Genomic DNA, 142192 nt, shown 5'->3' with positions numbered 1-142192 from the left:
ACGGCTGGCGCTTCCTGCCTGGCACAGGGCTTGTGACCATCTCCAGGCACCGCTCTGGCAGGGATCCCCGCAGCTCCGGCCCCTGCCCAGCCGCTCTCTGGGCAGCACAAAGGCTTCAGCAGAACCACCAAAGGCCAAGGGGCTTCTGGCCATTTCACCTGGCCCACTGCACGCCTGGGCAGCTGGCTGAGCGCAAGCACCCATTTCCCCCTCCTCCCCTATGCCCTACGGACCCTGGGCAGCAAAAGAAAAATGCTGGGAGTCTGTGTATGTTAACATAGTCTATATTTACATGGTAAAAGAAAAAAAAAAAAACAATGAAAAGAAAATTCTTGAAGAAAAACAAAATAAAACCTGATTCAGGTGGCCCCAACAAAAAGAGCTTCTGGGATCACCTCTCCACAGAGCTCTGGCAGGGCAGGCAGCCGAGCTGTGACAGACGGGGCCATGTCTTCCACGCCCTGCGCAGGTGATTTTGGAGCCACTGGAACCTGGAGATGGGAGCCCGCTCTCCTGACCTGAGGAGGCACAGCGTTTGAATTGCCAGGCTTCCGACGGCGAGGCTGACGTCATTCGTTTTGTCTTCCAGGGCTGCGAGAGAGAGGAACAGAGGCACGGTCAGAAGCTGGAGCTGCAGGGAGCCGAGGAAGAGCCCCCTGCAAGTGCCATCCCAAGCCGGCTATTGCCATGGCCAGGAGGGAGCAAAGGGAGCAAGGGGATCAGCCCGAAGCTGCTGGCCACGAATGGCCCACGTGGCCCTGAAATCTCCGTGTGCTCTGCCCACGGGAGCAGAGCCCTCCGCAGCCGGGGCAGGGCTTGCAGCTCCCCCCAGCAGCCCCCGCTGTCAGCCCGCTCCCCTCACTCACCAGTGCAGATCCGCTGCAGCTCTTGCTGCTGCCCCCTCAGGTGCCGCCCGGCCATGCCTGTGAACACAGAGTCTGTCACGCCCCAGCGGCACAGCTCCCTGCCAGCAGCGCTGCCGGCGCTGTGGCCACACGGGCTGCTGGCCCGGCAGCGCTCAGCTCAGCCCATGCAGCGCGCTGTCGCCCCAGGGCACGGCTGTCAGAGGGCGGCAGCAGCAATGCCCAGGCCAGGCGGGGCTCCACGGCGCCGGGCCCGGCTGCCGCTGTCGGGGCAACAGGCGGGGCTGGGGCCGAGCTGCGGCGGGCTGGGGAGGGAGCCCGGGCTTGTAACTCACCCATGAACCTGATGGCCGCCTCTCGCAGGGGCTCCTGTGGGCTCTCCAGGTAGCGCAGGGCCCGGCGCAGGTGCTCGGCCGCTCTGCTCCTGTCCTCTGCCAGCTGCAGAGAGCGGCAGGAGGGAAGGGTTGGCGCGGGCTCAGCCCCTGGGCCGGGCGCTGCCTGCGCCCCGCCCCGGCCTCCCCTGCCCTCACAGCCCCGAGGCGCGGCCAGCAGCCGCTGGCGCCGGGCTCCTGAAGGGAGGGGGAAGGGGCCGGCTGCTGCCCGGGGAGCCGCGGTGCCGCCCCTGCCCCGCAGCCCCGCCGGGCCGGGGCTCCATGGGCACCCGGCTCGGGCCCACGGGAGCCTGGAGAAGAGCCCGCGCGGCCTCTGGCTGCAGCAGCGCGCAGGGGCACAGCTGCTCGGCCCGCACACTGAGCACCGCCCTCAGGGGCCTTCTCCTGGCTGAGTTGGGGATTCCGGGCCGTCCTTACCAGGCACTTGCTGAACTTCCACAGTTTCTGCTCCTTCAGCAGCTTTTTGAGATCCCTCCTCTTCATGAACTTGACCGCATAAAGCAGCGTTTCCCGAGAAGCCTGGAGAGCAGCAGAGACGCAGAGATGGCCCCGCAGCCCAGGGCACGGGTCCCGCCTCCCCCTGCCATGGCCTGGAGGAGGCTGCGGTCCAGCAGGCGCAGGGCAGGAGGCAGCCGAGCCCCCTGCCAGGCGGACAGCAGCAGCCCAGGAGTCCTCACCTCTGCCACATGCTGATTCTCATCATTGCAGTGGAAGAAGAGTGGAAGCAGGCTCTGTTGCACAGGGCTTTCCAAAGGTTTTTCTCTCTCTTCCAAATACTCCATCATGTCTCGGAAGAGTTTTATGGAGAGCAGCTGTACCTGGCTATTATCCTAGATGAAAAAAACAAGAAAAAACACTTGAGCATTGGCTCCTCCAGGGCGCCCTGGGCACAGGGCTGGAAATGCACAGGGCACACAGTTTCCAGGCAGCAGCCAGTGGCTGTAGCTGGGGGCACGGAGCCTTACGTGGTCAAAGAGTGGCAGGAGTGCCTCAGCCAGCTGCATGGCAATGGGGGTTGACAGCAGAATGTGTTTGTGCAGGAGTATAAAGCTGAGTGTGATGAGTGTCATCCCAGCTATCTCTGCATCATTGTCCCCCAGTAGGTGCATGAGGCTTTTGGTCAAGCTCCACATTCTTTCGGCCTGTGCGGAACACAAGTCTGTGAAGTCCCACCCTACTGCCACAGGGCCCAGAGGCCAAAGGACTGTCCTGAAGCACTGGGGCAGCTGAAGCAGGAGGCAGGAGAGCTGGGAGCAGCTGCCCCAGTGCCCAAAGCCCAGGTCAGGCCAAGTGACTGAGTTCCCAGCGCAGCTTCAGCCACTGCCCCCTTCTCACCATTGAGGGATCATCAATGAGCTCGAGAAGGGCCCTGAGCGCCAGGCGACGCCTCTCCCTGCACTCGCTCTGCAGGTACCTTGAAGAGACCTTCACAACACTGTCGCCACATTCATTAGAATCCAGGCACACGAGGACCTGAAAGGCACAGGCCAGTGACGGGGGAGCCGGCCGGCAGGAGCCCGCAGCCGCACAGGGCTGGGCCCAGGACGCAGCAGCAGCAGCAGCAGCACAGGGTGCGGGCACCGTCCCAGGCGGCTGCTGCCACGAGAGGGCAGAGAGCTGGGAGGCTGCTCAGCCAGGCAGCGCTGGACACCCGGCTCACCTCCACAAGGAATGCCAGGGCAGGCAGATCCCAGTGTGGCTCCTGTGTGCTGAGCAGCCAGAGGAGGTGGAGTGCAATACTGGAACACAAGCGATGACAAGCATGGCGCATCTCTCTAGGAGGGCAAAAAAGGGAGCAGGAAGCTGAGCAAATCTCTCCAAGGACAGGCTTACAGAGCCTGGTGGTCTTTTACCACCACCCTGCAAGGGGACCTGGGCCCTTTAGGAGGTGTCTCCTCCTGTGCTCTCTCCCTTCCCAGCCTTTTCCAGTCTGCTTGGCCGTCCCTCAGTGTGTCGTTAGCCGTCCCTCAGTGTGTCCCAGGGCCTTGGGGAATGTGTGGGACAGCTCGGGCACAGAGCACAAATGGCAGGATCAATGGGGAGAAAGAGAGTCTCACCTGGCCAGCAGACCCACAGCATAGTGGCGGGTGTCAGCACAGAGCAGCGTGTCCCAGCCACGCTTGCGTTCCACTGACACCACCACATCCTTGTAGTGCTTTTGGCAGAGCAGGGACTTCAGAGTCTGCACTGCAAACCTGTGTGCACAGCAAAGCCCGGGTCACACTGGCAGCACTGGCTCCTTTGCAGGCCACGTGTCAAGGACAGGAGGAGTGGGATGGAGCACCTGTTGGGGCTGGTGGCAAGACCGTGCTCTTCCAGGCAATCCTTCCAGAAGGTTTGGACCTCCTGTGGCATCTCTTCTGTGCTGGAGAACACTTGGAAGAGCAGATGAACAAAAAGGCGGGGGAAATATGGCCTCACTACACGTGGGACAGAGGACTCCTGGAGGATCTTCCACATCACCACGGTTGCCTGCAAAGGACAAAGGCCCCCGAGACAGCGCTCAGTGCCGAGGTGTCCATGTGGCAGGGCCCGAGCGTGGCAGGGAGAGGCCCGGAGAGAGGCAGGGGGAGCGCGGGGCCTGGTGGGCCTGAAGCTGCCCCTGGGCCAGGTTTCTGGCCAGCGCCTGAGGCAGGCAGATGCAGTGGGGGAAGGAGGATGGAGAGCTGCTGGAGAGGTGGCCTTGGGGCCAGCAAAGGCCAGTTGCGGAAACTCACAGCCAGGGCAAAGACAGCCGTTTTGTCCCCATCTGAGGTGCACGTGCTGTACTCTGGCCAGCTCCCTAGCACATCCAGGAGGATCAGCTGCACTGGCTCGGCAGTCCTGGACGAGCACATGATGGTCTTCCACATGGAGATGGCAGCTCTGCAGGGTTAGAGCTCTGTCTCATGGGGGGTCTCAGACACAGCATCGTGGCCTGGGCATCCCTAGGGGCCCGGGCTGACCGCCGGCTCTGCCTCTGCCCAGTGGCCCTTGCTGGCAGCAGCCAAGCAGCCCAGCTCTGTGAGGACAGGCCCTGAGGGGCAGCAAGGCAGCATGGCAGCAGGCTCAGGGGCTGACATGCCAGGGCTGGGAAAGGCAGCAGCCAGAGGGTTCTGGAACTCTCTGTTGCTCAGACAGCTGGGCCAGGCAGTACAGGGTGATGGGCTTGGGAGGCCTGAGCCCTCTGGGCAGGTGGGCCCCATACCTGTCACAGGACGGGGCCGCACGCAGGAGCGTCACGACTGCGTCAGCCGGGTGTGCTTTGGTGAGTTTCAGCAGGGCCTTGTCCAGCCTGTGCTCGGCAGAATCGTTGGCCAGGAGCCATCGGTGAATGTACCTCACCAAGGCAGGCACCTGCAGGAGGCACGGGGAGACTTGGAAAGCTGCCAGAGAGAGCAATGTCCCCAGGCTCCCCAGAGAAGTGCACTGCCATGGCCTCAAAGGCTCTGAGGGACCAGCAGGCGTGGCTGGGGAAGCCACGTGACGCATGGGGGAATTGAAGCCTGGCCCCAGGCTGCTTACTTGTTCTGGCCTGGCAACACCCTTCTCCAGGAGCAAATCCAGCAGGGCGGCACTGGTCTCATGCTTGAGGAGCTCGCAGTGAGCTCTGAGCCCAGTGCCCATGGTGCGGGTCTCCTGCCGAATGCTCCGGATGAAGTTGCAAACGAGCTGTAGGAGAAGGGCAAGAAGCCGGGGATGTTGCATGGCGTGCTGCACACACGGTGCTGGGCTGAGCAGGGACAGCAGGCCCAGCCCAGGTGGAGGTGGCTGCAGGTACCTGCGCTGTTCTGTGGAAGCGGCCACGGCTGGATTCCTGCTCTTGTGTGCGCTCCACAGCTTCATCTGGCAAAGAGGGAGCGCAGCCAGAGCTGAGGGGCTGCGGGAGAGGCCGGAGAACACAGCCCAGCCCTGCGCTCCCCAGGCAGGGAGAGCCCTGGGATGCCCCAGGGGGATGGAGCAAGGGAGCTGTGGGGTGTCTGCCCGGCCCCTCTTCCCACCTGTCCATGGCCATTTCCCCAGGGGATGGCATGGCATGGCATGGCATGGCATGGCATGGCATGGCATGGCATGGCATGGCATGGCATGGCATGGCATGGCATGGGGCCAAGTTGGCTGCAGGCTCCAGCCCTGCAACCCAGCTCTGCCACTCACCCTCCTGCGGTGGATGGAAGGGCACCACCTCTTCAGTCTCCTGTGCTGGGGCTGCTCCAGGTCCTTCTTCTTCCTCCTCCTCCTCCATCCAGGCCATCTTGGCCACTCTCGGGGGTCTCTGCTCCATGTCTGTGACAGGAGCTACTTGCAGGAGAGACGCCTTGGGAAAGCTCTGGGGCACCAAGTCCCACGCTCTGCCCTTGAGGGCAGCTGCAGAATAGAAGCCTCGGAAGGCCACGGGTCACCGAGTCCTGTGCTCTGGCCTCGAGCTCAGCTGCAGGAACAAGGCTGCAGAAAAGCTTCTGGTCAGACGGGAATGAGTGCGCTGTGTGGGGGCTCCTCACAGCACTGCTCTGTCCCGTTGTGCCCCGTTGCCTGTTCCCAGCACCCGGGCAAGCTTCTATTTCCCACGTGTCACAAAGGGACCTTGGTGACCGGGTTCCGTTCCATGGCACGGTGACCGTGCTGCAGCGTGCCAGCCAGGGGCCTTGCACACACTGCCTCCTGCCCTGGGGCTGGCCCCGGGCCAGCCAAAGTGGCCCAGCTTGGAAGGAATCCCTGGCCCCAGGTGTCTAAGACAGCCTGACAGGATCTTTAGGAAGGGCTCAGACCATAAGCAAAGGCCGCCCTGCTCTGCGGGCTCAGGCCTATCCCCATATCTTTCCCTGAGAGCATTTGAATTTCTAAATGAGAATCATTTGAAGGCAGGGGATTTACATTTAACATTTCAGAGAAGACTTCTGCCTTCCTTAGCAGACACCTCTCTCTTCAAACCAAGACAATTGTTTGTCATCTTGCAGATGCGCAGTTGCTGGGCAGCCCCGTTTTACTCCAGGGACCTGGAGAACCATTCCCAACAACTGGGAAAATCCTAGGTGTTCCATCCACCCATAGATGAGGTCTCCAAATTTGCCCCAAAAGTGGGTCCAGCTTTTATAGGCCAAAAAGAGCAAGTCCAATTGACTGGATGATATTTTTAGCCCAGATAGCACTTCAGCTGATGACACACTTCACAATCAGCAGGGGACACAGCTAGGCCAAAGCCCAGACCTCTGCTGGGAGGCTTTCCATTCAAACACCCTTCAAACAAGCCTCCATGCAAGTCAGCTGGGAAAGTTTCTTCAAATGATCCATTTCTGGCACCTAACTACACAGGGATATGTGAAAGATTCTAAAGCAGCCGCTCTGGAGTCAAAGAGGCAGCCCTAAGAGTCCTTGTCATCTATTTGTAGCTAAATCACACTTTGGGGGATTGGAAGGGGTTTGGAACAAGCTAGAGAGTGGACCTCTGAGTTTTTTAGATGATGCCATTGCTTTTTTTTCTCTTCTACATAGGCAGGAAGGTTGAGTTGGGCTCACATCTCCACCGCATGGCTCACAGGGCCGCAAGACTTGTACTTACAAGAGCTTTGAAGGATTTCTTGGCCAAGAAGACATGGCCAACAAGGGTATTTATGTTTTGGACCCAGTCTTCAAGATTTCATCTTACGGACTCATGCTCTCGGGGTCTCTAGCTGGTCAGAGTGACCCTGAGATAAGTTAAAAAGTCTCTTGTCCCAGCCCGGTGGTTGAAGAAGGAGTCAGAGCTCTTAATTTCTCAGTCTCAAGGTTGTTTATTGTATCTTATCTATAAAATTCTTTCTCCTGTCCTGCCGAGGTCTGCTCAGCAAGACAGTCTAAGGAACTCTGCCTCCCCTGGGGTGGTGTTATCTTTTTATACTAAAAACTACCAGTACAATATTTACAATTACTTTCCAATCCCTATCATCTATGTTAGACAGTGAGCTTCTACTCTAGACCAATCTCAAAGTACCAACATCAACCAGAAGATGGAGGCCAAGAAGAAGAAGGAGAAAGGCTGGACATGCCCAGATTCCTCCATCTTGCCCCCTGAAGCCCCATTCTAAAAACCCTCAAAATCTATTGTTCCACTCTGGGATAAATTCACTATCATTCTACTTCATTTTTTGTGGCTGGTCATTCTTCATACAAGGTTGGTGATTGTTTTTTCCAAGTGCTAAATCAAAGGCACGGGGGTCTTGGGCTCTGTGCCAAGGTCTCTGAGCCCTCTGACAGGCTCTCGAGTCCTGCAGGGCAGCCAGAGGAATTTCCTGGGTCCCCACATCATGCTAACAGTGTAAGCTTCCTTAGCCAATCATGCTATGACACACAAACCTACAGCACTGCATCCTAATCTTCTTGTTTAGCATTGTAACTACTTTGATTTCTTCCTAGATCTTGAACTCGAAAACTCTAAACTTTCCTCCACTTCAACTTTTCTCCCCGTGTTGCTGCTATAGACTAGAAATCCGCATTCTCGCTTCTAGCACCTAAGTTTGGGAGCCCTTTCCTAGGTCTCAGATCAAATCCTGTGTTTAATTCTAAGCTTTGCTGACAAGACCAAAGGTCTGAGATTTCTCTGCATTTGGGTTTCCAACAACACTGATGCTGTTAGTTGCAGAGTGCCAAGGATGCGTCTTGCAAGTCAACTCTGGCAGGAACAAGGCGGCTGCTTGTGGCCTCTGACAGCCCATTGCCCGGGGCTTGCCAGCGCCCCAGCCCCTCAGGGGCTGCCCCAGCCTGGCCGAGCCGCCCGGCAGCAGCGCCGCAGCCCCACAGCAGCTCCAGAGCAGCCCCATCCAGAGGCACCTGGGAGCCCTCAGCAAGGCAGCCAGCAGCACACAGGCAGGAGGACACGGCTGGCGCTTCCTGCCTGGCACAGGGCTTGTGACCATCTCCAGGCACCGCTCTGGCAGGGATCCCCGCAGCTCCGGCCCCTGCCCAGCCGCTCTCTGGGCAGCACAAAGGCTTCAGCAGAACCACCAAAGGCCAAGGGGCTTCTGGCCATTTCACCTGGCCCACTGCACGCCTGGGCAGCTGGCTGAGCGCAAGCACCCATTTCCCCCTCCTCCCCTATGCCCTACGGACCCTGGGCAGCAAAAGAAAAATGCTGGGAGTCTGTGTATGTTAACATAGTCTATATTTACATGGTAAAAGAAAAAAAAAAAAACAATGAAAAGAAAATTCTTGAAGAAAAACAAAATAAAACCTGATTCAGGTGGCCCCAACAAAAAGAGCTTCTGGGATCACCTCTCCACAGAGCTCTGGCAGGGCAGGCAGCCGAGCTGTGACAGACGGGGCCATGTCTTCCACGCCCTGCGCAGGTGATTTTGGAGCCACTGGAACCTGGAGATGGGAGCCCGCTCTCCTGACCTGAGGAGGCACAGCGTTTGAATTGCCAGGCTTCCGACGGCGAGGCTGACGTCATTCGTTTTGTCTTCCAGGGCTGCGAGAGAGAGGAACAGAGGCACGGTCAGAAGCTGGAGCTGCAGGGAGCCGAGGAAGAGCCCCCTGCAAGTGCCATCCCAAGCCGGCTATTGCCATGGCCAGGAGGGAGCAAAGGGAGCAAGGGGATCAGCCCGAAGCTGCTGGCCACGAATGGCCCACGTGGCCCTGAAATCTCCGTGTGCTCTGCCCACGGGAGCAGAGCCCTCCGCAGCCGGGGCAGGGCTTGCAGCTCCCCCCAGCAGCCCCCGCTGTCAGCCCGCTCCCCTCACTCACCAGTGCAGATCCGCTGCAGCTCTTGCTGCTGCCCCCTCAGGTGCCGCCCGGCCATGCCTGTGAACACAGAGTCTGTCACGGCCCCAGCGGCACAGCTCCCTGCCAGCGGCGCTGCCGGCGCTGTGGCCACACGGGCTGCTGGCCCGGCAGCGCTCAGCTCAGCCCATGCAGCGCGCTGTCGCCCCAGGGCACGGCTGTCAGAGGGCGGCAGCAGCAATGCCCAGGCCAGGCGGGGCTCCACGGCGCCGGGCCCGGCTGCCGCTGTCGGGGCAACAGGCGGGGCTGGGGCCGAGCTGCGGCGGGCTGGGGAGGGAGCCCGGGCTTGTAACTCACCCATGAACCTGATGGCCGCCTCTCGCAGGGGCTCCTGTGGGCTCTCCAGGTAGCGCAGGGCCCGGCGCAGGTGCTCGGCCGCTCTGCTCCTGTCCTCTGCCAGCTGCAGAGAGCGGCAGGAGGGAAGGGTTGGCGCGGGCTCAGCCCCTGGGCCGGGCGCTGCCTGCGCCCCGCCCCGGCCTCCCCTGCCCGCACAGCCCCGAGGCGCGGCCAGCAGCCGCTGGCGCCGGGCTCCTGAAGGGAGGGGGAAGGGGCCGGCTGCTGCCCGGGGAGCCGCGGTGCCGCCCCTGCCACGCAGCCCCGCCGGGCCGGGGCTCCATGGGCACCCGGCTCGGGCCCACGGGAGCCTGGAGAAGAGCCCGCGCGGCCTCTGGCTGCAGCAGCGCGCAGGGGCACAGCTGCCCGGCTCGCACACTGAGCACCGCCCTCAGGGGCCTTCTCCTGGCTGAGTTGGGGATTCCGGGCCGTCCTTACCAGGCACTTGCTGAACTTCCACAGTTTCTGCTCCTTCAGCAGCTTTTTGAGATCCCTCCTCTTCATGAACTTGACCGCATAAAGCAGCGTTTCCCGAGAAGCCTGGAGAGCAGCAGAGACGCAGAGATGGCCCCGCAGCCCAGGGCACGGGTCCCGCCTCCCCCTGCCATGGCCTGGAGGAGGCTGCGGTCCAGCAGGCGCAGGGCAGGAGGCAGCCGAGCCCCCTGCCAGGCGGACAGCAGCAGCCCAGGAGTCCTCACCTCTGCCACATGCTGATTCTCATCATTGCAGTGGAAGAAGAGTGGAAGCAGGCTCTGTTGCACAGGGCTTTCCAAAGGTTTTTCTCTCTCTTCCAAATACTCCATCATGTCTCGGAAGAGTTTTATGGAGAGCAGCTGTACCTGGCTATTATCCTAGATGAAAAAAAAAAGAAAAAACACTTGAGCATTGGCTCCTCCAGGGCGCCCTGGGCACAGGGCTGGAAATGCACAGGGCACACAGTTTCCAGGCAGCAGCCAGTGGCTGTAGCTGGGGGCACGGAGCCTTACGTGGTCAAAGAGTGGCAGGAGTGCCTCAGCCAGCTGCATGGCAATGGGGGTTGACAGCAGAATGTGTTTGTGCAGGAGTATAAAGCTGAGTGTGATGAGTGTCATCCCAGCTATCTCTGCATCATTGTCCCCCAGTAGGTGCATGAGGCTTTTGGTCAAGCTCCACATTCTTTCGGCCTGTGCGGAACACAAGTCTGTGAAGTCCCACCCTACTGCCACAGGGCCCAGAGGCCAAAGGACTGTCCTGAAGCACTGGGGCAGCTGAAGCAGGAGGCAGGAGAGCTGGGAGCAGCTGCCCCAGTGCCCAAAGCCCAGGTCAGGCCAAGTGACTGAGTTCCCAGCGCAGCTTCAGCCACTGCCCCCTTCTCACCATTGAGGGATCATCAATGAGCTCGAGAAGGGCCCTGAGCGCCAGGCGACGCCTCTCCCTGCACTCGCTCTGCAGGTACCTTGAAGAGACCTTCACAACACTGTCGCCACATTCATTAGAATCCAGGCACACGAGGACCTGAAAGGCACAGGCCAGTGACGGGGGAGCCGGCCGGCAGGAGCCCGCAGCCGCACAGGGCTGGGCCCAGGACGCAGCAGCAGCAGCAGCAGCACAGGGTGCGGGCACCGTCCCAGGCGGCTGCTGCCACGAGAGGGCAGAGAGCTGGGAGGCTGCTCAGCCAGGCAGCGCTGGACACCCGGCTCACCTCCACAAGGAATGCCAGGGCAGGCAGATCCCAGTGTGGCTCCTGTGTGCTGAGCAGCCAGAGGAGGTGGAGTGCAATACTGGAACACAAGCGATGACAAGCATGGCGCATCTCTCTAGGAGGGCAAAAAAGGGAGCAGGAAGCTGAGCAAATCTCTCCAAGGACAGGCTTACAGAGCCTGGTGGTCTTTTACCACCACCCTGCAAGGGGACCTGGGCCCTTTAGGAGGTGTCTCCTCCTGTGCTCTCTCCCTTCCCAGCCTTTTCCAGTCTGCTTGGCCGTCCCTCAGTGTGTCGTTAGCCGTCCCTCAGTGTGTCCCAGGGCCTTGGGGAATGTGTGGGACAGCTCGGGCACAGAGCACAAATGGCAGGATCAATGGGGAGAAAGAGAGTCTCACCTGGCCAGCAGACCCACAGCATAGTGGCGGGTGTCAGCACAGAGCAGCGTGTCCCAGCCACGCTTGCGTTCCACTGACACCACCACATCCTTGTAGTGCTTTTGGCAGAGCAGGGACTTCAGAGTCTGCACTGCAAACCTGTGTGCACAGCAAAGCCCGGGTCACACTGGCAGCACTGGCTCCTTTGCAGGCCACGTGTCAAGGACAGGAGGAGTGGGATGGAGCACCTGTTGGGGCTGGTGGCAAGACCGTGCTCTTCCAGGCAATCCTTCCAGAAGGTTTGGACCTCCTGTGGCATCTCTTCTGTGCTGGAGAACACTTGGAAGAGCAGATGAACAAAAAGGCGGGGGAAATATGGCCTCACTACACGTGGGACAGAGGACTCCTGGAGGATCTTCCACATCACCACGGTTGCCTGCAAAGGACAAAGGCCCCCGAGACAGCGCTCAGTGCCGAGGTGTCCATGTGGCAGGGCCCGAGCGTGGCAGGGAGAGGCCCGGAGAGAGGCAGGGGGAGCGCGGGGCCTGGTGGGCCTGAAGCTGCCCCTGGGCCAGGTTTCTGGCCAGCGCCTGAGGCAGGCAGATGCAGTGGGGGAAGGAGGATGGAGAGCTGCTGGAGAGGTGGCCTTGGGGCCAGCAAAGGCCAGTTGCGGAAACTCACAGCCAGGGCAAAGACAGCCGTTTTGTCCCCATCTGAGGTGCACGTGCTGTACTCTGGCCAGCTCCCTAGCACATCCAGGAGGATCAGCTGCACTGGCTCGGCAGTCCTGGACGAGCACATGATGGTCTTCCACATGGAGATGGCAGCTCTGCAGGGTTAGAGCTCTGTCTCATGGGGGGTCTCAGACACAGCATCGTGGCCTGGGCATCCCTAGGGGCCCGGGCTGACCGCCGGCTCTGCCTCTGCCCAGTGGCCCTTGCTGGCAGCAGCCAAGCAGCCCAGCTCTGTGAGGACAGGCCCTGAGGGGCAGCAAGGCAGCATGGCAGCAGGCTCAGGGGCTGACATGCCAGGGCTGGGAAAGGCAGCAGCCAGAGGGTTCTGGAACTCTCTGTTGCTCAGACAGCTGGGCCAGGCAGTACAGGGTGATGGGCTTGGGAGGCCTGAGCCCTCTGGGCAGGTGGGCCCCATACCTGTCACAGGACGGGGCCGCACGCAGGAGCGTCACGACTGCGTCAGCCGGGTGTGCTTTGGTGAGTTTCAGCAGGGCCTTGTCCAGCCTGTGCTCGGCAGAATCGTTGGCCAGGAGCCATCGGTGAATGTACCTCACCAAGGCAGGCACCTGCAGGAGGCACGGGGAGACTTGGAAAGCTGCCAGAGAGAGCAATGTCCCCAGGCTCCCCAGAGAAGTGCACTGCCATGGCCTCAAAGGCTCTGAGGGACCAGCAGGCGTGGCTGGGGAAGCCACGTGACGCATGGGGGAATTGAAGCCTGGCCCCAGGCTGCTTACTTGTTCTGGCCTGGCAACACCCTTCTCCAGGAGCAAATCCAGCAGGGCGGCACTGGTCTCATGCTTGAGGAGCTCGCAGTGAGCTCTGAGCCCAGTGCCCATGGTGCGGGTCTCCTGCCGAATGCTCCGGATGAAGTTGCAAACGAGCTGTAGGAGAAGGGCAAGAAGCCGGGGATGTTGCATGGCGTGCTGCACACACGGTGCTGGGCTGAGCAGGGACAGCAGGCCCAGCCCAGGTGGAGGTGGCTGCAGGTACCTGCGCTGTTCTGTGGAAGCGGCCACGGCTGGATTCCTGCTCTTGTGTGCGCTCCACAGCTTCATCTGGCAAAGAGGGAGCGCAGCCAGAGCTGAGGGGCTGCGGGAGAGGCCGGAGAACACAGCCCAGCCCTGCGCTCCCCAGGCAGGGAGAGCCCTGGGATGCCCCAGGGGGATGGAGCAAGGGAGCTGTGGGGTGTCTGCCCGGCCCCTCTTCCCACCTGTCCATGGCCATTTCCCCAGGGGATGGCATGGCATGGCATGGCATGGCATGGCATGGCATGGCATGGCATGGCATGGCATGGCATGGCATGGCATGGCATGGCATGGCATGGCATGGCATGGGGCCAAGTTGGCTGCAGGCTCCAGCCCTGCAACCCAGCTCTGCCACTCACCCTCCTGCGGTGGATGGAAGGGCACCACCTCTTCAGTCTCCTGTGCTGGGGCTGCTCCAGGTCCTTCTTCTTCCTCCTCCTCCTCCATCCAGGCCATCTTGGCCACTCTCGGGGGTCTCTGCTCCATGTCTGTGACAGGAGCTACTTGCAGGAGAGACGCCTTGGGAAAGCTCTGGGGCACCAAGTCCCACGCTCTGCCCTTGAGGGCAGCTGCAGAATAGAAGCCTCGGAAGGCCACGGGTCACCGAGTCCTGTGCTCTGGCCTCGAGCTCAGCTGCAGGAACAAGGCTGCAGAAAAGCTTCTGGTCAGACGGGAATGAGTGCGCTGTGTGGGGGCTCCTCACAGCACTGCTCTGTCCCGTTGTGCCCCGTTGCCTGTTCCCAGCACCCGGGCAAGCTTCTATTTCCCACGTGTCACAAAGGGACCTTGGTGACCGGGTTCCGTTCCATGGCACGGTGACCGTGCTGCAGCGTGCCAGCCAGGGGCCTTGCACACACTGCCTCCTGCCCTGGGGCTGGCCCCGGGCCAGCCAAAGTGGCCCAGCTTGGAAGGAATCCCTGGCCCCAGGTGTCTAAGACAGCCTGACAGGATCTTTAGGAAGGGCTCAGACCATAAGCAAAGGCCGCCCTGCTCTGCGGGCTCAGGCCTATCCCCATATCTTTCCCTGAGAGCATTTGAATTTCTAAATGAGAATCATTTGAAGGCAGGGGATTTACATTTAACATTTCAGAGAAGACTTCTGCCTTCCTTAGCAGACACCTCTCTCTTCAAACCAAGACAATTGTTTGTCATCTTGCAGATGCGCAGTTGCTGGGCAGCCCCGTTTTACTCCAGGGACCTGGAGAACCATTCCCAACAACTGGGAAAATCCTAGGTGTTCCATCCACCCATAGATGAGGTCTCCAAATTTGCCCCAAAAGTGGGTCCAGCTTTTATAGGCCAAAAAGAGCAAGTCCAATTGACTGGATGATATTTTTAGCCCAGATAGCACTTCAGCTGATGACACACTTCACAATCAGCAGGGGACACAGCTAGGCCAAAGCCCAGACCTCTGCTGGGAGGCTTTCCATTCAAACACCCTTCAAACAAGCCTCCATGCAAGTCAGCTGGGAAAGTTTCTTCAAATGATCCATTTCTGGCACCTAACTACACAGGGATATGTGAAAGATTCTAAAGCAGCCGCTCTGGAGTCAAAGAGGCAGCCCTAAGAGTCCTTGTCATCTATTTGTAGCTAAATCACACTTTGGGGGATTGGAAGGGGTTTGGAACAAGCTAGAGAGTGGACCTCTGAGTTTTTTAGATGATGCCATTGCTTTTTTTTCTCTTCTACATAGGCAGGAAGGTTGAGTTGGGCTCACATCTCCACCGCATGGCTCACAGGGCCGCAAGACTTGTACTTACAAGAGCTTTGAAGGATTTCTTGGCCAAGAAGACATGGCCAACAAGGGTATTTATGTTTTGGACCCAGTCTTCAAGATTTCATCTTACGGACTCATGCTCTCGGGGTCTCTAGCTGGTCAGAGTGACCCTGAGATAAGTTAAAAAGTCTCTTGTCCCAGCCCGGTGGTTGAAGAAGGAGTCAGAGCTCTTAATTTCTCAGTCTCAAGGTTGTTTATTGTATCTTATCTATAAAATTCTTTCTCCTGTCCTGCCGAGGTCTGCTCAGCAAGACAGTCTAAGGAACTCTGCCTCCCCTGGGGTGGTGTTATCTTTTTATACTAAAAACTACCAGTACAATATTTACAATTACTTTCCAATCCCTATCATCTATGTTAGACAGTGAGCTTCTACTCTAGACCAATCTCAAAGTACCAACATCAACCAGAAGATGGAGGCCAAGAAGAAGAAGGAGAAAGGCTGGACATGCCCAGATTCCTCCATCTTGCCCCCTGAAGCCCCATTCTAAAAACCCTCAAAATCTATTGTTCCACTCTGGGATAAATTCACTATCATTCTACTTCATTTTTTGTGGCTGGTCATTCTTCATACAAGGTTGGTGATTGTTTTTTCCAAGTGCTAAATCAAAGGCACGGGGGTCTTGGGCTCTGTGCCAAGGTCTCTGAGCCCTCTGACAGGCTCTCGAGTCCTGCAGGGCAGCCAGAGGAATTTCCTGGGTCCCCACATCATGCTAACAGTGTAAGCTTCCTTAGCCAATCATGCTATGACACACAAACCTACAGCACTGCATCCTAATCTTCTTGTTTAGCATTGTAACTACTTTGATTTCTTCCTAGATCTTGAACTCGAAAACTCTAAACTTTCCTCCACTTCAACTTTTCTCCCCGTGTTGCTGCTATAGACTAGAAATCCGCATTCTCGCTTCTAGCACCTAAGTTTGGGAGCCCTTTCCTAGGTCTCAGATCAAATCCTGTGTTTAATTCTAAGCTTTGCTGACAAGACCAAAGGTCTGAGATTTCTCTGCATTTGGGTTTCCAACAACACTGATGCTGTTAGTTGCAGAGTGCCAAGGATGCGTCTTGCAAGTCAACTCTGGCAGGAACAAGGCGGCTGCTTGTGGCCTCTGACAGCCCATTGCCCGGGGCTTGCCAGCGCCCCAGCCCCTCAGGGGCTGCCCCAGCCTGGCCGAGCCGCCCGGCAGCAGCGCCGCAGCCCCACAGCAGCTCCAGAGCAGCCCCATCCAGAGGCACCTGGGAGCCCTCAGCAAGGCAGCCAGCAGCACACAGGCAGGAGGACACGGCTGGCGCTTCCTGCCTGGCACAGGGCTTGTGACCATCTCCAGGCACCGCTCTGGCAGGGATCCCCGCAGCTCCGGCCCCTGCCCAGCCGCTCTCTGGGCAGCACAAAGGCTTCAGCAGAACCACCAAAGGCCAAGGGGCTTCTGGCCATTTCACCTGGCCCACTGCACGCCTGGGCAGCTGGCTGAGCGCAAGCACCCATTTCCCCCTCCTCCCCTATGCCCTACGGACCCTGGGCAGCAAAAGAAAAATGCTGGGAGTCTGTGTATGTTAACATAGTCTATATTTACATGGTAAAAGAAAAAAAAAAAAACAATGAAAAGAAAATTCTTGAAGAAAAACAAAATAAAACCTGATTCAGGTGGCCCCAACAAAAAGAGCTTCTGGGATCACCTCTCCACAGAGCTCTGGCAGGGCAGGCAGCCGAGCTGTGACAGACGGGGCCATGTCTTCCACGCCCTGCGCAGGTGATTTTGGAGCCACTGGAACCTGGAGATGGGAGCCCGCTCTCCTGACCTGAGGAGGCACAGCGTTTGAATTGCCAGGCTTCCGACGGCGAGGCTGACGTCATTCGTTTTGTCTTCCAGGGCTGCGAGAGAGAGGAACAGAGGCACGGTCAGAAGCTGGAGCTGCAGGGAGCCGAGGAAGAGCCCCCTGCAAGTGCCATCCCAAGCCGGCTATTGCCATGGCCAGGAGGGAGCAAAGGGAGCAAGGGGATCAGCCCGAAGCTGCTGGCCACGAATGGCCCACGTGGCCCTGAAATCTCCGTGTGCTCTGCCCACGGGAGCAGAGCCCTCCGCAGCCGGGGCAGGGCTTGCAGCTCCCCCCAGCAGCCCCCGCTGTCAGCCCGCTCCCCTCACTCACCAGTGCAGATCCGCTGCAGCTCTTGCTGCTGCCCCCTCAGGTGCCGCCCGGCCATGCCTGTGAACACAGAGTCTGTCACGCCCCAGCGGCACAGCTCCCTGCCAGCAGCGCTGCCGGCGCTGTGGCCACACGGGCTGCTGGCCCGGCAGCGCTCAGCTCAGCCCATGCAGCGCGCTGTCGCCCCAGGGCACGGCTGTCAGAGGGCGGCAGCAGCAATGCCCAGGCCAGGCGGGGCTCCACGGCGCCGGGCCCGGCTGCCGCTGTCGGGGCAACAGGCGGGGCTGGGGCCGAGCTGCGGCGGGCTGGGGAGGGAGCCCGGGCTTGTAACTCACCCATGAACCTGATGGCCGCCTCTCGCAGGGGCTCCTGTGGGCTCTCCAGGTAGCGCAGGGCCCGGCGCAGGTGCTCGGCCGCTCTGCTCCTGTCCTCTGCCAGCTGCAGAGAGCGGCAGGAGGGAAGGGTTGGCGCGGGCTCAGCCCCTGGGCCGGGCGCTGCCTGCGCCCCGCCCCGGCCTCCCCTGCCCTCACAGCCCCGAGGCGCGGCCAGCAGCCGCTGGCGCCGGGCTCCTGAAGGGAGGGGGAAGGGGCCGGCTGCTGCCCGGGGAGCCGCGGTGCCGCCCCTGCCCCGCAGCCCCGCCGGGCCGGGGCTCCATGGGCACCCGGCTCGGGCCCACGGGAGCCTGGAGAAGAGCCCGCGCGGCCTCTGGCTGCAGCAGCGCGCAGGGGCACAGCTGCTCGGCCCGCACACTGAGCACCGCCCTCAGGGGCCTTCTCCTGGCTGAGTTGGGGATTCCGGGCCGTCCTTACCAGGCACTTGCTGAACTTCCACAGTTTCTGCTCCTTCAGCAGCTTTTTGAGATCCCTCCTCTTCATGAACTTGACCGCATAAAGCAGCGTTTCCCGAGAAGCCTGGAGAGCAGCAGAGACGCAGAGATGGCCCCGCAGCCCAGGGCACGGGTCCCGCCTCCCCCTGCCATGGCCTGGAGGAGGCTGCGGTCCAGCAGGCGCAGGGCAGGAGGCAGCCGAGCCCCCTGCCAGGCGGACAGCAGCAGCCCAGGAGTCCTCACCTCTGCCACATGCTGATTCTCATCATTGCAGTGGAAGAAGAGTGGAAGCAGGCTCTGTTGCACAGGGCTTTCCAAAGGTTTTTCTCTCTCTTCCAAATACTCCATCATGTCTCGGAAGAGTTTTATGGAGAGCAGCTGTACCTGGCTATTATCCTAGATGAAAAAAACAAGAAAAAACACTTGAGCATTGGCTCCTCCAGGGCGCCCTGGGCACAGGGCTGGAAATGCACAGGGCACACAGTTTCCAGGCAGCAGCCAGTGGCTGTAGCTGGGGGCACGGAGCCTTACGTGGTCAAAGAGTGGCAGGAGTGCCTCAGCCAGCTGCATGGCAATGGGGGTTGACAGCAGAATGTGTTTGTGCAGGAGTATAAAGCTGAGTGTGATGAGTGTCATCCCAGCTATCTCTGCATCATTGTCCCCCAGTAGGTGCATGAGGCTTTTGGTCAAGCTCCACATTCTTTCGGCCTGTGCGGAACACAAGTCTGTGAAGTCCCACCCTACTGCCACAGGGCCCAGAGGCCAAAGGACTGTCCTGAAGCACTGGGGCAGCTGAAGCAGGAGGCAGGAGAGCTGGGAGCAGCTGCCCCAGTGCCCAAAGCCCAGGTCAGGCCAAGTGACTGAGTTCCCAGCGCAGCTTCAGCCACTGCCCCCTTCTCACCATTGAGGGATCATCAATGAGCTCGAGAAGGGCCCTGAGCGCCAGGCGACGCCTCTCCCTGCACTCGCTCTGCAGGTACCTTGAAGAGACCTTCACAACACTGTCGCCACATTCATTAGAATCCAGGCACACGAGGACCTGAAAGGCACAGGCCAGTGACGGGGGAGCCGGCCGGCAGGAGCCCGCAGCCGCACAGGGCTGGGCCCAGGACGCAGCAGCAGCAGCAGCAGCACAGGGTGCGGGCACCGTCCCAGGCGGCTGCTGCCACGAGAGGGCAGAGAGCTGGGAGGCTGCTCAGCCAGGCAGCGCTGGACACCCGGCTCACCTCCACAAGGAATGCCAGGGCAGGCAGATCCCAGTGTGGCTCCTGTGTGCTGAGCAGCCAGAGGAGGTGGAGTGCAATACTGGAACACAAGCGATGACAAGCATGGCGCATCTCTCTAGGAGGGCAAAAAAGGGAGCAGGAAGCTGAGCAAATCTCTCCAAGGACAGGCTTACAGAGCCTGGTGGTCTTTTACCACCACCCTGCAAGGGGACCTGGGCCCTTTAGGAGGTGTCTCCTCCTGTGCTCTCTCCCTTCCCAGCCTTTTCCAGTCTGCTTGGCCGTCCCTCAGTGTGTCGTTAGCCGTCCCTCAGTGTGTCCCAGGGCCTTGGGGAATGTGTGGGACAGCTCGGGCACAGAGCACAAATGGCAGGATCAATGGGGAGAAAGAGAGTCTCACCTGGCCAGCAGACCCACAGCATAGTGGCGGGTGTCAGCACAGAGCAGCGTGTCCCAGCCACGCTTGCGTTCCACTGACACCACCACATCCTTGTAGTGCTTTTGGCAGAGCAGGGACTTCAGAGTCTGCACTGCAAACCTGTGTGCACAGCAAAGCCCGGGTCACACTGGCAGCACTGGCTCCTTTGCAGGCCACGTGTCAAGGACAGGAGGAGTGGGATGGAGCACCTGTTGGGGCTGGTGGCAAGACCGTGCTCTTCCAGGCAATCCTTCCAGAAGGTTTGGACCTCCTGTGGCATCTCTTCTGTGCTGGAGAACACTTGGAAGAGCAGATGAACAAAAAGGCGGGGGAAATATGGCCTCACTACACGTGGGACAGAGGACTCCTGGAGGATCTTCCACATCACCACGGTTGCCTGCAAAGGACAAAGGCCCCCGAGACAGCGCTCAGTGCCGAGGTGTCCATGTGGCAGGGCCCGAGCGTGGCAGGGAGAGGCCCGGAGAGAGGCAGGGGGAGCGCGGGGCCTGGTGGGCCTGAAGCTGCCCCTGGGCCAGGTTTCTGGCCAGCGCCTGAGGCAGGCAGATGCAGTGGGGGAAGGAGGATGGAGAGCTGCTGGAGAGGTGGCCTTGGGGCCAGCAAAGGCCAGTTGCGGAAACTCACAGCCAGGGCAAAGACAGCCGTTTTGTCCCCATCTGAGGTGCACGTGCTGTACTCTGGCCAGCTCCCTAGCACATCCAGGAGGATCAGCTGCACTGGCTCGGCAGTCCTGGACGAGCACATGATGGTCTTCCACATGGAGATGGCAGCTCTGCAGGGTTAGAGCTCTGTCTCATGGGGGGTCTCAGACACAGCATCGTGGCCTGGGCATCCCTAGGGGCCCGGGCTGACCGCCGGCTCTGCCTCTGCCCAGTGGCCCTTGCTGGCAGCAGCCAAGCAGCCCAGCTCTGTGAGGACAGGCCCTGAGGGGCAGCAAGGCAGCATGGCAGCAGGCTCAGGGGCTGACATGCCAGGGCTGGGAAAGGCAGCAGCCAGAGGGTTCTGGAACTCTCTGTTGCTCAGACAGCTGGGCCAGGCAGTACAGGGTGATGGGCTTGGGAGGCCTGAGCCCTCTGGGCAGGTGGGCCCCATACCTGTCACAGGACGGGGCCGCACGCAGGAGCGTCACGACTGCGTCAGCCGGGTGTGCTTTGGTGAGTTTCAGCAGGGCCTTGTCCAGCCTGTGCTCGGCAGAATCGTTGGCCAGGAGCCATCGGTGAATGTACCTCACCAAGGCAGGCACCTGCAGGAGGCACGGGGAGACTTGGAAAGCTGCCAGAGAGAGCAATGTCCCCAGGCTCCCCAGAGAAGTGCACTGCCATGGCCTCAAAGGCTCTGAGGGACCAGCAGGCGTGGCTGGGGAAGCCACGTGACGCATGGGGGAATTGAAGCCTGGCCCCAGGCTGCTTACTTGTTCTGGCCTGGCAACACCCTTCTCCAGGAGCAAATCCAGCAGGGCGGCACTGGTCTCATGCTTGAGGAGCTCGCAGTGAGCTCTGAGCCCAGTGCCCATGGTGCGGGTCTCCTGCCGAATGCTCCGGATGAAGTTGCAAACGAGCTGTAGGAGAAGGGCAAGAAGCCGGGGATGTTGCATGGCGTGCTGCACACACGGTGCTGGGCTGAGCAGGGACAGCAGGCCCAGCCCAGGTGGAGGTGGCTGCAGGTACCTGCGCTGTTCTGTGGAAGCGGCCACGGCTGGATTCCTGCTCTTGTGTGCGCTCCACAGCTTCATCTGGCAAAGAGGGAGCGCAGCCAGAGCTGAGGGGCTGCGGGAGAGGCCGGAGAACACAGCCCAGCCCTGCGCTCCCCAGGCAGGGAGAGCCCTGGGATGCCCCAGGGGGATGGAGCAAGGGAGCTGTGGGGTGTCTGCCCGGCCCCTCTTCCCACCTGTCCATGGCCATTTCCCCAGGGGATGGCATGGCATGGCATGGCATGGCATGGCATGGCATGGCATGGCATGGCATGGCATGGCATGGCATGGCATGGCATGGCATGGCATGGGGCCAAGTTGGCTGCAGGCTCCAGCCCTGCAACCCAGCTCTGCCACTCACCCTCCTGCGGTGGATGGAAGGGCACCACCTCTTCAGTCTCCTGTGCTGGGGCTGCTCCAGGTCCTTCTTCTTCCTCCTCCTCCTCCATCCAGGCCATCTTGGCCACTCTCGGGGGTCTCTGCTCCATGTCTGTGACAGGAGCTACTTGCAGGAGAGACGCCTTGGGAAAGCTCTGGGGCACCAAGTCCCACGCTCTGCCCTTGAGGGCAGCTGCAGAATAGAAGCCTCGGAAGGCCACGGGTCACCGAGTCCTGTGCTCTGGCCTCGAGCTCAGCTGCAGGAACAAGGCTGCAGAAAAGCTTCTGGTCAGACGGGAATGAGTGCGCTGTGTGGGGGCTCCTCACAGCACTGCTCTGTCCCGTTGTGCCCCGTTGCCTGTTCCCAGCACCCGGGCAAGCTTCTATTTCCCACGTGTCACAAAGGGACCTTGGTGACCGGGTTCCGTTCCATGGCACGGTGACCGTGCTGCAGCGTGCCAGCCAGGGGCCTTGCACACACTGCCTCCTGCCCTGGGGCTGGCCCCGGGCCAGCCAAAGTGGCCCAGCTTGGAAGGAATCCCTGGCCCCAGGTGTCTAAGACAGCCTGACAGGATCTTTAGGAAGGGCTCAGACCATAAGCAAAGGCCGCCCTGCTCTGCGGGCTCAGGCCTATCCCCATATCTTTCCCTGAGAGCATTTGAATTTCTAAATGAGAATCATTTGAAGGCAGGGGATTTACATTTAACATTTCAGAGAAGACTTCTGCCTTCCTTAGCAGACACCTCTCTCTTCAAACCAAGACAATTGTTTGTCATCTTGCAGATGCGCAGTTGCTGGGCAGCCCCGTTTTACTCCAGGGACCTGGAGAACCATTCCCAACAACTGGGAAAATCCTAGGTGTTCCATCCACCCATAGATGAGGTCTCCAAATTTGCCCCAAAAGTGGGTCCAGCTTTTATAGGCCAAAAAGAGCAAGTCCAATTGACTGGATGATATTTTTAGCCCAGATAGCACTTCAGCTGATGACACACTTCACAATCAGCAGGGGACACAGCTAGGCCAAAGCCCAGACCTCTGCTGGGAGGCTTTCCATTCAAACACCCTTCAAACAAGCCTCCATGCAAGTCAGCTGGGAAAGTTTCTTCAAATGATCCATTTCTGGCACCTAACTACACAGGGATATGTGAAAGATTCTAAAGCAGCCGCTCTGGAGTCAAAGAGGCAGCCCTAAGAGTCCTTGCCATCTATTTGTAGCTAAATCACACTTTGGGGGATTGGAAGGGGTTTGGAACAAGCTAGAGAGTGGACCTCTGAGTTTTTTAGATGATGCCATTGCTTTTTTTTCTCTTCTACATAGGCAGGAAGGTTGAGTTGGGCTCACATCTCCACCGCATGGCTCACAGGGCCGCAAGACTTGTAGTTACAAGAGCTTTGAAGGATTTCTTGGCCAAGAAGACATGGCCAACAAGGGTATTTATGTTTTGGACCCAGTCTTCAAGATTTCATCTTACGGACTCATGCTCTCGGGGTCTCTAGCTGGTCAGAGTGACCCTGAGATAAGTTAAAAAGTCTCTTGTCCCAGCCCGGTGGTTGAAGAAGGAGTCAGAGCTCTTAATTTCTCAGTCTCAAGGTTGTTTATTGTATCTTATCTATAAAATTCTTTCTCCTGTCCTGCCGAGGTCTGCTCAGCAAGACAGTCTAAGGAACTCTGCCTCCCCTGGGGTGGTGTTATCTTTTTATACTAAAAACTACCAGTACAATATTTACAATTACTTTCCAATCCCTATCATCTATGTTAGACAGTGAGCTTCTACTCTAGACCAATCTCAAAGTACCAACATCAACCAGAAGATGGAGGCCAAGAAGAAGAAGGAGAAAGGCTGGACATGCCCAGATTCCTCCATCTTGCCCCCTGAAGCCCCATTCTAAAAACCCTCAAAATCTATTGTTCCACTCTGGGATAAATTCACTATCATTCTACTTCATTTTTTGTGGCTGGTCATTCTTCATACAAGGTTGGTGATTGTTTTTTCCAAGTGCTAAATCAAAGGCACGGGGGTCTTGGGCTCTGTGCCAAGGTCTCTGAGCCCTCTGACAGGCTCTCGAGTCCTGCAGGGCAGCCAGAGGAATTTCCTGGGTCCCCACATCATGCTAACAGTGTAAGCTTCCTTAGCCAATCATGCTATGACACACAAACCTACAGCACTGCATCCTAATCTTCTTGTTTAGCATTGGAACTACTTTGATTTCTTCCTAGATCTTGAACTCGAAAACTCTAAACTTTCCTCCACTTCAACTTTTCTCCCCGTGTTGCTGCTATAGACTAGAAATCCGCATTCTCGCTTCTAGCACCTAAGTTTGGGAGCCCTTTCCTAGGTCTCAGATCAAATCCTGTGTTTAATTCTAAGCTTTGCTGACAAGACCAAAGGTCTGAGATTTCTCTGCATTTGGGTTTCCAACAACACTGATGCTGTTAGTTGCAGAGTGCCAAGGATGCGTCTTGCAAGTCAACTCTGGCAGGAACAAGGCGGCTGCTTGTGGCCTCTGACAGCCCATTGCCCGGGGCTTGCCAGCGCCCCAGCCCCTCAGGGGCTGCCCCAGCCTGGCCGAGCCGCCCGGCAGCAGCGCCGCAGCCCCACAGCAGCTCCAGAGCAGCCCCATCCAGAGGCACCTGGGAGCCCTCAGCAAGGCAGCCAGCAGCACACAGGCAGGAGGACACGGCTGGCGCTTCCTGCCTGGCACAGGGCTTGTGACCATCTCCAGGCACCGCTCTGGCAGGGATCCCCGCAGCTCCGGCCCCTGCCCAGCCGCTCTCTGGGCAGCACAAAGGCTTCAGCAGAACCACCAAAGGCCAAGGGGCTTCTGGCCATTTCACCTGGCCCACTGCACGCCTGGGCAGCTGGCTGAGCGCAAGCACCCATTTCCCCCTCCTCCCCTATGCCCTACGGACCCTGGGCAGCAAAAGAAAAATGCTGGGAGTCTGTGTATGTTAACATAGTCTATATTTACATGGTAAAAGAAAAAAAAAAAACCAATGAAAAGAAAATTCTTGAAGAAAAACAAAATAAAACCTGATTCAGGTGGCCCCAACAAAAAGAGCTTCTGGGATCACCTCTCCACAGAGCTCTGGCAGGGCAGGCAGCCGAGCTGTGACAGACGGGGCCATGTCTTCCACGCCCTGCGCAGGTGATTTTGGAGCCACTGGAACCTGGAGATGGGAGCCCGCTCTCCTGACCTGAGGAGGCACAGCGTTTGAATTGCCAGGCTTCCGACGGCGAGGCTGACGTCATTTGTTTTGTCTTCCAGGGCTGCGAGAGAGAGGAACAGAGGCACGGTCAGAAGCTGGAGCTGCAGGGAGCCGAGGAAGAGCCCCCTGCAAGTGCCATCCCAAGCCGGCTATTGCCATGGCCAGGAGGGAGCAAAGGGAGCAAGGGGATCAGCCCGAAGCTGCTGGCCACGAATGGCCCACGTGGCCCTGAAATCTCCGTGTGCTCTGCCCACGGGAGCAGAGCCCTCCGCAGCCGGGGCAGGGCTTGCAGCTCCCCCCAGCAGCCCCCGCTGTCAGCCCGCTCCCCTCACTCACCAGTGCAGATCCGCTGCAGCTCTTGCTGCTGCCCCCTCAGGTGCCGCCCGGCCATGCCTGTGAACACAGAGTCTGTCACGGCCCCAGCGGCACAGCTCCCTGCCAGCAGCGCTGCCGGCGCTGTGGCCACACGGGCTGCTGGCCCGGCAGCGCTCAGCTCAGCCCATGCAGCGCGCTGTCGCCCCAGGGCACGGCTGTCAGAGGGCGGCAGCAGCAATGCCCAGGCCAGGCGGGGCTCCACGGCGCCGGGCCCGGCTGCCGCTGCCGGGGCAACAGGCGGGGCTGGGGCCGAGCTGCGGCGGGCTGGGGAGGGAGCCCGGGCTTGTAACTCACCCATGAACCTGATGGCCGCCTCTCGCAGGGGCTCCTGTGGGCTCTCCAGGTAGCGCAGGGCCCGGCGCAGGTGCTCGGCCGCTCTGCTCCTGTCCTCTGCCAGCTGCAGAGAGCGGCAGGAGGGAAGGGTTGGCGCGGGCTCAGCCCCTGGGCCGGGCGCTGCCTGCGCCCCGCCCCGGCCTCCCCTGCCCGCACAGCCCCGAGGCGCGGCCAGCAGCCGCTGGCGCCGGGCTCCTGAAGGGAGGGGGAAAGGGCCGGCTGCTGCCCGGGGAGCCGCGGTGCCGCCCCTGCCTCGCAGCCCCGCCGGGCCGGGGCTCCATGGGCACCCGGCTCGGGCCCACGGGAGCCTGGAGAAGAGCCCGCGCGGCCTCTGGCTGCAGCAGCGCGCAGGGGCACAGCTGCCCGGCTCGCACACTGAGCACCGCCCTCAGGGGCCTTCTCCTGGCTGAGTTGGGGATTCCGGGCCGTCCTTACCAGGCACTTGCTGAACTTCCACAGTTTCTGCTCCTTCAGCAGCTTTTTGAGATCCCTCCTCTTCATGAACTTGACCGCATAAAGCAGCGTTTCCCGAGAAGCCTGGAGAGCAGCAGAGACGCAGAGATGGCCCCGCAGCCCAGGGCACGGGTCCCGCCTCCCCCTGCCATGGCCTGGAGGAGGCTGCGGTCCAGCAGGCGCAGGGCAGGAGGCAGCCGAGCCCCCTGCCAGGCGGACAGCAGCAGCCCAGGAGTCCTCACCTCTGCCACATGCTGATTCTCATCATTGCAGTGGAAGAAGAGTGGAAGCAGGCTCTGTTGCACAGGGCTTTCCAAAGGTTTTTCTCTCTCTTCCAAATACTCCATCATGTCTCGGAAGAGTTTTATGGAGAGCAGCTGTACCTGGCTATTATCCTAGATGAAAAAAAAAAGAAAAAACACTTGAGCATTGGCTCCTCCAGGGCGCCCTGGGCACAGGGCTGGAAATGCACAGGGCACACAGTTTCCAGGCAGCAGCCAGTGGCTGTAGCTGGGGGCACGGAGCCTTACGTGGTCAAAGAGTGGCAGGAGTGCCTCAGCCAGCTGCATGGCAATGGGGGTTGACAGCAGAATGTGTTTGTGCAGGAGTATAAAGCTGAGTGTGATGAGTGTCATCCCAGCTATCTCTGCATCATTGTCCCCCAGTAGGTGCATGAGGCTTTTGGTCAAGCTCCACATTCTTTCGGCCTGTGCGGAACACAAGTCTGTGAAGTCCCACCCTACTGCCACAGGGCCCAGAGGCCAAAGGACTGTCCTGAAGCACTGGGGCAGCTGAAGCAGGAGGCAGGAGAGCTGGGAGCAGCTGCCCCAGTGCCCAAAGCCCAGGTCAGGCCAAGTGACTGAGTTCCCAGCGCAGCTTCAGCCACTGCCCCCTTCTCACCATTGAGGGATCATCAATGAGCTCGAGAAGGGCCCTGAGCGCCAGGCGACGCCTCTCCCTGCACTCGCTCTGCAGGTACCTTGAAGAGACCTTCACAACACTGTCGCCACATTCATTAGAATCCAGGCACACGAGGACCTGAAAGGCACAGGCCAGTGACGGGGGAGCCGGCCGGCAGGAGCCCGCAGCCGCACAGGGCTGGGCCCAGGACGCAGCAGCAGCAGCAGCAGCACAGGGTGCGGGCACCGTCCCAGGCGGCTGCTGCCACGAGAGGGCAGAGAGCTGGGAGGCTGCTCAGCCAGGCAGCGCTGGACACCCGGCTCACCTCCACAAGGAATGCCAGGGCAGGCAGATCCCAGTGTGGCTCCTGTGTGCTGAGCAGCCAGAGGAGGTGGAGTGCAATACTGGAACACAAGCGATGACAAGCATGGCGCATCTCTCTAGGAGGGCAAAAAAGGGAGCAGGAAGCTGAGCAAATCTCTCCAAGGACAGGCTTACAGAGCCTGGTGGTCTTTTACCACCACCCTGCAAGGGGACCTGGGCCCTTTAGGAGGTGTCTCCTCCTGTGCTCTCTCCCTTCCCAGCCTTTTCCAGTCTGCTTGGCCGTCCCTCAGTGTGTCGTTAGCCGTCCCTCAGTGTGTCCCAGGGCCTTGGGGAATGTGTGGGACAGCTCGGGCACAGAGCACAAATGGCAGGATCAATGGGGAGAAAGAGAGTCTCACCTGGCCAGCAGACCCACAGCATAGTGGCGGGTGTCAGCACAGAGCAGCGTGTCCCAGCCACGCTTGCGTTCCACTGACACCACCACATCCTTGTAGTGCTTTTGGCAGAGCAGGGACTTCAGAGTCTGCACTGCAAACCTGTGTGCACAGCAAAGCCCGGGTCACACTGGCAGCACTGGCTCCTTTGCAGGCCACGTGTCAAGGACAGGAGGAGTGGGATGGAGCACCTGTTGGGGCTGGTGGCAAGACCGTGCTCTTCCAGGCAATCCTTCCAGAAGGTTTGGACCTCCTGTGGCATCTCTTCTGTGCTGGAGAACACTTGGAAGAGCAGATGAACAAAAAGGCGGGGGAAATATGGCCTCACTACACGTGGGACAGAGGACTCCTGGAGGATCTTCCACATCACCACGGTTGCCTGCAAAGGACAAAGGCCCCCGAGACAGCGCTCAGTGCCGAGGTGTCCATGTGGCAGGGCCCGAGCGTGGCAGGGAGAGGCCCGGAGAGAGGCAGGGGGAGCGCGGGGCCTGGTGGGCCTGAAGCTGCCCCTGGGCCAGGTTTCTGGCCAGCGCCTGAGGCAGGCAGATGCAGTGGGGGAAGGAGGATGGAGAGCTGCTGGAGAGGTGGCCTTGGGGCCAGCAAAGGCCAGTTGCGGAAACTCACAGCCAGGGCAAAGACAGCCGTTTTGTCCCCATCTGAGGTGCACGTGCTGTACTCTGGCCAGCTCCCTAGCACATCCAGGAGGATCAGCTGCACTGGCTCGGCAGTCCTGGACGAGCACATGATGGTCTTCCACATGGAGATGGCAGCTCTGCAGGGTTAGAGCTCTGTCTCATGGGGGGTCTCAGACACAGCATCGTGGCCTGGGCATCCCTAGGGGCCCGGGCTGACCGCCGGCTCTGCCTCTGCCCAGTGGCCCTTGCTGGCAGCAGCCAAGCAGCCCAGCTCTGTGAGGACAGGCCCTGAGGGGCAGCAAGGCAGCATGGCAGCAGGCTCAGGGGCTGACATGCCAGGGCTGGGAAAGGCAGCAGCCAGAGGGTTCTGGAACTCTCTGTTGCTCAGACAGCTGGGCCAGGCAGTACAGGGTGATGGGCTTGGGAGGCCTGAGCCCTCTGGGCAGGTGGGCCCCATACCTGTCACAGGACGGGGCCGCACGCAGGAGCGTCACGACTGCGTCAGCCGGGTGTGCTTTGGTGAGTTTCAGCAGGGCCTTGTCCAGCCTGTGCTCGGCAGAATCGTTGGCCAGGAGCCATCGGTGAATGTACCTCACCAAGGCAGGCACCTGCAGGAGGCACGGGGAGACTTGGAAAGCTGCCAGAGAGAGCAATGTCCCCAGGCTCCCCAGAGAAGTGCACTGCCATGGCCTCAAAGGCTCTGAGGGACCAGCAGGCGTGGCTGGGGAAGCCACGTGACGCATGGGGGAATTGAAGCCTGGCCCCAGGCTGCTTACTTGTTCTGGCCTGGCAACACCCTTCTCCAGGAGCAAATCCAGCAGGGCGGCACTGGTCTCATGCTTGAGGAGCTCGCAGTGAGCTCTGAGCCCAGTGCCCATGGTGCGGGTCTCCTGCCGAATGCTCCGGATGAAGTTGCAAACGAGCTGTAGGAGAAGGGCAAGAAGCCGGGGATGTTGCATGGCGTGCTGCACACACGGTGCTGGGCTGAGCAGGGACAGCAGGCCCAGCCCAGGTGGAGGTGGCTGCAGGTACCTGCGCTGTTCTGTGGAAGCGGCCACGGCTGGATTCCTGCTCTTGTGTGCGCTCCACAGCTTCATCTGGCAAAGAGGGAGCGCAGCCAGAGCTGAGGGGCTGCGGGAGAGGCCGGAGAACACAGCCCAGCCCTGCGCTCCCCAGGCAGGGAGAGCCCTGGGATGCCCCAGGGGGATGGAGCAAGGGAGCTGTGGGGTGTCTGCCCGGCCCCTCTTCCCACCTGTCCATGGCCATTTCCCCAGGGGATGGCATGGCATGGCATGGCATGGCATGGCATGGCATGGCATGGCATGGCATGGCATGGCATGGCATGGGGCCAAGTTGGCTGCAGGCTCCAGCCCTGCAACCCAGCTCTGCCACTCACCCTCCTGCGGTGGATGGAAGGGCACCACCTCTTCAGTCTCCTGTGCTGGGGCTGCTCCAGGTCCTTCTTCTTCCTCCTCCTCCTCCATCCAGGCCATCTTGGCCACTCTCGGGGGTCTCTGCTCCATGTCTGTGACAGGAGCTACTTGCAGGAGAGACGCCTTGGGAAAGCTCTGGGGCACCAAGTCCCACGCTCTGCCCTTGAGGGCAGCTGCAGAATAGAAGCCTCGGAAGGCCACGGGTCACCGAGTCCTGTGCTCTGGCCTCGAGCTCAGCTGCAGGAACAAGGCTGCAGAAAAGCTTCTGGTCAGACGGGAATGAGTGCGCTGTGTGGGGGCTCCTCACAGCACTGCTCTGTCCCGTTGTGCCCCGTTGCCTGTTCCCAGCACCCGGGCAAGCTTCTATTTCCCACGTGTCACAAAGGGACCTTGGTGACCGGGTTCCGTTCCATGGCACGGTGACCGTGCTGCAGCGTGCCAGCCAGGGGCCTTGCACACACTGCCTCCTGCCCTGGGGCTGGCCCCGGGCCAGCCAAAGTGGCCCAGCTTGGAAGGAATCCCTGGCCCCAGGTGTCTAAGACAGCCTGACAGGATCTTTAGGAAGGGCTCAGACCATAAGCAAAGGCCGCCCTGCTCTGCGGGCTCAGGCCTATCCCCATATCTTTCCCTGAGAGCATTTGAATTTCTAAATGAGAATCATTTGAAGGCAGGGGATTTACATTTAACATTTCAGAGAAGACTTCTGCCTTCCTTAGCAGACACCTCTCTCTTCAAACCAAGACAATTGTTTGTCATCTTGCAGATGCGCAGTTGCTGGGCAGCCCCGTTTTACTCCAGGGACCTGGAGAACCATTCCCAACAACTAGGAAAATCCTAGGTGTTCCATCCACCCATAGATGAGGTCTCCAAATTTGCCCCAAAAGTGGGTCCAGCTTTTATAGGCCAAAAAGAGCAAGTCCAATTGACTGGATGATATTTTTAGCCCAGATAGCACTTCAGCTGATGACACACTTCACAATCAGCAGGGGACACAGCTAGGCCAAAGCCCAGACCTCTGCTGGGAGGCTTTCCATTCAAACACCCTTCAAACAAGCCTCCATGCAAGTCAGCTGGGAAAGTTTCTTCAAATGATCCATTTCTGGCACCTAACTACACAGGGATATGTGAAAGATTCTAAAGCAGCCGCTCTGGAGTCAAAGAGGCAGCCCTAAGAGTCCTTGTCATCTATTTGTAGCTAAATCACACTTTGGGGGATTGGAAGGGGTTTGGAACAAGCTAGAGAGTGGACCTCTGAGTTTTTTAGATGATGCCATTGCTTTTTTTTCTCTTCTACATAGGCAGGAAGGTTGAGTTGGGCTCACATCTCCACCGCATGGCTCACAGGGCCGCAAGACTTGTAGTTACAAGAGCTTTGAAGGATTTCTTGGCCAAGAAGACATGGCCAACAAGGGTATTTATGTTTTGGACCCAGTCTTCAAGATTTCATCTTACGGACTCATGCTCTCGGGGTCTCTAGCTGGTCAGAGTGACCCTGAGATAAGTTAAAAAGTCTCTTGTCCCAGCCCGGTGGTTGAAGAAGGAGTCAGAGCTCTTAATTTCTCAGTCTCAAGGTTGTTTATTGTATCTTATCTATAAAATTCTTTCTCCTGTCCTGCCGAGGTCTGCTCAGCAAGACAGTCTAAGGAACTCTGCCTCCCCTGGGGTGGTGTTATCTTTTTATACTAAAAACTACCAGTACAATATTTACAATTACTTTCCAATCCCTATCATCTATGTTAGACAGTGAGCTTCTACTCTAGACCAATCTCAAAGTACCAACATCAACCAGAAGATGGAGGCCAAGAAGAAGAAGGAGAAAGGCTGGACATGCCCAGATTCCTCCATCTTGCCCCCTGAAGCCCCATTCTAAAAACCCTCAAAATCTATTGTTCCACTCTGGGATAAATTCACTATCATTCTACTTCATTTTTTGTGGCTGGTCATTCTTCATACAAGGTTGGTGATTGTTTTTTCCAAGTGCTAAATCAAAGGCACGGGGGTCTTGGGCTCTGTGCCAAGGTCTCTGAGCCCTCTGACAGGCTCTCGAGTCCTGCAGGGCAGCCAGAGGAATTTCCTGGGTCCCCACATCATGCTAACAGTGTAAGCTTCCTTAGCCAATCATGCTATGACACACAAACCTACAGCACTGCATCCTAATCTTCTTGTTTAGCATTGTAACTACTTTGATTTCTTCCTAGATCTTGAACTCGAAAACTCTAAACTTTCCTCCACTTCAACTTTTCTCCCCGTGTTGCTGCTATAGACTAGAAATCCGCATTCTCGCTTCTAGCACCTAAGTTTGGGAGCCCTTTCCTAGGTCTCAGATCAAATCCTGTGTTTAATTCTAAGCTTTGCTGACAAGACCAAAGGTCTGAGATTTCTCTGCATTTGGGTTTCCAACAACACTGATGCTGTTAGTTGCAGAGTGCCAAGGATGCGTCTTGCAAGTCAACTCTGGCAGGAACAAGGCGGCTGCTTGTGGCCTCTGACAGCCCATTGCCCGGGGCTTGCCAGCGCCCCAGCCCCTCAGGGGCTGCCCCAGCCTGGCCGAGCCGCCCGGCAGCAGCGCCGCAGCCCCACAGCAGCTCAAGAGCAGCCCCATCCAGAGGCACCTGGGAGCCCTCAGCAAGGCAGCCAGCAGCACACGGGCAGGAGGACACGGCTGGCAATTCCTGCCTGGCACAGGGCTTGTGACCATCTCCAGGCACCGCTCTGGCAGGGATCCCCGCAGCTCCGGCCCCTGCCCAGCCGCTCTCTGGGCAGCACAAAGGCTTCAGCAGAACCACCAAAGGCCAAGGGGCTTCTGGCCATTTCACCTGGCCCACTGCACGCCTGGGCAGCTGGCTGAGCGCAAGCACCCATTTCCCCCTCCTCCCCTATGCCCTACGGACCCTGGGCAGCAAAAGAAAAATGCTGGGAGTCTGTGTATGTTAACATAGTCTATATTTACATGGTAAAAGAAAAAAAAAAAAAACCAATGAAAAGAAAATTCTTGAAGAAAAACAAAATAAAACCTGATTCAGGTGGCCCCAACAAAAAGAGCTTCTGGGATCACCTCTCCACAGAGCTCTGGCAGGGCAGGCAGCCGAGCTGTGACAGATGGGGCCATGTCTTCCACGCCCTGCGCAGGTGATTTTGGAGCCACTGGAACCTGGAGATGGGAGCCCGCTCTCCTGACCTGAGGAGGCACAGCGTTTGAATTGCCAGGCTTCCGACGGCGAGGCTGACGTCATTCGTTTTGTCTTCCAGGGCTGCGAGAGAGAGGAACAGAGGCACGGTCAGAAGCTGGAGCTGCAGGGAGCCGAGGAAGAGCCCCCTGCAAGTGCCATCCCAAGCCGGCTATTGCCATGGCCAGGAGGGAGCAAAGGGAGCAAGGGGATCAGCCCGAAGCTGCTGGCCACGAATGGCCCACGTGGCCCTGAAATCTCCGTGTGCTCTGCCACGGGAGCAGAGCCCTCCGCAGCCGGGGCAGGGCTTGCAGCTCCCCCCAGCAGCCCCCGCTGTCAGCCCGCTGCCCTCACTCACCAGTGCAGATCCGCTGCAGCTCTTGCTGCTGCCCCCTCAGGTGCCGCCCGGCCATGCCTGTGAACACAGAGTCTGTCACGGCCCCAGCGGCACAGCTCCCTGCCAGCAGCGCTGCCGGCGCTGTGGCCACACGGGCTGCTGGCCCGGCAGCGCTCAGCTCAGCCCTTGCAGCGCGCTGTCGCCCCAGGGCACGGCTGTCAGAGGGCGGCAGCAGCAATGCCCAGGCCAGGCGGGGCTCCACGGCGCCGGGCACGGCTGCCGCTGCCGGGGCAACAGGCGGGGCTGGGGCCGAGCTGCGGCGGGCTGGGGAGGGAGCCCGGGCTCGTAGCTCACCCATGAACCTGATGGCCGCCTCTCGCAGGGGCTCCTGTGGGCTCTCCAGGTAGCGCAGGGCCCGGCGCAGGTGCTCGGCCGCTCTGCTCCTGTCCTCTGCCAGCTGCAGAGAGCGGCAGGAGGGAAGGGTTGGCGCGGGCTCAGCCCCTGGGCCGGGCGCTGCCTGCGCCCCGCCCCGGCCTCCCCTGCCCGCACAGCCCCGAGGCGCGGCCAGCAGCCGCTGGCGCCGGGCTCCTGAAGGGAGGGGGAAGGGGCCGGCTGCTGCCCGGGGAGCCGCGGTGCCGCCCCTGCCCCGCGGCCCCGCCGGGCCGGGGTTTCATGGGCACCCGGCTCGGGCCCACGGGAGCCTGGAGAAGAGCCCGCGCGGCCTCTGGCTGCAGCAGCGCGCAGGGGCACAGCTGCCCGGCCCGCACACTGAGCACCGCTCTCAGGGGCCTTCTCCTGGCTGAGTTGGGGATTCCGAGCCGTCCTTACCAGGCACTTGCTGAACTTCCACAGTTTCTGCTCCTTCAGCAGCTTTTTGAGATCCCTCCTCTTCATGAACTTGACCGCATAAAGCAGCGTTTCCCGAGAAGCCTGGAGAGCAGCAGAGACGCAGAGATGGCCCCGCAGCCCAGGGCACGGGTCCCGCCTCCCCCTGCCATGGCCTGGAGGAGGCTGCGGTCCAGCAGGCGCAGGGCAGGAGGCAGCCGAGCCCCCTGCCAGGCGGACAGCAGCAGCCCAGGAGTCCTCACCTCTGCCACATGCTGATTCTCATCATTGCAGTGGAAGAAGAGTGGCAGCAGGCTCTGTTGCACAGGGCTTTCCAAAGGTTTTTCTCTCTCTTCCAAATACTCCATCATGTCTCGGAAGAGTTTTATGGAGAGCAGCTGTACCTGGCTATTATCCTAGATGAAAAAAAAAAGAAAAAACACTTGAGCATTGGCTCCTCCAGGGCGCCCTGGGCACAGGGCTGGAAATGCACAGGGCACACAGTTTCCAGGCAGCAGCCAGTGGCTGTAGCTGGGGGCACGGAGCCTTACGTGGTCAAAGAGTGGCAGGAGTGCCTCAGCCAGCTGCATGGCAATGGGGGTTGACAGCAGAATGTGTTTGTGCAGGAGTATAAAGCTGAGTGTGATGAGTGTCATCCCAGCTATCTCTGCATCATTGTCCCCCAGTAGGTGCATGAGGCTTTTGGTCAAGCTCCACATTCTTTCGGCCTGTGCGGAACACAAGTCTGTGAAGTCCCACCCTACTGCCACAGGGCCCAGAGGCCAAAGGACTGTCCTGAAGCACTGGGGCAGCTGAAGCAGGAGGCAGGAGAGCTGGGAGCAGCTGCCCCAGTGCCCAAAGCCCAGGTCAGGCCAAGTGACTGAGTTCCCAGCGCAGCTTCAGCCACCGCACCCTTCTCACCATTGAGGGATCATCAATGAGCTCGAGAAGGGCCCTGAGCGCCAGGCGACGCCTCTCCCTGCACTCGCTCTGCAGGTACCTTGAAGAGACCTTCACAACACTGTCGCCACATTCATTAGAATCCAGGCACACGAGGACCTGAAAGGCACAGGCCAGTGACGGGGGAGCCGGCCGGCAGGAGCCCGCAGCCGCACAGGGCTGGGCTCAGGACGCAGCAGCAGCAGCACAGGGTGCGGGCACCGTCCCAGGCGGCTGCTGCCACGAGAGGGCAGAGAGCTGGGAGGCTGCTCAGCCAGGCAGCGCTGGACACCCGGCTCACCTCCACAAGGAATGCCAGGGCGGGCAGATCCCAGTGTGGCTCCTGTGTGCTGAGCAGCCAGAGGAGGTGGAGTGCAATACTGGAACACAAGCGATGACAAGCATGACGCATCTCTCTAGGAGGGCAAAAAAGGGAGCAGGAAGCTGAGCAAATCTCTCCAAGGACAGGCTTACAGAGCCTGGTGGTCTTTTACCACCACCCTGCAAGGGGACCTGGGCCCTTTAGGAGGTGTCTCCTCCTGTGCTCTCTCCCTTCCCAGCCTTTTCCAGTCTGCTTGGCCGTCCCTCAGTGTGTCGTTAGCCGTCCCTCAGTGTGTCCCAGGGCCTTGGGGAATGTGTGGGACAGCTCGGGCACAGAGCACAAATGGCAGGATCAATGGGGAGAAAGAGAGTCTCACCTGGCCAGCAGACCCACAGCATAGTGGCGGGTGTCAGCACAGAGCAGCGTGTCCCAGCCACGCTTGCGTTCCACTGACACCACCACATCCTTGTAGTGCTTTTGGCAGAGCAGGGACTTCAGAGTCTGCACTGCAAACCTGTGTGCACAGCAAAGCCCGGGTCACACTGGCAGCACTGGCTCCTTTGCAGGCCACGTGTCAAGGACAGGAGGAGTGGGATGGAGCACCTGTTGGGGCTGGTGGCAAGACCGTGCTCTTCCAGGCAATCCTTCCAGAAGGTTTGGACCTCTTGTGGCATCTCTTCTGTGCTGGAGAACACTTGGAAGAGCAGATGAACAAAAAGGCGGGGGAAATATGGCCTCACTACACGTGGGACAGGGGACTCCTGGAGGATCTTCCACATCAACACGGTTGCCTGCAAAGGACAAAGGCCCCCGAGACAGCGCTCAGTGCCGAGGTGTCCGTGTGGCAGGGCCCGAGCGTGGCAGGGAGAGGCCCGGAGAGAGGCAGGGGGAGCGCGGGGCCTGGTGGGCCTGAAGCTGCCCCTGGGCCAGGTTTCCGGCCAGCGCCTGGGGCAGGCAGATGCAGTGGGGGAAGGAGGATGGAGAGCTGCTGGAGAGGCAGCCTTGGGGCCAGCAAAGGCCAGTTGCGGAAACTCACAGCCAGGGCAAAGACAGCCGTTTTGTCCCCATCCGAGGTGCACGTGCTGTACTCTGGCCAGCTCCCTAGCACATCCAGGAGGATCAGCTGCACTGGCTCGGCAGTCCTGGACGAGCACATGATGGTCTTCCACATGGAGATGGCAGCTCTGCGGGGTTAGAGCTCTGTCTCATGGCGGGTCTCAGACACAGCATCGTGGCCTGGGCATCCCTAGGGGCCCGGGCTGACCGCTGGCTCTGCCTCTGCCCACTGGCCCTTGCTGGCAGCAGCCAGGCAGCCCAGCTCTGTGAGGACAGGCCCTGAGGGGCAGCAAGGCAGCATGGCAGCAGGCTCAGGGGCTGACATGCCAGGGCTGGGAAAGGCAGCAGCCAGAGGGTTCTGGAACTCTCTGTTGCTCAGACAGCTGGGCCAGGAGGTACAGGGTGATGGGCTTGGGAGGCCTGAGCCCTCTGGGCAGGTGGGCCCCATACCTGTCACAGGACGGGGCCACACGCAGGAGCGTCACGACTGCGTCAGCCGGGTGTGCTTTGGTGAGTTTCAGCAGGGCCTTGTCCAGCCTGTGCTCGGCAGAATCGTTGGCCAGGAGCCATCGGTGAATGTACCTTACCATGGCAGGCACCTGCAGGAGGCACGGGGAGACTTGGAAAGCTGCCAGAGAGAGCAATGTCCCCAGGCTCCCCAGAGAAGTGCCCTGCCATGGCCTCAAAGGCTCTGAGGGACCAGCAGGCGTGGCTGGGGAAGCCACGTGACTCATGGGGGAATTGAAGCCTGGCCCCAGGCTGCTTACTTGTTCTGGCCTGGCAACACCCTTCTCCAGGAGCAAATCCAGCAGGGCGGCACTGGTCTCATGCTTGAGGAGCTCGCAGTGAGCTCTGAGCCCAGTGCCCATGGTGCGGGTCTCCTCCTGCCGAATGCTCTGGATGAAGTCGCAAACGAGCTGTAGGAGAAGGGCAAGAAGCCGGGGATGTTGCATGGCGTGCTGCACACACGGTGCTGGGCTGAGCAGGGACAGCAGGCCCAGCCCAGGTGGAGGTGGCTGCAGGTACCTGCGCTGTTATGTGGAAGTGGCCACGGCTGGATTCCTGCTCTTGTGTGCGCTCCACAGCTTCATCTGGCAAAGAGGGAGCGCAGCCAGAGCTGAGGGGCTGTGGGAGAGGCCGGAGAGCACAGCCCAGCCCTGCGCTCCCCAGGCAGGGAGAGCCCTGGGATGCCCCAGGGGGATGGAGCGAGGGAGCTGTGGGTGTCTGCCCAGCCCCTTTTCCCGCCTGTCTGTGAGCATTTATTCAGGGGATCGCATGGCATGGCATGGCATGGCATGGCATGGCATGGCATGGCATGGCATGGCATGGCATGGCATGGCATGGCATGGCATGGCATGGCATGGCATGGTATGACATGGCTTGGCATGGCATGGCATGGGGCCAAGTTGGCTGCAGGCTCCAGCCCTGCAACCCAGCTCTGCCACTCACCCTGCTGCGGCGGATGGAAGGGCACCACCTCTTCAGTCTCCTGTGCAGGGGTTGCTCCAGGTCATTCTTCTTCCTCCCCCTCCTCCACCCAGGCCATCTTAGGCACTCTCGGGGGTCTCTGCTCCATGTCTGTGACAGGAGCTACTTGCAGGAGAGACGCCTTGGGAAAGCTCTGGGGCACCAAGTCCCACGCTCTGCCCTTGAGGGCAGCTGCAGAATAGAAGCCTGGGAAGGCCACGGGTCACCGAGTCCTGTGCTCTGGCCTCGAGCTCAGCTGCAGGAACAAGGCTGCAGAAAATCTCCTGGTCAGACGGGAATGAGTGCGCTGTGTGGGGGCTCCTCACAGCACTGCTCTGTCCCGTTGTGCCCCGTTGCCTGTTCCCAGCACCCAGGCAAGCTTCTATTTCCCACGTGTCACAAAGGGACCTTGGTGACCGGGTTCCGTTCCATGACACGGTGACCGTGCTGCAGCGTGCCAGCCAGGGGCCTTGCACACACTGCCTCCTGCCCTGGGGCTGGCCCCGGGCCAGCCAAAGTGGCCCAGCTTGGAAGGAATCCCTGGCCCCAGGTGTCTAAGACAGCCTGACAGGATCTTTAGGAAGGGCTCAGACCATAAGCAAAGGCCGCCCTGCTCTGCGGGCTCAGGCCTATCCCCATATCTTTCCCTGAGAGCATTTGAATTTCTAAATGAGAATCATTTGAAGGCAGGGGATTTACATTTAACATTTCAGAGAAGACTTCTGCCTTCCTTAGCAGACACCTCTCTCTTCAAACCAAGACAATTGTTTGTCATCTTGCAGATGCGCAGTTGCTGGCAGCCCTGTTTTACTCCAGGGACCTGGAGAACCATTCCCAACAACTGGGAAAATCCTAGGTGGTCCATCCACCCATAAATGAGGTCTCCAAATTTGCCCCAAAAGTGGGTCCAGCTTTTATAGGCCAAAAAGAGCAAGTCCAATTGACTGGATGATATTTTTAGCCCAGATAGCACTTCAGCTGATGACACACTTCACAATCAGCAGGGGACACAGCTAGGCCAAAGCCCAGACCTCTGCTGGGAGGCTTTCCATTCAAACACCCTTCAAACAAGCCTCCATGCAAGTCAGTTGGGAAAGTTTCTTCAAATGATCCATTTCTGGCACCTAACTACACAGGGATATGTGAAAGATTCTAAAGCAGCCGCTCTGGAGTCAAAGAGGCAGCCCTAAGAGTCCTTGTCATCTATTTGTAGCTAAATCACACTTTGAGGGATTGGAAGGGGTTTGGAACAAGCTAGAGAGTGGACCTCTGAGTTTTTTAGATGATGCCATTGCTTTTTTTTCTCTTCTACATAGGCAGGAAGGTTGAGTTGGGCTCACATCTCCACCTCATGGCTCACAGGGCCGCAAGACTTGTAGTTACAAGAGCTTTGAAGGATTTCTTGGCCAAGAAGACATGGCCAACAAGGATATTTATGTTTTGGACCCAATCTTCAAGATTTCATCTTACGGAGTCATGCTCTCGGGGTCTCTAGCTGGTCAGAGTGACCCTGAGATAAGTTAAAAAGTCTCTTGTCCCAGCCCGGTGGTTGAAGAAGGAGTCAGAGCTCTTAATTTCTCAGTCTCAAGGTTGTTTATTGTATCTTATCTATAAAATTCTTTCTCCTGTCCTGCCGAGGTCTGCTCAGCAAGACAGTCTAAGGAACTCTGCCTCCCCTGGGGTGGTGTTATCTTTTTGTACTAAAAACTACCTGTACAATGTTTAGAATTACTTTCCAATCCCTATCATCTATGTTAGACAGTGAGCTTCTACTCTAGACCAATCTCAAAGTGCCAACATCAACCAGACAATGGAGGCCAAGAAGAAGAAGGAGAAAGGCTGGACATGCCCAGATTCCTCCATCTTGCCCCCTGAAGCCCCATTCTAAAAACCCTCAAAATCTATTGTTCCACTCTGGGATAAATTCACTATCATTCTACTTCATTTTTTGTGGCTGGTCATTCTTCATACAAGGTTGGTGATTGTTTTTTCCAAGTGCTAAATCAAAGGCACGGGGGTCTTGGGCTCTGTGCCAAGGTCTCTGAGCCCTCTGACAGGCTCTCGAGTCCTGCAGGGCAGCCAGAGGAATTTCCTGGGTCCCCACATCATGCTAACAGTGTAAGCTTCCTTAGCCTATCATGCTATGACACACAAACCTACAGCACTGCATCCTAATCTTCTTGTTTAGCATTGTAACTACTTTGATTTCTTCCTAGATCTTGAACTTGAAAACTCTAAACTTTCCTCCACTTCAACTTTTCTCCCTGTGTTGCTGCTATAGACTAGAAATCCGCATTCTCGCTTCTAGCAGCTAAGTTTTGGAGCCCTTTCCTAGGTCTCAGATCAAATCCTGTGTTTAATTCTAAGCTTTGCTGACAAGACCAAAGGTCTGAGATTTCTCTGCATTTGGGTTTCCAACAACACTGATGCTGTTAGTTGCAGAGTGCCAAGGATGCGTCTTGCAAGTCAACTCTGGCAGGAACAAGGCGGCTGCCGGGGGCTGCTTGTGGCCTCTGACAGCCCATTGCCCGGGGCTTGCCAGCGCCCCAGCCCCTCAGGGGCTGCCCCAGCCCGGCCAAGCCGCCCGACCAGCAGCGCTGCAGCCCCACAGCAGCTCCAGAGCAGCCCCATCCAGAGGCACCTGGGAGCCCTCAGCAAGGCAGCCAGCAGCACACAGGCAGGAGGACACGGCTGGCGCTTCCTGCCTGGCACAGGGCTTGTGACCATCTCCAGGCACCGCTCTGGCAGGGATCCCCGCAGCTCCGGCCCCTGCCCAGCCGCTCTCTGGGCAGCACAAAGGCTTCAGCAGAACCACCAAAGGCCAAGGGGCTTCTGGCCATTTCACCTGGCCCACTGCACGCCTGGGCAGCTGGCTGAGCGCAAGCACCCATTTCCCCCTCCTCCCCTATGCCCTACGGACCCTGGGCAGCAAAAGAAAAATGCTGGGAGTCTGTGTATGTTAACATAGTCTATATTTACATGGTAAAAGAAAAAAAAAAAACAATGAAAAGAAAATTCTTGAAGAAAAACAAAATAAAACCTGACTCAGGTGGCCCCAGCAAAAAGAGCTTCTGGGATCAGCTCTCCACAGAGCTCTGGCAGGGCAGGCAGCCCAGCTGTGAAAGACGGGGCCATGTCTTCCACGCCCTGCGCAGGTGATTTTGGAGCCACTGGAACCTGGAGATGGGAGCCCGCTCTCCTGACCTGAGCATGCACAGCGTTTGAATTGCCAGGCTTCCGACGGCGAGGCTGATGTCATTCGTTTTGTCTTCCAGGGCTGCGAGAGAGAGGAACAGGGGCACAGTCAGAAGCTGGAGCTGCAGGGAGCCGAGGAAGATCCCCCTGCAAGTGCCATCACAAGCCGGCTCTTGCCATGGCCAGGAGGGAGCAAAGGGAGCAAGGGGATCAGCCCGAAGCTGCTGTCCCCGAATGGCCCACGTGGCCCTGAAATCTCCGTGTGCTCTGCCCACGGGAGCAGAGCCCTCCGCAGCCGGGGCAGGGCTTGCAGCTCCCCCCGGCAGCCCCCGCTGTCAGCCCGCTGCCCTCACTCACCAGTGCAGATCCGCTGCAGCTCTTGCTGCTGCCCCCTCAGGTGCCGCCCAGCCATGCCTGTGAACACAGAGTCTGTCACGGCCCCAGCGGCACAGCTCCCTGCCAGCGGCGCTGCCGGCGCTGTGGCCACACGGGCTGCTGGCCCGGCAGCGCTCAGCTCAGCCCATGCAGCGCGCTGTCGCCCCAGGGCACGGCTGTCAGAGGGCGGCAGCAGCAATGCCCAGGCCAGGCGGGGCTCCACGGCGCCGGGCCCGGCTGCCGCTGCCGGGGCAACAGGCGGGGCTGGGGCCGAGCTGCGGCGGGCTGGGGAGGGAGCCCGGGCTCGTAACTCACCCATGAACCTGATGGCCGCCTCTCGCAGGGGCTCCTGTGGGCTCTCCAGGTAGCGCAGGGCCCGGCGCAGGTGCTCGGCCGCTCTGCTCCTGTCCTCTGCCAGCTGCAGAGAGCGGCAGGAGGGAAGGGTTGGCGCGGGCTCAGCCCCTGGGCCGGGCGCTGCCTGCGCCCCGCCCCGGGCTCCCCTGCCCGCACAGCCCCGAGGCGCGGCCAGCAGCCGCTGGCGCCGGACTCCCGAGGGGAGGGGGAGGGGGCCGGCTGCTGCCCGGGGAGCCGCGGTGCCGCCCCTGCCCCGCGGCCCCGCCGGGCCGGGGTTTCATGGGCACCCGGCTCGGGCCCACGGGAGCCTGGAGAAGAGCCCGCGCGGCCTCTGGCTGCAGCAGTGCGCATGGGCACAGCTGCCCGGCCCGCACGCTGAGCACCGCCCTCAGGGGCCTTCTCCTGGCTGAGTTGGGGATTCCGGGCCGTCCTTACCAGGCACTTGCTGAACTTCCACAGTTTCTGCTCCTTCAGCAGCTTTTTGAGATCGCTCCTCTTCATGAACTTGACCGCATAAAGCAGCGTTTCCCGAGAAGCCTGGAGAGCAGCAGAGACGCGGAGATGGCCCCGCAGCCCAGGGCACGGGTCCCGCCTCCCCCTGCCATGGCCTGGAGGAGGCTGCGGTCCAGCAGGCGCAGGGCAGGAGGCAGCCGAGCCCCCTGCCAGGCGGACAGCAGCAGCCCAGGAGTCCTCACCTCTGCCACATGCTGATTCTCATCATTGCAGTGGAAGAAGAGTGGAAGCAGGCTCTGTTGCACAGGGCTTTCCAAAGGTTTTTCTCTCTCTTCCAAATACTCCATCGTGTCTCGGAAGAGTTTTATGGAGAGCAGCTGTACCTGGCTATTATCCTAGATGAAAAAAACAAGAAAAAACACTTGATCATTGGCTCCTCCAGGGCGCCCTGGGCACAGGGCTGGAAATGCACAGGGCACACAGTTTCCAGGCAGCAGCCAGTGGCTGTAGCTGGGGGCACGGAGCCTTACGTGGTCAAAGAGTGGCAGGAGTGCCTCAGCCAGCTGCATGGCAATGGGGGTTGACAGCAGAATGTGTTTGTGCAGGAGTATAAAGCTGAGTGTGATGAGTGTCATCCCAGCTATCTCTGCATCATTGTCGCCCAGTAGGTGCATGAGGCTTTTGGTCAAGCTCCACATTCTTTCGGCCTGTGCGGAACACAAGTCTGTGAAGTCCCACCCTACTGCCACAGGGCCCAGAGGCCAAAGGACTGTCCTGAAGCACTGGGGCAGCTGAAGCAGGAGGCAGGAGAGCTGGGAGCAGCTGCCCCAGTGCCCAAAGCCCAGGTCAGGCCAAGTGACTGAGTTCCCAGCGCAGCTTCAGCCACTGCCCCCTTCTCACCATTGAGGGATCATCAATGAGCTCGAGAAGGGCCCTGAGCGCCAGGCGACGCCTCTCCCTGCACTCGCTCTGCAGGTACCTTGAAGAGACCTTCACAACACTGTCGCCACATTCATTAGAATCCAGGCACACGAGGACCTGAAAGGCACAGGCCAGTGACGGGGGAGCCGGCCGGCAGGAGGCCACAGCCGCACAGGGCTGGGCCCAGGACGCAGCAGCAGCAGCAGCACAGGGTGCGGGCACCGTCCCAGGCGGCTGCTGCCACGAGAGGGCAGAGAGCTGGGAGGCTGCTCAGCCAGGCAGCGCTGGACACCCGGCTCACCTCCACAAGGAATGCCAGGGCGGGCAGATCCCAGTGTGGCTCCTGTGTGCTGAGCAGCCAGAGGAGGTGGAGTGCAATACTGGAACACAAGCGATGACAAGCATGGCGCATCTCTCTAGGAGGGCAAAAAAGGGAGCAGGAAGCTGAGCAAATCTCTCCAAGGACAGGCTTACAGAGCCTGGTGGTCTTTTACTACCACCCTGCAAGGGGACCTTTAAAAGGTGTCTCCTCCTGTGCTCTCTCCCTTCCCAGCCTTTTCCAGTCTGCTTGGCCGTCCCTCAGTGTGTCGTTAGCCGTCCCTCAGTGTGTCCCAGGGCCTTGGGGAATGTGTGGGACAGCTCGGGCACAGAGCACAAATGGCAGGATCAATGGGGAGAAAGAGAGTCTCACCTGGCCAGCAGACCCACAGCATAGTGGCGGGTGTCAGCACAGAGCAGCGTGTCCCAGCCACGCTTGCCTTCCACTGACACCACCACATCCTTGTAGTGCTTTTGGCAGAGCAGGGACTTCAGAGTCTGCACTGCAAACCTGTGTGCACAGCAAAGCCCGGGTCATACTGGCAGCACTGGCTCCTTTGCAGGCCACGTGTCAAGGACAGGAGGAGTGGGATGGAGCACCTGTTGGGGCTGGTGGCAAGACCGTGCTCTTCCAGGCAATCCTTCCAGAAGGTTTGGACCTCCTGTGGCATCTCTTCTGTGCTGGAGAACACTTGGAAGAGCAGATGAACAAAAAGGCGGGGGAAATATGGCCTCACTACACGTGGGACAGGGGACTCCTGGAGGATCTTCCACATCACCACGGTTGCCTGCAAAGGACAAAGGCCCCCGAGACAGCGCTCAGTGCCGAGGTGTCCATGTGGCAGGGCCTGAGCGTGGCAGGGAGAGGCCCGGAGAGAGGCAGGGGGAGCGCGGGGCCTGGTGGGCCTGAAGCTGCCCCTGGGCCAGGTTTCCGGCCAGCGCCTGAGGCAGGCAGATGCAGTGGGGGAAGGAGGATGGAGAGCTGCTGGAGAGGCGGCCTTGGGGCCAGCAAAGGCCAGTTGCGGAAACTCACAGCCAGGGCAAAGACAGCCGTTTTGTCCCCATCCGAGGTGCACGTGCTGTACTCTGGCCAGCTCCCTAGCACATCCAGGAGGATCAGCTGCACTGGCTCGGCAGTCCTGGACGAGCACATGATGGTCTTCCACATGGAGATGGCAGCTCTGCGGGGTTAGAGCTCTGTCTCATGGCGGGTCTCAGACACAGCATCGTGGCCTGGGCATCCCTAGGGGCCCGGGCTGACCGCTGGCTCTGCCTCTGCCCACTGGCCCTTGCTGGCAGCAGCCAAGCAGCCCAGCTCTGTGAGGACAGGCCCTGAGGGGCAGCAAGGCAGCATGGCAGCAGGCTCAGGGGCTGACATGCCAGGGCTGGGAAAGGCAGCAGCCAGAGGGTTCTGGAACTCTCTGTTGCTCAGACAGCTGGGCCAGGCGGTACAGGGTGATGGGCTTGGGAGGCCTGAGCCCTCTGGGCAGGTGGGCCCCATACCCGTCACAGGACGGTGAGATGGAGTGGGGTTCCATTCTGAATTAGGTGAAGTGCCTGGGAGATGTGAGAGGTCTGTAGGGCCAAAGCTGAAGGAAAGGCCGCATTCCAGAGACAGCAAGGAAACAGAGAAAGAAAAACAGAAATTACCGCAAGGTCGATCTGCCCCAGACCTAGGAATTCCTCTGATAAAGAAGAGCTAGTGCTAAATGTCACGCGGAATGAATATGTATGAACTTATTGTGAAACTGTATGCATATGCATTTGGGAGGGGGATAAAAGACGACCTGAGGTCTTCAGAGGTACCCATGCCTTGTTGGAGGACTTGCGTCCAGTGCGCGTTGTAATGAAAGCATACCGGGCTTTACAACTTTTATAAAGTTGTGAGGTTTCTTTTTTTCTCCGCAAAACATTATGGCGAGCCAAGCCAGGAGTTCTCTGTCCCCGCAGGGGCACGGGGGATAGACGGACCTCCAAGGCGCGCCCTAGGATTTTTTCCTGGTGGGGCTCCGCTCGTCTCAACTTGCCACCTGCAAGGACAGACAAGGACCTGCTGGCCTGCGGAGGAAGATACGGTATGTACTGAGGGGCCCCCGGGGGAGGTAAAGGAGAGCAAGGGAGTAAACCACCCAGAGACGTCTGGGTATAGCTGATGGAGCAGCTGTATTAGAGATGGGGTTCATCGTTCTGATAGAGCAGACCGCTAGTGGCTCTGGGGGTGAGCCGGGTGAACCCGTGTATGTGTGTTGGGGGTTCATAGTTCTGATAGAGCAGAACCGCTAGAGGCTCTGGGGGTGAGCCAGGTGAACCTGTGTATGTGTGTTGGGGGTCCATAGTTCTGATAGAGCAGAACTGTTGAGCCCGTGTGTGCTTTGTGTGTGTGTGATGTCCGGACATTGTGTTGCTGTATGGTTAATGTGTGCATTGTGTAGTTGGTGAGCTGTGTTTCTAATCGTGCAAGTGTATAAGGGTATGGTGTATAAAAGGAATAAATCTACAGTGCGGGGGGGTCAGTACTACCCGTGTTTGAAGCAGCCGAGTGAGGCCTGAGGCGCCGGCTGCAGCAGGCTGCGGGGGCAGGGACAGAAGTGCCCCACAGAGAAGCGAGTGGAAGAATGTCAGTGATGGTATTTATCGGGTTTAAATGTAGTGATTTGTGTAGATCTGGTACATTTTAACCGTGAGTATGAGTATGAGCTCAGAGAGTTCCTTTGCCTTGGATGTTTGATTTTGATTGTGTCCAAGAAAATTGATGTGAGTAAATGCTGAATTATAGTATGCTATGTTGTGTTGAGAAAAGCGAGCACTTTGAGAGATATGCCCTTTCCCAGTGGTTTTGTGTGGTGATTTTCTTCCGCTGCATTGTGGTAATTTGATTCTCAGATTGTATAGTAGTGTTTGTGGAGATTTTAAGATTTTGTTGCAACAAGACGGTGATTTATGCTTAATTACGATAGAGTTAAAGGAATTCCAAGAATTCCCCCCCCTCACAGCAATTCAAGCCTTGGCTCTAGCGAATTTGAGATAAAGGGGGTATGTGGGTTCGAGTGTTTGTGTCTGAGGGCATATCAGAATTTCGGCTGTGACTAGCACAGCCTCTTTGCAAAGCAGTAAAACAAGTGTAAGTAGACACAGGGCTTAATTAGATTGTGCAAGAAGCGAACTAGAAAAGATTGATATTTTGTTCGATCAGAATATAGTGTCTATGTCACGTTTTTGATTAGCATGCTGTGTGAGGTGACAGTGGCTGTCCCCTGGGCACAGGGACAGCTCTGGCTGCCCCGTCTCCCCAGGGAACACGGGAATGGCCTGTGAGCAAAAGCTGGATGTGCAGTTATTATTGCAGTGCGGTGTTTATGAGAAACACTGGTTTTGCTGTTCTAATAAGTGTCAGGGCACATGTAAATTAGAGGTTTCTGGTCAAGCGGATTCAGAACCTAAGGTCTTAGAACTTGTGTGTGGGAACCACATCTGATACCTGCCACCTGGAGCTGTGTGTATAGGAGGAAAGTTGAGAAACTACTGTGAAGGTCTGTAAAAAGGTTTGAGTGGAAGCGAGAAAGGGCAAGGAGAAATAAATAATGAGAACTGACCAGAGCAAAAAGGTTCCTAAATCAGCCCCTTTTGGGAAGGGCTCACTGGGAGAAGGCTGCCAGTAGGAGCAGCTCAGAAAATAAAAAGATTTATAATACTTCATTGCTGTTAGTACTGTTTTAAAATAGGAGGATAAATGGGATAGAGTTTTGTATGCTGAAATGTCTTTGTGTTTTAAGAAATCACCCAGATTTCTTGAAAAGGGAAAACAAGGCAAAGAGAAAGCAAATCAAACATGTTGTTCAGCATGCAGCATAAGATAGCAACGTATGAAATCAGGCAAGGATTATCATGCTGAAATGCAAAGCAATCACAGTTCACAAAATGAGTACATATGATTTGCTAAAGGCTCCTCCCAAAGTAAGGGAGGAAGGGTAAAGATGACCTCCCCAAAAGGGAAGAATTTTTGTTGACACAAGAGCCATATATTCAGTTTTAAATAAAACTTTAGTACCTGTGGAGAATGTTTATGTTGCAGTTTGGGGAACAACTGAACAACTGGCCAGTCTGAGAAGGCATCCTTGTGCAAACCTTTAAAGTAATATGTGTACTATGTGTACCTAAAAGCTTTTGTACAATTCGCTCAATTTGCTAAACATTCTCAAATGATGTTATCGTTTGGGCCTGGCAAAGCCAGAGCCCCCATGAGGACACCTTCTCCCCGGTGTCTGCTGTGAGATGTGACCAGGAATAAACAAAGCAGGCTCCACTTCAACATACAGAAAAGTTTATTAACTAAGCTACATACAAACAATTACTAAACTACAAACAAACACTAAACTACACATACACAAAGGGAAAAAAAAAAAAAAAAAATCACAAGGAGAATGAAAACTACACAGAAACACTTCCCCCTCCTCCTCCAAATCCCTGTACAATTCATCTCCCAAAATTATCCACACTCCCAAAATTATTCACACTCCGTCTGGCACCACCCTTTAGATTGGTCAAACTTTCAACTCCTCAAGAGGAGAGGGAGTCCTTCCATGTGTCGTGGTGGCCTTTTCCGTCCTTGTTCCGGTGCACTCACCACCGAACAGGGATCAGGGCTGCTTCCAGGGTTGTCTTTTTAAGGATGCTATGTCCAGTTCCAGAAAAGCACAGTATCTCACCTTCTCATCCTCTGGGACATCCGTCCCCCCCATATTTTATATACCCCCTGGGGCCGAGGGGTCCACACACTGACTCTTCTTTGGCTCTGGGACATTTCTCCCCCTGGACTCAGTCTCTGTATCTCACGGAAACATAGCTCTGTCCATGACTACACAAAAGAGTCCAGCATTAAATGCCACTCCATCTTCTCCATTCTTTCAACATCTCTCACTCTCTCTCTCTCTGGTCCAGACCTCCATCACTCGTTCATTACCTTCATCCTCCTCCTCTCTTATCACTCGTCTAGGAAGGGTTAATGTTCTGTAAGGCCTTCATTGTCCAAAAAAGGGTTAAAAAACTCCTCCAGGCGGCTGGACTCCTGGCTGCACCCCCCCCATCTCCTCAGCTGGGCTGCCTGCTGCCAGGACATATTTACTGAGTTTCAAGGTAACACAGGCAGCACTCTCTCTCTCTCTCTCTGTCTGTCTCCAAAAAGGGGGGTGGGGGGGGGGGAATGGCTGCCCGATGTCTCTTGTTGCTCTCCACCCTTCCATCCTCCAGGGCCTCCTCACTCCCATCTCTGTCCAGGCCCAGGCCTACCGCATGGCTGCCCCTCCCCCGCCCAGCAGCAGCGGCTGGACAGGGGAGAGCTCCGACCTGCGTCCCTCGAAGTCCCAAGAGAGCGTCCCAGGGCCGAAGCTCTGCTTTTAACCCCTGGGTGTTCTCGGAGGTGTGTCCTAAAACTCACTGGTTATCCCAGGTGCCAATATCAAAATCCAAGCACCCATTGGTTTGACCACAACATCCCAGAATTCCCACTTCTTCCTGGTCAAACCACCACATTCCACCCTTCACCTCCGAGAACACCCTTTCTAAAATTATCAACAAAATTACAAAACACTTCTACACAATAAACCAACTTAATACATGCTTTGTTCTTATTCCTTTTTGGTCCCATCTCACAGCTTCATCCCATCACTCTCTTAAAACTCGATTTCCCGGTCAGGGAACCAAATAATGTTATCGTTTGGGCCTGGCAAAGCCAGAGCCCCCATGAGGACACCTTCTCCCCGGTGTCTGCTGTGAGATGTGACCAGGAATAAACAAAGCAGGCTCCACTTCAACATACAGAAAAGTTTATTAACTAAGCTACATACAAACAATTACTAAACTACAAACAAACACTAAACTACACATACACAAAGGGAAAAAAAAAAAAAAAAAATCACAAGGAGAATGAAAACTACACAGAAACACTTCCCCCTCCTCCTCCAAATCCCCGTACAATTCATCTCCCAAAATTATCCACACTCCCAAAATTATTCACACTCCGTCTGGCACCACCCTTTAGATTGGTCAAACTTTCAACTCCTCAAGAGGAGAGGGAGTCCTTCCATGTGTCGTGGTGGCCTTTTCCGTCCTTGTTCCGGTGCTCTCACCACCGAACAGGGATCAGGGCTGCTTCCAGGGTTGTCTTTTTAAGGATGCTATGTCCAGTTCCAGAAAAGCACAGTATCTCACCTTCTCATCCTCTGGGACATCCGTCCCCCCCATATTTTATATACCCCCTGGGGCCGAGGGGTCCACACACTGACTCTTCTTTGGCTCTGGGACATTTCTCCCCCTGGACTCAGTCTCTGTATCTCACGGAAACATAGCTCTGTCCATGACTACACAAAAGAGTCCAGCATTAAATGCCACTCCATCTTCTCCATTCTTTCAACATCTCTCACTCTCTCTCTCTCTGGTCCAGACCTCCATCACTCGTTCATTACCTTCATCCTCCTCCTCTCTTATCACTCGTCTAGGAAGGGTTAATGTTCTGTAAGGCCTTCATTGTCCAAAAAAGGGTTAAAAAACTCCTCCAGGCGGCTGGACTCCTGGCTGCACCCCCCCCATCTCCTCAGCTGGGCTGCCTGCTGCCAGGACATATTTACTGAGTTTCAAGGTAACACAGGCAGCACTCTCTCTCTCTCTCTCTGTCTGTCTCCAAAAAGGGGGGTGGGGGGGGGGGAATGGCTGCCCGATGTCTCTTGTTGCTCTCCACCCTTCCATCCTCCAGGGCCTCCTCACTCCCATCTCTGTCCAGGCCCAGGCCTACCGCATGGCTGCCCCTCCCCCGCCCAGCAGCAGCGGCTGGACAGGGGAGAGCTCCGACCTGCGTCCCTCGAAGTCCCAAGAGAGCGTCCCAGGGCCGAAGCTCTGCTTTTAACCCCTGGGTGTTCTCGGAGGTGTGTCCTAAAACTCACTGGTTATCCCAGGTGCCAATATCAAAATCCAAGCACCCATTGGTTTGACCACAACATCCCAGAATTCCCACTTCTTCCTGGTCAAACCACCACATTCCACCCTTCACCTCCGAGAACACCCTTTCTAAAATTATCAACAAAATTACAAAACACTTCTACACAATAAACCAACTTAATACATGCTTTGTTCTTATTCCTTTTTGGTCCCATCTCACAGCTTCATCCCATCACTCTCTTAAAACTCGATTTCCCGGTCAGGGAACCAAATAATGTTATCGTTTGGGCCTGGCAAAGCCAGAGCCCCCATGAGGACACCTTCTCCCCGGTGTCTGCTGTGAGATGTGACCAGGAATAAACAAAGCAGGCTCCACTTCAACATACAGAAAAGTTTATTAACTAAGCTACATACAAACAATTACTAAACTACAAACAAACACTAAACTACACATACACAAAGGGAAAAAAAAAAAAAAAAAATCACAAGGAGAATGAAAACTACACAGAAACACTTCCCCCTCCTCCTCCAAATCCCCGTACAATTCATCTCCCAAAATTATCCACACTCCCAAAATTATTCACACTCCGTCTGGCACCACCCTTTAGATTGGTCAAACTTTCAACTCCTCAAGAGGAGAGGGAGTCCTTCCATGTGTCGTGGTGGCCTTTTCCGTCCTTGTTCCGGTGCTCTCACCACCGAACAGGGATCAGGGCTGCTTCCAGGGTTGTCTTTTTAAGGATGCTATGTCCAGTTCCAGAAAAGCACAGTATCTCACCTTCTCATCCTCTGGGACATCCGTCCCCCCCATATTTTATATACCCCCTGGGGCCGAGGGGTCCACACACTGACTCTTCTTTGGCTCTGGGACATTTCTCCCCCTGGACTCAGTCTCTGTATCTCACGGAAACATAGCTCTGTCCATGACTACACAAAAGAGTCCAGCATTAAATGCCACTCCATCTTCTCCATTCTTTCAACATCTCTCACTCTCTCTCTCTCTGGTCCAGACCTCCATCACTCGTTCATTACCTTCATCCTCCTCCTCTCTTATCACTCGTCTAGGAAGGGTTAATGTTCTGTAAGGCCTTCATTGTCCAAAAAAGGGTTAAAAAACTCCTCCAGGCGGCTGGACTCCTGGCTGCACCCCCCCCATCTCCTCAGCTGGGCTGCCTGCTGCCAGGACATATTTACTGAGTTTCAAGGTAACACAGGCAGCACTCTCTCTCTCTCTCTCTGTCTGTCTCCAAAAAGGGGGGTGGGGGGGGGGGAATGGCTGCCCGATGTCTCTTGTTGCTCTCCACCCTTCCATCCTCCAGGGCCTCCTCACTCCCATCTCTGTCCAGGCCCAGGCCTACCGCATGGCTGCCCCTCCCCCGCCCAGCAGCAGCGGCTGGACAGGGGAGAGCTCCGACCTGCGTCCCTCGAAGTCCCAAGAGAGCGTCCCAGGGCCGAAGCTCTGCTTTTAACCCCTGGGTGTTCTCGGAGGTGTGTCCTAAAACTCACTGGTTATCCCAGGTGCCAATATCAAAATCCAAGCACCCATTGGTTTGACCACAACATCCCAGAATTCCCACTTCTTCCTGGTCAAACCACCACATTCCACCCTTCACCTCCGAGAACACCCTTTCTAAAATTATCAACAAAATTACAAAACACTTCTACACAATAAACCAACTTAATACATGCTTTGTTCTTATTCCTTTTTGGTCCCATCTCACAGCTTCATCCCATCACTCTCTTAAAACTCGATTTCCCGGTCAGGGAACCAAATAATGTTATCGTTTGGGCCTGGCAAAGCCAGAGCCCCCATGAGGACACCTTCTCCCCGGTGTCTGCTGTGAGATGTGACCAGGAATAAACAAAGCAGGCTCCACTTCAACATACAGAAAAGTTTATTAACTAAGCTACATACAAACAATTACTAAACTACAAACAAACACTAAACTACACATACACAAAGGGAAAAAAAAAAAAAAAAAATCACAAGGAGAATGAAAACTACACAGAAACACTTCCCCCTCCTCCTCCAAATCCCCGTACAATTCATCTCCCAAAATTATCCACACTCCCAAAATTATTCACACTCCGTCTGGCACCACCCTTTAGATTGGTCAAACTTTCAACTCCTCAAGAGGAGAGGGAGTCCTTCCATGTGTCGTGGTGGCCTTTTCCGTCCTTGTTCCGGTGCTCTCACCACCGAACAGGGATCAGGGCTGCTTCCAGGGTTGTCTTTTTAAGGATGCTATGTCCAGTTCCAGAAAAGCACAGTATCTCACCTTCTCATCCTCTGGGACATCCGTCCCCCCCATATTTTATATACCCCCTGGGGCCGAGGGGTCCACACACTGACTCTTCTTTGGCTCTGGGACATTTCTCCCCCTGGACTCAGTCTCTGTATCTCACGGAAACATAGCTCTGTCCATGACTACACAAAAGAGTCCAGCATTAAATGCCACTCCATCTTCTCCATTCTTTCAACATCTCTCACTCTCTCTCTCTCTGGTCCAGACCTCCATCACTCGTTCATTACCTTCATCCTCCTCCTCTCTTATCACTCGTCTAGGAAGGGTTAATGTTCTGTAAGGCCTTCATTGTCCAAAAAAGGGTTAAAAAACTCCTCCAGGCGGCTGGACTCCTGGCTGCACCCCCCCCATCTCCTCAGCTGGGCTGCCTGCTGCCAGGACATATTTACTGAGTTTCAAGGTAACACAGGCAGCACTCTCTCTCTCTCTCTCTGTCTGTCTCCAAAAAGGGGGGTGGGGGGGGGGGAATGGCTGCCCGATGTCTCTTGTTGCTCTCCACCCTTCCATCCTCCAGGGCCTCCTCACTCCCATCTCTGTCCAGGCCCAGGCCTACCGCATGGCTGCCCCTCCCCCGCCCAGCAGCAGCGGCTGGACAGGGGAGAGCTCCGACCTGCGTCCCTCGAAGTCCCAAGAGAGCGTCCCAGGGCCGAAGCTCTGCTTTTAACCCCTGGGTGTTCTCGGAGGTGTGTCCTAAAACTCACTGGTTATCCCAGGTGCCAATATCAAAATCCAAGCACCCATTGGTTTGACCACAACATCCCAGAATTCCCACTTCTTCCTGGTCAAACCACCACAAATGAGAAAGGTTACTCTGGAGGCAAATGATATAAAGATGTTAGGCTTAACATTAACAGACACTGAAATTAAGAAAGACATTAGTAAGGAGATATTAGAATAAGTAAACAAGTGTTTTCAAGGGTATGGGCCTCTGCTGTACCAGGGAGAGTGAAAGATGCTCCCCCATGAGCATCAAGTTTAAGGAAAGAACACAACTAGTGAGAACTGAGTAGTACCCTCAAAAGGAAAATAAGGAAGGAATCAGCCCAATAACTGATAGTACTGGATTAAGGGCTGTCAATAAGATAACACAGAATTTATACCCTGTGGTAGCAAATCCATGTGCCTTACTGACTTGTTTAACACCTGAGCTAACCTGGTTCACTGTTTTAGGCCTAAGAGATGCCTTCTTTTGCCTCCCTATCCACGAAGCCAGCCAGGAAATTTTTGCATTCAAACTCAAGCTCACATAGTCCATGTGCCTGAAGGCTTCAAGATTCCCCACTCCGATTGGAGAACAGCTTGCAAAGACCCAGAGTCCCAGGAAGCTCCACAAGAGGAAAGGAGGCTGTTGCAGTACGTGGACAATCTTCTAGTAGCCACTCGGATGAGGGAAGCGAGAGAAGCCTGGACGGTAAGCCTTTTGAATTTCCTAGAACTCCAAGGATGCAGAGTCTCAAAGAAAAAGGTACAGGTAGTGAAACAGAAAGTAATCTGCCTGGGGTAAGAAGTGAGTGCTGAGCAGCAGACTTTAAGGCAGGAAAGCCGTATGCCAAACCCCGAAACCCCAGACAACGAAAGAACTCCGAACCCTCTTAGGCATCGCAGGGTAGTGCCAGCTGTGGGTTTATAATTATGAACTGCTCGCCAGACCCCTCTATGCTCTTATTGCCAATGGAAACAGAGATCTCCAGTGGACACAAGACACCACATGGGCCTTTCGCCAGCTAGAGAGAGTGCCCTCATGTTGGCTACAGCTTTGAAACTTCCAGATGTAAGTAAACCATTCTTTCTATTTTTCCCACGCAAGGAATTGCCCAGGGAATATTGGCTCAAGACTTGGACCCTTACTGAAGGGCAGTTGCTTACTTCTCTAAGCAACTAGATGCAACAGCCAAAGGATGGCCAGGTTGCCTCAGAGCTGTAGCAGCAGTCGTGCTGAATATTCAAGAGGCATGCAAGTTTACCCTGGGACAAAAATGACTGTGCTAGTGTCCCACACAGTGTCCGCAGCACTGGAAGTAAAGGGTGGCCACTGGCTCTCACCACAGAGGTTTCTGAAATACCAGGCCATCATGGTAGAGCAAGACGATGTAGAGATAGTGGTGACTAATATTGTCAACTCAGCTTCTTTTCTCAGTGGACACCATAGTTGCCTAGAGACCACCGAAGCTACCTACTCCCGCCGCCCAGACTTAAGGGACACTCCTCCGGACGATGCAGAGACCTGGTTCACTGACAGGAAAGCGACATTGCAAAGTTCACGGTGACTACCTGCAGAGAGGTAATCGAGTCTGGACCCTTACCAACAGGTACCTCTGCGCAGAAGGCTGAGATAATTGCCCTGACCCGTGCCCTGGAAAGGGCAAAAGGGAGGAGAATAACCATCTACACAGACCCAAGGAATGCATTTGGAGTCATACATGCACATGGAGCCATCTGGAAAGAGAGGGGACTGCTGACCTCACAGGGAAAGAAGAGACAATCCAGCTGCTGGAAGCAGTTCAGCTACCTGAAAAGGCATATTAAGGCACACTAGAGAGTGAGCTTAAAATTAGAGGAAAATGAGCTGGCGGATGGAGAGGCAAAGAAAGCAGCAAAGGGTGAGGTACAGATTTTCCTTGAAGGTAAGCCATAATACAATAATACTAACCAAAAGAGACGTACAACTGCAAGGGGTGGGCTACCATTGAAAGAGAGCTAGGAATCCCTTCCCATTTTCGTGGTTACTAGTGAAGGAAGGGCACTAGAAAACACACTAGGGCCTAACTACTTAAAAGCCTTTTATAGAGTGTGGCTCCTTTCTCAAAATGACCAAGGCTGCGAGTGATACAGAGTGCACTGAAATGAAGTGTTGACTTTGAAGCAGTAATTTCCACAGGCTTTCTAGAACACACATCTGATTGAAACAATCGTTGTATCGTTGTCAGGAATTTATATGCCACTATCACTCAGGTAAGCCGACAATGAGATCCTTGCCTCCAGACTAACCCCAAAATACACCCCCGGCCAAAACTCGGTCAGACTGGGAGAGGCCATGGGCCTGTACAGCAGTGGCAAATTAACTTTTCAGAACTCCCAAGGAAAGGGGGGTATCAGTATTTACTGGTATTGATAGATACATTTTCAGGGTGGCCAGAAACATTCCCCACCAGAACTGTCAAAGCTCAAGAGGTGACCAGATTATTTTTATAAGGAATAATACCACGCTTCAGAGTTCCAGCCACGATATCCTCAGATAAAGAATCACATTTCATTTCCAAAATAGTGCAACAGATTAGTAGCCATCTAAGCATAGATCAGGAACTTCACACCCCATACCACCCCCAATCAAGTGGCCAGGTGAAGAGAATGAATCATTTGATTAAGCAGCAAATCATAAGACTGGGGCAAGAAGTTAATCTACCCTAGCCCAAGCTCTTCCACTAGCACTATTGCAAATTCAAACTAAACCTTGAGCTAAAGGAATGCTGAGTCCTTTTGGAATGCCTTATAGAAGACCATATAGAATACAAAGGGAATGTCCAGAATGTCCACCTACATGGTGGCATTAAGCAAACAGCTCAGAGTAATTGAGAAACATGTGGCTGGAACTCGGAGCAGGGAGTTAGCCTGGCGATGATGTATATGTTAAGTCTCTTACAGAGAAGACTTCGGAACCACAGTGGGACAGACCACTGCGAGTACTTCTCACCACCTTCACTGCAATCAAAATCAAGGAGCAGAATGCCTGGATCCATCACTCTTGGGTGAAGAAGGCCCAGAAACCCCTTAAGGAGTGACGCCAGGAGACAATGAACTGAGATTAAAACTTACTCGGGCAAGCTGAATATATTGCGGTCGGGAGTAGCTCATATTTTAGTTTGTAGAATTGTATTGTGTGTAATCATAACTGAAGTTTCAGAACTTGAGAGTACCTCTGTTCAAAGTAATGCTAAATGGCCTTGGTCCCTGGCATTTAATCAGTATACTGGATCCATAGGAAAACCTTCTGAGATAAAAGATTTAAACATATCTACTGTAGTAATCCACGAGAATCAGGTATGTGAGGAGCAAGAATGGCAAGAGCAGGAACACTCAGGCAATGACTGGTAAAGGGTGCTGAACTGCAGGTGGTAAATTAACCCAAGCAAGAAAGGTGATTTTCTTTATTTATAGCTATCCCTTTTCCTACTGAGGTTTGGATCAGTGATTGTCCCAGTCTGAGGCAGTTGGATTCTGCTTAAAAGAGGTAGAGAGAGACTCCCCCTCAGAGCTCAGCAGCAGGCTGTAGGATTTTGAGCATCACTTTTGTGCTGTGTTTCAAGTAGCAGAAACCTGATCCCAGTTTCTTCTGAGGCACTGCAATGAATTTAGGCTCTTCTCTTAGACTTCCCCTTCATTATTTACTTGAGGCTTGGACCTGAAGCTAGGGGCAAGGTGGGTGAGTATTCGTAGACCAGGAGAGACATTCCTGCTTGCCACACATCTGGGAAATCAGGTGCTCTGGAGGGGGAAGGAGATTCCTGAGGTCTCTACATTTCAGAACAAACATCTACCTCAAATATGACCTAAATCTCTGTCAGATACACTTGTGAAGTGTGTCTGAATTTGCAGTGTGAGCCCAGTACATCCCTCTGGCAGGGAGGGATGGTCATAAACAGAAAGCAGTTCCTGTTCCCCATAACAAACATCTAACTGGCATATTAGGGACAAGATTAGGAGTTTTAAATGGAATTGATTCAGAAATACTGGTGAATAAACTGGCCACTGCAGCAGGTGGCCTAACAAAATTGAAGCAGCCTTTATAGTAATCTCTATTGGCATTGGGAACTAGCCAGTGACAGATTTCAAAAGTACTGCCAAAGTAAGGAAGTATGAAAAGGCCAGGGACCAAGACCACAAGTTGATAGTAGAAGCACTCAGTATAGTTCAAGATAATGTGTCTTTAGCTTTCAGTTGTATACAAGCACAGTTATGGATACAAGCAACAGCAGTTCTGATCATATGGGAAAGGGGTGAAGGTAATTTTCCAGCTGAAATTCAAGAAATTATGTGAGATAATGCAATTGATGTTGAAAGGAAGTTTCAAACCTGGCAGACTATGGTGAATTTCACCTATGATCCTGTTTCTAATGTGGCAACTGCCTTTGTGCTTACCATACATAATGCCACTGTTTATGTTGTCCATCCCATCATTGCTCTAGGATCAAACCATGAAAAAACAATACTCTATCCTTCAGAACATGGAGTGTGGGCACGAAAGATGAATGGAAAGTGGCAGACAGTAAAATTAGAATCCTGCATTACTAGAGAACAGACGGGATTCGTTTGCGAAAGCAATACTATTAATGCTCAGGATGTGTGTTTGGACACTGAACAGAGTATTTGTCACTTCGAAGTCCATCCAGTCACTGACCAGAAAACTGTGCTCGTATATACTAGAAAAGGGGGTATGCTTGAGAACTGCTTGTGCTGCTGTACAAATTGATAGCAATGATGTTATTCTGTCTAGTAGAAACCATTCTAATCTCTGTATATGAAATGTTGTTAAGATTATTGGATGTGCTCTTTGGGTGGTCACCAACTGCGAATGGAATCTTTACTAAGTTGTGTCACCCCATTGTAGTCTTACTAATATTAGTTGGGATGAGTTTAGGACTATCTATTATATTATTAATTTGGTACTGGAGAATGCTACAACAAATAGCTTTACTAACATCTTTGTCAAAAGCACACGGTGAAGCACTAAAAGACACTTACTGTTGTGAAGGTTTTCATTAAGAAAAGAATTTACTTATTTCCTAGGAAAGGGGGGAATGAGACGGAGTGGGGATCCATTCTGAATTAGGTGAAGTGCCTGGGAGAGGTGAGAGGTCTGTAGGGCCAAAGCTGAAGGAAAGGCCGCATTCCAGAGACAGCAAGGAAACAGAGAAAGAAAAACAGAAATTACCGCAAGGTCGATCTGCCCCAGACCTAGGAATTCCTCTGATAAAGAAGAGCTAGTGCTAAATGTCACGCGGAATGAATATGTATGAACTTCTTGTGAAACTGTATGCATATGCATTTGGGAGGGGGATAAAAGACGACCTGAGGTCTTCAGAGGTACGCATGCCTTGCTGGGGGACTTGCGTCCGGTGCGCGTTGTAATAAAAGCATACCGGGCTTTACAACTTTATAAAAGTTGTGAGGTTTCTTCTTTTCTCCGCAAAACAACGGGGCCACACGCAGGAGCGTCGAGACTGCGTCAGCCGGGTGTGCTTTGGTGAGTTTCAGCAGGGCCTTGTCCAGCCTGTGCTCGGCAGAATCGTTGGCCAGGAGCCATCGGTGTACCTCACCATGGCAGGCACCTGCAGGAGGCACGGGGAGACTTGGAAAGCTGCCAGAGAGAGCAATGTCCCCAGGCTCCCCAGAGAAGTGCACTGCCATGGCCTCAAAGGCTCTGAGGGACCAGCAGGCGTGGCTGGGGAAGCCATGTGACTCATGGGGGAATTGAAGCCTGGCCCCAGGCTGCTTACTTGTTCTGGCCTGGCAACACCCTTCTCCAGGAGCAAATCCAGCAGGGCGGCACTGGTCTCATGCTTGAGGAGCTCGCAGTGAGCTCTGAGCCCAGTGCCCATGGTGCGGGTCTCCTCCTGCCGAATGCTCCGGATGAAGTCGCAAACGAGCTGTAGGAGAAGGGCAAGAAGCCGGGGATGTTGCATGGCGTGCTGCACACACGGTGCTGGGCTGAGCAGGGACAGCAGGCCCAGCCCAGGTGGAGGTGGCTGCAGGTACCTGCGCTGTTCTGTGGAAGTGGCCACGGCTGGATTCCTGCTCTTGTGTGTGCTCCACAGCTTCATCTGGCAAAGAGGGAGTGCAGCCAGAGCTGAGGGGCTGCGGGAGAGGCCGGAGAACACAGCCCAGGCCTGTGCTCCCCAGGCAGGCAGAGCCCTGGGATGCCCCAGGGGGATGGAGCGAGGGGGCTGTGGGGTGTCTGCCCGGCCCCTCTTCCCACCTGTCCATGGGCATTTCCCCAGGGGATGGCATGGCATGGCATGGCATGGCATGGCATGGCATGGCATGGCATGGCATGGCATGGCATGGCATGGCATGGCATGGCATGGCATGGGGCCAAGTTGGCTGCAGGCTCCAGCCCTGCAACCCAGCTCTGCCACTCACCCTGCTGCGGTGGATTGAAGGGCACCACCTCGTCAGTCTCCTGTGCTGGGGCTGCTCCAGGTCCTTCTTCTTCCTCCTCCTCCTCCACCCAGGCCATCTTGGGCACTCTCGGGGGTCTCTGCTCCATGTCTGTGACAGGAGCTACTTGCAGGAGAGACGCCTCAGGAAAGCTCCGGGGCACCAAGTCCCACGCTCTGCCCTTGAGGGCAGCTGCAGAATAGAAGCCTCGGAAGGCCACGGGTCACCGAGTCCTGTGCTCTGGCCTCAAGCTCAGCTGCAGGAACAAGGCTGCAGAAAAGCTCCTGGTCAGACGGGAATGAGTGCGCTGTGTGGGGGCTCCTCACAGCACTGCTCTGTCCCGTTGTGCCCCGTTGCCTGTTCCCAGCACCCGGGCAAGCTTCTATTTCCCACGTGTCACAAAGGGACCTTGGTGACCGGGTTCCGTTCCATGGCACGGTGACCGTTCTGCAGCGTGCCACCCAGGGGCCTTGCACACACTGCCTCCTGCCCTGGGGCTGGCCCCAGGCCAGCCAAAGTGGCCCAGCTTGGAAGGAATCCCTGGCCCCAGGTGTCTAAGACAGCCTGACAGGATCTTTAGGAAGGGCTCAGACCATAAGCAAAGGCCGCCCTGCTCTGCGGGCTCAGGCCTATCCCCATATCTTTCCCTGAGAGCATTTGAATTTCTAAATGAGAATCATTTGAAGGCAGGGGATTTACATTTAACATTTCAGAGAAGACTTCTGCCTTCCTTAGCAGACACCTCTCTCTTCAAACCAAGACAATTGTTTGTCATCTTGCAGATGCGCAGTTGCTGGGCAGCCCCGTTTTACTCCAGAGACCTGGAGAACCATTCCCAGCAACTGGGAAAATCCTAGGTGGTCCATCCACCCATAGATGAGGTCTCCAAATTTGCCCCAAAAGTGGGTCCAGCTTTTATAGGCCAAAAAGAGCAAGTCCAATTGACTGGATGATATTTTTAGCCCAGATAGCACTTCAGCTGATGACACACTTCACAATCAGCAGGGGACACAGCTAGGCCAAAGCCCAGACCTCTGCTGGGAGGCTTTCCATTCAAACACCCTTCAAACAAGCCTCCATGCAAGTCAGTTGGGAAAGTTTCTTCAAATGATCCATTTCTGGCACCTAACTACACAGGGTTATGTGAAAGATTCTAAAGCAGCCACTCTGGAGTCAAAGAGGCAGCCCTAAGAGTCCTTGTCATCTATTTGTAGCTAAATCACACTTTGAGGGATTGGAAGGGGTTTGGAACAAGCTAGAGAGTGGACCTCTGAGTTTTTTAGATGATGCCATTGCTTTTTTTTCTCTTCTACATAGGCAGGAAGGTTGAGTTGGGCTCACATCTCCACCGCATGGCTCACAGGGCCGCAAGACTTGTAGTTACAAGAGCTTTGAAGGATTTCTTGGCCAAGAAGACATGGCCAACAAGGATATTTATGTTTTGGACCCAGTCTTCAAGATTTCATCTTACGGACTCATGCTCTCGGGGTCTCTAGCTGGTCAGAGTGACCCTGAGATAAGTTAAAAAGTCTCTTGTCCCAGCCCGGTGGTTGAAGAAGGAGTCAGAGCTCTTAATTTCTCAGTCTCAAGGTTGTTTATTGTATCTTATCTATAAAATTCTTTCCCCTGTCCTGCTGAGATCTGCTCAGTGTTGCCTTCAGGGGCAAGGCAAAGTGACCTGGTTCTGAGGATAAGCACGGCGACCCAAAACTCCCCAGGGTTGCTCGGGCCAATGAAAGATGCGGACACCAATGTGGTGGATGTTCAAAGGCGTTTATTACTTCTTCTCCTGGGGTTTTATTGTCTAAGGGGTTCTCTACATCCAAAGGGGGTCTGTCCTTATTATCTATGGTTTGTAAGGAATGGAAAATTACTGGGTAAGGAATGGAAATTTACTAGCAGTACTCTTAGTGGGGCCACACTCCTAGGGTAATCTCTTGTCTTAAAGGAACAGGGGGTCCTGCCTTTCTGTGACATTGCGTAATCTTCCGGAGCGCCTGTCCCTATCTACCACATCTCCGCCCCCCTTTTTCACAAATGAATGAGGTAGTCGTATACATAGGTACTAAAATGTGGTATAAGGTTCTAACTTGAAAAGGGAAAGGGTTTTGGAAAACCTGAGTAAGCTTTTGCCAGAACAAGTTCGGAAAATCTTTTGACTGGCAGTGTTCCCTGGTTGAATTCACAGCAATTGTCGTCGGCCTATGAACAGGATGTTGGTCTGTTCCAGGCGGCTCTGAACGAACGAGACCAGCTTGTTAAGCAGGCATGGTCCGAAGGTAACTGTTAGAAGCAGCATCGCCAATGGACCTATCAGGGCAGAAATCAGAGTGGTTAGCCAAGGTGATTGATTGAACCAGGACTCGTACCAGCCCTGTCGGGCTTCCCTGTCTTTCTGTCTCTGAGCCAGTCGGTTCCGGAGTTCTGCCACGGAGTCTCTCACTTCTCCCGTGTGGTCTGCATAGAAACAACACTCCTCTTTCAAGGCGGCACACAGGCCCCCTTGCTGCATGAACAGGAGGTCCAGGCCTTGCCTGTTCTGCAAGACCACTTCTGAGAGTGAGGAGACCGACTTCTCTAGAAAGGAGATGGATTTCTCGATCCTTTGCAGGTCCTCATCAATGGTCTGTTGCAGCTGGGACAGTCCTTGGTTCTGGGTCGCTAGGGCTGAGACACCCGTGGCCGTTCCGGCTGCTCCCAGGCCAAGCAGCATTGCGACAGTTATACCTGTCATTATTTCTCTTTTGTGGGTCCGGCTGGGTTCCTCAAGAAGATGGTACACTTCTTCGTCTGAGTGGTACAGGACCCTAGGAACAATCAGAACTTGGACACAGAAGTCGTTAGAGTCATTGAATTTGGGAAGGAACACACCAGGACTCACTCCAGATTGCTGGCAAACCCACATCCCAGATGTGGATGGGACTGCCCACTTGTTGTTTTTCCTGTTAGGCTTGACAATTTTGGTGCAGATGTTGCCTCCCCGCTTAGCTAGGGTTGCATTGCCAAAGCATCTGCCTTGGCCTGTGACTTGACTCAGTGTGATTCCTTTGCGAGGGGTATCCCATCTGCACTGGTGAGGGGCATCGGCTGAGGAATAACTGAAGGGAGTGGTTAGAGTGACTCCTTCGTAAAAGGGGGGTTTGACATCGTAACAAAGCCAGCAGGATTCAGTTAGGTTAGGGTTGGATTCGTTCAGGGATACAAAGGTAGCTTCTAACATACGAAGGATTGGGTCTGAGTCTGACTCGGTTAAGCGGCTCATCTGAAAGGTTTCCGCTTGACCGGTCGGGACATTGCTGACCCCTGTGGGTAAGGTTTTGGGGTAGGTTACGTTTCTCCCTTTCGGCACGCTTTTAATCGCTTTGCTGGGTCCGACCGCCCGGGGTGCCGACGGTTGGAGCCTGAAAATTTGCACGTTCACCCTCTCTTTTGACCCTTGAAGGACTACTGTCCATGTTTTGCCTATGGCCCAGCTAGGGTGATCTGGCTGCAAGACCGTCATGTTGTAATCAGTGCATGCCCGAAATCTAGGGATTTTATGTTGGTTTCGATGGAAGTTTTCGTGAAAGAAGAAGGGCGTTTGGCAGCCGATGGGTGCCCAGGTGAACTGTAAGAATTTGTCTGGCTCTTGTGGATCCCACCCAGGCCCCGACAGTCTGGCATCTGTAACTATGGTTTCGCAGCCCCAGTGCCCACAATATCCCCACCCTGGGTGATTGCAGTAGCTTTTCCCAGGGTTTGAAGCTGGGCACCAGTAGGATAGATACGAGTGTGTGACGTGTGGGGAATAGGGGTTTAGCTTTGGCTGTCCTGGAAACAGGTCGGTGATGCGGAGAACGAAGGATGGGGTGTTTGGTGTGGTGATTTCTTTGAGCACTTTGCCACTACTAAGATGTCGCATGGCCCACCTGAAGGGCCGATGGGGGTAGTGGTCTGGGCTGGCTTGCCTTCTGGCGACAAGCCCCAACAGCAAAATCACACAGAAACACCCTTGGCGCTTGGGTCTCACCCGTGCGGGTCTCTCGGGCGCTGCCTGACGGCTTGGTGGTCTGTCACTTTCGTCTGGAACCGGGATGTACGCGTCACGAGGACATCCCACGAGCATGTCCTGTAAACAAAAACTCGCAATTCTTGTCAGTCTCATTCTGCTCGCAATGAAGGTCTGGTTTAATCGACTTAAGTGGACACCACCTGATTTTGCCATCCTTTTTGACAGCTGCGTACCCTCGCCCCGTCAGCATCAGCCTCCAACCCCGTTCCCACTCGCCTAGCTCGTTTCTAATTACCACCTGTGGGCCCTCTTCTAGCGTTCGAGTGGCCCAGTGTTTTTGGACGGGACTGTTTTTTTCATCTCCCCTAGGGAATTGATTCAGTGCCAGCAAAGCGGTTGCCAGCATACGTGCCTGATCTCCTGGGGGAATGGCATTGGCAAAGCCCTCTGCTTTTGCCAACACTTCTAGCTTGGTTTTCAGGGTCTGGTTTGCTCTCTCAACTATGGCCTGCCCGGTACTGTTATATGGGATGCCTTGCACTAATGTGATGCCCCATTTTGAGGCGAATTCCTGTACTGGTTTGGAGGTGAAATTGGAGCCATTGTCCGTTTTGATCTGCTTGGGGATACCAAGCCAAGCCATGGCTGTCAGCCAGTGCTGAATTGTGGCTTTGGAGTTAGTTTTGGGGTGCTGTGTGGCTATGATCGTTCCACTATAAGTGTCCACTGTCACTGCAAGCCATGCTCGGGGCTTCAGCAGTTGACATAAGGTGAAGTCCGACTGCCAGATTTCTGAGCTCTTGAGACCTCTTGGGTTAACCCCGCAGGTCCAAAGGGGTGACTTCTGGCAATGAGGGCAGGTGGCTACCACATGGTTTGCGTCCGCTGTCGAGATTTCGCATCTCTTCGCCAGTGCTTTGGCTCCAATGTGGAGCGACTCGTGCAGTTGACGAGCTCTTTGCAAGGTCCAAACGCCTTTTGCTGTGGCGTCCGCTTTGTCGTTGCTGATCTGGAAGTAACCTTTGACTGGGTCATGGCCGTTGATGTGGATGACTGACACGGTGCCCTGTCGCTAGGAGAGTGCTTCTTCCAGCATTAGGGCTGCTTCTGATATTGACACACCTGGTCCTGCCATGGCTAGGCAGAGCCTTGCCACGAATATAGAGTCCATTACGATGTTGAGGTGTTCTTCTTGGAAGAGTCCACACGCCAAAACCACTTCTGGCTCCAGTTGTTGCACTGGCAGTGTGGGGTCACACGCTTTGACGGAGTGCCATTGCTCTCCTGCCTGCCACACTGCTGTAGCGGTTGAAGTCGTGGAGGAAGCGTCTGTGAAGACCGTTGGTGCTGGCTGCGGTCTGTCCTTGACCTTCAGAGGCATGTCCATGTCGACTGCAGTCAGCAGCTGAGTCCAGGGTGGTCTGGAGGAGTAGGAGATTTCTCCTCCGAAGCCGGTGAGAGCAAGGGCTAGGTACTCCTATATTGTGGCTGACTCCGTGGTTGGCTGCTTGCGAAACGGAAGGTGGATGCTTGTCGGCTCTGTCCCTAGGTGTTTCAAGGTGAGTCTCCTGCCTTTCATGATGAGGCTGGCGATGAATTCGATTCCTGGGGAAAATGCACGTGCAAGTCTTCTGAGGACCACCCATTGGATCGGCCGGGCCTTTTCAGCAAGTCCTTGGGCCAGTGCTCCCACTCCCCCCTTCGGTGTGAAATGGACGTACAGGTCCAGTGGCACGTCTGGGTTCCACCTGGCAAGTGTGCCAGTGGACATCTGGCTTTCGATGAAGTCGAGGGAGCTCGTTGCTTGCGGCGTCAGGTCCTTGGGTTCCCAGGGGTGCTTTCCTTTCAGGAGGTCGTACAGAGAGTCCATGACCTCGGGAGGAATCAGGACAATGTTGCGAAGCCACTGCAGCGATCCCACCAGGCGTTGCACGTCGTGGAGCGTCTTGACGTCTCGGTTGATCTTCATCTCGGGGGGTGTCACGTAGGAGCTTGTAATTCCTACTCCCAGGAAGGTCACGCAGGGTCCTCTCTTGATCTTTGCACTCGCGATCTCGAAGCCGTTGGCCTGAAGGGTCTCCGTGATTGTGGACACCAGGTCATCTACTTGGCTTGTCGATGGTGCTGCGACCAGGATGTCGTCCATGTACTGGATGATGGTTGCGGTGGGGTAGGAGTTTCGGACCGGCATTAGTGCTTTGTTCACGGTGATTTGACATATGGTCGGGCTGTCAACAAGGCCTTGTGGAAGCACTCTCCATTGGAAGCGAAGGTTGGGCTGCTCGCCGTTTCGAAACACCACGGAAAAGGCGAATCGTTCTCTGTCCTCAGGGTGCAGGGGTATTGAAAAGAAACAGTCCTTGATATCCAGTACTGCACACGGCTGCCCTGCGTGGACGGCTGAGTTCATGGGTAGCAGTGTCTGGACTGGACCCATGGGTCGGATCGTCTTGTTCACTTCTCTCAGGTCGTGGACGAGACGATAGCCTTCTCCGGACCTTTTGGGGATCACAAACACAGGGGTGTTCCATGGGCTGGTGGAGGGTTCTATGTGACCCTTTTGCAGTTCGTGGTCGACCACTTCCAGCAAAGCTGCCGCTCGAGGCTCTGTCAGGGGCCACTGCTCAACCCATACAGGGTCTGATGATTTCCAAGTCAATTTGATTGGCAGCGTGGGGTGTACGGCAGTGGCCCTCATGATAAATTTTTAATCCGAAATCCGAGCATGGAAAGGACGTCCCGTTTCCCCGGGGCCGGGATGCTTGGAGTGAGGGTGCTGCCAGGGAAAGCGGTGCCGGCTGGGGACAGCTCGCTGAGTTGCTGCCCTTCCTGGGAAGCCTGGGCTAACGCGGTCGTCCTGCCATTCCTGCTTAAATACAATCCGCCCCACCCCATCAATAAGCATGCAGCTTATTTGCGTAATATCAAAAGTGAGCAGATGGTTATTGCTAGAAAGGTCGTCCTCAAGAGTGGGTACTACAGCTGAGTTGATCCCTATTTCTGAAATCGCTTTGGCTTCTTTTGGGTTAACTGGGGTATATGCCCTTTGTTGGTTCCCCTGCGCTCCGGCAACCCCCACTGGGAAAGCGCGCATGGAGGCTGCCCGTGCCTGGTCCCCACAGGCTGCTTTTATTTTTCCCCAATCGGTGAGTTTGTGTTGCGATTGTTTCCCGATATTGTTTAAAGCTTTATTCGGTTTCGCTCGAAACCGCATTAATTCTGCTCTCTCGGTTTCCGAGTCCCAGCCGGACTCGGTCGGCTCTTCCAAGCTGTCTGAGCAGCTGTTACTTGACTCTGAGCCGGAAGCTGACTGCTGGTGCACTTCCGGTGCTCCATGGCGTCTTGTTCAGCTTCGACCTCGCTCCTCCCTTTGGGGGTGGTGCTGCTCCCTCTCCCTGGGATCACCCCGCCTCCTGCCGGGGGAGGTCCTTACCCTATAAGGACCTAAATTGGATAGAGCGCTCTGGTTGGTTTTGCGCACCTCCGCGGGGGCCGCCCCATCTCCCTGCTCGCCCGCGCATGCGTTGTTAAGCAGCCTGACTGCATTTCCGCCCCCCGCCTCCTCCTTTCCGCCCTGACCATGCAGTTCAGCGCCATTTTCAAACGCATATGGTGGGGGGGCGTTTTTATCGATCCCTATGGTGTCCGACAATCCGGCCGCATTCCGCGCCTCCTCCGCGAGCCCCCGCCAGAAGCATCGCGCGCGCTGCTCTGCCTCCTGCGCTGGATCAGCGACCGGCGGGGATGAGACAGCTAGAGAAACCGCGGATTTTTCAGATGGTTCCGCGGCGGGGCTAGGACCCGGTGAACTCTGCGGGAAGGTCAGGGGGTCCCCTGGGGCTTCTGGGGGGTCTCCTGGGGGCTTCGGGGGGTCTGGGCTCAGGCTCAGGAAGGGGTGGAACGCGCGCAGCCCCCGCATATTCCCGCCTTCAATCCGATCGCTCTAAGAGGCGGTCTGCGTCGCGGCCCCCACCCCCAGCTTTGGTGTAGCTAATAAACGTATATGCGTGGCTTCCCGCGTCTCCTGTTCTTCTAAAGTCTTGCGTAGGGCCTCTTCTACTTTCCCCCACGCTTTGAGGTTTTTACCACTGCCTGTGGACTTAGAGTCCTCTGCTGAGGCGGCAGTGCACTTCTCCCGCGCTTCCGAATATAATATATTTACCGGACAGTTGATCGTCCCCAGCTCTAGGAGCCTTGCAATAGCAAGATTAGAGTTCCTGAGCTCACATTTAATTCCCCATCGCTCATGAGCCTGACTTACGACCTTTGCTGTGGCTTCCATGGTCCACGATGGTCCGGAGGCGTCCCTCCCGCTGTGGTCAGGCCTGCTGCCACAGCCGCTGTCCTCTTTCCAGGAGAATCCCCGTTCCCCAGGCGCAGATCGGCTCCCGGGTTTCCGGCACCAGATGTTGCCTTCTGGTGCAAGGCAAGGCGACCTGGTTCTGAGGATCAACACGGCGACCCAAAACTCTCCAGAGTCGCTCGGGCCAATGAAAGACGTGGACACAAATGTGGTGGACGTCAAAGGCATTTATTACTTCTGCACGTAGAGTTTTATAGTCTAAGGGGTTCTCTACATCCAAAGGGGGTCCGTCCTTACTATCTATGGTTAGTAAGGAATGGAAAATTACTGGTTAAGGAATGGAAAGTTACTAGCAGTACTGTTAGTGGGGCCACACTCCTAGGGTAATCTCTTATCTTAGGGGAAGAGGGGGTCCTGCCTTTCTGTGACATCGCGTAATCTTCCGGAGCGCCTGTCCCTATCTACCACAGCTCAGCAAGACAGTCTAAGGCACTCTGCCTCCCCTGGGGTGGTGTTATCTTTTTATACTAAAAACTACCTGTACAATATTTACAATTACTTTCCAATCCCTATCATCTATGTTAGACAGTGAGCTTCTACTCTAGACCAATCTCAAAGTGCCAACATCAACCAGAAGATGGAGGCCAAGAAGAAGAAGGAGAAAGGCTGGACATGCCCAGATTCCTCCATCTTGCCCCCTGAAGCCCCATTCTAAAAACCCTCAAAATCTATTGTTCCACTCTGGGATAAATTCACTATCATTCTACTTCATTTTTTGTGGCTGGTCATTCTTCATACAAGGTTGGTGATTGTTTTTTCCAAGTGCTAAATCAAAGGCACGGGGGTCTTGGGCTCTGTGCCAAGGTCTCTGAGCCCTCTGACAGGCTCTCGAGTCCTGCAGGGCAGCCAGAGGAATTTCCTGGGTCCCCACATCATGCTAACAGTGTAAGCTTCCTTAGCCAATCATGCTATGACACACAAACCTACAGCACTGCATCCTAATCTTCTTGTTTAGCATTGTAACTACTTTGATTTCTTCCTAGATCTTGAACTTGAAAACTCTAAACTTTCCTCCACTTCAACTTTTCTCCCCATGTCGCTGCTATAGACTAGAAATCCGCATTCTCGCTTCTAGCACCTAAGTTTTGGAGCCCTTTCCTAGGTCTCAGATCAAATCCTGTGTTTAATACTAAGCTTTGCTGACAAGACCAAAGGTCTGAGATTTCTCTGCATTTGGGTTTCCAACAACACTGATGCTGTTAGTTGCAGAGTGCCAAGGATGCGTCTTGCAAGTCAACTCTGGCAGGAACAAGGCGGCTGCTTGTGGCCTCTGACAACCCATTACCCGGGGCTTGCCAGCGCCCCAGCCCCTCAGGGGCTGCCCCAGCCCGGCCAAGCCGCCCGGCAGCAGCGCCGCAGCCCCACAGCAGCTCCAGAGCAGCCCCTCCAGAGGCACCTGGGAGCCCTCAGCAAGGCAGCCAGCAGCACACAGGCAGGAGGACACGGCTGGCGCTTCCTGCCTGGCACAGGGCTTGTGACCATCTCCAGGCACCGCTCTGGCAGGGATCCCCGCAGCTCCGGCCCCTGCCCAGCCGCTCTCTGGGCAGCACAAAGGCTTCAGCAGAACCACCAAAGGCCAAGGGGCTTCTGGCCATTTCACCTGGCCCACTGCACGCCTGGGCAGCTGGCTGAGCGCAAGCACCCATTTCCCCCTTCTCCCCTATGCCCTACGGACCCTGGGCAGCAAAAGAAAAATGCTGGGAGTCTGTGTATGTTAACATAGTCTATATTTACATGGTTAAAGAAAAAAAAAAAACCAATGAAAAGAAAATTCTTGAAGAAAAACAAAATAAAACCTGACTCAGGTGGCCCCAGCAAAAAGAGCTTCTGGGATCAGCTCTCCACAGAGCTCTGGCAGGGCAGGCAGCCGAGCTGTGACAGACAGGGCCATGTCTTCCACGCCCTGCGCAGGTGATTTTGGAGCCACTGGAACCTGGAGATAGGAGCCCGCTCTCCTGACCTGAGGATGCACAGCGTTTGAATTGCCAGGCTTCCGACGGCGAGGCTGACGTCATTCGTTTTGTCTTCCAGGGCTGCGAGAGAGAGGAACAGGGGCACAGTCAGAAGCTGGAGCTGCAGGGAGCCGAGGAAGATCCCCCTGCAAGTGCCATCCCAAGCCGGCTCTTGCCATGGCCAGGAGGGAGCAAAGGGAGCAAGGGGATCAGCCCAAAGATGCTGGCCACGTGGCCCTGAAATCTCCGTGTGCTCTGCCCACGGGAGCAGAGCCCTCCGCAGCCGGGGCAGGGCTTGCAGCTCCCCCCAGCAGTCCCCGCTGTCAGCCCGCTGCCCTCACTCACCAGTGCAGATCCGCTGCAGCTCTTGCTGCTGCCCCCTCAGGTGCCGCCCGGCCATGCCTTTGAACACAGAGTCTGTCACGGCCCCAGTGACTTGCCAGGCGCTGTGGCCACACGGGCTGCTGGCCCAGCAGCGCTCAGCTCAGCCCATGCAGCGCGCTGTCGCCCCAGGGCACGGCTGTCAGAGGGCGGCAGCAGCAATGCCCAGGCCAGGCGGGGCTCCACGGCGCCGGGCCCGGCTGCCGCTGTCGGGGCAACAGGCGGGGCTGGGGCCGAGCTGCGGCGGGCTGGGGAGGGAGCCCGGGCTCGTAACTCACCCATGAACCTGATGGCCGCCTCTCGCAGGGGCTCCTGTGTGCTCTCCAGGTAGCACAGGGCCCGGCGCAGGTGCTCGGCCGCTCTGCTCCTGTCCTCTGCCAGCTGCAGAGAGCGGCAGGAGGGAAGGGTTGGCGCGGGCTCAGCCCCTGGGCCGGGCGCTGCCTGCGCCCCGCCCCGGGCTCCCCTGCCCGCACAGCCCCGAGGCGCGGCCAGCAGCCGCTGGCGCCGGGCTCCTGAAGGGAGGGGGAAGGGGCCGGCTGCTGCCCGGGGAGCCGCAGTGCCGCCCCTGCCCCGCAGCCCCGCCGGGCCGGGGCTCCATGGGCACCTGGCTCGGGCCCACGGGAGCCTGGAGAAGAGCCCGCGCGGCCTCTGGCTGCAGCAGCGCGCAGGGGCACAGCTGCCCGGCTCGCACACTGAGCACCGCCCTCAGGGGCCTTCTCCTGGCTGAGTTGGGGATTCCAGGCCGTCCTTACCAGGGGCTTGCTGAACTTCTGCAGTTTCTGATCCCTCAGCAGCTTTCTGAGATCCCTCCTGTTATGAACAAAAATTCTGCCAATTTTGTTTTGTCAGCAAAAGTTTACTACTGTTGCTGCTGTGGTGCTGCTTGTGTGTTATGGTAATTACGGGTCGTTGTTGTTATCAGTTGTTTTTGTATCTGTAGTGTTGGATCTCAGCACATCAGTCCTGATGTGCAGAGTTACCAAGATAACCCTTGGGGGGCTCGGAGGTCCTGGAATTTTTCCAGAAGTTTCTGGTGGCTGGACTTTGATCCTGCACAGGAGACGACACCTGTATGAGCATGGGAGGATCACACGGGGATAAATGGTGAAGGGATAGGTTAATTATAGTGTGAAACACAGGTTTTAGAATTGCAGTACAGGGGGGTCTAGAGAAACAAGATGGAGGAATTAGGGCTTGTCCTGTCTTTCTTCTTCTTCTTCTTCTTCTTCTTGGCCTCCATCTTCTGTGGTGGTGGTGGCACTTTGAGATTGGTTCTTACTAAAAGTGCACATAAGGGTGAAAGGTATTGGGGAAAATAGGTAAATATCTTATACGTAGTTTTGCGTATAAAGATAAGTGACCGCCCTGAGGGTTCTCAGTGTGCTCATGGCCGATGTGCTGTGCGGACCTCTGTCGGGCAGAGAGAAAATCTTGTAGATAAAAACTAATAAACACTGAAGGCTGAGAAAAAACCTGAAGACTCTTTTCGTCCTTTGGAGCGCGGGCTGTCCCAAGGCCATCCCGAGCCTTTCCAGGCCATCAAAAACAGCCGACAATGGGACACTGTAGAAGCCTAGCTTGGGCCGAGTTAATGGCTCTTCTCTGGGACAGTGAAGGGTGGAGACCTCCCCAAACAGTGACGAGAAGAGAATTGCGGGGGGAGATATGAAAAATAACTCCAGGACTAGCATGCCATGAGAAGCTACTGCTTCTAGGTTGTTAAACAAGACTCCCAAAACAACGAGCCAACATAGAGCTGAGAGATTGGAGTGATGTCTGGACGTCAGAAACAGAGTGCTGGAGCCTGCAGAGATGCTGAACACCTTCGTAGTCCCTCTCACCCTGAGCACGGGAGTCGTCCCGACACCGGGAGCAGACAGGGCGAAGCTGCGAACAACCACGTCCAAAGGGGTCACCACGCCCTAAAGGCTCCCACGAGGACCAGACCCCCAGCTCTGGCCCACGTGGACAAAGCTGCGCATACCCTCCTCCTCCTCGTTGCCCTGGGAGAGACGGCGGGAAGCTGCAGCCCCACCGAGCTGCCCAATCCTGAGCTGATCACTTTTAATAAAGGCATTAAAAGGAGAAAAAGTCTCCTGCCCTGTTTATTTCACTGAGGAGAGACCCTGGGTCAATATCAAACACAGAATGCTGCAATCACCTCTGCTCTAAGGAGAAATAGAAATTACCAACATCATTTAAAATAGGAATGTGTATTTCTGACAAGGCATTTGAAATCTCTGTCCATAACTGGACTAAAAAAACTTTATTGACCCTCTCAGGGTTTTGTGTTGTTTACATCAGAGTCAGTCCCTGAGAGGGTCTTCAAAAACTTCTCAAGAACTCAAAATGCAATTTAAACTCTGCAGGTTATATAAGTTTTAATGGGTTCCACTGAGGGACAGAACTGAGAAAGTGTCCCCAGGTTCCAGTTAGAGCAGAACACTGGAGGCAGTGATGGCAGCTGGGGACAAACAAGGCAATGGTGTCTCTGGTGCTGAGCAAAGCTGGATGTGGTACAGGAATGCAAAAGGCCAAGGCCTGAGCCCCAGCCCCTGGCAGGGCAGATCCTGTCCCTCCCTCCTTGCTCAGGGCTCTTCCCAGGATTGGAACTGGCAAGTGGGGATGTGCAATGGCAAGGGCAGGAGCATGGGGCTGCCCCTGCCAGGCTGCTGAGCAGGGACAAGGAGGCAATGAGGCCCCAGGCCTGCAAGGGTCACTTGTCCCCTCGTGGCCTCAGGCCCAGGGCCAGCAGCCATGGTCAAAGTGCTGCCCAAGTTGGCTCTGGCAGGGCTGTCTTGCAGCTGCTGCCCATCCCTGTGCCCTGTGCAGCCCAGTCTGTCCTACGGTGTCCCTGCCCTGCTCCTCTGTCCCTGCAGGCTGTCAGCATCCCCTGGCTGCCCCACCTGGCTGGGCGCTTCCTTTGCTGACAGCTCTGCCTCCTGCCTGCCTCTGCCTGCCCACACAAAGCCTGGGCCTGACCCAGACTCCTTCTGGGAGATGTGTTCCACCACAACTCTGCCCTGGGAGGGAAATTCCTTTCTCCTTGTTTCTAGTCTGGGCCTCCCCATCTGCCCTTGGCATTAATTTTTTTTTTTTTTCCAGCTGTTCTCTACTATGTAAAAAGGATCCACCATCTCTGAAACCACCCTTCCCAGGTTTTTCCCCCCAGGGCTTTCCTCTGCTCTCCTCAGTCTCCACTTCACTGAGCACAGAGCTCCTCTGTCCCTGCACAGTGCTCACGTGCTTGAGGCCATGGGCACCTGGACAAGAAGGACGGTTCTTTTCTACAGGAAGGAAACCGCAGAGCCCCAGGGTTTTGAAGGCAGATCAGAGGCAGTCACCAGAGGCCAAGGCCAGTCAGACCTGTCTGTCCTTGCAGCTTTTGTCTGAAAGCAATCCTTGGATATTTGTGGAGTTTTGGAGGTGGAATTCCATTTCAGCCATGAGTGCCTGGACCAGAATGACAGTTCTTCTCCACAGGAAGGAAAGGGCAAAGCCCCAGTGTTTCAAAGGCTGATTAGAGGCAGCCCCAAGGAGGCCAAGGCCAGACCAGTTTGTCTTGGCAGCTTTTGTCTGGGAGCAATCCTTGGATATAAGGAATTTTGGAGGCGGATTCCCAATTTTGGTTATGGACACTTGAATTGAAAGATATTCTTTTCCATGGAAAGAAAACACACCCACCCTCCCCCTGTATTGTTCTGAAGACAGATGAGAGGTGGCCCCAGCATGCCAAGGCCATCCAGAGCTTTCTGTTCTGGCAGGTTTCATATGGGATAATCTGTGTATTTAATCAAATATGGAGATAGAATCCCAGTTTCAGCCATGAATCCCTGGAGGAAACTGAGAGTTTTTCGCACAGGAAGGAAAGCAGAGAACTCCAGGACTAAATGAGAGAAGCAACCCTCAACATGCCAAGGTCAGCTGGACCGGTTAAACCAAGCCAAACAGAAATTTTCCATGTTCTTGGATCCCTTGGGCCCTGCAGCATCACAATTGCCCCTTGGTTCCGTGAGGCCCCATAGTATCACAAGAGATCTTTGTTCCCATAAGGCCCAGCAATACTACAATGGTCTCCTTGGATCTGCGGTGGCACAATGGCCCCTTGCTTCCATGAAGTCTTGCAGTGTCAAAATAGTTTCCTTGGTTCCATGGAAATGCACAATGGCACAATGGCCCTTTGGTTACATTGGGCTCCCCAGAATCACAATGGCCTCTTGGTTCCACAAGGCCTGGCTGTATCACACTTGCCCCTTGGTGCCATGGGGACTCAGAGTGCCAGAATGGTCTCATTGCTTTCACAAGTCCCTGCAGTGTCACAGGGAGCTCCTTGGTTCCACAAGGCCCTGCAGAGCCCCTTGATTCAATGAGGCCTCAAAATGCCATAATGGCCTCCAGGATTCCATGAGGCCCTGCAGTGTCAAAAGGGCTCCTCGGTTCCATGAGGCCCTGAAGTATGGAATGGCCTCTTGATTCCAATGGGCTTCTCACTGTCATATCAGTTCTCAGTTCCATGTAGCCCTGAAATGTCACAATGGTCTCCTTGGTTCACCAGAGTCAAAATATCCCCGTGGTCTCATGGAGCCCCACTACAATACCCTTGATTCCATGAGGCCCTGCCATGCTACAATGAGCCCTTGGTTAAATGAGGCCCTGCAGTGTCACAATTGCCCCTTGGTTCCAGTGGGTCCTGAAGTGTCATAATGGTCTCCATGGCTCCATAAGGCCCCAGAAAGTCACGATGGACTTTTGACACCATAAGTTTCAATACTGCAAACATCAGTCTCCTTGGTTCCACAGCGTCATAATGGACCCTTGGTTCCATGAGGTGCCTGGCCTCCCACAGCCTCTCAGAGACCCTTGTCTCCCTCAAGGACCCCAACAGCCTTTCATGGCCCCTCATGACTCGTCACGGCCCCTCACGACTCGTCACGGCCCCTCACAATCTGTCACAGTTTGTTGAGAGTTTTCTGCAGATTGAGGAGTTTTTGTTAGGCAACGACCATATTCAGACGATGCATAATCCAGCCTGCTTTTAATAATGGACAATGGACACGTTCACAAACAAGAATAATGGACATATTCAGAAATGGCATTTGTATATCCTTGAAAAAGATACAAAAAGAAGAGTCATTAGGACTCAGCAAGTTTGTCAGCAAGCTTGGGAAAGTTAGAAAAAAGTGAGCCATGGGTGGGCCAGATGTGTGAGAGACCCGTGAAAAATTAGGTGATCCAATTAGAATTCATTTTAGATGCATGAACAGCTAGGATTACCCAATTATGTATTAGCTAGAGATGCATGGACAGTAGAGATTTATTATAAATATAGTCTTTTTAGGGATAATAAATTTGCCTTCACTGGATCATATTGTTCATGGTGTGATGTCCATGAACTTCCACATTGCGCATCCTCCTTATGCTCCTCCTTCTTCTCGTCCTCCTCTTCCTCCTCCTCATAACCATCCTCCTCCTTGTCCTCATCCATGTCTTCCTCCTACTCCTCCTCCTCCTCATCATCATGCGCCTCCTCGTCCTCATCCTCCTCCACATCCTCCTTGTCCTCGTCCTCCTCGTCCTTTTCCTCCTCATCCTCTTCCTCCTCCTCCTTTTCCTCCTCCTCCTCCTTCTCCTCATCCTCCTCATTGTCCTCCTCCTCATCCTCCACATTCTCCTGATTCTCCTCGTCCTCCTCCTCCTAGTCCTCCCCTTCCCCTCGCCCTCGTCTTCGTCCTCTTCCTCCTTGTCCATGTCCACCTGCTCTTCTTCGTCCTCATCCTCCTCCTCCTCCTCGTACTCTTCCTCCTCCTCCACGTCCTCCTCCTCCTCTTGCTCCTCCTCCTCATCCTAGTCGTCATCCTCCTCCTCCTCATTCTTGTCCCCCTCATTGTCGTCCTCCTCCTTCTCCTTGTCCTCTTTCTCATCCTCCTCCTACTCATCTGTCGAAGGAAGGGGACCAGGACACCAGATGGTTCATCACAGGTCCAGTTTATTGAAAAAAGCATCAAACACTTATACAGCAAATAATAAGCTTATGAATATTCTGTAAGCCAACCAATCTATTGGTTAAACTATACCATGAACTCTTCCTAATTCCTTTGGGCCTACGTTCTCTACTTCTCATGTCTCGCTGTCTATTTCTTTATCATACCCAGCTAGGCCCAAGGACACACTATCTTGCAGGTGTAGGACTTGGAATTAGCCACAGCTTTGTACTTTTCCATTCTCCAGTCAGCTAAATTCCCAACATTTCCCCTGTTTTTATTTTTTTGGAAAAAGCAAAGTTCTATGGGTGTTGCCTTCTGGATCAAGGCAGGCGACCTGGTTCTGAGGATCAGCACAGGGACCCACTCTGCAGGGTCGCTCGGGCCAATGACACACGCAGACACCAATATGGTGGACGGTCTAAAGGCGTTTATTACTTCTTCTCGTGGGGTTTTATAGTCTAAGGGGTTCTCTACGTCAAAAGGGGGTTTGTCCTTCTTATCTATGGTTAGTAAGGAATGGAAAAGTACTGGGTATAGAATGGAAAGTTACTAGCACTACTGTTAGTGGGGCCACACCCCTAGGGTAATCTCTTATCTTAGAGGAACAGGGGGTCCTGCCTTTCCGTGACATCGCGAGATCTTCCAGAGCGCCTTTCCCTATCTACCACATATGGGCTAACTGTGTCACACTCTTTGCAACACAAAAATAGGCAATTCTAACAACTATTATATTACAAACAGTATTCTTAGCTAGCAAGGTTTCTCTTTTACAAGGGATCTAAGCCAGGGAAACAAACCAAAAAGGCTATCACTATTTATAGGATACGACAGATACAAAAAGGATTTTATGTGCTACAAGGCTCAAACAAAACTCAGGTGTGCTAATACAACCTACAAAAATAAGCTAAAGGAACAAAATGTGCACAGGTTTCACCTGCGTTGATTGTCTGGTAAGTTTGCTTTCCATTCTCAAACAGCAGATATATTTCAAACAGGAATGGCTCTACTCACAAATGCTTCTGATTGTCCTTTTTAACTAAAGTTTCTCTGATGTTCACAACAACACTTTGCACGCAAGTCATAAAATAAATGCCTAGCATAAGTCTATCTAACATTACTTAAACTTAATAGCACTTAAACTTAAAATTCTTAAACTTAAAATATTTAAACTTAACAAAACTTAACATCACTTAAACTTATCTTTACTTAAACTTAACAAAACTTAACCTTAACAAAACTTAAACTTAACAGATTTTTAAATCAACAGAACTTATATGTAAAATCACTTAAATCTAACAAAACTTAACTTTAACAAAACTTAACTGACTTTAAATTCTACATAACTTAAACCTAATATAATTTAAACCTAACAGAATCTAACTTTACTTAAACTTAATAACACTTAAACTTAACAGAAATTAAACTGAACAGCACTTAAACCTAACAGGACATAAACTTAACAAAACTTAACCTTAACAGTATTTAACATTTAATGGCACTTAATAGATAATTTAACTTAAACTACTTAGCAATGGATAAAACCTACTATAAAAATAGAATATAGCATGTACTATAACTTACTTACAGGCCTGATTTCTAAAATACTAAGCTAAAACAACTTTCTTCACATGTTTGCTGCAATATTTTTATACTTGAATGCACTTAAACATAAAAAGTTTGTTCAAGGTATACCTGTGGAAAAATTCTTTTAAATTCAGTGCTTGCTTTTACTTTTACCACGTCTAAACAAAGCTCAAAAAATACAAAAAGCATACTTATTACATCTTACTTATACAATCACTTTAACACATCTTTAACATTATAAATTTTTCAAAATACAATTTCAGGGTTTGATGTTCCACCGACTGAGTTATTTATGCTTCTGATGTTTAGAATCTATGATAATACAGGTGATTTTAAGACAGCATAACGGATGCTAAGCCAAATTGGCCAAAATTTGACCCATGTATTCAAACTACGCTGATTTCTCTTTCACAGTCTGTGCCAGGAAGAACAAAAAGTCTTTTTAACTTAGAGGAGAAACGTCTTGACAGCAATGCTCTTTGGTGTTGCTTATAATCACCAGTTTCTTAATTGCAGTAATGATCTTTTGTTGACAAGAGTCACATTTATTACGGCTGTTAGGTTTAAAACTGAAGCTTTTTGCCGGCCGCGGGGCGGAGGGAGAAACGCTGGCGCTGGAAAAGCGCTCTGGTCCCGCGCCGCTTGTGTCAGAGCGGGCGACCCCCCCCCGCGCTGGGCTCTTTTTTTCACAAGACTCGCCGGCGGGCTGAATCACTGCGTGCGCCGCAGCCACTGCTGCAGCTGTGGCGGCGCAGGTCGCTCCCCCCACGGCGGCTCCGCTCCCACTGTGGCTGCCGCCGCTACTGCCGCTGCGCCCATGCCGAGTTCGGAGCGGCACAGCCCCGCAAGTGCCCTGAGCCGCGGCTGCTGCCTTGCGCTCAGAGACATGCTGAAGCAGTGTATTGCGCAACACCCGCCATGGCTTGCTCAGTTTCTTTGCTGTCTTATCATCTTCTAACACTGCTTTGCACAGTATATCCCCAAATTTTCTCCATTCCGAGGGTTCATGGACTGTATGAGGGTTAAGGAAAACTTCTTTAGCGTATCTGTAGGCTAATAACAAATCTATCCCCTTTACCCCTCGCCATTCTAGATATGCGGCGGATAAATTATGTGCTGCTTGCCTATTCATATCTATTGGTGAGCATGCTCTTTGCAGCTTTCCAGGCTCCGGCAGACACATATGGCTCGAGTCACCGATGTGAACCCCGAGGGTGCTTCAAAATTCTGGCACCGTCCTGGCTGCAAACAGGACCCAACTCCAACTTCCTCGACCGTGGCGTGTTCTCCCCCTTTTTGTTTTAGTGCGAGACGAGGGGTCAACGTTCAAGGTCACCATTTGTCGAAGGAAGGGGACCAGGACACCAGATGGTTCATCACAGGTCCAGTTTATTGAAAAAAGCATCAAACACTTATACAGCAAATAATAAGCTTATGAATATTCTGTAAGCCAACCAATCTATTGGTTAAACTATACCATGAACTCTTCCTAATTCCTTTGGGCCTACGTTCTCTACTTCTCATGTCTCGCTGTCTATTTCTTTATCATACCCAGCTAGGCCCAAGGACACACTATCTTGCAGGTGTAGGACTTGGAATTAGCCTCGGCTTTGTACTTTTCCATTCTCTAGTCAGCTAAATTCCCAACACTCATCCTCCTCCTCCTCTTCGTCCTCCTCCTCTTCGTCCTCCTCCTCCAAGTCCTCCCCCTCCCCCTAGTTGTCCTCCTCATCCTCCCCATCCCATTCGTCCACGTCCTCCTCCTGTTCTTTGTCCTCGTCCTCCTCATCATCCGCCTCCTCGTCATCCTCCTCCTCCTCCTTGTCCTTCTCCTCCTCATCCTCCTCATCCTCTTCCTCCTCGTTTTCCTAGTCCTCTTTATTCTCCTCATCCTCCCCCTAGTCCTCCTGCTCGTCCTTCTCCTCCCATTCGTCCATTTCCTCCTCCTCTTCTTCATCATCGTCCTCATCCTCCTCCTCCTCCACCTCCTTGTACTCTTCATCCTCCTCATTGTCCGCCTCCTCGTCCTCCTCATCCTCATCCTCATCCTCCTCCTCGTCCTCCTCATCTTTGTCCTCCTCCTCCTTCTCCTCCTTGTCCTCATCGTTGTCCTCCTCCTACACGTCCTCATCCTCATCCTCTTACCCAACTTTCTCTTCGTCTTCATCCTCATCATCCCCCTCATCCTCGTCCTCGTCCCCCTCAATGTCCTCCTTCTCCTCCTCGTCCTCCTCTACCTCCTCCATGTCCACCTCCTCATCCTCTGCCTCCTTCTCTTCCTCCTCCTCCTTGCCCTCCTCCTCCCTGCCCTTCTCTTCATCCTTATGACTCCTCCTTGTCCTCAACCTCTCTCTCCTCTTCCTCCTCCTACCCCTCTTTTTTCCCCTCCTCCTCCTCTTCCTCCTCCTCCTTGTTGTCCTCATCATCCCCCTCATCCTCGGCCTCCTCCTCGTCCTCCTGCTCCTCCTCATCCTCCTCCTCCCCATCCTCCTCCTCCTCCTGCTTCTCCTCATCATCCTCCTCCTCCTCCATGTCCTCTTTTTCATTATTGTCGTCATCCTCCTCATCCTCCTCTTCCTCGTCCTTCTCCTCTTTCTCCTTGTCCTCCTCCTCCTCCTCCTCGTCCTCCTTCCCCTCCTCGACATCCTCCTCCTCCTCCCCCTCATCCTCCTCCTCCTCCTCGTCCTCATTGTCCTCCTCCTCCTCTACGTCCTCCATGTCCACCTCCTCGTCCGTCCTCTGCCTCCTCCTTGTCCTCCTCCTCCTTGTCCTCATCATCCTCCTCCTGCCTTTCCTCTTGCCTTTCCTCCTCTCTCTTGTCCTCCTTCTTGTCTACCTCCTCCACATCCTCATCCTTCTCCTCTTCATCGTCCTCCTCCTCATCCTCCTCATCACATTCCTTCTCTCTTCCTCCTCTTCCTCTTCCTTCTCGTTGTCGTCGTCTTCCTCCTCCTCCTCCTCATCCTTGTCCTCCTTGTCCATGGTGTTGTCCTCCTCCTTTACGTCATTCTCCTCCTCCTCCTCTTTTTCCTCATCCTCCTCCTCATCCTCCTCCTCCTTCTACTCGTCGTCCTCGTCCTCCTCCTTCTCCTCGTCCCTTTCCTCCTTCTCTTCCTCCTCCCCCTTGTCCTCCTTGTCCACAGCCTCCTCCCTCATCTGCCTCCTCCACGTCTCCTCAATTTTTGTCCTCGTCCTCCTCCTCCTCGTCCTCCTCCTCTTTCTTATCCTCTTTCTCATCCTCCTCGTCACATTACTCCTCCTTGTCCTCTTCCTTCTTGTCATCATCGTCCTCTTCGTCCATGGCCTCATTCTCCTCCTAATTTACATCCTCCTCCTCATCCTCCTTCTCGTCAACAGGATAGGAGATTTTCCCCTCACTCTTTTCTGTGGAAGGATGAAGCCCAGCTGCCCTTTTCCTCTGGTGCCTCCTCCTCTCCTCAGCTGAAGATGTCAAACTCACCAGGAGCAGGAAAATCCCCGTTCCCTTTTTGCTTGTGGCTGCAGCCTGGAACATCCACTCAGAACAAAACCTTTTTGACAGCCCTGCTGAATGACACAGGGAGGAGGTTTGTGAGAAATGGAGGAAATTGTATTTTGATAGGAAATCAAGTTACAAAATTATTTCTTTTTGTTCCATTCATTTTCAGTCAGTTCTGGTTTGTTTTTCAGAGTGCCACCTTCTCAGCTGATTGTGTTTGTGTTCTCCTTTCTCTCCTGCCTCTCTTTGTCTGCTCTGTTTCTCTCTCAGCGTCGCCCTTTACCCAGGGGAGCTCCCACCAAAGACCCTGCCCTGATTTAATTCCCAATCTGGGAGCTACAACCATGGGTGAAGTTATGAAGTCTGGCAGTGAAATGTCACTGTAAGATCTTGCTCCATTTGGCTTTTGGCTCCTTCTTAGGAGCTTTGACTCCCAGGGCAGGAACATCTTTTTCTGGCTGGGAACTGGAATTCCAGCCCCGGGGAATGTGTGCCATTGATCCCAGAGGGGCATTTCCAAGGCTCCCAGGGTGCTGCGCCTGCCATGCCTCCCAAGGAGCTGTGCAGAGCCAGGGGACAAGGTCCAGCAGCTCTGTTGGTTCTTCAGTGCCACAAGGGCCCCTGGTTTAATGAGTTTCCCTACTGCCAACAGCATTTCCTTGGTTCCTATGATGCCCTGCTGTGTCACCATGGATATTTGGTGCCATGAATTTCTTCAGTGTCTTAATGGCCTCTCTAGCTCCATGAACTTCCACAGTGTCAAAATAGATTCCTTGGATGGACAGTGTCACCATGGACCATTGGCTCCATGCAGCCCTGCTGGGTCACCGTGGACCATTGGGTTCCATGAGGTTCTGGGGGTGTCTCCATGGTCTCCTTGGATCCACAGCGTCACAATGGACCACTGGATCCACAAGGCCCTGCTGTGTCACCATGGTCCCTTGGTTCCATGGCACCCCAGTGTCACAATGGACTCCTTGCTTCCATGTCACCCCCTCAGTGACAAAATGGCCCCTTTGTTCCATGAGGAACACAGAAGTTTTGAGGAAACATTGAGCAAATCCTGCTTAACACACCTGGGAACATCTGTTTGCATTCAAAAGAGAGGCTAAAGGTGAGGATGGCACCAGCAGCTTCCATCTGCAACAGACAGCCAGGGAAAGACAGGGACAGAGAATTCAGCTGCAAGACTCAGAGAATTCTGCTTCCAGATATCATTTCTGCTCACACTGTTCCTTGTAGAAAGGTGACACCATTCCAGGCAGCCTGTAGTGAGCAGGTGGTTCCTGAGTGGGGCTTGTTGTTTAGGAAACCTGCTCAGGCTTTTCCATTCTTTCCTTCCCAACAGGGAAACTTCTCCTGGGCCTGTGTGCAGGCAGAGCCCTGAGGAGAGCAGGTGGGACATGGTGCAATGGGCTGGGACATGGAGCTGCAGAGCTCAGGGGACAAGGTTCTTCTGCAGGTCACAGGGATGTCAGTGCCAGGTGGGCCATGTCAGACATGGTGAGGCTGGGAGTGAGGAACAGCTTGTCCAAATAGGGTCAGCCTGCATGGGGCTCATCGTTCTCCATGCCCAGACCTCCTAAGGAGAAATTCAGCATTAAGATCTCTTGGGGAATCCTTCCATTCCCTCTTCTCTGGAATGAAAAGTAAAAAAAATATTTCCTTGACCTAAATCAAAAATCATGAGGTGCACTTTGGAATCTCCCTCCTGAAGAGAACTCCAAACTGACTTCAATCACTGCACAAGCTCTGGAGACTGGGAAACAATGCAAGGGAGACAAAGAGGTCCTGAGGGCTTTCTGTATTTTAATCAAACCCATGGTGGATTTGGGGCTGGCTCCAGGAGCCTCAGGCACAGAGAGAAGGATGAAGAAGCTGCTCAAGGAGTCAGCAGCAAAACCCCAAGTGCCTTGGAGCATGTCTGGGCCCCAGTGAGGGCAGGGAGTGCCAAAGGCTGCCCAGGCCCTGGTGAGAGCAGATCCTTGAGGCCAGGATTGCAGGGAGCCCAAGGCTCTGAGCAGGGAACTGCAATGCTGAGCAAGGCCTGGCTTGGCTGCAGGAAGCAGAAAGGCCAAGCCCTGAGCCCAGCCTGGGCCAGCAGGGCCTGTTCCTCACGGCTGCCTCGGGGCTCTTGGTGGGCCAGGGGGATGTGAGGGGCAGCAAGGATAAATGCCACAAACCCGTGTGACACTCCAGATTCTCAGGGAGCCGAGGGCCAGTGTGACACAGTGGGGCCTCATGGAAACAAGAGGCCATTGTGAGCCTGCGAGGCTGGGACACCCCAGAACACTCAAATGCTGGGGGTGACCAAAGGCTCCTTTACTTGAGTTTGGTGCACAAGAGAAATACCAACCAGATATTCTCAAGAGATCAAAATGACACAAAGTTTTACTGGTAAAATACAGAAAGTCAAGGAACTTTGGCAAAGAATTTAACAGAACATCCAATTCAACACAAAACTCTCAATACAGCAATAACTTCATTACCTTGCCTGTTTATCCTGGATACCTCTAACCCTTAAGATGCTAAGTTACTCAAAAATGTTCAAGGTAAAGAAGAAAATAAGAAAAAACAAAGAGAGAGAATGGCAGAAAGACACATTTACAGACAGACACAGATACAGCTACTAACTGCTTGGGTTCCAGTGTGGGTGAGACACAAACCCCAGGAGAAGGAGGGTCCAGACCATGGACTGAGCTCATGCTCTGTTCTTTTGAACCCTCAGGCCTTCGTGCAGCCATTGTGACACTGCAGAAACAAGGAGACCATTGCTGACAGCGCAGAACCTCCTGGAACCAAGGGGCCTTGGTGACACTGAGGTGCTTCATGGAATCAAAGAGACCATTGTGAATCGTGGGGACCCCATGGAACCCAGGGGACATGGAACAGGTCTGGATGGTTTGGCCTCCTGGGGACCGCCTGACAAGTCCAGCTGACCTTGGCATGTCGAGGGCTGCTGCTCTCTGCCCCTGGAGCAATGGGGCTCTGGGCTTTCCTTTCTGTCCTTTTCCTCCAGGTATCCATGGCTAAAATTGAACAGAAGATATTTCCCAGAAGGAGGATTAGTTTGTAGAAGAGATAAAAAAACCTGCCCAATTAACAGAAGATAACTGCCCTTCCTCTAACAGATGGCAAATAGAATACACACATTACCTTGCAATCTGGAACATTATCCATCCTTTATTCTATTTCCATGTGCATCACAATGAATCCTTACACACAGTTCTCACTCAAAACTAGGTTTCACTGTGGTACACAACAGCTTTCTCCATCTTTCTGCATTACCCACTGTCACGGTTTGAGAGGAATTGAGTTTTTTGGGATGCTGTGGTTACACCAATGGGTGCTCAGATTCGAATATTGGCACCTGGTGTGGCCACTGGGGACATGGATACGCCTCTGAGAACACAGAGGGGGTTAAAAGCAGAGAACTCCCAGGGGAAGCTCTCTTGGGTTCTGGCAAGGGAAGCAGGTCAGACCTCCACTGCCCAGCTGCCATCTGGAAGCCATGCAGCCAGGTGAGGAAGGCCTGGCCCCAAGGATGGAAGGGTGGAAGAGTGGAAGAGCACTGAGAGGCATCGGGCAGCACACACAGCCCCCCCCCCGGACTGAGAGAGAGAGAGAGAGAGCGGGCCAGCCTGTGCCTGTGACTGCGCTACCTTGAAACTTGATAACATGTGCCCGCAGCAGGGGCAGGGGTGGGGTGCAGCAACAAAGTTTCCAGCCGCTGTGGGAGTTCTGGGCAAGCAGAGCCTGAGATTTTAACCCTTATTTTGGATAATGAAAACTTTGCAGAACATTAACCTTCCTAGAAAGTCCCTGTGAGTGAAAGATGTCAGAAGAGTGGAGAAGAATCATAGGTGGGAGGAAATGATGCAGTGGCCTTAGCTGGACTTTTCTTGTATAGGCATGGACAGAACCATGTTTCCTGTGACACAGAGACTGCATCCAGGGGGAGGCTCAGAGCCAAGAGGGTTCAGTGTTGAGACCCCTCAGCCCCAGGGGGTGAAATCTGGGGGGCACCAGTGTCCCGAAAGTGAGAGACTGCGCTCTTTTTGGAACGGGACAAAGCATCCTTAAAAGGAAAACCTTAGAAGCAGCTCTGGTCCATATGCAGTGGTGAGAGCACTGGACATGGAAGGAAAAGGTCACAATGGCAGATATTCTCCGGGCGCTGCCATGAGTGACATGGAAACACACAAGGTTTCAACGATGTTTCCTGGGGAAGCCTATGGCACAAGAACGACTCCTCTCCTATTGGTGAACTAATAATTGATTATCTAAAGGGTGGTAATGGACTGAGAGTTGGTGATCTGAGGGATGGATGCATTGGAAATTTGGTGGGGGGAGGAGGAAATGTTTTTGGAAGGTGTGCTGGTTTAGGGCAAATTTGTTAAAGAATCCGCAAAGGAGGGCCCCTCCAGAAAGCAAACCCACATGGCCCCTCCCCCCAACTGGTTTGGGAAAAAATTCCTTGGAGAGAAGTGGAAAGAACCTGTTTATTTACCAGACACAGCACCCCCCAGCACACAAAATGAACAATACCAGATGACACCGCTCTGAGAAAGATGACAAAATCAGAAAGTCTCTTTCAGGGGTGGTTGCTCTGTTCTCAGTCCCTCTGGTGCTGGGGCAGCTGCTGCAGCCAAACGGTGCAAACCCTCGGTGTTCCCAGGTCCCAGTCCGGAGCAGGTTCGAGATGGTCACGGAAACAGGAGAGGAGAAACAGTCCAAGAAGGAATTTGGACTGTTTAGCTAAACTAGCTAATAAGCAGAAGCAAAAGTGAGAGCAGAAGCAAGAGCAGAAAAGAGAGCAAGCAAAGCAGCAAGCTGAAAGCAAGAAGCCAAAACAGCCCTATGTACTGCCCATCTCTGTGTCCCTGATAAGACACACCCAAACAAAACTTCCACTCTTCAGAGCCGGTCTTAAAGGCACAGAACAGATGAATGGGGATACAAGCATCATAACGTCACCCCAGGACAGAAGGTTTTCATTTTTCCTGTGTGTTTCTTTTTACATATAGTTGTAGTTTCATTAATAAAGTTTTCTTTTCTTTATTTCTAAGTGGGGGCTTACTTTGCTTATTCCTGGTCACATCTCACAGCAGACACCAGAGAGAGTGTATTTTTTTTGGGATTGGTGGAAGAAATGCAGCACGCAATATGAGTGATCAGCAAATCTCAAACTTTATTGATAGGTACACATATTTATATCGGTGTTAATGAAGCTCACTCATATTGCAAAGGCGAGCTTACTACTGGTTAGTTACTTATCAGCCAGCTACACCTACTTCTGCATTCTTGTGGATATTTTATTGAAACTATGCTTCATATTTCTGCCAAAGATGTTCTTCCCTATCCTGTTCTTGCACCAAGGGCACAATGTCCTTGTCTGTTATTGGACACTGACTGCTGACTCCTATACTTGTCCTCTTCTAGCTTAACCAGTGGCATTATGTTGACGTGACCTTTCTCAGCTAACCAACTGTCCACAAAGCTCTCCACATATTTTCATGGGGGCACTGGCATTGCGCCAGCATCAAACCCTGGCACTTGTGGTTAGTGGTGTCTGAGCTATCTTGGTCTTGGTGGGAGTGCTCAACGCTGCTTAGGAGATCTTCTTCTGTCCTTCTTTTCCAGGCTACTGCTGTCTCTCTTAGGCTTTCATTCTCTTCTTCTGATGGTGGCTCGGGTGTTTGCCTCACTGTTCCCAATAACAGTTTTATGATTTTGCTGGGATCCATCTTGGGTCTGTTTCTGTAGAGACAACGGCATCTTCTCTTCCCCAAGTAATTAATAGGAAAGGGCCCATAATTTGTTTAGATTCAGTCTTTGATCAACACAGGTGGCTTTTCTTTTAATTGAGCTGCAGTTGAATTAGTAAAATGCCTGATGACTGGGGGAGTTTGCTCCATAAATGAGTTTTTCAAAATGTTGAACACCTAAAGGGCCTTGGCCAGTCTCTCAATGGGAGATAATATCTGCACTCACCCTCTCTGTTGATCAAGGATCCTTTTGATGGATCAGTGGGCCCTCTCGATTATGGACTGTCCTGTGGTGGAGTGTGGTATGCCTGTGATATGTTTTATACTCCAGTGGTCAGAAACTTGTTGGAATCAGTGCAAGGTATAAGCAGGAGCATTATCAGTTTTAATTTCCTGTGGAACTGCTAAGGTGCAAAAAAGTAAAAAGTAATGTTTTGTAGCATCTTTTGATTTTTCACCAGCATGAGCAGAGGCAAAACCGCATGGAAAAAGGTGTTGATTGAGACGTGGATGTATTTTAGTCTGCCAAAAGGGGCTTAGTGTGTGATGTCTGATGGCCAGATGTGGAGACTCTCTCATCCTCTTGGATTGACTCCAGCTCTGACAGAAGCAAGGGCATGTTCCTGACAGTTTGGGCAGGTGGCTACAATGGATCTTGCTGGGTCTCCGGTAATTTTAAACATCCTGAGCAGCACAGGAATGTTTTGATGGTAGAATTGGTGTCTGATTCTAGCCTGTGTAAAAACTATCAAAGGCATATTGCAGTGGTTCAGATGTTTGAAGTAGCCAATTGAGGTGCTCTTGAGTGAGAAGTAAGTATATATTCACAAAGTCTGTTCCTGCATGGAAGCACAGACACTCTCTACCTTTTCTGATTAGTTGTACAATAATTTTTGGTAGGGTTGTAATCATTTTAGTAGGTTGGTGTGCTCTGAAAACACATTCAATTATTATCAGGGCATCTGAGATATTTGAGTTCCACTGAAACAATAATGTATGGAATTTTGGTCTTACATCAAGGGTTGCCAGGGAGAAAGGAAAATTAGGGTGGTATGGAACATGATCCCAACATTACTGGGTGGAATGTGCCTGGGCTCATCTGACCCTTGCTGCTGGACCAATGGCGGCAGCTGTGGTGTTTCACCTCAGAGACACCTTTGGATAGCTGGAAATTGCAGCTGGCGCTTGGAACAAGTGCAGGCTTGTAGGAATTCAGTTATTACCTCTGATGAAAAGGCTCTAGGCGAGGTGAAGAAGAAAAGGAGACAGATTCTGCTGGAGGATAAATCCAGAGTTTTATTCCAGGGTCTGTGACCAGGGTCACAGATATCTGAATCTTGGTAATGGCTCCAACAGAATCCCGACCACATGTTCTGAGTGTCCTTTTAAGCCCAGGGGGAGTGGGGAGGGAAAGGATAGGTGGGCCACCAACCAGGTGGGAGGGGGCGAGTCTCAGGGGACAATGACACTTAGGCCAATGACCCCAGGTCTGAGGGGCATCTTTTGAACCTCTGTTAATCACATGATGCCCATGCTGGAATGTTAAGCCTGATGGACAGCACCCAGCAGGAGCGCAAGGGGAGGGGAAAGGAGAGGTTGGCACACCTGAGGGGTTGGGATAGTTGAAACAGGAAATGGCATCACACTGCAACATCTCCCCCTAGTTTTGTTTTAAAAGAAGAGGACTGGGTTTGTGGTGCAGAGTGCTTGCCAAACCATGGTTGGTAAATCGGTTCCTCTTCTACAGGAGGGTCAGTGTTCTCCACTGAGGCTTCCATGTCATCCATTGGAGCACTAAGGGCTTCCAAATGGTAAACTTCCGAAGGGGGAGATGAGCTTGAAATCAACTTGAGAACCATGTGTTTGATTAGTCCAAAAACAATGCTAACAACTACAATACCAATAACTAAAATAAACAGTACTAAAACCACAATTTTCAGAATAGATCCCAACCAGCCCAAGAGTCCCCATCCTTTGAACAGTCCACTCAGCCAGTCGTCAGTTCCTCTCTTGATGTTGCTCACCATGGTTTTCATCTTGTTGATCGTGGCATGGACGTTTTCTGCTTTTGATGACAAGCTGAGGCAGCAGAGACCTTCAAATTCTTCACAGCGATGGTTGTGCAGAAGGAGCAGATAGTCTATGGCTGCACTATTTTGAATGGTGGCTTGCCTGGTAATTTCCTCATCTGATAAGAGGTCAGTCAGGGCAGTAGAAGTGAGGTGTGGCTGTTTTGCAACCCAACATTCCAATTGGCCTAATTCTCCCATGCTTTTTGCTGCCAAGATCCATGGCAGAAGGACTGTAATTGTGGTGGCCTTAGGTCTGGACCAGTGAACAATTTCCGAATTACAATCAGGGTCTAATTGCCTTAGGTCTCTTTTTTGGATAGCCAATGCATGTGTGTTGTTTTTTATTTGCCAGTGTATTAGGTTTGTACGATTTGGGGTTAACAGGCTCAGCTTGCCAAAGGTACATGGACCTCCGAGCAGATGAGGAGGGAGACCTGCCCATGCTCTGTCTCCACACAGTAAAAACACACCTTTTGGGAGTTCACGAGGCTTGTAATCACCACTTGATGAGTGCATGACTAGGACTGAATTTTCACACCAGTTTTTGTCTGTGTAGTGTGGGTTGCTAGGGTCAGGATAGGTGTTTCATTTAGCTTCATGATATGGTCAGTGGGAATTGAATTTAAAGTGAGCGCAAAAGGTTGCATTCATGGAGCCTAAGAGATGGAACTCTTTTGGCTCCCTTTTTGGCACTGGTAACTTTCTCATCCACTCCTGCCAAAACAGTAAAGGATTGTCAGCAGGATAGCGGCCAGGAGAAGGTGCGAGTAAGTTAACTTGATTTAAAGCATGCCACATTTCATTTGGGAACTCTGAGGATTTAAATGGAACTCCCACCAGGCAAGTTGACAGGGCGTCAGAGGCCATCGCTGTGGAGAGACAAATGTGATCTTGTCCAAGGACTCTGGCCAAGGTGGTCCATACGTTCGCTTTGGGCTGAGGGACTATCCAGGAGACCACTAGAGAAATGACCACAAGTAGGATGAGAAGCAGGCTCGGTCTCATGGCGTCTCGAGACTGCACACGAACAGCAGGATCTAAACTGGTACAAGGAACCTGAGACAAACATATATTACAAACTATTCCAGATAGGAGGCTTAAATGGAATTTCCTCCAGAGAACACGTGCGGCGTTTCCTTCTCCAGGTAGTGTTAGCAACGTGGGGCACTTCTGTAGATATCTTTGAGACCTTGAGAACACAGGGCTTTATCCATTTGGAAGGAACCCACTTAAAACCAGAGGTGGTGGACACACAGGCATATCAACGTCCCCAAGTAACTAATTTGTTAGGTCCCACTGTCTTCCAAGTCTCAGGGTCCTTTACTAAGACCAGAGGCTTTTCTTTCATCAACGTATGACTGCTCCCCACAAAGTGGTGTAGGATGGGCGGGTTCAGGCTGGCAAAGAAACATTTCAGAAAATTGACTGTGAACAGCGCCCTGGACAACTGGATGTAGGGAGGTTCCACCTTCAGAACCTGTTGTTTCTGGTCCAGGACTCTTTTGATAACACAGTGAGTCTTTTCTACTATGGCTTGACCTGTAGGGGAGTAGGGGATGCCAGTTTTGTGCTCTACTCCCCATTGCTGCAGGAAGCTCCCGAATTCCTTGGATTTGTAGGCAGGCCCATTATCAGTTTTCATTTTCTTGGGGATGCCCATTCAAGAAAAAGCCTGTAAGAGCTGCTTAATGGCATCGATAGATGATTCTCCTGTGTGGGCAGAAGCATAGACCAGAAAAGGTATCTACACTAATGTGAACGTATTTCTGCCGTCCAAATGACTGTATGTGGGTTACATCTGTTTGCCACAGTTCACAACTGTTCAACCCCCTTGGGTTTGCTCCCGCACTCACTGTAGGGAGTGCATGTTGTTGGCAATTTGGGCGCGCGGCCACAATCGCTTTGGCCTGTTCTCGAGTGATGTGAAACTGACAAACTAGGCCAGGTGCATTTTGGTGGAAAAGCTGGTGGCTGATTTTTGCCTGTTCAAAAACATTTGGAAGAGCGGCCATCACTGCAGGTGCAGCAAGACCATCTGTCTTTCTGTTGCCTTCAGCGATAAACCCTGGCAAGTCAGTGTGTGACCTGACATGCATCATATAAAATGGTTGCTCACGGTGAGTGACTAACTTTACCAGTTTTGAGAGCAATTCCAAAAGTCTGATATTAGACACTTCTTTCAGTATTGCATGATCTACCCTGGATACTACTCCTGCCATATATGCAGAGTCTGTAATCAGATTGAATGGTTCTGAGAACCTTTCAAAAGCCCTAACAACTGCAGCCAACTCAGCAACCTGAGGTGAACCTTCCACCTCAGCAATGTCCGTCTCCCACTGCTGGGTTTGAGGATCCTTCCAAGTCAGAACGGACTTGTGGGACCTCCCAGATGCATCTGTAAAGACAGTCAGAGCCTTTTTTAAAGGTCTCCTACTCTGAGCACTTCTCAATTTCAGAGTAAATTGAACATCTTGTTTGAACATTTTGTGGGCAGGCACTCTACAGAAATTTGTCCTGAGTAGGAATCCAGAGCAAACTGCAACACTTAATTTTCTCGAAACAACTGTTCCAATATTTGCATAGTATTTTGGCCCGATTTTAACTCAATTGGAATGTGAATGCACTCAAAGTCACATCCTGCTAACTCCCTGATCCGGGTCCTTGCTTTCCGGATCAGGACTGCTACCAGCTCCTGAGGCTTTGTCATTCTTTTGGACCTTTTCTGACTGAGGAAAACCCATTCTATGATCAAGAGAGGGTTCCTCTGGTCCTGGCCCTTTTCAGGTGTATCCTTTGCCTTAGGTGTTTGTTTTTCCTCCCACTGGAAAATGATTCCATGGAGGTGTGGCAACTTAACTAAGATGATAAATTTGAATGGCAGGTCAGGCCGACATCAGTTGGCCTGTCTTGTGGACATTGCAATCTGGACCTTTTCTAGAGCTTTCCATGCCTCTGGGGTAATAGACCTAGGAGCACTTGGGTACTCTCCCCCTTTCAATAAATTGGTAAGAGGGGCAAGGTCGTCATTGGTCAAACCCAGTCATGGCCTTACTCAATTTAAAGACCCACAAAACTTGTGGACATCAGCAAGGGTCTTGATCTTTGGATTGATTTCTAGTTTTTGAGGAACAATGGTCTTATTTCCAATTTCTAAGCCCAAGTATTTCCAAAGTGGCATCTTTTGAGTTTTCTTTCCCTGGAGCTTCAACCCTGCAACAATCAATGCATCGATCGTTAGGTCAAGTGCATGTGTGAGTAAATCATCATTGGGGGAACACACGAGGATATCATCCATATAATGATAGATGATGGCCTTCTCTGCAGCTGCACGCACTGGGGAAAGGAGGGAAGAGACATACCATTATGTGAAGGTCCGCCCGAAATAAACGGGTGACGAATGATTTTTGGGTGCAAAAATAACCAACAAGAGGCACAGGGGCTTTGCAGTAACAAATCAACAAGGTGCAATTTATTGATTATAACCACAGTTAAATATGCGTTTGGTTAAGGGATCCGGGGAAGAGAAGGGTAAGACAAGGAAAAAAAAAGGGAGGAAAGAAGGTCAGGGAATGGGGTATAGCTACCAAGACGTGATGTCTTCGGGGTCCCGCCGCCGAAACTCGCTGGTACACGTCTTGGGGAGATCTCAAAGGACAGTCGGGCCGAACCCCAATATATATACTGTTCTTGGTTGGGGGAAGGTAACTGAAATTCCATTGTTTTCATGGCCGAATGCTTCCCAGTCTCTGGGAGGAGGTTGCCAGGGGGGTGCCATGGGGGTGTCAATAGGGTGCCAGAGGGGTTCTTGGTTCCTTGATGAGGGGATTCGCATCTCTGTTGGTCTGTCACGGTGGTTGAAGACAGGCAAGAGGGGTCTTCTCATGGAGCGGGGGGGAGCCACCCCAGAGCTCAGTCCAGCCAGCTCAGGAGTTTGGAAGAAAGTCCAGTTCAATTGTCCAGAAAAGGGCAGCATGCCCCCTTCGAGTACAGCATGGCGTGTTCTGCAAGCATCACTTGTGAACACACTAGATAAGCAGGAGACTTTCTTTCCCAACCGGCTCAGCACTTTTAACTCTTCGGTAGTCTTTTCTCATGACAATTGTGAGGCAAAAAATGAAGGATTTTCGGATGGACTTCTACACGACCCCGTGACTCACGATTGTCTTGAGGAATCTTCATCAGCAGAGCTCTAGAGTGTCTTCGAAACTCGTTGCACGTTGGTAGCATAACCCCGGAAAAGTAGGGATGACAGGAGAGAGGGGATAAAAGGGGAAGAGAAGGAAAAGAAAAAGGGAAAAGGGGAACCAACAAACATATAATTATTATTGATCATCATAACAACTTCACACGTGGTTATTTTTTATAACGATTTCAAAAAATTATGATTAATTTTAACAATTTCAAAAAATATTCATCAGTTAAAGCAATATCATTTGTTTAACAATTTCAAAATGATTAAAACAAATCACAAATAATCAAAACAACAAACAAATCATAATATTATCATCGTCTTTTAAAATTATTTTCTAAGAATTAAAGTAACTTTCTGTAAGTCATACTTGATATTTAAGAAGTTGTTCTAAAGCACATATGCTTGATTCATAACCGTTTTGTATCAAGTGTATTGGGGACATCTGTTGTATCGAGTACATCAGCTAAGCGGTGTGCATTGACTACAGCTGACAGTCTCTTAAGCTTTTTCATCATTCTCCAATTCAAAATGAATAGGGCTGCTGACAAGATAAAACCAAGCGTAACTAGGATCAAAAGAACAACAATTGGATGGCACACACTGTTCAGAACACCTGTGGCAGTAGGTGACCACCCAAAGAGAGTATCCCACCACCTATGCTCAGCATCTTGCTTTACCCTCTCCATAACCCGGTGTATTTGTCTCACGTTGTGATGAACAGTCACCAGGGTCTTCTGTCCGCTCTCCTTGATTTTCTCGAGGATGTCAATCAGGTCTTGATGGAGCAATAGTTGTCTCACGAGGGTGAGGTTCATTCTAATAGGAGTGGGCATCAGCTTCTGGATCAGCGTGTAGTTGGATTGCAGTAGGTGGTGAGAAGTAACTGGAGCTTCATAAGAGAAATCGCATCCTACTATCTTAGTAAAGTTACAAGCACAAAAATTTGAATGATTCTTTGCATCTACTACAACATCTTCTACAAAGACAGAATCACATGTGGTTCTAAAGCATGCACAGCCATTGCCTATGTATATAAGAGCTGTCTGGGTATCCTCATGTGGACGAATCTTGAAATGACAGATATTTTGCTCTACGTCTAAACAAATATTTGATCTATGATTGCATTGCTTTCACAGATGAACTCTTGTTGTTCTCGGACAACACAAGTTTCCAGGTTAACAGTTTGCCATTTGTCATCAACCTGACGGGCCCATCCCCTATGTTCAGTAGGATAGAGAACAGCTCCATCATGGTTTAATCCTAATGCAATAACAGGGAAGACCAAATGTACAGAGGCATTGCGTATGGTTAGGACAAAAGCAGTGGCCGTGTTTGAAATGGGATCATAGGTAAAGTTCACCAGGTTCCACCAGGATTGGAATTCTCTTTCAAATTCAGTGGCACTGTCCCAGATTATTTTCCGAATTTCTGTGGGGAAGGTGCCTTCCTCGCCCTCTCTTATGATTGCAGCAGAGACAGATTGCATCCACAATTGTGCCTGGACACAGCTGAGGGCTAAGGAAACATTGTTCTGTGTAGCACTAAGTGCATCAATTACCAATTTGTGATCATCCACATTCACTCTTTCCCAATTTGGTAATATGCTTGATAGCAGTCTCTGGTGTGTTCGCAAAAGCCAATAAGAATGACTGCAGTAGTTGCTGTAATTTGGTCAAATCTCTAATTGTGACAGCCAATTTATTCAAGTTCAATTAATTTACATGTTATGTATAATATCATCACCTGGTGTTACCATAAGGGGAAGGAAAAACATTATTTCTGTTGTTCATCACTAGTGTTATCATGGTTTGTCAGGTCTTCATGTCCCTCGGAGTTCTTCTGAAAAAGTAAACACAACAGACTCTGCCACGAAGAGGCAGAAAAGGTTAGAACAATGGAATTGCCAGAGAGGTTTTGAACAGCAGTGGTACTTCCCCTACAGCAGCAGGGGGTCCACCAAAAACAGGTTGTCCAGGGTAATGCCCTGGGTTCTTGAAATCATCTGCTCCCTGTAGTGAAGGAATTGTGCTTGGAGCTGTCTGGCAAAAAGCAGTGATTTTGAAACACTCATTTACCCCCCATCTATAGTAAGAGGTGTGAGAAGTCCATTTAATCTTTTCACCTTCTGCCCTATCCTGCACACTTTTGACAGTAAAGTGAGAAACATTACCAGATTGAATTTCCTGTGGGTTTAGGAAAATCCCAAACCATCCCTGCATTGCTTTTACAGTATTATCTCCTGTAGCTCTTTTAAAAGCATCAGCCTGGAGCAACCCAAATATAAACATAGCATAGGACTTGGTGTTAATACAGACAAGAAAGTAATTCTGTCCCTCACTTTGGAAAATACTCCCAACAGTTAACAGTTCCCCAACCTGGGCATTGTCCTGTTCCTCTCTGTTAGCAGAAGTGGGGGAGAGAGGAGGGGTTGCTTTAGTCACAGAGGCAGGTTTATTTTGGCTGCTACCCAAGCTCCCAATTTCTTGGATTGCCCAGTTCTCCTTCACCTCCCTGGGAGCCAAGCCAACCACAAACACCCCTTCCCAGGTAGTGTACCTTTTCTCAGCATCTTTGAAACCATAGGAATAAAACCCAACAGGCTTTGTCAGACCCTCGGGACCCTGCTGCCAAATGTTTACTGAAAGTTGTGAGGAGGCAAATCCCCACTCCACCTGAAAGGGGTCTGTAGGATAGATAGGGTCCAGTGCTTGGTGAGCTGTCACTTCAAGAATCAGCAATTGCAATATTTCCTTCTGAGAAGAAGTCCAATCCCATTTTATTCTTTTTCTCAGCAAGTCATAAAGGGGAACAAAAGGGTCATTCTGGTTACTAAGAAGTTTATCTGGTCTTTCTATAGGAGACAGAGCTACTATGGTTTTCTGAAGGAGAATTGCTGTAGGTTTAAGTGTTCCCGGAAGCCTTTGAGTTAAAGAGGTCATAATTTCAGGCTTTACAGGTGATTGGATTGGAGATTCAAAACCAGGAATTAATTTCTTTTCATGAATCAATTGCAGGCAGCCAGATTTGTGAATGTTTTCCAGGAGTTGGTCAAGGATACCAACCAAAGGGTCTCTCCTTTCCAAGGGGTTAAGCCCCTCAGCCCAATGAGCTGTGTGCTGATTTGGGGACCATGGGATGCGTCTGTCTGCTGTTGTTAGGAACACCCCATGTCTCCAGCACCCGCTGGCTTCTTGTTCTGACAAAAGAATCTGATCTCTCCCAGTGAGAGACACTTGACAAATGTGTTCTGTTTCAGATTTTTGGGGGCGAAGCCCATACTGCTTTGCAAGTTTTGTTAATTCAGTAGCAGTGTACGGGATTTCTTTAGTGGTTTTGTGCGGGCTAAAATCTTCATTATTGATATAGTTGTATTCTGTTTTAATTAGAGGTTTTATGTTGTTACAGCAGTGTTTCCCGCAATTTTTCATCAGGGTTAATTCTGTTTGAGAACAATTTTGACTAGTGTGAGGAGTTTCTTTCTCCTCTGTTTCTTTTGAGGAATCAGAGTTCTGTGAATTTTTAACATGTTCCTCTCTCAGGGCAGTCCGTAACAAGTTATTTACATTTCTTTCTTCATCCAATTGTTTTTGCAAAACTTCAACTAGGTTTTGGAGGGAGTCTATGATAGCATTTTCCTCACTTTTTTGCTTAAAGCGAGTTTCTATGGCTGCTGTGAGACAGGCACCCAAGACTGAGCAGAGGATGGTTTTATTTTTGCCCAGTTTAAATTTTGTTTCATGTTGCAAAGAAGATATTCTATCAATAACATTTTCTAAGTTAAACCAATTGCAGTTTGCCCATTCTTCTCCCCTCGGAGAAGGTGTGGCATTGTATTTAGCAAGCAGAGCATAAAATTCAGCTTTACCTTTTGCACTGAAGTTTTTAGTCATTTTGTGAGGGGAACAAAGCTACACCAGGGACACAAATCACACAGCCTTTCCACTGTCCCCTTGCTTCCCTGGGTAGTTGAAGAGACAGAATCAGTCTGGGAGGCCCTGTGAGGTTGCTTCAAATTTGTCTCTTCCTTCCCAGACAGTACAGATACGCACTCACATGAACACACACACACAGAAATGTTTTCTTTGTGAGGGGACCAGAACCTAGAACAGGGAAAAAGCCACTCAGCCTTCGCTGGGCCGCCCCTCGCTCCCTGTGTAGGTGAAGGGACAATATCTGTCTAAAAGGCACTGCTTAATTACTTCAAGTCTGCCCCTTCCCTTTTAGACAGTCCAGGTACACAAAATACAGCAGTAAAAAACAGTAACAGGTTCAAATTCAGCTCAAAAACAACAGTAACAGGTTCAGATTCAATTCAAAAACAACAGTAACAGGTTCAGATTCAATTCAAATACAACAACAACAGCAACAGTATCAATATCAGTATCGATATCAGTAACAGCATCAATATCAGGATCAGGAGAAGTATCAGTGTCAGTGTTCCTGCCGGTAAAATCAGTATCAGAAATGACAGTAACAATTTTCCCTGCTTTTGCACCGAAAAATCTTTTGTGTCAATTCCGGAGCCTGTGTGCTCAATCGAGCATGAGATTTGGCTTTGGCATGTGTAGTCTGCGAGAGGTTACAAACTACACAAAACCTGCAAAATCTCACTGGCTGCTGGAATCCTGTCCGTGACGCCAATTATGTGAAGGTCCGCCCGAAATAAACGGGTGACGAATGATTTTTGGGTGCAAAAATAACCAACAAGAGGCACAGGGGCTTTGCAGTAACAAATCAACAAGGTGCAATTTATTGATTATAACCACAGTTAAATATGCGTTTGGTTAAGGGATCCGGGGAAGAGAAGGGTAAGACAAGGAAAAAAAAAGGGAGGAAAGAAGGTCAGGGAATGGGGTATAGCTACCAAGACGTGATGTCTTCGGGGTCCCGCCGCCGAAACTCGCTGGTACACGTCTTGGGGAGATCTCAAAGGACAGTCGGGCCGAACCCCAATATATATACTGTTCTTGGTTGGGGGAAGGTAACTGAAATTCCATTGTTTTCATGGCCGAATGCTTCCCAGTCTCTGGGAGGAGGTTGCCAGGGGGGTGCCATGGGGGTGTCAATAGGGTGCCAGAGGGGTTCTTGGTTCCTTGATGAGGGGATTCGCATCTCTGTTGGTCTGTCACGGTGGTTGAAGACAGGCAAGAGGGGTCTTCTCATGGAGCGGGGGGGAGCCACCCCAGAGCTCAGTCCAGCCAGCTCAGGAGTTTGGAAGAAAGTCCAGTTCAATTGTCCAGAAAAGGGCAGCATGCCCCCTTCGAGTACAGCATGGCGTGTTCTGCAAGCATCACTTGTGAACACACTAGATAAGCAGGAGACTTTCTTTCCCAACCGGCTCAGCACTTTTAACTCTTCGGTAGTCTTTTCTCATGACAATTGTGAGGCAAAAAATGAAGGATTTTCGGATGGACTTCTACACACTGGCAGATCGCTGTAGTCCCTGAGGAAGAACTTTCCAATGGTACCTTTTCATAGGGGCTTCCATTTTGATGGTGGGGACCGAGAATCGTTCATCATCAGGGTGTAGGGAAATTTGGAAAAAACATACTTTTATATCAATAACAGCTAATTTCCAATCCTGGGGAAGCATTATTGGGGATGGCATACCAGGCTGGGGAGAGCCTATATCCTCAATGACATTATTAATTCGTCGGAGGTCGTGGAGGGGCCGCCATCTCTTTTTGTTAGCCTTCTGGATGACAAGCACTGGCGAGTTCCACGGGAACATGGTCTCCACAATGTGACCCTTTTCCAGTTGCTTTTCGACTAGCTTCTCCAGTGCCTTTTTTTTTTTGTTTACTGAGCGGCCACTGTTTCAGCTGAACTGGTTTGTCTGTTTTCCACTTCAGTTTTTGGGTGGGGCACTGTACAAAATGACTGCTGTACAAAAATGCTGTGGAGAGTCTGGAATATCAATTGTGACACCCCAGTGGGCCATTAAATCTCCCCCTAACAAAGGTTCCGAATAATCTAACACAAATGGACAGAAATTTGTCAATTGTCCATTTGGTCTCTCAATTTGGATGATGCTTTTGGATTGTCTCACCAATTGCAGGCCTCCTACACCTCGAACGTGACCAGCAACGTTTTGCAAAGGCCAATGTGCTGGCCAGTCTTGTACTGGAATCACTGTGCAGTCTGCACCCATGTCTACAAGCATCTCAATGCATTTTCACTCCCCACCCCCACTGATATTACACCATAATTTGGGTTTGTCTTTCCCAGTAATTTGGACCTGGGAGACTGTGAGCCCTTGTTTTTTGGTGCCTTCAGGTAAACACGGCACAGGGATAGCTTGTGCAACAATTTCTCCTTTGGGAAGAAACAGGGGTGGGTGGAAGCAGTGCAGCCCGAGAACGAATTGCTCAGGATCTGATGTTGTCATTCCTGGACCAATTTCAATCTCTTGTGGTACGTGTTTGGTGTCCCCAATGAAGATGTACTTACAAATGAATTCGGTGCCAGGTACCCTCTGTTCTGGATTAACAGAGACAAAATGCCAGTCAGTGTCTTTCAGGTGGAGTGAAAGACAGCTGCAACCTCTAAGGCTCATTGACAGAAGACGTGGTTAACATAGGTTCACCTAAATCATAACAAGGGTTACTTTGTTTAACTTTCAACAGTGGACCAGCAGACGTGGTCTTTGAAGCATCTGCTTCACTTACGGAAATATTAATATTATCGTGCGCTTGGTTTATTTTGCTTCCCTTATTCCCTTGGTCTGCTTTTTTTGTGTCTGCATGCCTGGCAGGCCGCCGCTCCCCATTCAGTTTTTTTGTTGTTGTTGACCCCCTGGGAGTGCTTGTAGTTCACCTCCCCTGCCATTTCTAAATTCATCAAATTGCTTTTTCAGGGGGCACTGGTTACTCCAGTTCCCAAGGTTGTTGCAAAGCAGGCATGGCTTTGTGGGGTCAACCATTGCTGGTCTTTGCTGCTGCCCAGGGTACTGCTGTGCTGAGGGAATAGGTGCAGGGCTGGCCACGGTGATGCGCTGAGGGAGTCTTGGCAGCAGCCTTGGTCTGGGGTCTTCAGCAACACTCATCAGAGGCACTTTCCTGTTACTGACTAGAAGCATATCTTTTAGTGTAGGGGGGGTTCAAGAGGAAGACTCAAAATTGCCACTCGACACTGTTTATCTGCATTTGTAAATGCCATTTCCTCTAAAACCTCTTCCCTTGCAATCTCTTTTTAACTTGTATTTCAATAGCTAACCAATAGTTAACCTTTCTACAAATTTCAGAAAAGGCTTTGATGGTAGCAGCTTGATCTTACTATGGGGCTCAAATGGGCCCTCAGGTTGGAGGGAAAAGAATGCTTTTTCAGCTGCTTCCCTTACTTTCTCGAGTGTTTCTACAGGAATTGCAGTAGCTTGGGTTGAGGTTGAAGACCATTGGCCCTCGCCAGAGACATGCTCAATGGCATGCCATTAGTATCTTTCGCTGTGTTTGGATCAGCATGCAAGCCTGGGAGAGCATCTTTTAGCAGTTGTTTCCATGCTAATTCCCATAATTTGAATTCCGTGGAGGTCATGAGGCATGAAAAAAGCTGTTTTAAATCATGTGGGACTACTACAGTCCTACTCAGTTCAGAATTTAAAAGGCCACGGAAATATTGACTGTTTGGACCATATTCTTTATGAGATTTACAGACCTCTTTAATCAATTGTCGTCCAAAGGAGTTCCAATTAGCAGTTGGGGCCGCCCCCTCTTGTGCTGCAGGCTGAAACGTAACAGGAGCAAATGACAAAATGAGACCCTGTATTAGGTCTGAGGTTCCCTGCCCTGTATCCTTTGAATTGGAAGCATTGGGATAACAGATACAGGTTTGGGGACACGCAGTCGGTGTGCCCCCACCGTGGGAACCCGGGGAGGGGGCAGGGATGCAATGGGCACAGGGGGTGGAGACAGGGGGCTGGCAAGGGGTGGGGATACTGTGGGAACAGGGGGCAGGGACACCGTGAGAACAGGGGGTGGGGAAAGGGGTCTGGCAAAGGGCAGGGATGTCTGGTGACATCACTCAGCAGAAGCCCCCTGGGAGGAGTAGAGAGGCGGAGCTGAGGGTACTGCAGGAAAGGGAGGGGGAGGGGGAGGGGGGAAGGTATCACAAGGAACAGAAGGCGAGGAGGATGGGGAATTTTGGGATGCTTAAGAGCATCTTGGGAAGAAGAAGACCAGGTTTGGGATGATGCCACGTGGCAACCTCCATCCTGTGGACCCCCTAGGGACTGGGGGCCATTTTGGACATCACTGCTCTCTGAAAAGCTAACACGTGCTCTGGGTTTCAGAGCAGGGGGCACAGGGTTTTAGGAAAGGTTCCACGCAGTCTGGCCAGGCCGTTGTGGACAGGGCAACTCAGGCATTTTAATGAACTCTGGGAGTCGACTTCCCAATGAGTGTGCTCTCTTTAAAATACCAAGTTTTGTGGTAAGAGGTTTAGGGGTTTTAGAGGTAGGAGAGGGAGAAACAGGGAGAGCAGAGGTACATGGCTTGACAATTGGCTTTTTCTCCAATTCCTTCTGTTTGAGCAAGGCTGTTTGAATTTGTAAACTCCAGAACACAAATATAGCTGAAGATGTATTCCCAGACTGTCCTAAGGTTATCAATTCATTCCCTACTTTATCTCAAAATTGAATATTGTGGATTTCTTATGGGGAGATTTGTGGGAAGTCTAGAAAGAGCCATCTTATAAACTGTTTTAGAGAACTTCACATTACCACTGACTGAAATACTAACAATATGATAATACACTCCTTTTTGTGCAATGCTCAACTTCGAGCCCATGTTAGATGTAAAAGGCAAAGTACAAAATCCCGCCTGACCAAAAACAAAGCCAAAATCAGCTACCGATTTCTAAAAAAAACCCCACAGATAGGAAAGCGATAACGAGCAGACAAAGGCTTTACAATGCAGCTGTACATACTGCTTTTAAAATTGCCAGGCAGCAGGAGCAGGACACATCCTTCGGAGCCGAGGAAGAGAGCAGCCTCCCCCCCCACCATGCAGCAAGCCGAAACCGGGGCCGGCCCGTGCCGCGTGTACAGAGCACCCCCTGCCCCACGCCAAGTGTAGAGAGCTGCCCCTCCCCCGCACAGAGAGAGAGCAGTGTCCCCTGCACCGAGAGAGCTCCCCCCTCCTGTGCAAAGAGAGAGAGCAGCGTCCCTTGCACCGAGAGAGCTCCCCCCGCAGAGAGAGCTGAGCATGCTGCGCTGCCAAGCCGGGGGGAAGGTCAGGGGGAACACCCCCGCTCCTCCACCGGCGCCGCGAATTCCAAAAGATGGTGAAACATGCTGCAGAAAGCTGAAGCCTAGAACACAATGGTTTCCATCTTTGGGGCTGTGCAGCCTAAAAGCAAGAGGAAAAAGGAACAGAACTCACGGCAGAGCCTGTTTTTCTGAGCTTCTACTCCACCCAAGAGCAGAGATACTTACCCAAAATGGAAACTGTGGCTGGCCAGGTCCAGGCAGGCTGGTGTCTTCACCGGAATAGGACCCCCTGGGCCAGGGAAGGCTCTCCTATTCTCCCCTGGAAAATCAGCTCACCAGAAAGGAGCTTCACTTTCCAAAGGCGCCGAACAGTCCACGAAACATTTGTGGGTCAGTCCCAAAGTCTCTGCTGAGAGCAATGCAGTGAGAGTTCTTCAGCGGGTGCACAGCTGCCAAAGCCTGTCCGAGGTGATGAGATTCCTTCTTGGGGCTGCAGAGTCGCTCTGCCCCACGGTTGGATGCCAATATATTGGAATAGATCCCAATATTACCAGATAGATTGTGCCTTGGCTCATCTATCCCTTGATGCTGGGCCAAAGGCAGCAACTGTGGTATTTCACCTCAGAGACACTTTTGGCTGGCTGTATATGTTGCAGCTGGGCACTGAAACAAGTCCAGGCTTGTACAAACTCAGTTTACCTTTGGTGGAAAGGCTTCAGGCTAGGATGAAGAGGAAAAGGAGATTGATTCTGCTGGAGGGTTAATATCCAGAATTTTATTCCATGACCACAGATGTCTGAATCTGGTAACAGCTCCAACAGAATGCTGAGCACATGGTCCTCGCTCAAATTAAGCCCAGCGACAGGGAGAGGGGAAAGGACAGGTGAGGCACCAACCAGGCGGGAGTAGGAGGGTCTCAGGGAACGAGGGACACAAAGACAAGCCAATGACCCCAGCCCGAAAGGGCATCCTTTGAACTTGACCAACCACACTAGGCCTTGCTGGAATGTTAAATCTGATTGACAGCCCAGCAGGGGGTGAGGGGGAAGAGAGGTACTGCCACATCTGGGAAGGCACTGGCAAGTAAAACAGGAAATTGCAACACACTACAACAGGGGCCCCTGGGAAGCAGAGAGTCATTGAGGGGCTGCAGCATGTGCACAGAAGGACAGGGGAGCTCGGCAAGGGGGTGCAGCACAAGGCCAGTGAGGAGGTGCTGAGGGAGCTTCAGCCTGGACAATGGGAGGCTCTTGAGGCACCACCAGGCAGACTTCCATCAATCCCCGCATGACAGTGCTCAGCACAAGGGCTGTTTCAGTGCCAAACATCCCATCACTGCATCCAAGGCCTTTCGATACTGGACTGGGTGACACTTCCATCTTGTGGTTTGTGGGTTTCCTAGGGGGAGAAGCCCTATTCATTTTCTCTTTTTCCAGCAAGTAAGGATGCTTCCGCGAAAACTTTCCTGTCCTTCTAGGCACTGTAAGGGATTCTGAGCCCTTTTTACTTTTCCATGTCTGCTCAGCAGATGCAAAGACCTTGCTGGCTCTTTCCTACTTTTCCATTTCAGAGCTTTCAAGAACCAAAAGCTGCCTTTTGCAGAGATAAAATTTCTTGCAAATAGCAGCCAGGGAGGAATATCGAAATCATAGCCATGTACTGTTTTTTTGAATGTGCCCATTTCAATCTGGTTGGAGTGACTTAGAATGCCCTTGCTAACAAAGTTGATAAGTTCTCCTTAGAAGAGGTGGCGGTGGGTATGAGGAGAAACAAGGTTATAGGCACCAGGTAACGTCGTGTCCTTATGATTCTCTCTTGCCACAGGTGAGAAAAGCAAGAGCCATCTTTCCCCTGGCTCTCTCTGGTATTGAAGAAGAAGCCAGAGTGGAGGAAAATGAGAAAGACGACCACCGCCTTTGTCCAGCCATGGTCAGACCACGGCTTGCTCATCATTTCAAGAGAGTAAGTGCCCATTTTGGGAAGCTTTGTCTTAAGTGCATGGCAGAGATGCAAGTTTCTCAGCAGCCAGCGCTTGCTGTGTCTGGCCGAGAATGCCGAGGGTTCGAGTCCTGCAGGACGTAGCCATTTCCCGCAAGCACTGACAGCTAGAAATTGGCCTTTGACCTATCCTGTTGGGGCAGTGCACAACTGGGGGCTCTGTCTGATCTTCTGGCTGCTTGGTTCAGGGAAGCTCCATCTCTGGACTTCTGCGGTGTTACTGCCAAGGGCACACGTGGTAGAGCTGGAGGTCAAAAGGCTTTGTTTGCTTCTTTTCCCTTTTTGGAAAGGTGTCTTTGGCTTGTGGAAGTGTTCTGCAGTTTTCTTGAGTTGTTCTTGACTTGTAGAGACACTGTTGGCCCAGCTGTATTTTGGCTTTTGGGAAGGTTCAAACACCAGATGGGGGAAGTTTCTGCTGATCCGTTTAGTGGTGAAGTCCACAGCTTTGGAAAGTGCATTGGAGCAAAGAGTGGGGGTGATGCTGCAAGTCCTTGATTGCTGTCTTGTGTTGCTCAGAACAGGAAGGCCAACTTGCACTGGTGCCTGCTGTATCTGAAGTTAAATGGGCACCTTTGTGGCTGCGGAGCTGCGTGGGCCTAAAGGACGCAGGGTTGCTGCCGGTCTTGAGCAGCTGCAGATGAGTGAGCGTGTGGCCAGGGCATGGTGGCCTGTGTCAGCAGCAGTGGGGCAGCAGGAGCAGGGCAGTGAGCGTGGCCCTGTGCTGGGCAGTGCCGCGGCCACAGCTGGAGTGCTGTGTGCACTTGTGGGCCCCTGGGAAGCAGAGAGTCATTGAGGGGCTGCAGCGTGTGCACAGAAGGACAGGGGAGCTGGGCAAGGGGATGGAGCACAAGGCCAGTGAGGAGGTGCTGAGGGAGCTTCAGCCTGGACAATGGGAGGCTCTTGAGGCACCACCAGGCAGACTTCCATCAATCCCTGCATGACAGTGCACAGCACAAGGGCTGTTTCAGTGCCAAACTTGCCATCACTGCATACAAGGGCTTAAGATACTGGAGTGGTTGACACTTCCATCTTGTGGTTTGTGGGTTTCCTAGGAGGAAAAGCCCTGTTCATTTTCTCTTTTTCCAGCAAGCAAGGATGCTGCTGTACTGTCTTTTCTGGCCTTATCAAGTTCTGAAAGGCATTTCGTGCCATTTTTCTACCTTGATGCAGATGGAGCATTTGTGCTTCCAAGCCTTCATGCATGGCCTTAAAGATCACTTTGAGTTTAACACTGTCTCTCTCTGTCTTTAAACAGCTCAGAGAATTAGTGTTTGATGTGTTTGGGAATTTAGCAGGAGGACAATGTCCTTGCATTCCAGCTGCTCCTCAGAGATCACAGAAACTGGAAGGGGCTGGGCTGCATTTCTGATTCCAGCCACTTTAGCACTGTGGTTGAGTCCAAGAGAACTTGCCCAAGCACAGATGCACAAAGAGTGCAGTTCCCAGTGCAATGCTCTGGGTCTGATCCCTTTCCATAAGGACCTACAATCTCCACATTCCCCAAGAGTGTGCTTTTTTGAGGAACAGGAGAACAATTTCATGATTGCTGCTGATCGGCACACTGGCTACCATGTTTTGATGTGTGCAAGCAACAGAGAGGGCAGTAACTGGAGATTATAGTAGTGAGATCTATCTGTCTATCTTCCTACCTCTCTATCTATGTAACATTTACATAACTGAATCTTCTTAGCTCTGGTCCAAGGCAGTTGGAGGTGCAAAGATCACCAAAAGCATCCCTTTCTGGAGAGGATTAGAGACATGTTCCCTTGACCAATTCTGCCAGAGATGTTTCCCCCTCCAGATATGATGGTTTTTCCATTCAGAATTGTTTTCCTCCTCTGGCCTCTTGTGCCCTGATGTCTCCTGTTAATTCTTTCAATTTCTGCCTGTCCTAGAGAGGTGGAACAATTCCATGGTTAGGTGGTGTTTGGTGACTCTGGTCATACATGCCATGCATTACACGACACATGTTTTCCTTCACTGGCTTCCTCAGGGCTGTGTAAGTGCATTCCTTCATGGGACCTTAGGAGAGTGTCTTTTTCTGCTGGTCAGAATTCTCAGTTGACAAAAGAGGGAGAAGAAACACTTTGGTCTTCCTCCATGTACTGAGGTGGCCATAGAGGCTCTGTGACCTCCATCAAGATCTTTGCATGCATCCTCATCTCCTGAATGACCAGGTTTTCTAGCAAGAGAGTGGATGTCAGAAAGGCAGAAATGCTGGTGCAAGCCTGAAGAGAACATGAACTCCAGGAGTGTCCCTCACAAAGGCTGAGCTCACCCAGGATGCCACCTGCAGAGCCAGGATGGAGCTGTGGGACATGGTGGGGTGTCAGTCACTACTGAAAGACAAACAGGACATGGCAGAAGCAGAGGGAGGCCCTCACCAGACCCTTGAGAAATGCCACACCTTCCCAGTCAGCTGCTTGAGAGGCTGTTGAAGCTTCAATTCCAGATGGTCCCTGATTATAAGGCCAGGGTCACTTTGGAATCTGTGCCTCCTCTCGGGCAGAGAACGACCCAGGAGAGCAGCAGCACAGTGCTTTGGGAACGTGTGAGCCCAGCAGTCTTTGAGTCTTGACCCACACAGGTCATATGGGAAGTTGAAACCCATCTTCTCTTGCTTTCTGTTCAGGTGCTTCTAGAAAAAGAGCAGGAGCAGAGTGCTTCATCAGAGATGCCATGCCAGACTCAGGGAGAGCTGTTCCCAGCCCGAGAGCAGGAAGAGCAGCTCAGGCAGCAGGTGGAAGAGCCACAGGAGAATGGCCAGGTGAGCCTGACTGGCCAGGAGAGAGAGGGAAGGGCAGGAAGAGGGGCATAAACCAGAGCTCTTGGGACTGAGGAGGCCAGGAGTCCCACAGGCACTGGAAGCACAGGGCCTTGGAATTTGCAGAGATCAGCCCTGGGACAGGAGGTTTGCAATGGAAGCAGATGTGGGGAGGGAAGCAGAAAGAAGGGGCTGAATAAATGTGATTTTGAGGCTGCAAGAGGGAAAAGCTGAGCTTGATGGCAGCTCCCAGTCACTTGCTCTGCATTTGTGTGCACAGAAGATCAAGGCAGAGCCACAAGCAGAGCTGCCCGAAGCTCAGAGTGCCATCATGGTCGTGAAGAGAAAGAACAGGGAAGACATGGGAAGAATTCAAGAGGAGAATCTCCATCAGCACAGGAGCCATCAACAAAACCAGGTGAGTGAAAGAGTCACAGCCACTCCACTCATGAAATGTCCTTTCCCTTCTCCTTTACAGTCTATCAAAGGACACGTGCAGGCAGAGCTGCAGGACTCTGAGGCTAGTAACAGGGCAAGGGAGAAGAGGCTGGAGGAAGAAATGAAAATTGTCAGAGAGAAACTTAATCACCTCCCTCAGGCTCTAGAATGAGTGAAAGTGGGATGCAGTCCCTGCAGTCACCAAACTGGTGGTTTCTGTCCTTCTTGCCTTTCCACTCAGAGCAGCAGGGAGTGGGGCCATGCCTCTGAGTGCCATCCTGCTCTAGTGTGTATCACAGTCACTCTGAAGAACATTTCCTGGTGTGCTCAATCTCCACTGCTGCTCTGTTCTTCTGGCCTATTCCTGCTCTCCTTGTTCCTTCAAGTGTTTGTACAGTGGAACGTGGTGACCCAGATGGAGGACTGAAACAAGCTGTCTGTATCCCTTGTCAGTCTCCTCTTTGCCTTTCCTCACAGTCGACGACTCCTGGCTGACAGGGACAAGCTGTAGTGTCTGACTGCTTTGTTCTGCTTGACTTGAGGTGCGAGTGTTGACATCTCACCGGGCAGCCTGCGAAGAATTCCAGCCAATGTCTGGCAATGAAGGACCCCAAGTTTGGAGTGAGGCACAGGAACAGTGCCCACCAGAAGTGCTCCAGGTCCAGCACATCATGGGCTCTGATCCTGCTGCCGCAGCAGCATCATCCCAAGGAAGCCTTTCTGTCGAAGCTCGGAGCTCAAGCTCTGGCAGTTACTTCATCTCCCTGAAAGAGGAGACTGAGGAGAAGCACCTGGAGATGCTGGGTACATCTGGGGTGTTTCTTGTCTGAGGGACAGTGTGTTGTGGGCAGGTGTCAGCAGAGCTGTACCAAATGCTCCTCCTGAGTTTGGTGTCACAGGGCCATTTAGGACTCCCCAGAGGCAGTGCTGTGCTCCGAGGCAGCGAGAGAGCGCTCTGGGTGTTCCTGCTGCCTCTGAGGGCACCTTGGACTGGCTTGGGTTTGCCTGAGCTTCTCTCTCTGCTAAAGGTTGAAGCAGGGGATGTTCTGGGATCAGCAGAAGGCTGTGACCTTGCAAATGATCTAGACAAGTCTCGTGTGCTAGTGCCAAACTGAACAGAATTTTTACTTTCCTAAATTCTCCTTAGACTCCTGACTTCGAACCAGTAATCAGAGCAAAAAACTTCAGAGAAATGGACTGGTTTTGGAGTTTTGTCTTTTTGGTTGGGGACTTTTTTTCTCTGGGAGTGGGGCCATGTTTTTGTATTGTTTATTTTTTGTGGAGGCCTTTTGTTTTTTTTTTTCTGTGCCAGGTTTTTTGTGTTTTGTGCTTTTTTGGTTTACGGTTTGTGGGGCTTTTTTAGTGGAGTTGGTTTTTCTCCATCCTAAAAGAGCCCTTCTGCCCCATGTCTTACTGATGGCATTTTTATGACTGCTACTGTTACCACTACTACATCTGCAGTTTATTTTGACAAGAATGCTATCTTTTTGTCAATAAGAACTACTTTGGAAGGATAACAGGTTACAGGACAAATAGAGAGCAAGAGATGTTTTCCATGTGCCCCCAGAGAAAAAAGCGATACTTTTGTAGCAACCTTTATTTAATCTTCTAGTTTTATGCTTATCAAGATGAGTCCAAGAGACGCATCCAAGTGGCATGATCAGATAAACCTGTACTACAGGCATTTCTCAGGAGAGAGCCTCCAGCCCAGCCATGGTATATTCCTCAGATCCATACCCGATTCCCACTCTTTCCCATGACTGTTAGAATCCTACCCATTGGCCCAAGCCCTGCTCAGATCAGTCTCCAGGAAAACACATCAAGTCCTTGGTGATTCTGCAGCACAACCCAATGAATCTGCTTCTTGCCTGTAACAGCTGCCAGTGCTGTGCTCTCAGACAAGACCTGGTGGGGCTGGACCAGAGCCCAGTGGATTCTGTGTCTGCCATCACCTGTTGGGACAAAAAGGGCACTGATCCACCCCTCGGTGTGGCTGATCTCAAAGCCCATCCTGTCGTGTCCTCAATGGGGGCAACAGCTTGTAAGAGGCTCAGGCTGGCTGTGGCTTCTTCCCACTGCCTGCCAGTGCTCATGCTTGGGCTTTGCCAGCCTTGATGTGCTAGCTGCCCTGCCCCTGAGGGCTGGAGGGACTGCAGAGGCTGGAGCTTCCTTAGCTGGGAGAGGGGCATCTTTGAGCTCAGCCTGCTCATAAACAGGTCAGGCTCCTGATGCTGAAAGCCCCTTTGGGATCAGTTATAGCATGAGCTGCTCTGGTTTACAAATGGAAATAAATTCCTTTGGCCAACTGCTGAAAGGGTGGGGAAGATATCCTTCTCTCCTGGGAATGCATCTCCCCATGCTTTGTTTCCTGTCAAGAGAACTCTTCAAAGAACTGTACAAAATCAGTCTCTGTGCCAGCCATCTGCACTGCAGGGCTGCCTGTCCTGTTGCTGTTGTGGTTGTGGTTGTTGTTACCCAGCTGACCACAAAGGGCTTCAGGCCCCAGACAGTGGGGCTGCCTTTTGTATCTCCTGGAAGCTGGGATCTCTGCTTTAAAGTCACCATCCTGCATTTTGTTTCCCTCAGAGAGAATGGTGAACCAGGAAAATCCCTTTAGGATATACACCGAAATGGAACACATTGGCAGCGGGTGAGTCCAACCGCAGTTACTCCTGCACAGCCATGGCCCAGGTGTTTTTCTGGTGGAATGTCTGTCCAGTGTGAAGTCAGGCCAGCTGCAAACATGTTCACACACTGGGGATAGATGACTCCATCTCTCAGTGCTGCTCAGAATTTGTGAGTGTGCTTAGAAGGCATTGTCAGTGACATCTCCATGCTGCCAAGGTCCTGCATCAAGGAACAGGACCTGGAAGATCTCCTTGTGTCTCAAGTGTGGGACAGCTCTGTGTTAATTTCCTTAGCATTTTTGTATGTCTCAAAATCATACTGCCCCATTAATGAGAAAAGAAGAAACTTGCTTGCCTGAAAGAGAAACCTAGCCTCTATCAAAGCTGTGTGAGACAACAGTTCCCAAGAACATTTCTTTCCCCTGGTTTGCAGAAGGAAATACTCTGTGGTCAGGATAGGAACCACACAGTTTAGAAAGTGAAACCCAAGAGGAATGACTAAACTCCCTTTAGAAGTTGAACCCCAGTGCTTCAGGAACAGGCCCAGTGCCCATGCACTTGAGAGGAAAATGCATCATCTGCCTTCTGGCAGAGCCCTCCTGCCTCCCGCAGGTTTTTGACACTTCCAGCAGACATCTCCTGTGTGGGCTGGCTTTCACTCTAGGAGCTAAACAGCTTCTCCTTTCTCTGCTTCTGTTTTGTTTCTAGGGGTTTTGGACAAGTGGTCAGAGCACTCAACAATGCCACAGGAGGAGAGGTAAATGTCAACAAGCCCCGCAGACTCTGCTGCACATGAGGGCTTTCCCCTCTGGTGTGAGCTGTGGCTGGAGCTCTGGGCAGAGCTGTGCTGAAAAGGCACAAGAAGCACAGACTGGTGCCAGCCTGCACAATACATTTGGGACTTTGTCCTCCTCAGCTGCCAGAAGGAAGGCAGGGAGGCAGTGGTTCCGTTCAGAGAAGGACGTGCTCACTCACTCTCCATTGCTAAAACAAAGGTGGTGCCTTAGAGCACCTCACTGCTCTTTGGGGCTACAGCTTCAGAGTCCTGAATTCTCATTTCTGGCTGCCAGCAAATCCATCTGAAAGCTACTGGTAGTTCCTTAGCCACCTGCAGTGCTGCACCTGGGAACTGCACGTAGGGAGAGATCTGCAAGGTGTCCCTAAAAGCCCTAAGCCATGCCCATAGCCCAAGATATATGCACAGAGTATTAAGGCATGGATTACTTCTTCTGAATCCCAAACAAAGCAGCAGAGAGTGTGGTCAGAGGTTTGTGGGTGATAGCTGAGACACCACTGTTACCAAGTGGACAAGGCAAAATGTCAGTGGCCCCATGTGTCCTGTAACTGTCCCCCAAGGGAGCAGAGAAATGGGCTGTTGGAATGTCAGTTCCTAATTACTGCAGTGCCTAATCACAAGGCAGTTTGGCACAGCTCAGTTGTGTCATTGCAAAATCACTTGCTCCATGTGTGTTGTCGTCTCGTGCCACCAACATCTCCAGTTGCTGATTTTTAATGTCATTTTAGGTGGCCATAAAGAAAATACATCTTGAAGGACTGAGAACGAAGGAACTAACTGTTAATGAAATCATGATAGTGTAGGAGTCCCAGTGTTGTGAATTATTTAGACAGGTGAGAGGTCATGGTCTTATCCCATCAATGGGCATTTACATACAGCAAACATGAGAGGTTAAAAACCCACTTTGGTCAGTGGCAGAAAGTAGAGCTGTTAATTTTTATTTATTCATATTTCTTTACTCATCTCCAATGGATGTGAGGAGAGTGCATCTTGTCTGCATGAGTTTTACCTGCCACTTGTCGTTTGAAAATTATTCCAAAATTATTCAAACCTGGCTCAGCTGTATCTTACTAAGTCAACACCCTCAAAGTACACTGCCTCCACATTTTTTTGGGATTGATTTTTTTAAAGATTCCTAAATGCTGATGAGCCATCCTAAAGTGGATTTCCCTTAGATATTTGCCCCTCTTTGTGATTGCTGGGCATACCAGGAAGACTTGGTGCTTATTTCCAGAAACACCATGCCTGACAGGTTTTTACCTGGGCTGTTACTAAACTGCATTTTTCACCTGCTGGCCATCTAAGACATCTCTAAGACATCTCCTTTTTCACTGCTATGCCTTTCTCCTCCAGACTGCACAGACTACAGATTGGCTATTCCTTTGATTCTGTCCTAGTCACAAAGGCACCTGGAAACAAGAAACTCGGAAGCAAAACATCAAGGTAGCCATGCATGTTTATCTCCCCGGCCTTGTTTCCTTCTTTCAGCTACCTTCTGGGTGAGGAACTCTGGCTGGTAATGGAGTACATGGATGGAGGCGCCCTGAGTGATGTCATCCGCAAGACCTTCCTGTCTGAAGACCACATTGCAGCCATCAGTCGGGAGGTCAGCAATCCCATCTGTGCTTCTGAGGCCTTGGGCAGGATTGTCTGGGAACAGGGGCTCAGAACAGGAGTGATTTCATGTGCCAAGCTTTGTTCCTGAGTGGCTGGTATGCTATGGGCAAGTAAAAGCATCTCAAGTGAAAGGCCTGCCAGTGGCCCTGCACTCACTGTACTCAGTGCCAGTACTCTTATCTCCTACTGTTGTACTCTCGCTCCGCCTCTTGTATTTGCTGTTCCCCATCTTGCCTCGCTAAACTTTTTTCTGTCTTCACTGCATTCCTTGCCTGTAAAAGCAAAGGTGCTGGTGGCAGGATTTGAAACAAACAGCAAAGAAAAAAGATAGACTCGATTCTCTCAGTCCTTAGCTAAGAAGGATAGAAGTGCAGCCAAAATGCTCTTTGCTTCTGAGCACATCCACTGCAGCAGGAGTCATCCTGGCTGGTTTGCAGGGGAAAGTCTAAAAGAGCAGGTGCTGTTGCTCTTTCCAAAGCTGACATGCCTTTCCTCAGAAAGGTCCTGCTCTGCAAGTGTTGGAGCAGCAAGCTCTTCCTCTCAGTGGCACTGTGTTCTGCCATTACTCCCCATTCCCCTGGAGCGGGAATCTTTTAGATTGTTTCTTTCTCGTGTGATGAAATCACATCACTCATTTTTGCCCTCCTCTTTCTCTTTCCTCTCTCAGTGCCTGCAAGGACTGGATTTTCTTCATTCAAACAATGTGATCCATCGAGATGTGAAGAGTGACAACATCCTTCTCAGAACCGATGGCTCCGTCAAGCTGAGTCAGTAGATTCTTGGTCAGGTGCAGCGTTCCAGGGATGTGGGTGTGGGGCTGCTTGGAGTGACAGCCAGCTCCCCAAAAATGGTGCTGGTGGCAGCGCAGGGACACCCACTGTGAGCTGAGGGCGCAGTTGCCACGTGCACAGAGATAGGACAAGGAACAAGAAGTCAAGAGTAGTGTTATCCTGTGTGTGTCCAGGAAGAGGGAGGGAGCTACAAGTCTAAAGTTTCCAAAGAACAAAAGCCACTGCTGGAGGCAGTGTAAAAAATCGGGGGATTTTTTAAGTTGCCATTGCCAGGAGATTCAACAGCACATTTTCAAACCTCTACTGGGGAATTCTTTTGCTTGCTTTCCTAATTGCAGAGAATTCAAATAAAACCAGTATTTTGCTTTCTCCTCAGCTGATTTTGGCCTCTCTACTCAGCTCAACTCTGAGCAGAGCAGACCGTGCTTGGTAGCTGGGACTCCTTGGTGGATGGCGCCTGAAGTGGCGACAGGTCAACCATATGGCCCCAAAGTGGACATATGGTCTTTTGAAATTGTGGGGATTGAAATGTTAGAAAAAGAACCTCCTTACTGGGACCAAAGTCATGCCTCGGTAAGCAGCAAATACTCACCGATCCCACTGTCTTTCTCACCTGTCCCATGCCCTGCATGCCATTGGGCAAAATCCCATTGCCATCTGCTGGAACTACTTCCACCAAGGTCCCCTCTAAAAATGTCCCTGCAACACATCAGCATCTGCTGTAGATTTGGATACATCAGTGGTCGAACTCAAGCCTTACCACATGCAAACAAACTCCATTCTCAGGAAACACTTTTCTTTGGGTTATAAGTGGTTCCAGTTCTTTTGTCTGTGGAGATGGCCCCAGAAAAAGGAAACAAGCATCTTAGAACTTCTGTTATCTTTCCATAAATGAAGGAAGGAAACCCAAACCCAACAAAGTTTCTAAAACTGTAGTCTTTAGAGAGGAACCTAACCCAGTGTGCAGTTTCTTCTCACTGGGAAGCATGCCTGCAACCTGGGCATGAGTGTGTAAAGGCCACTGAGTCTCTTCTGCTTCTTGTGCAGTGCTGCTGTACTGCATTTAGTGACCATGTTTTTTCACAGCCCAAGGCATGTTCTCTGTGTCACCAAGCCAGAGCCTGGTGATGTGGAGAGCCTGCCAAAACCTCCCGTTTGTTTCCTGGCACTTTCTGAGATGGGCCTACCACTAATGCATTGACTTGAGTAGCCAAATGAGCAGAGGGTGACCATAGGGATGGCACCTCTCCTTTTTCTGACCATGACAATTTTTCTTTTGCTGCAAAATGGGAAGCTGCAATTTTCAGACTGCTGAGAGACAGAGCTGCAGGTCCTGTGTGCCCAAGCAGGCATTTCCATCCCAATACACCACTGCAGGCATCTTAATGTGGCTGTGTTGAAGATGAGTTTGTAAATCTTTATTTCCTTACCTGGGGATTACCTGATGGATTTTCTTTCTTTTCTTCCAATTCCCATTGTTTTCAAGAACAGCACAAAAAGCTTGATGAGTTTTGTTCTAAGGCACGTGTGCTTAAAGGACCGACAAGCAGTGCAGAAATGCCTTTCATGAAGTAACCCTTCAATTTAGTTAGTATAGCACAGTCCCTCTTCCATAAAGCCTCTAAAACTGGTATGAATCCTCAGAGAAGCAAACATGCTTTTGCTGATGTAATTCCCACTAACTAGGTCAGTGAATGAAATCAGCTGCCAAGGCAAGATCTGCAGGATGGTGGAAAAGCTGTGGCCGCATCGGGGTTTGGGTTTTTGGTTGGAAAAGGAAAGTCATCTCTGGGTCTCTGTCAGGGCAGTAACTGCCACTGAGGAACAGAGGCTAAACAATGGGATCTGGGAGAGCCTTAGAGATGTGAAAGCAGCAGGTAGAGCCTCGTGGGTTTTTTTTCTCCAGGCTCGACGCTTGATAGCCAAAGTAGGGACCCCAAAACTGCAGCATCCCAAGCTCCTCTCACCTTTGCTGCGTGACTTCCTGAGCTGCTGCCTGCAGAGAGATGAGGAGGAGCGCTGGTCTGCCAAGGAGCTCCTGCAGGTAAAATGTGAAGGGGCTGCAGGTGAAACAGGCTCTGAGGGATGGGCTCTTCCTCCACTCAAGTCCAAGACATCATATGAGCCCTCTTCTTCCTCACTTCCACTCTTGGGGCTCTTCAAATGAAAATGGTGAGGAATCCTAGACTGGGCTGGGCTGGCAGGGCCCTGTAAAGGTCCTCTGGTGCAAGTGTCCTGCAATGAGCAGGGACATCTTCAAAGAGATCAGGTTGCTCAGAGCCCTTTCCCACCTGACTTGAAATGGTTGCAGGGACGGGGCACCTACAAGCTCTTGGGGCAACCTGTGCCAGGATGGCACCATGCTCCAAGTAAACAAGTTCTTCCTTAGACCTACTCTGACTTGATCCCCATTTTGTTTAAAAATATTCACCCACATCCTATTGTAATTGGCCTAGTTAAAAAAAGATGTCCCCCACGTTCTTCAAAGCCCCTCTGAAGTCTTGGAAAGTGGCAATAAAGTCTCCCTGGGGCCTGTTCTTCACAAAGCTGAATAACTCCACCTCTCTCTACATTTCCTGAGAGGAGAGGTGCTCTGTTTTCTGTTTCTGTCACCCTCTTAGTTTTTTAATTTGGTGCTGTGTTCAGTCTTACCTAATGTCAAAAGAATTGAAGTAGAGCAATGCAGGGTACAGAGACATGAAATGGAGGTGCAGGAACCCAAGGAAGCCAGTCCCAGCTGAGCAGTCAGAGATTTGGCTGTGGGCAGGAGGGGCTGTGGGGGTTCACTCTGAGCCTCTGAGGGGCCCTGGTTTGTGCCCCCCAGCCCACCCTTAGAGGTTTCTGCCACAGAGACAGCCAGGAGGGACTTGTCCCAGCCCCATCTGCTGCCTGGCACCCTCAAGCAGACGGGAACTGTGCCAGGGTTGCTGCCAGGTTGTGTGGCAGAGTGGGAACTGCAGGACCCAGTGCCCCGGGGCTGGCCCTGCTGGGAAGGAAGGTGCCAACCAGCACACGAGGGGCAGGGCATGGAAAGGTAGACACTGCTCTGTCTCCCTGCGGAAATCAGCACAGTGCCTGTCTTACAAAGAGAGGGACCAATGAGAGGCTTTGGAGTTTCCTGAAAAGAAGAAACTCCAAGGACAGAAAGCACCATTTCTAGAGCACTGGCAGGGCTAAAATCTCAGCAAGATGAAGACACCTGTATAAATGGGTGAGTGAGATTCTGGGCCAGGTTTGCCTGTGATGGCAAAATCCTGCACATAAAGATGGAGGTGTAGACGGTCCCATTGTTCCTCTTCCTGCATCCTTCTAGGGGCAGGAGGAATCCTGTGAAGCACTGAGCTTGGAAAGTCATGGTTCATTGTATTTTGTTGATTTGGTTTTTTTCCCTTTGGGCAGCATCCATTCATAAGATATGCTGAGCCTGCGTCCAGCCTGGTGCCACTGATTGTTTCAGTGAAGAGGAAGGAGACAAAAATGTGACAATCACATCACGACCATTTATTTATTCCTTAACAGGTTTAGAGTAGGATTGTAGGTTAGGACTAGGATTAGGATTAGGATTAGATTAAGGATTAGGATAAGCATAAGGATACGGATGAGGATAAGGATAAGCATAGGCATAAGGATAAGGATAAGGATAAGGATAAGGATAAGGATAAGGATAAGGATAAGGATAAGGATAAGGATAAGCGTAAGGATAAGGATAAGGATAAGGATAAGGATAAGGATAAGGATAAGGATAAGGATAAGCGTAAGGATAAGCGTAAGGATTAGGGTTAAGGTAAGGGTTAGGGTTAGAGTAGGATTGTCTAATAGGACTGCAGAACAGGATTGAAAATCAATAAAGTTTCTGAAACCACAACTCACCTTGAGGATCCCCTTCCTTCTCACTCTGTGAATGAACTCCAGAATTCCTTCTGAATTGTCTGTTGTTTCTTAAAGGAGGAAAGTGAAACGGTATCTTTGGTATGGTGTCAAAGTGGGGAAGGATCTTCTTCATTCATGCTCTCCAGACCAGACTGCCTTTGGAATATGGCCCACTGGTCTGTTTTTGGCCATCTTTGGTACTTCTATTTGAGGCAGAAAGGACAATGGCATTTGCAGGCAAAAGCAAAGGAAGAATGGGGCAGCCCAAACATCTTATGCAGATGCAGGCCTTCAGCTGGGACTGGAGAGCATTGGGGCTCCTGCCACTTGGACTTGGATCCCTAAATGCAATAATCTCTTTGGCTGGAGGAAAGCCTTGCTCAAGTGAGAAAGCAGAAAGATCAGAGAGGGTGCTTGGGAAGGTCTCCTGTGGTGCAGAGCTGTCAGCGCCTGTGAGGTGAGAGCGGGCCCGGCCTTGCCTGGGCTGGAGCCCAGCTGAGCCCCAGCAGTGGCAGGATGGGAGGAGGCCCTTGGAGCTGCAAGAGGCAGCAGCCGGGCCCTGGGTGCCTCTTCCTGGGAGCAGGCGAATTCTCTGCCCTCAGAGCCCAGGTGGCAGCTGGCTGCTGCCAAGGGGAAACGCAGCCATGCTGGGCACAGCCCAGCCTGGAGGCATTGGCCGTCTGGAGTGTGCCCAGGAGCAGAGAAAGGCCAAGGGCAGCCGAGGGCCGCTGGGCTGGCGGAGGATTCCTCCTCTTCTGCCCGCTGCCCAGCAACTCCTGGCAAAGGCCAGCAGTGTGTGCAGCACTCTGGGCACCAGGGCAGGGAGCCGGGCTGCTCGACAGGCTGGAGCACAGGGCAGCCTCCTTCAGGCCCAGCACTTGTGCCAGGGGATGCGAGGCCAGCGTGAGGCAGGGACAGCTTGGCAGGGCCCATCTGCAGGAGCCAGCGCCTCACGCAGCTCTGGGAGGAAGCGCCTGCAACCCTGCAGTTCTGCAGTGAGCCAGAGCAAAGGTGTGACATGCAGAGTGTTTGGCAGAAATATGCAGGCCCACCAGGCCAGCCTGCTTTGTGCTCTCTGGTGCACAGCAAGGGCTGTGCAATGCAGCTCTGAGCTGGTGGGAGAGAGGCACATCAGGGATTTGCCTGAGGCTTGTGCTTGAGGAGTGAACTGATTTGGCAGGGGGCAGAAGGGTTTCAGTAGGCAATTTGTGTTTTCTTCATTAATTTCTGAAAAAAAGTTATAATGTGTTGCACACAGGTAGGGTTATTAGAAAAGAAAGGCCTTATAAAATCAGGCCTTCCTATTGGTATGTTTGCCCAGTTATCCCATCATAAAAAAACCCAAACAATATTAAAAGTAGTAGCAATTTTAATTTATTATTTAAGAAAAATATATAAAATTCGTTACAATATCATTTGATTAAATTAAGGGAGAATTTGGTTCCAATAATAGCACATAAGCAAAAGATAACCACGGGGTGTGGAGTGCAGGTCTCTGGGACCCTTGCCAAATCACGTACGAGCTTGCCAAGTGAAGATTCTTCCTTATATGCCATCTGTCAATGCCATCTCCTCCTCTTTTCGATTCAGCACACTTCTACCTCTGCCCTCATCATCTTTACCACACATGTGCCACCACTCAGTTTGGTGGTCGCACAAGTCTTTGGGGGTCATCTGAGGAAGATTTTGTAGTCTTCCTCTTTGTCCTTTAATTCACCTTTGCATTACACATGCCCACCAAGCCAATACAAGGTAAGCCAAAACTAACAAAATTACTGCATTTAGGCATCAAGGAAAAAAATCCCTTATAATTAGCATTTTCCTGGGACACAAGCAGAGAGTCCCTTCTTTGCTAATTTTTAGCAACCATTATCTCATGCTTTCCTCCTGTTCCTGAACATCTGCCAAGAGGGGCGGGGGGAGGCAGAGCCCCTCCTCTCCCTTTTTTTTTGGCATTACAACTTTTAACTGTTTTAATATTTCCAAATATTAATTACTGTATCAAAATTGATTCTTGTTTCAATTTTTATCAGCACGAATCATACCTATTTACCACACTATGGTAAATTCCCAGCTGTCCTGTTGCATCTTCTACATGCAGCCAGCTAACTTCCCATGGGAATAGTCATGAGTGCAGTTAGCACAACAAGCTATTGTGCTAAGAAAACTGTTTGCATCTGTAATAAACAAGAAACCTGTCCATGAGCGTCCACGAAAAAAAATGTAATCACCTGAGTAAGAGTGAGTCTTAGAAAGTGTGAGTCTTAGCATGTACACACTAACACCTTCTAAGCAATAAATTGTGTGGCAAGGAAACTACCAGCCAGTTGGAGTTGAACACGAGGTCTGTGAAAACCATATAAAAATGAGTTATGTGAAAAAAGAATTGGCTTTCCCTGCATGAAGAAACTGAGTCCCGGCTGCTTTATTGACACAGCAATGTGGCTTCACTCAGCAAGAGCACTTGCAGGGTGTATTGATGAAACATTTGTGTTTGATTCCCAGAATAGGATGGAGAGGCATTAAGTCCAACAAACAGGGCATAGTCTTTTCAATTCCTTTAGCTTTAACAGGAGTGCTGAACCATGTATTCCCCCACTGCAGTACTTACTGTGTGCAAGTGGCTGTCTTGGCCTTGAGAATAAGGAGAGTGGTCCTGCTAAGAAGGTAGCTGGAATGCATTCAAGGGGAAGAAAGTGTTTTTAGGAGGCTCTTGACCTCCAAAGGAGAATTTGAGGAATGGGAATATTTCCCAAATGACTGTGTCAGGAACTGGAGTAGTGTCCCAGACCCTGCCATATTTGATCCATGTTTGAGCAGGTTGACAAGACAATGAAGAAAAGTGTCTTGTTTAAGAGGTGGGACCTTGAGCCTTGAAAGAGAAACAATGGATTGGTCAATGGGTGGGCAGTCAAGCTTTGAAAGGAGAGCAATGCACAATAGAGCCCCTGGTGGCAGGGAGTGATGGAGTCATCCTGAGCCATCATCTCACATGCCAGGCATGGGGAAATTCCACTCCTGAGCAGGAGATACAAGACCTAGTTCTGCACTAGAGATTTGAGAAGGACGAGGTGCGTAGCGTTTTGATCAAGGGGATGTCCTGGAATTGCACTGCCTACCTGCCCCTGCTGCTGAGCACCAAGCTCCAACTCCTTCTCCTGTTCAGTTGATTTTTTGGGAATCCAGAGGTCAGTATGTATTATATGCTCCTGCAAGTAATGGAATGAATTTGCTTTGCAAGCCCAGTTTTGTCCTGGGTTATTTTGTGCATGGGTCACCTGAACCTGTGACAATGACCAGCAGGGATCTACAGGGCACTCCTACTCTGATGTCAATAAATTCTGAGAAGTGATTGAAATATGTCAATAAATTGGAGGTAATGTTTAGCCTGTGAGTTTCAGCAAAGTATTGAATATGTCTTAGTTCCATGGATACAAATTACTAGGTGAGATTGCTGGGTGTGCATGACTTAGGGAAGTTACTCCCTGTGCACCCAGCAATGAAATCAAGTAATGCCTCCTTTCTAACCCTGAGCTGGCAGCAGGGATCAGGCCCTGCTTGGTCACTTTCATTTTGACAACTTCTATTAGCAGGGAAGAAAGGTCCAAATGAAACCTTCTCCAGCTGTTTTCCTCTGGTTGATCTTTTTAGGCACCAAAGCTCTGTGCCACGGGGGGCCTGGGTGTGTGCAGAGCAATGCAGCCCCCACAAAGCCCTTGGTTTCCCCACAAGTTGCCAGTTTTACTGCTTCCAAAGGGCAAGAAAGGCAGAGATGTACATCCACAGGAGTCCTGGCCATGTCCAAAAAAGGTGGAAATATGTGGGGAGATTTGTTAGCAATGATTTCAACTGTTATGCCAACCCAGTGCCTTCTTTCTTGCTTCTGTGCATTATAGGTGAGTAATGTAATAGTTGGCTCTCACAATTAAGAGATAGATATTATGTGGATAGATATTCTGTTCAAATGTAAAGTACTGTTATTGTAATATGTCCTCTCATAGTCCTCTTTCTTTTCCCCCTTGTAATAGCCTTGGTAGTCAGGGCATTTGGGAGGGCTGGCTTGTGACCAGCAGGCGGGATGTAACAACCCCTGACCTCCAATCAAGATGCAAGAAAGTAATCTCCACCACTGGACGGCAGAGAAAGAGTTGACTGAAAAAACATTGGGAGGGGCTAAGGGTATGAAAAGCAGAGCATCCCTTTTGTAGATGAGCATGTGGCTGCTAATCATGGAGACTTTCCAGTGCTCCAATCTTTCCTTATACAGTCTTTTCTTAAGGTTTAATAAACCTTTAAAAAGTTAAAAGAAAGGTAATTTGTCAGATGGGCAATGCTTTGGGCCATTTTCTTGGTCTCGTTTCCTTTGCTTGGGTGCCCTCTGAGTGCTCAGTTGGGGTACAGGCTGTAGGTGCTTTGTGCACTCCTGGAGTTCCTGTTGGATCCCTTGAAAGACAGGGTTTGGCCCGCAAGGGGAATTTGTGCTGCTTTGTGACAGAGGAGAACTTCCCAGGCTCTTTTGTGTTTCCTGTAGGGAAGGTTGGTTATTGCTTGGCATAAATTTACAGACCAACATGGAGCGTTTGCTTTGTGATGTCAGGGCATGTTTGCCACCTTGTCGTAGTGACATCAGAAGGTTACCCTGGTGCATGGAAGGCCTGAGTGTCAGAGCAGTCCTAGCACTTGCTCAGTTCAGGAGAATCCTCCTGATTGAGGAAATTGTCAGTGGGCTGTTGCACACCAACAGGAGCCTTGCTTTTTCCAGTGTGTGAGCACAGCCTGCAAACTTGCAGGACTGTTAAAATGATTGAGGGAATTGCTCCTTTGCTTTTCGCTGCCTATGGAATTACCTGTGCTGCCTATTTTGTAGCACATTTCACACGTAAGTAGATGTTTCCTCTCTTCTTAGGTTAGGGTGTATCCTAACCTGGCTTTTGTATGTCTTCCTTCTCTTTCTTAGTAACTGAGTTTCTGGTTTTGAAACAGAAAGAGCATTAGGATACCACTGTTTTGGTAAAGCTCCTGTCAAGGCATTCATCTTAAAAATGGGTGTCTGCAGCCACAGGGGCAGAATTTGCAGGGGAACCTGCAGGGCTTCCGATGGCTCCATGGGAGAGTCTGTGGCAGCAGAGTCTGTCATTTCCTCAGTTTGCTGGGACAAGCAAGACATCTTTGAAAATGCAGACTGGCAGACCTTCAGGGAAGGCTGAATAGTTGGACTAGGACTACTGTTGTAATGTAGCTTAGGATTTTGCGCTCTGCTAGTGTAAGGAAGGCTACTGTGATTAAGTTTGGGAGGGCATAGGAGCGGGCTATGATGAGGTTAATAATGAGGGTGGTTTTGGTTAAGCTAGGGAGAGGATTGGAACCTCTGAGTTAAAGGACTGAAGTCTTTTGCATTTTCCGAGCTCTGCCACGCTAGCTGGTCCTTTTCTTGGACGTGGTGGGGTGTGATAGCCTTTTGTAATTTAATTGTTTTCATTACTTAAGGCGAAGGCTTGCTTCTGGTATTGGCCTCACTTTTCCTATCCTTTCGTACTGGGAAGAGTTCATCATAGATAGAAACCGACCTGGATTGCGCCAGAACTCAGATCACGTAGGACTGTTAATCGTTGAACAAACGAACCCTTAGTAGCAGCTGCACCACTACGATGTCCTGATCCAACATCGAGGTCGTAAACCTCCTCGTTGATACGGACTCTCAGAGGACATTGCGCTGTTATCCCCGGGGTAGCTTGGTCCATCGATCAATTGTATTGGGTCTGGATGCTATTAGCACGTTGAGGGGTTCTCTTAGTCTAGAGGTGTGGTCTAATTTTTGGAGGTTTTGTTTTGCTCCAAGGTCGCCCCAACCGAAAAACGCATACCAGAAGCTTGTGTGTCAGTGAAGCCAGTAGGTGAGTATGTGTTTTAAGGTGGTTGCTGGTTTTGAAGTTCCACAGGGTCTTCTTGTCTTACAGGTTTATCCCTGCTTTTGTACAGGGAGATCAATTTCACCGATTGCCGGTAAGAGACAGTTAAGACCTCGTTTAGCCATTCATACTAGTCTCGATTTGTGGGGCAATTGATTCCACTACCTTCGCACGGTTACGATACCGCGGCCGTTGAACGTGAGTCACCGGGCAGGCATCACCTTCAAAACTTGTTTTGCATTTGCTGAAGGCTATGCTTTTGGTAAACAGTCGGGCCTTGACGGGTTTGCCTAGTTCCTTTTACAGGTTTTAACTTTCTTAATCTTTCTCCTCTGTCAGGTTAACAAGATACTTATTACTGTGCTTGTTTGATTTGTCATATATTGGCGACTTGTTCATAATGTACAGATGTAAGCTTGCATCGTAGAGGGAGGACCCTAGTTACTCATTCTAGCATTATTTCTCCTATTTGAATAAAGGTCAGCCTGTTAATGGGGAGGGAGTCATAAAGTTCTTATATTTTTGTAATGTAGAGCTTTAACGCACTCTTTGTTGATGGCTGCTTGAGGGCCCACAATGCAGTTGGAAAAACCAGTATTTATCTGCTCGTAGAGATTGTATTCTTTTTTAAAGGAGCTGTACCTCTTTTAAATGGCCCTTAATTCGCTTCATTAGGGTTTGTAGGTTTTCCTTGGAGAAGAATTAAGAGTGAACTTAGATTCGTTTCACAGGCAACTAGCTATCACCCAGCTCAATTGGCTTTTCACCTCCACTGACAAGTCATCCCACTCTTTTGCCACAGAGACGGGTTCACTCAATAATAGCTGCTCGTAAGTAGCTCGCTTGGGTTTTGGGGTAGCAAACTTAAATTCATTTTGCATTATTTTTCTTGCTAGACCATGATGCAAAAGGTACAAGGGTTGATCTTTGCTGTTTATAGCTTAGTTTTCATTATTATTTCATCTTTCCCTTATGGTACGTGGTCTCTATCGTGCCAGTGGTGTCTTTTCTATTGCCTATACTGGGAACAGTGAATGCTTTAGTTGGGTGTGGGGGAGTAGCTTTGTTATTCCAGATCATGTCGATTGGGCTAGAGTTTGGCATCAAGACAATCTGGTGTTAGCAGACATTTTTCAGGTGTAAGTTCAATGCTTTTGCTTAAACTACGTCTTGGTAGCCTAAGTGCACCTTCTGGTACACTGACCTTGTTACAACTTACATCATCTTTGGCTAAATAGCTTATTAGTTCATTGGGGGGGGGGGGGGGGGCGCCTGCGAGGAGGGTGACGGGCGGTATGTATGTGCCCCAGGGCCAGCTTAAAGAGGGCTCCATTGTCCCACTCTACTGCTAAATCCACCTTCCAGGGGTTATTTCATACCCCTTTGCCGCTATGTTCTAACTTAGAAAATGTAGCCCATTGCTACCATTCCATAGGCTATACCTTGACCTGTCTCATTAGCGTGGTAGGGCTATTGAACTCACTATTGAGCTTTCAGGGGAGGTGGGCTGGTGACAGCAGTATGTAGGCTGTTTTGGCAAGGAATGGTCAGGCATATCATGGGTCAATGATTACAGAAGAGGCTCCTCTAGGTGGCTTTGGGGCACCGCCAAGTCCTTAGAGTTTTACGCGTTGGTGCTTAAAGCATCAGGCAGATGCTTTAGTAGGTGTAAGCATCAAGATTTAGGGCCAGGCATAGTGGGGTATCTAATCCCAGTTTGGGCCCTGGCTTTCGTGGAGTTCAATTAATCATTGTTCTAAGATCTTCTTTGATGGGGAGGCCTTTTTGGCATCTTGCACTTGTGACAACTCAGTTGCTTTTTAATCTTAGATACTTGGATAGCATGTGACCACTCTTTATGCCGTTTCAAAGTTAATTTGGGTCTCCTGTATGACTGCGGTGGCTGGCACAGGATTTGCCAACCCTGGATTTGCTATGGCTAAGTCAAGTTTACACTCATTGCATAATATTAACTACTGCTGATTACCCGTGGGGGTGGGGCAATTGCAAGGTATCTTGGGCTACGGTTGTGGTGAGCCTGATGTCCGCTCCTATCTCCCTGATTGAGGTGTTCAGGGCATCTACACTGGAGCGCGGATACTTGCATGTATATACCTAGCAAAAACTAACAGTAAGGTTAGGACTAAGTCTTTTGTCCTTGGGTGCATGTGGCAGCCATCTTGACATCTTCAGTGTCATGCTTTCTGTAAGCTACAAGGACATGAAATTTGGTGGATAGTTGGTTGATGGTTTGTCATCATGGCTTGTGGTTTTGTTTGGTTTTTGGAGAGGGGCTAGCTTTGGGATTAATATTATGTTTGTTTGGGGGTGGTTAGGGGAGTGATGATGGTGGACGGTTATTATTTTTGACAGTAGGGAATATCTCTATATTTAGAGTTAAAATTAATTGAAAGTGTATTGACGGTAAGTAGTTTGGACAATGTAGGGATATGTGGCTTAGTTTTTTTTAAAAAAAATGTCTGGATAAAAAAATAGATGCATAAAATGGAATTTAAATGTTAATTCCTAGTGAATGATAAAATAATTAATATGTCTGGCAACCATTACACTATCTGTTGTCTAAAGGTAGGTAGCGCACCCTCCATGAATGGGGTCAAAGTGCATCAGTGCCAAGTTTGCGACAACCTTATCCATTAGATCATGACATTCTGGGTGTTAGGGGATTCATATGCTCGGCGGTCATGTGATGGACATGTCAAGAGGAAGATAACACCTGCTCTGCACTTGAGGGGCTTATTGAAGAGACGCTAAAAGAAAACAAGTGCAAGAGGTCAGTATGCCGAGGTAATGAAGTTAGGGAGGAGTATTCAACTGACCACTTGTATCTGTGAAGGGCAAGGAGGAAGGAATGAAGCAAGTTATGATCCTGAAGTTACAACCAATAGCGCAAAAGAGCAAGTATAGGAGAGGTATGTGCTTGAGGGCAATAAACTAAAGCACATATGATGTTGAGTAGCTCAGTTCTCGTGAGAAGCGCGATCAAAAGATAACCATGTCTGGCTTGGGAGTGCTTGAAGGCTGTTGGCTGAGAATTTTACCTAGGAGGTGGGCGAATCCTGTAGACTAGGGGAATTCAAAGGTGTACTGGGACACTCCTTGTTCTCTAGGTTGGATATTGTGTACATTAGGTAAGATCCTGGGTCTTTGGGTGACACATGCGGCTTGGCCTTGGGTAGAAATACTTAGGTTGTATGGTACCTGAAGCAAGAATGTGCCTGGTAGGTAGGCTGGCCGAATACCATCCGTTTGGGTTTTTGGTGGAAGAGCTTGACGTGTAATGTGGATTATCCTACATTTCATGAGCTGTCTGATGGGGCAGAGAGTGCGATGCGTTATTATACATACCCTGAAAGCAAGAAGAAAACGTGCTGGGTGGGTGGGTGGGGGGGGGGGGTAAGGGGATGGGGGAGGGAATGAAGGACGTATTTAGATGTTCTTATAGTTAAACTTTGTAACGACGGCTTTTCAGGCCGTAAATCTCAGAGGGAGGCCAAGTGGGAATTTATGATACAATCTGTTTTGTTTTTCGGGCTGTGTTTCATTCTAGGGGGGTTGGCGGTTGCATCTAACCTGTCTCCTTACTATGGGGTTTTGGGGCTGGTCGTAGCAGTGGTTGCGGGGTGCAGCTGACTAGTGAGTTTGGGGGTCCCTTTTGTTTCTTTGGTACTTGTTATGGTTTATTTAGGGGGAATGTTGGTAGTGTTTGTGTATTCAGGGTCGCTGGCAGCGGATCCTTATCCGGAGGCTTGGGGTAGCTGGGATGTTGTTGGTTATGGTTTTGGGATGGGGTTGGTTTTCATGGTGGAGCTTGTTATAGGGGGTGTGTTGGGGTTGTTGATGGATGAGGGAATGGTGAATAGTGGGGATTTGTTGTCGGTCCGGTTGGTTTTCAGTGGCGTGGCTGTGTTGTATTCAGAGGGGGTGGGATTGCTTTTGATTGGGGGGTGAAGGTTGTTGTTGACTTTGTTTATGGTGTTGGAGCTTGTGCGGGGGTTGTCTCGGGGGGCAATTCGAGCTCTTTAGCGGTAGGGTCAGGAAGTATTTTAATTAAAAATGCCAGGTCTGGGAATTGGAGCAGAGGATTTGAGTCCTTTCTTCCTGAGGTGGGTGGTGGGGTAACTCTAAGAAGGGGTATAGTCTTCAATCTTTGGCTTACAAGACCAATGTTTTTTATAAACTATTAGAGTTAATTAAAGTTCAAGTAGCTTGTTTTCTAGGGCGGCCGCAAGGGGGAACAGAACTAGAATGATTGTGAAGTATGTGAATGAGGCTAGTTGGCTGATGATGATGAAGGGGTGTTCTACTGACTGGCTGCCTACTCAGTTTAGGATGAGGACGTTGGCTGGGGTGAAGTATTCTGGGTCACCTAGGAGGCTGAGGGAGAATAGGGCTAGTGAGACAAGTAGGGAGAGCATTAGTACGAATCCTAGGATGTCTTTGATGGTATAGTATGGGTGGAAGGGGATCTTGTCACAGACTGAGGGAAAGCCTAGCAGGTTGTTTGAGCCTGTTTCGTGGAGGAAGGTGAGATGGATGAGAGTAAGGCCTATGATGACGAAGGCAAGGAGGAAGTGGAGAGAAAGAATCGGGTCAGTGCAGGGTTGTTGACAGAGAACCCGCCTCAGGCTCACTTGACTAGTGTTTGCCCGATGTAAGGGATGGCAGAATGCAAAGAGGTGTTAAGTGATTGGATTAGTAAGCATTGACGATAGCCATCACTCTGACTTGCAGTATACCCTTGCTGTACTGGCAGTGTGATGTTTGACATGTTAGACATACATAAGGTTTGATTGTTTATCAAATTGCAAAATTCTCCAGGAGACCACACCGGAAGTCCTACCAGGCATGTTCGAAATGGGTTAGTGACTCCTCCAAGACTAAGACAAAGTGATGATTGGTTACTTTGATTAGCAAGTGTCACCCATAAATTTTCTCTTGGTTGACTAAAGTGTGTTATTCCTACTGCTTCACTTGCTACAGCATTGAGCAGTATAACAAGAACAAACCTCATTTTTCTTTCTGCTTGCTTTGTTTTTCCTTTCTTCGTTGTCTTTTCCCTGGTTTGCTAGATTGTCTATTGTAAGGCTGAGTCAGTTTTTGAATATACTGATCTAACTCTAAATCAGCATCCTTGCTTACAGGTATAGCATGAGGTAAGTTTGAAGGCTCACTGATATCCTTACTCAGATGAGATCGTTCCCTTTTTTGCCTTCCTTTTCTTATCTATCTTCAATCTTGCTGCTCCTAATTTTACTGGTCCTGCCACTTGCAAACTCAATTTTTGCAACTTTTCAATGCAGCAATCTAGTGCTCTATCAGGATTCCCCTTGAAGGGTCTTACAATTGAATGCTGTGTTAAAGGTACTAATTTCCTACACCTTATAGAAACTATGCGTGATTTACTTTGAACCTTAATTGTATTCACAATACATTGTACCTCCCATCGATAATAAGCAAGAATTTTCTGTTCAGGAGACTCATAAAGATTTAAAGCTATATATGCATTTTGCCCTGTTTGTCTCCTTAATTCATCTTGCCAGCTTTTACCCCACGTGTGCTCATGTTCACAAGTGTGACACCACAAATCCCACAATAATGATTGTTCTATCCAAAAAGTTCTATCACAACCCTCACAACGTAGGGCTATCCAGGCAGCACAATGTGGATTGTGACAGTCAAGGCAATGTTCTTTCGCTAGATTTGTTAAGCGAAAAGTTGATAATGAGTCAATAAAGCAAATCAACTCCTGGGCTGTCCAGTAGTGATCTGTCAGTGCTCTGTCCACCGCTTTCGAGTACCCCTTCAATTGTAACAGTAGTGGTCGTAGGACTAGAAGCAGTTTCTTCCCCAGTCGCTCCCTGTCCTCCTCCATAAGGCGATCCACCCGAGGCTGCATCAAAAACAGGTTTAGTCCACTTAGCAGGCACCCACAAAGGCCCTGTAGGTGAGGAAACACAAAGATACCCCCGACCCCAATATAATACTTTTGCAGCTTTTTCCCATAATCCTGCACTCGGGTTCTTATACTTAACCCAGACCTCTGTTTCCTTAGTATTTTCCTGACTTGACCTTGGATGATGTTTAATTGCAGGAGGGGTATCGTCTTCCCCAAAAATACATAAATAGTTAATCACATACAGAATCTTAGCCAAACATGCTTGTGGATCTCTCAAATCTTGATGTTTTTCAATATACTGCTTAAGGGTACAGTTTGCTCTTTCCACTATTGCCTGTCCAGTAGGGGAGTGTCGAATACCTGTCACATGCTTAACAGACCACTGATTCAAAAATTTCTGGACCCTAGCACTTACATAAGCTGGACCATTATCCGTTTTGATACTCTTTGGAACTCCCGTAACAGCGAAACAAATTATCAGGTGTCTGATAACGTGTATAGCTTTCTCTCCTGCCTGAGCCATAGCCCATATGTAATGACTATATGTATCTATAGTGACGTGCACATGCTTGACTTTACCAAATCTAGCTATGTGTGTAACATCCATTTGCCATTTCTCATTTATTTCTAAACCTTGAGGATTAACCCCGATGCCTAGACCTATTCCACCATTATGATAACTATATGTTGGACATGCTCTAACAATGGCTTTGGCTTCTGACAAACTCAGCTCAAAGTGTTTTGCTAATCCTTTTGCATTTTGATGATATCTACTATGTGCTTCTCTGGCCAATGTATGCTTATCAATAGGACAAGAATTATCAATGGGTAGGGTAACCAATTTATCTGCATGTTCATTCCCTTCTCCTAAACCTTCAGACCATTTATGACTCCTAATATGAATCACAGAATACGCTGCTTTTCTCTCCTGTAAAGCCTTCCTTAACTGTATCAGTAACTCATAAAATCGTTTATTATTCACTTCCTTAATTGCTGCTTCCTCTATCCGTCTGACTACTCCTGCAACATACATAGAGTCTGTGACCACATTTAAAGCTTCCTGTAAGTTGGACACTGTCCATACTACTGCTAACAATTCCAGAGTTTGCAAGCTATCTGCAGGGTCTGCTGTGAGGAGTTGATGCTTCCATTGTCCTTTTTCTTGCCAGGTGACAGCAGCACGCCTTGATTTCTTTCCTGCATCTGTAAAAGCTGTAATAGCTCCTTCTATGGGGTATTCTTCTCTCAAAGGTTGAGTGATCCAGTTCCATTCTGTCATCCATTGCAAAACTCTAGGCACTAATTTGCTAGTCTCTACTTTAGCAGGTGACATCAATAATGCTTCCTGTAAATCCTTCGAATTAATCAAGTACCAGTCCAAGGTTTCTTTTTCCATAGGCCATCTAATGGTAGCAGGTTCTCTACCATCCACTTCAAGAATTCTGAGACGCCCCTTTTTAATTAATGCAGCTAATTGTTCAATTTTTGAAGATATTGTTTTCTTATGCTGTAGTGGTGGTGACAACAATTCCAACACCCGTATCTCCCCCGTTTTCTTTTGTAATTGAGAGAGAGCACCAAGCAAGGGGCAAGGGCTATTCCAAATAGTAAGATCAATGGGGTGATCGAGTTGTCGACGAGACACATACCCTTGCTGTACACAATTACTAATTTGCTGCAAAGCAAGATGATACTCCTTTGTCAGGTGTACAGGAGTAGTAGGGTCAACGCCCTTTAACAAAGGCCGTAAGATTTCTAATAAATTATTTGGTATTCCCACAATGGGCTTCAGCCACTGTAAGTCTCCCAGCAACTTCTGTGCATCATGTAGAGTCTTAATGTCCAATTGTAATTCCAGTTTTTGAGGTATTACTATTTGGTCCGTCAAAGTCCATCCCAAATATTTCCAGGGCCTTGTAGTTTGAATTTTCTCTGTAGCAATAACAAGTGAATATGCAGCAAGAGTATTTTTAATGCTGTTAATCTGTAAAGAGGAGAATGGCTGTTGCTGTGCAAACAAAATATCGTCCATATAATGATATATTATAGTTGCTGGCCATTTACGACGTAGTGGCTGTAATGCTGCATCAACATAAAGCTGACATAAAGTGGGGGAATTGCGCATGCCTTGCGGAAGAGACATCCGTTCAAATCTTTTATCTGGTTCTCCACGATTTATTGCTGGTAAAGTAAAAGCAAATCTCTTCATATCATCAGGATGCAGCCCAATAGTGAAAAAACAATCCTTTAGGTCAATAATTAAAAGTGGCCAGTGTTCTGGAATCATAGCTGGATTTGGAAGACCAGGCTGTAAGGCCCCCATTGGTTCCATTTGGTCATTTACAGCCCTCAAATCATGTATCAAACGATATTTCCCTGATTTCTTTTTGATTACAAAAATAGGTGTATTCCAAGGGCTTGTGGACAGTCGTAGGTGTCCCTTTGTATATTGTTCCTGTACCAATTCATGGGCATGCATAAGACTCTCCCCTTTTAATGGCCATTGCTTAACCATCACCGGTGTATCCGTTTTCCAGGTGAGTGGAATGGGGAAAGTCCAAGCAATGGCAATTACCCCAAAGGGTGCTGATTAGTTAACACTACTCCCAATTGTGTTAAAATGTCCCTTCCAATTAAACAGGAAACTGTAGGAGGCAATTGAACAATTGAAAACACAGCAGATACTTGTTGATTCTCAATGCACATAGACAAAAGCGGCGATCTGCTTGCCAATGTAAATCCTCCTACCCCTGTGAGCATGTTTGATGATGGAAATAGGGGCCAATGTTGTGGCCACGCTTCTGGAGAAATGATGCTGTATCTGCTCCTGTATCCAATAATCCATAAAGGGTTATGCTTTGATGCCCATAAGTAATTTCAACCTTTTGCTTTGGTCTATTTTGTAAATCCACAGTCAGAAGTGTAACACCAGTAGAGCCAAAACCTTTTTCATTCCGTGTTTGCCCAGTAAATGATTGTATTCCCGATGTCATTTGAGATAGTGGTACCAATTGTGCGATGCGTTGTCCTTTTGTAATTTTAATCAGAGGATAAAGGGTGTAAACCATAATTTGTATTTCCCCTGTAAAGTCCGCATCGATAACACCAGGCAAAACAAACAATCCCAACATAGTTGTAGAAGAACGTCCCAGCAATAATGCTCCACATGTTTGTCCATTTAGTATAAGAGGACCCTTTACTCCAGTGGGTATCCTCTCAGGCCGGTTCGTCATTAGTGTGACGTCTACTGCTGCTGATAAGTCCAAGCCAAGGCTCCCTGTTGTTGCGAGTTGCAGACAGGAGGTGGCAGCGATGTCACGGCAGCAGCTTGTGTCTGGGCGCGGCCCCCGTGATGCGCGCTCCGCTGATGGCTTCCCAACTGGCACCTACAAGCCGTAGAATCGTGGGAGCTGGATCGGCAGTGTTGACACCATATGCCAGTCACTCGGCATGTTCGGCGTGTGTCCTTCATTGCCGCATCGGTAGCACTTGATGAATGGTTTCGAACCTCCTTGCGTGAATGCCAGTGAGCCGCTTCGGAGAGGAGCAAGAGCAGCTAGCACCTGATTCTGAGTAGACTCTGCTTGCTTTTGTAACCCTAATCCTAATTCCTTTAAGGCTTCTGCTATAAATGCCTGTGAAGCTGTTGGCATTAATGCCATTCTCTCTAATGCCTCCTCAATACTCCAATTTGCCTCTAAAGTAGCTAACACTCTTTGTGTTGCTGGATTGCTATTTTGCAAAGCCCACTGCTTCAATAGTGCCCCCTTCATGGAGTCTGCAACCCCGGCCCGATCTATAGCAGTAGCTGCTCTATCGATAAAATTTCCAAATGATTCTTCTCTACCTTGTTTAATGCCCATATAAGCTGGTAACCCTCCTGGCTCTTTAACCATATCTATTGCAGCACGCACCAACCGCATAGACTCTCTAAGTTTATCTGCTCCCGATATCATCTGTGCCTTTGTACGTAAAAATGCCCCTAAGCCCATAAGCTCCTCTACTGTTACTCCATGTAATGGGTCTCCCTGGGCTCGTTGTACAGCAACCGACTCATTAACCAGAGCTTTCCAATGTGCATTAAACAATAACTGCTGATGCTGAGTGAATATCAACCGAACTATTCCTCTTAAATCATTAGGACATAAAACCTGAGTATTAAAAAGATAATCTAACATTTTCCTAACAGGTTCACTTTTTACTCCAAACTGACTAACCGTAGAACGGAGCTGAGCTAACAACTTCCAATCTAAGGGAGCATATTCCGCTATATTATGCGTAAGGTTCCCCTGTGCATCATACTGTGGTGTGTATGTGACTAGACATGCAAGACTAGAAGCTACTTCCACCGCCTCGCCATCCCCCATTTGCCTTACTTCTCTTGCCAAAGCAGCCCAAGCTTCCCTCCTCTGTTTAGCCATCTCCCCCCATAGATCACGGTGTGCCCCTGGGATGGGATCTGACTCTTTAAGGGTGCTATGTTGCTGGCGCTTCGGTACAGACACCGAGTTTTCGCACGGGGAAGGCAGTGGAGCAGAAGCTGGCTCGCGCGGAGGAAGTGGCCCCCCCGCTGGAGCCGACAGTGTAACCGGAGCCCGCTCGAGCGAAGCCGGCTCACGCGGAAGAATCGGCCCCCCCACTGGAGCCGGCTCGCGTGGAGGAAGTGGCCCCCCCGCCGAAACTGTAACTGGAGCCAGCTCACTTGGGGGAAGCGGCGGAGGCAAAGCTGGCGGCGGAGGCGAAGATGGCTTGCTCCCACCCCCACCATCCAACCCGCCTGAAGCTGACGGAGGCGGCAAAGCTGGCTTGCTCTTACCCCCACCATCCAACTCGCCCTCCCCCTCTGACAGGAAGGGTGCAGATGGTTCCACTGTGCCTATAGGAAAATCCTCCACACCACTTTGCTGGGGACTCTTAGGCATAAGTATCTTAGTTACAAAAGGTGCCAGGGGATCATCCTCACGACCATACCCTATATTCCTCTTATGAGCTTCTGTTGCCCTTTTTGCTGCCTTTCTCTCACAGACCTGCTGAAGCAACGTGTTATACACCACCCGCCATAACTTCCCTAATTTCTTTGCTGACTTATCTGTATCTAACACTGTATCCCACAGTATTTCCTGTATGTGGATTAGCAAAGATACCTTTAGCATGGCCGTAAGCTAATAACCCTGGTAACTCCTTTTTTAAATTTATCCCTTTTATTCATCGCCGTTCTAAATACGCCGCGAATAAATCGTATGCCGCTTGCCTATCCATACCTATTAGTCAGCACACGCTGTTGCAGCTCTCCAGGCTCCTGCGACATGTATTTGCTTGATTCACCGTTGTGATCCTCAAGGGTGCTTCAAATTCCGGCACCGTCCCGGCTGCAAGGACCCAAACCCAACTTCCTCGACCGTGGCGTAATCCCCTTTTTCTTTTAATCCGAGAAAAAAGGACAGAGATTCGGCGTTGCCCGCATTCTCCACCATTTGTCGACGGAAGGAGACCAGGACATCAATTAGATCATCATAGGCTCAATTTTATTGATTAGTACAGCAGATTAAATCCAGTTCATAATGAGCTTCATACATATTGCAAAAGTTGAGCTCAGGATAGGTTATTTATATATCAGCAACTACACCTACTTCTGCATTCTTTTGGTTATACTTTTGATACTTTCTACATATTCTCAGGAAGAATTTCTCTTCCCTATCCTCATGTTGCGGCAAGGGCATTCTGTCCTTGCCTGTCCTTGGTCACCGACTGCTGACTTTTCCTTTCAGCTTACTGACTGCTGACTTCCCTCTCTCAGTTTAACCAGCGGCATTATGTCAGCATGGCCTTTCTCAGCTAACCAACTATTAATAATATCCTCCACAGGTATGAGCCGTAGTAGAGTCCTCGACCGATGCATAGGTAGATGCAGATGAAGAAGAAGGAGGCTCCGTTTGTGTGGAGGTTGCGGATGAGTCAGCCGAATTGTACGTCTTGGCATATGTGAGCGACAGAGGAGAAGGCTAGATTGGTATCTGCTGTGTAATGCATAGCTAGAAGACCTGTGACGATTTGAGTAATTAAGCAAACGCCTACTAGATACCCAAAGTTTCATCATGTTGAGATGTTTGATGGTGCTGGGAGGTCGATTAGGGTGTTGATGATTTTGAGGATTTGGTGGTTTTTACAAAGGTTGAGGGCCATTGGTTATTTCTGTATGTGGATATGAGGATGATGAGAATGGATAAGGTGAATGATCCTAAGTAAGCTTTGATTAGGCCTGAGTGGAGGGTGGTGGCAGTTTTGGTTGCTATTAGTTGTAGGCTGACTAGCCCCTCTGGACCTAGTATTTTGTATCAGGAGAGGTCAGTTAGGTGGGATGCGATGTTTTCTCCTCCTTTGAGGAAGTTGGTTATACTTAGGCAGTGGGTTAAGGGGTTAAAGTATCCTAGGGATGTTGAGAAGTTTTAGAAGGGAGCTTGTTTTGTGAGGATGAGTGTTTGGTCTATTTTTGAAATTTCTAGAACTAAAGCGATGCCTAGGGCTGTTAGGATTAGGGAGGTTATTTAATAGAGGGTGGCATGGTTATTGGAGGGGTTTTTGTGGGGATGATGAATGAGGTGATGAGGAATCCTGCCAGGATGCTTCCCAGCACAAGGCGAGTGACAGGGGAATTTACTGTGGGGTTGTTTTCACTTACTGGTGTCAAGGGCGGAATTCAAACGAAGCCGGTCTGTACTAGTACGGTTATGCGGATTGTGTGTACTGTGGTGAATGATGTGGCTAGAAGGGTTAGGAGTAGGGCTCAAGTGTTTGAGTAGGATGTGTTTAGGCTTTCAATGATTTGGTCTTTTGAGAGAATCCTGTTAGGAATGGTGTTCCTATTAGGGCGAGGTTGCCGATGGTAAGGCATGCAGTGGTTGTGGAGAGTATTTTTTGGAGTCCTCCTATTTTTCAGATGTCCTGTTCTCCATTTAAGCTGTGAATGATGGAGCCTGAGCATAGGAAGAGCATGGCTTTGAAGAATGTGTGAGTTGAGATGTGGAGGAAGGCTAGTTCGGGTAGGTTTAGTTCGATTGTGACTATTATTAGTCCTAGTTGGCTTGAAGTGGAGAAGGCAATGATTTTTTTAATGTCGTTTTGGGTGAGGGCACACGTGGCTGCAAATAGTGAGGATAAAGCTCCTAGGCAGAGGCACAGGGTTTGGGCGGTTTGGTTATTATTGAATAGAGGGTGGGTTCGGATAAGTAGGAAAATTCCGGCAACTACTATTGTGCTGGAGTGGAGTAGGGCGGATGCGGGCGTTGGCCCTTCTATTGCAGCTGGGAGTCATGGCTGGAGGCCGAATTAAGCAGATTTTCTGGTTGCAGCTAGGATGAGACCTAGTAGGGGTAGTGTAGGAGATTGGGATGGGGTAGGAAGTTGTTGGATTTCTCAGGTGTTTGTGGTGGAGCCTAGTCGTGCTATGCAAAGGATAAGCCTGATGTCTCTGATTCAGTTGTAAAGTACGGCTTGGAGGGCGGCGGTGTCGGCCTCTGCTCGGCCGTGTCATCAGCTGATTAGTAGGAAGGTTATGATTCCAACTCCTTCTCAGGAAATGAACAGGACAAACAGGTTGTTGGCAATGATTAGGATGAGTATGGTGATTGAAAGAATAGTAGGTAGTTGTTCCCAGAATTCAGGGGAAGATTCTTTCCTTCTACAGTTTCTCCTGAAATAATCTGACTGTCTACCTTGACCCTTGACTGAGTGCTAAAATAGTGATCTTCCCATTGCAATGAAATGCAAACTCCAAAGCAGTGAGTGTCTGCTCAAGAACCATGGAGATGCTGCTGTGCTGTTTCACAACAGAAATGCCAGAGCTCAGAGGGATTTTGGGGAAGATTTTCTGGGCAACAGTTTCCAGCAAGTTTAGAAGAATTGGTGCATGCAACTGATTTTTTTTAAAAAGTACCTGAAGGAGAGGATTTTAGAAGCATTTTTATGTCTTTGGTAGAACAGTAGCATTGAGTGTTAAAGAAGAACCTGCATTTTCTTGGTTATGTTTTTAGTCATTTACTGGCAAAACAGGCCAAATTGTAGGCACAACCAAGAACATTGCCCTGATCTCTTGCTGGCTGTGTGAATGAAAGGTGTCTCCTGGAGGGAAGTTGGCAAACAAGAAATCAGCTCTGTTTGGGTTTACTTGTTCTGTGGGATTCAGCAGCCCAGGCAGTTTTCTCACAGCATCTGACTCATTTCCCGTGCCCACTACAGGTCACCTCAGGCATGTATTTAGCGGTGCTGATCCTGAGCTGAGTGAGAAAGGGACATTTCATGTTCCTGGTGTTTAAGAATTCTAGAGCTAGCTGTCACCTTGGCCAGTAGCAGTAGAGGACTGGCTAGGGAGACCGAAAGAAAATCCATTTTGATGCCTTCAACAAAGGTAACAAAGGCATAAGTGGATAGTTCCTAGCTTCCCTCTCAGAGTCCTGAAGAACTAGAAACTCAGTTTTGCAGAGAAAATGTCACTTGCTGACAGCAGCCAGAGGAGAACACTGAACTAAGAGCAACATCCCAGAGAGTAGAATTAGCCCAGTTCAATTTAGTCAGAGAGACTGAGAATTCCATTCCTGTCAATTTAGTGACATCTCCTTAGAAGATGCAGTTGTGGAACAAGAAGGCCACCTTGAAAAGGTGGATGCTGTATTTGAAGTCAAACAGGCAACTTTTTACCTGGAGAGCTGCGTGGGCCAAAAGGAGCCAGGGATGGTGGCCTTGAGTAGCTGAAGATGAGACAGTGTGTGGCCAGGAAGCCAAGAAGGCCAAGGGCATGGTGGCCTGAGTCAGCAGCAGTGGGGCAGCAGGAGCAGGGCAGTGAGTGTGGCCCTGTGCTGGGCAGCGCCACGGCCACAGCTGAGGTCATTCTTGGAGTTCCTCTTGGATCCCGTGAACAACAGGCTTCGGCCCACAAGGAGAATTTGTGCTGCTTTGTGATGCAGGAGAACTTCCCAGGCTCTTTTGCATTTGCTGTAGGGAAGATTGTTTATTGCTTGGTATAAAGTCACAGACCAATACAGAGCGTTTGCTTTGTCTTGTCGGGGCATGGTTGCCACCTCGTCGTAGTGACATCAGGAGGTTGCCTTGGTGCATGGAAGGCCTGAGTGTCAGAGCAGCCCTAGGCCTTGCCCACTGCAGGAGGAACCTCGTGTATGAGTCATTTATCGGTGGGCACTTGCACACTTTCAAACGCCTTGTTTTTTCTGGTGTTGCAGCACAGCCTGCAAACTTGCAGAACAGTGCTATAATGATTCACCATCTTGCTCCTGTGCTTTTTGCTGTATATGGTGTTTCCTTTTCAATCTACTATTTGACTCTTTTTGCACATAGGTAGAGACAAGATAAGAAGAGCAAGAGCTGTTTTTCCCCTGGCTCTCTCTGTTATTGCAGAAGAAGCCAAAGAGGAGCAAAATGAGGTGGATGACAACAACCCTCCAACCTTGTTCTCACCGCCCTATTCCAGACCTATAAGTGCCAGTTGTGTGTGGTGCTGTCTTTAGTGCAAGGCAGAGCTGCAAGTTTTGGAACAGCCAGTACTTTGCTGTTGCAGGCTGAGGATGCTGGGTGCTGGAGTCCTGCCAGGAGCTAGGGATTTCCTCTAGGCAGTGACCGCAGAACTTGGCCTTTGACCTGTCCTCTTGGGGCAGTGCAGAGCTGGGGGCTCCAGCTGTGCTTCTGGCTGCTTGGTTCAGGGAAGCTCCATCTCTGGGCTTCTGTGATGTCATGGCCAAGGGCACACGTGGTAATGCTGGAGGTCAAAAGGCTTTGTTTGTTTCTTTTCCCTTTTTGGAAAGGTGTCTTTGGCTTGTGCAAGTGTTCTGCAGTTTTCTTGAGTCGTTCTTCACTTGTAGAGTCACTGTTGACTCAATTGACTTTTGGCTTTTGAGAAGCTGCAAACAGCAGACGGGGAAAGTTTCTGCTGATCCATTTTGCACTGAAGTCTGCAACTTTGGCAAGTGCCTTGGAGCCATGAGTGGGGGTGAAGCTGCAAGTCTTTGCTGTCTTGTGTTGCTCAGAAAAGGAAGGCCATCTTGAAATGGTGCCTGCTGTATCTGACGTGAAATGGGCAATTTTGTGGCTGGGGAGCTGCATAGGCCAAAACAAGCCAGGGTTGCTGTCGGTCTTGAGCAGCTGCAGTTGAGGCAGCGTGTGGCCAGGTGGCCAAGGGCATGGTGGCCTGTGTCAGCAGCAGTGGGGCAGCAGGAGCAGGGCAGTGAGCGTGGCCCTGTGCTGGGCAGCGCCGCGGCCACAGCTGGAGTGCTGTGTGCACTTGTGGGCCCCTGGGAAGCAGAGAGTCATTGAGGGGCTGCACCGTGTGCACAGAAGGACATGGGAGCTGGGCAAGGTGGGGAGCACAAGGCCAGTGAGGAGGCGCTGAGGAAGCTTCTGCTTGGACATGAGGAGCCTCATGAGGGACCTTCAGCCTCTCCTCAGTGCATCCAAATATTTGAGCTGCTTTTGGAAGCGACTTCTCCCCCTTTTTTCCTTAGGTTTTTTTTTTTTGTTTGTTTGCTTGGAGGAAGAGGCTTTTTCATTTTCTTTTTCTCCCAACTAAAGTTGTCTTCATCATTTTTTCCTGCCTTTTTATAGCACTGGGACTGAGTCTGCTAGAATTTTAATTTCCAGTGTATCACTTCTGGAGAATGCAGTAGTTTTGCATGAGAACACATCATTCTGTGCAGGGACCTTGGTGCAGAAGGAGCTGTTGTGGTCCCAGGCCAGCCAGTATGGCCTCACACATCACTTTGAGCTTAGTAGTGACCGTGCCTTTTTGCAGCCCAGGGAATCAGTGTGTGTTGTTTGGGAACTGAGCAGCAGGTCAATGCCCTTGCATTCCAGCTGCTCCTCAGAGATCACAGGAGCTGGAGGGAGCTGGGCTGCATTTCTCATTCCAGCCACTTTAGCACCACCAGTGTGGTTGAGTCCAAGAGAAGAACTTGCCCGAGCACAGATGCACAAAGAGTGCAATTCCCAGTGCAATGCTCTGGGTCTGATCCCTTTCCGTAAGGACCTACACGCTCCAGATTCCGCAGGCGTGTGCTTTTTTGAAGCAACAGGGGAGCAATCTCAGGATTGTAGTTGAGCGGGGCACTGACTACCAAGTTCTGATGTCTGTAGCAACACAGAGGGGACAGTAAAGAGAGATTTCAGTAACGAAATCTGTCAATCTCTCTCTCTCTCTCTCTCTCTCTCTCTATCTATGTAACATTTGCATAATTGAATCTTCCTGGCTCTGGTCCAAGGCAGTTGGAGGTGCAAAGCTCACCTAAAGCATCCCTTTCTGGCTAGGATTAGACACATATTCCCTCGACTGATTCTGAGCAGGCAGAGATGTTTCTGCCTCCAGATAGGATGGTTTTCCTTTTAGAGTTGTTTCCCTCCTCTGGCCTCTTCTGCCCTGAAGTCTCCAATTAATTCTTTCAATTTCTGCCTGTCCTAGAGAGGTGCAACAATTCCATGTTTAGGTGGTGTTTGGTGACTCTGGTCATACATGCATTACATGACACATGGTTTCCTTCACTGGCATCCCCAGGGCTGTGTAAGTGCATTCGTTCATGGGACCTTAGGAGAGTCTCTTTCCCTCAGCAGCAGCAGCAGCAGCAAGGAGCGGTGGCAGGGTCAGGACCAGGAGGAGGTGCCTGCCCTGGCCCTTTGCTCCCGGGCCCCAGGCCGGGAGGGCTCTGGCTGCAGCAGGGCGCTCTTCGGACAGCCCCTGGCAGCCTCTGCACGGAGCACGGCATGCTGCCCCGTCCTGCTTGTGCCACTTTTCTTCAACAATACCCTAGCTCCTCTTCACAAGGAAAAAACTCCAGCAATGTAAAAAGAACTAATTCAAGTACAGTTCTATCTGCCTTTGTATTGTAGTTCAGGGCATGTATTTTTTTGTCTTGAATTTCATTATTTTTATGAAAGCATGCATTCATATCTGCACATTTTTGTGGTTTTAATTATTCATATACCAAAACACTCCTTTTTAAACTCTTGATTTATTGCAGTTGATAATTTTGACGTTGTATATTTTAAAATGTCACACAACAACACCCTTTGGGTAGTTTTACTCACACTTAAAAAAAAACCCCTGTAAGTAATTTTAGTCTCTGTCTCTCCAAGTTGGTTCATACTGGCCTGTTTTAAATCAGGGCTATAATACTTTTAGAGGCTTGAGAGAGGTCCAATGAAATTCACACCAGTGATTCCTCTTCTGCAATGTCCTGGCCCTGCCAGAAAGCCTCTTTTCACTTTTTTTTTTCTCTCATTAGGTCAACTGCAAACACACGTTTAGTTGCAAACTTACACAAGATGAGCAAAATGAAAATGATGTGAGGGGCCTTTGGGAGCTCCTTGCTGATCTTTCTGCTTCTTCAGCTGTGCAAGGCTCTGATCCAGGCAAAGCGATTGCACTTAGTGCTACACAACCATTTGTCTGGAACTCTGCTGATTTCTAGGGACAGCTGGAGGCCTCAATCTCCCCAGGATGTTTTGGCTGAGCCAAGCTTTGCTGGGTTTTGGCTGCAGATACCATTGCCCTTGCTGTCTTATATCCACAAGGACCCTGGCTGGGCAAAACTGCCACGTGGGCCATCTTCCAAAGGCACTTTGGTCTGGAGTTTGTGACTGAACGAGAGCCTCATCCACTGCCAAACCACATGAAAAAAA

The 142192-nt window shown here is 51.7% G+C and overlaps 2 pseudogenes; one reads left to right on the top strand and one right to left on the bottom strand.

Moving 5' to 3' along the window:
- Nucleotides 1–83044: 83044 nt before the first annotated feature.
- On the top strand, nt 83045–113805 carry LOC131094989 (serine/threonine-protein kinase PAK 3-like; annotated as a pseudogene).
- Nucleotides 113806–127940: 14135 nt separating this feature from the next.
- LOC131094988 (cytochrome b-like) lies at nt 127941–135700 on the bottom strand (annotated as a pseudogene).
- Between the last annotated feature and the right edge of the window lie 6492 nt (nt 135701–142192).

Source organism: Melospiza georgiana, chromosome 32 (assembly GCF_028018845.1).
Source record: "Melospiza georgiana isolate bMelGeo1 chromosome 32, bMelGeo1.pri, whole genome shotgun sequence".
In the NCBI taxonomy this organism is placed as follows: Eukaryota; Metazoa; Chordata; class Aves; order Passeriformes; family Passerellidae; genus Melospiza; species Melospiza georgiana.
Note: the sequence above shows the minus strand (reverse complement) of the source record. Positions and strands in the feature narration are given on the sequence as shown.